This window comes from Parasteatoda tepidariorum, chromosome 11 (assembly GCF_982258835.1).
Source record: "Parasteatoda tepidariorum strain Cologne lab strain chromosome 11, Ptep-v5.0, whole genome shotgun sequence".
NCBI classification, from domain to species: domain Eukaryota; kingdom Metazoa; phylum Arthropoda; class Arachnida; order Araneae; family Theridiidae; genus Parasteatoda; species Parasteatoda tepidariorum.
The window spans coordinates 99,615,437-99,746,387 of NC_141765.1; the positions used below are offsets into that span (position 1 = coordinate 99,615,437).

The 130,951-nt window shown below is 29.2% G+C and overlaps 1 protein-coding gene and 1 long non-coding RNA gene across 16 annotated transcripts; one reads left to right on the top strand and one right to left on the bottom strand.

The window, feature by feature from the left end:
• Nucleotides 1-2,689: 2,689 nt before the first annotated feature.
• On the bottom strand, nucleotides 2,690-35,542 carry LOC147802008 (pre-mRNA 3' end processing protein WDR33-like). Of its 13 annotated transcripts, none has more exons than XR_015430538.1 (8): nucleotides 35,377-35,542; nucleotides 34,173-34,241; nucleotides 33,995-34,099; nucleotides 31,988-32,077; nucleotides 30,297-30,411; nucleotides 28,996-29,101; nucleotides 27,548-27,607; nucleotides 20,889-21,495 (listed from the first exon to the last, which is right to left on the bottom strand). XR_015430538.1 is itself a non-coding variant. In XM_087155369.1 (6 exons), exons 3-5 carry the CDS (start codon nucleotides 30,333-30,335, stop codon nucleotides 27,561-27,563), a joined length of 192 nt encoding a protein of 63 aa, XP_087011495.1. In that variant the 5' UTR covers nucleotides 30,336-30,411; nucleotides 31,988-32,077; nucleotides 34,173-35,295; the 3' UTR covers nucleotides 2,690-2,993; nucleotides 27,548-27,560. The 13 variants fall into 13 exon arrangements, 5 of the variants coding, with proteins under 5 accessions (XP_087011495.1, XP_087011493.1, XP_087011496.1 ...); XR_015430537.1 differs by having other exon boundaries at nucleotides 34,173-34,243; nucleotides 35,302-35,542; XR_015430541.1 differs by lacking the exons at nucleotides 20,889-21,495; nucleotides 30,297-30,411; nucleotides 35,377-35,542 and adding an exon at nucleotides 2,690-2,993 and having other exon boundaries at nucleotides 31,989-32,077; nucleotides 34,173-35,295.
• Nucleotides 35,543-50,539: 14,997 nt separating this feature from the next.
• LOC147802009 (uncharacterized) lies at nucleotides 50,540-93,261 on the top strand. 3 transcript variants are annotated; one of them, XR_015430546.1, is made up of 5 exons: nucleotides 50,540-50,830; nucleotides 55,824-55,883; nucleotides 64,520-64,621; nucleotides 76,237-76,299; nucleotides 92,417-93,261. It is a non-coding gene; the product is annotated as an uncharacterized LOC147802009 (long non-coding RNA). The 3 variants fall into 3 exon arrangements; XR_015430547.1 differs by lacking the exons at nucleotides 50,540-50,830; nucleotides 55,824-55,883 and having other exon boundaries at nucleotides 64,048-64,621; XR_015430548.1 differs by lacking the exons at nucleotides 50,540-50,830; nucleotides 55,824-55,883; nucleotides 64,520-64,621; nucleotides 76,237-76,299 and adding exons at nucleotides 85,745-85,800; nucleotides 87,550-87,599.
• Nucleotides 93,262-130,951: the final 37,690 nt, after the last annotated feature.

Genomic DNA, 130,951 nt, shown 5'->3' on the forward strand with positions numbered 1-130,951 from the left:
AACTGCATAATATTTACAAATAAAAAAGAATATAAAAATTTGCTTTATATGGTATAAAGAAAACTTAAAAATGGTAAATAAAAGTTTTAAACTAATTTGACTTGTGGATTTTTACGAATAGTTTTAGTTTAGGGGGTTTCAGTTTTTAAATTTGACACATATACTTCATACTTTATTTTTTTATGTATTTTTAGACTTGATCGTGTAGCCGCAGTAAGTTCTAAAATGTTTCATAAATTTCATAATTTATTACTAGTCGTCCAGTAGTGGTATTTTAATTCTGAATTGATAAATGCCCATTTTGACATTTTAATTGTGTTTGGCAAAATCAAGGCTTTAATGGAATCGTTCAAATAGCTTTTGAGAATTCAACTGTTTGATACTGTCTAGCATATATTCAAACTTTTGATAACTCTTCTGTCTAAAATTTTGAGGCGATGTTTGCCAAATAGCAGCAGCTTTCCGCTCAAATTAAAAGATTGAAAATTTATGCGTAAGAATCCAGATTTATAATAAAGTAAATTCCAAGTTCTTTCATTCGCTAAGAAATTAATATTCAGTGATTTTTATTGGGAAGAATTCAGTAAACTGTTTTCTATTCCTAAAATATAATTTTACATTGGAACGTTTATAAAACTCTTCCTAAATATTTAGTGAATGTTTATGGGGTTTACTTAAATGTTTCTACAAAAATATTCTACAATGAAAAACTTAGTTTAGCTTCTAATTTAGGACAAAGGCCGAAATGTGTAATTAAGAAAATGGGTATAGAAAGGGACTTAGTATTTGACCCCTTGCACTACGCTGAAATTCGAAACAAGCCGTGCTTAACTTAGGCACTCGAATGTTCGCGCAAAGAGCCCAAACAGCGGAGTGTCTGAACTTTAAATACGATGTTTACTTCAAGCGATGGTGTTCTTGTGAATTTGAATCAAACGTTTTAACTACTTGTTATTACAACAAATTCCGTCTAATATGATTTAATTAATAGCAAAACACAAATAATTTTATGCTAATCTACGGCAGTAATACTCGGGTTTAAATCAGTTTTTCAGATTTTGTCATCTTTACCAGATCTAAAAATTTTAAATATATATATATATAAACAATAAGAGCCCATTCAGACGTTCTTGTTTAACCAGAGATTATGACAAAGAGTGCGACGCGCGTTATTCTTGTTTGACTCGAAATGTCTATTACTAGTCAGACTAGTTATATTTATGTTTCAAATAAAATAAAGAGCTTCTCTCGTGATATTGAAGTTTGGTCTAAAATTTTTTTTCCTCAAGAGTCACTCGTGAAACTAGTAAAAGGGATTAATTTAATTTTTCAAACTTCAGTGATAAAAAATTATTCCTTTATGAACTAATAAATCCAAATACGTATTATGTTGCACCAATTTGCCGAATCATTGTTTTGAAAGTAGACATTTTATTAAGATAGAATATAAACAATTGTTTTTAGGTTACCACAGTTGTTATGAATTTATAATAGTTTTTGTAAATTTACGTTGTGGGAATTTAGTTTCAAAACTAGTACTCGGATTTTTAAAGAATAAAACATCACCTGAAAAATTACATCAGTAATACTTCTAGCCCAAGTCCAAAAATTTCAGAAATTTTTGGTGCCCTCAAAATTTCAGAAGTTTTGGTGTTTTAACAAATTTAATAAATTTTTAAACAATGTATTTGAATAAACCGAAGTATGTTATATTGAATTATGTTTCAGTTTTACTTTAATTTAAATTTTTACTACTTCTGTCTCAGTGACTAGTGCAAAAACGTAATATTGGACAAAATTTTCGAAATTTCGTTATTTATAAATTTAGAATCTCTGTACTCCTAGTTTTCTAAATACTATATTAGTTAGTATTCCAATTTACAAAGTTATAGCAGTTTTTATGCAATGTGATAATAGTGGATAGACTAATGATTTTAAGAGTTTCGTTTATCTTAATCCAGATAATTCAAATTTTTCACCACTTAAAGCATGATATCTCATTATTTTAAACTAATTATCAGCAATATTTCACGAGTGTCTATGGTTATGACACATTTTTTTGAGCTAAAGATTAAGAGAAAATAAAATTTCGTTTCTTATGCACGTTTTTCATCAAACACATGCGCGTAAATTTTTAAAATTAGCTGTTTTTACTACGTTAATCCCTAACTAAGTACTACATGCACTTTCTTGTAAGATAATAGGTTAACATAGTTGATAGCCTGCTAAAAAATCCTCAGTTTTTTATTTCGGTAATGGAATTGTTTAGTGTTTAGCGATTATAAGAAATGTCATTTTTACCTAAAAATAGCAGGCTAAAAAATTTTTGGTAGTTGTAAAGGTTTTTACACGTAATATAACTTGTTGAAATTTTGCATTAATATATTAATTTTCGCAATTAATCTGACACCGTAGAGCAAAGAGACCTAAAACTGTAATACATTACAGTAAAAGTGAAAAACAGTTTTACTCTCACGTGTGTCTGATTTGCGCAATGCTTAGTCCTTAATTTTTCGCAAGTATTGTTCAGTTCCAACACAAAAGTTATGAAACTAACCCTGCTCTTATTAAAAGGCATGGTCGTGAGGTTATCGAAAAGTGATCAACATGAAGAGGGTTGTTTCAAAAAGGTGCTCGTGATAATTTTATTCAATTAACTGAAATAATGTATTGCATTTAACATAGACTATTTCTTTTTAATGTCTTTTTTTTATTTCGAGCCTTAGCAAGTATTTCAATAATCTCCTGTGTCAGAGCCAGCAATCTCCTGTGTCAGAGCCAGCAATCTCCTGTGTCAGAGCCAGCAATCTCCTGTGTCAGAGCCAGCAATCTCCTGTGTCAAGTCCCCTGAAGATGACTATTGTGACGTCACCATCCTTTCATTCAGTAAAGGTTATGTTCATCAAATTTTTGTTTCCCAATAATTTTAGTCTTTGCTTAAGGACTTCCTGGTTTCAATACTATTGTCAATTCAGAACTGCTCCGAATGTTATCTAAATAAAATAGAAGCATATGTAAGCATGTGAACTGGTTATTCAAACTTATCGGAATGTATTGTATATTACTTCATTATTAATGGCACTCAACTTAATTTTATCAGAGTAGTAGCAACGTCTTCCTAAAAGAAAAAAGTCTCACTAAATTTTAAACTCATTAAAAACCAAGAACCTATGCCGCGATATTTCAATAAACCTTCTAAATTTTGCTATTTTTAAATTTAAAATGACTCTGTCAGCCGATTTATATTTTTTGTAAGCCGTTTATTTTTAAAAGCTGCTTATTTCAAAACTTAGATTTGAAACTAGACCCTTATTTTAAATTTTCTTATTGTTTAAATGTTAATAGCTTTATCCTACATTAATCCTAAAATTATTCTTGTAAATCTCAGCAGTCAATTCAAGCATTAATATTTTTGGAGCAATTTTCTTTTAAATGTTTAATCCTAAAATTGCAAAATTAAACTAAATTTATTATCGTGTAGTTTAACTATTTTTAAATTTGAAATATCAATTTTTTACGCCTTTTTGAACCAGATCTTGTAGTTGGCAAAAACTTTCAGTTTAAATTTAAAAAGTAAAAGCACCAGTAATTTTACCCAATTTTCGTTTCGATGGAACAATCTTTATATCTCGGCGTTAGTTTTCTCTACATTCAATGGAGCTATAACTATTGTGTATCTTTTTGTCATAAGTAATAAAACATTGTATTAAATATAGTATTGGTTTAGGAGCAGCAACAAGTTTCAATAAATTGCACATAGGGAGGCCTAGGGAAGTATACTTCCTACTAAATTTATTAAATTTTTAATACTATGTACCGTCCTAGGTGTTTTTCGGTCATTAGTAGTTAAAATTGTTCGGAGTTCAAAGGCAAACTCTGGTTTCCGCTTAAATTGCTTGTAACCGTAATGTTTTCGTGGGGACAAAAAAAAGTAAACACTAGAGTTTTTTTGTACGTTGTGCATTCCTTCATTTCATCATTTCTAATAGTTTGTAGTTAAATACAATTTATAAACTTTGGCATTTTAAATTTTGAAGTTCTTTATTGTTAGCAATGTTTTAGAATTAAATGAGATAAAATGTAATCTTTGTCCCCAAAACAGTTCAGCTTAACATCAATTGATTGTGCCTAATAAACGGTTCAAAAAAAATATATTAATTAAAAAATTTTAATGAGCAGACGAAAAGGGAACATTTAAATTGACTGGTATTACAATAATCACAAATATAATCTTACTGATATAATTTTGTTGAAATTTCGACCAATTTTGTGTTTGGAGTTACTAGAAAATAAATAGTTTAACCTTATGCTCTGAGATCAATATCTTTTTGTAGCGAAATTCCTATGAACAAAACCACCATTGCCAACACGGGGTTTTGAAACGCCATGGGTTTAAAATAGAGCAAATTAGTGTATTTTGCAAAATAAAGTTTTAGATACATCTAGATTTATGATATACAATTATTAGATATAATTAATTAGATATAGTTGTAATTAAATATATTTTAGTTAGATTTATATATGATTATATGTTAGAAATATGACTTAGTACACTTAATCAATAGTTACATACGGCGCTTGATAATTGTTTAAATATCGGGGGCAAGTTTCAAAAAGTTGATGCTTCATTAAGGAATTTCGTTACTTTAACAGGTTCTTACTAATTTCTAATCTATAATAACATTTTAACAAAACTTTCTCTTATTGACTCAGGAGTCATAAGGTTTCAATTGCATAACATAAGCTGGGAGTAAGTGGTTTTAAAAAAAGCTCTCAAGATTATATAGTGATTATTAAACTGCATAATTTTTACAAATAAGAAAGAATAATAAAGTTTGCCTTAGAGAGTGTAACGACAACTTAAAAATGGTAAATAAAAGCTTTAAATTAAATTGACTTTGGGGTTTTAAAAATAAGCACTATTGATTAAAAAGGATAATTTTATGACAAATGTTTTAGTCCAATTATGGCAGATATCAAAAATATCTAAAATTTTAAATCCGAACTACTTTGCATATCCTTTATCATAGCCTTATAAAGTCTTCAAGAGTTGGCGAGGTTTATATTCGTTCGCGCTGGTAGCTTAACATCTATTCGGCGTGCTCTACATGCAAACAGGCTCTCTCCATAAGGATATGTTTTCTTTAACTTTAAACAGAGTATGGGACATTTTGTTCAGATTTGGCCTGTGCTCATACTTAACGGAATATCTGAAGTTCATTTTCTTAGATTCATTAAAGGTTAGATTTTGAATTTCCTTAATTTTTAAGTCATCATAGATCAAAGTTGAATGTTTCATTTTAATAGCGGAGATGAACAGCCGACCCAATTCAGTTTACGAATACCAATACGGTTTAAAAACCGAATCTCCCACGGTTAGCCCGACGGCAAGGGTACCCATGATGATACCACTAAGAATATTTCACGTCAGCAATGTTATCCGTTAAATTAACAAGTCCGTTGTAGAATTAAATATTCAGTTTATAGCTTAGTTTAAAAAAAGATTCTGACGTCATGGTGACCGAGACTTAGCAATCCCTGGTTACTGCTATATTTCTTAAGCTTGTGCTAAATATTGCAGATTTTTCAATTGAGAGAAACTAAAATGCGTTACTTTAAGAATGAAATCCGCGAAAGCCTAGGGAAGTATTTCAATAGAGATTGAGCGATAAGCTTCTTTTTGCACTCGTGTGTGCCGCAATCATAGTACTTTTAAACCACCTACGCTCGAACTATGTTGCGAGTCACCGGAAACAGCTTATGAAATATGGGAAGTTTTGCTCAAACAGCAGTAAAAAAGCGCGTACGCATGAAACTGAAGTTTCGATACTCCTGGAAGAGGGGGGGGGGGCACGAAGGGGGAGTGGTAGACGGCCGTTCTGCTTTCTCTTTTTGTTTTCTCACTTTTTCAGTCGTTTCGGGACTATTCGGTTCATTCATGCAAGCTTCTGCTGTGGAACAATGTTCTCATACTGTGTAGACTGTTCTCTTTACTTGCAATATCTTTGCATTAGTGCAGATTTAGAAGAGATGTAATTATTTATCGATATTTGGCATCGTCGGCCTGCTTAAAGAAACTCAGAAGTTAAACTACGATTAACCTTATAAAAAGTAAGTTTGTCAGTTGGTTTTAAATCATATCAAATTAAAAGACTTCTTTTTCTCATAACGCAAATGCGGGTTAGTTTCAAAGTATGAATTATTAGTATGAATGTTAGTATGAATTACTACGTAAGGAAAAGATTTTACCGAGGGTAAGTTAATCATTATTGAAGGTATAGCTTTGGAAGAATAATATTTTCATAAATTCGAAAAGTAAAACTACTTACTGTCGATGTCATACATTTCCGAAATATTTAAGACCTAGTTTAAAGTAATTCTATTTTTCAGAAAAAGAATAACTTAGACTCTGTTGAAATTTCATTTCAAAGAAAGGCTTCCCATTAATAAATCAACCATACCATTACGATGACTGAATTTTCGCGATCTAGTTTCCCAAAAACTGTTGTAGTGTACTTAAAGCTAGTTTTTAAATGTCCATTCGGAATAAATTTTAATTCGTGAAGAATCCTATGTATTAAATGAGGATGTTTAATTTTATTAACCTGCGAGAAATTTTATTAAATATTAATCCCAAATTAGGTTTTAAAAAATTGAAGCAAAACTGGATTTTAATTAGAACTACCTAAAGTAGTCTGTTTTCTATTAGGTACAGATTAAACCATATAACAAACACATTTAGGACCGTTGTAGGACCGAAACTCGTAAAATAATCAAAGGGGTCAATATGTATCTTCAGCTATTGTTCAGTCAGGATAAGGTGGGACAGTGAGATAATATCAGTCCTTTGGATCAATCGTTAATCAAATCTTGATCCCTTTGAGATAAAAATCTTGGGGGATTTTCTGATCTAGATTTTAATTTAATGCAAATAAAATTAAAATTTTTAAAAAGCCATCAAGATCTCTATCCAATATTTTATTTAAATATAATATTTAGATACTGCTATGCAAATAAAAATGTGCTAAAAATTTAAGATACAGTACTATAGTGCGGAAATTATGGATAGGAGCATGTGAGATAATTACATTCTGTGCAAAACAGTTTTCAGAAACTTTATTAAATTTTATCTTTTCAAAATAACATGTTATACATTTAAGTGTTTATAGACAGTTCGGCCTATTTCTTATCAATTGGGGAAGAAACCTATTTAGATGACCGTTCTCGTAATAGGTAAATTAGATCTCACTCAATTATACTCCAATTGTACTTTAATCTGTATTTTAATAGTATATATTTAATAACTGAATATTTAAACTTTAACTAAATTTATAATTTTTTAAAGGAAATTATACTTTAAAAATACGCAAGTAGTTTAATGGAGGAAAAATTTATAGTGAAACTTTCAATAATTTCTTTAAATGCTTTTCAACAAAAATTCAAAACTCTTCCGATGAAATCATAATTTTAAATCTGAAAAATATTGAACATTGAGGAAGAACTTTCTTGTACTTTCCAATTAAGGTAAGAATAGGTTTAATTTAGAAAGATAAACTGTTCCTTACCAAAGGTAATTTTGCATAGAATTGCAAGAAACTAAGTTTATGATTAAGTTACGATTTCATTAACTGAATTTATGAAATATATTAAAGTTCAGATATTACCGACCATTACAAACTATTAAGCTATCGATTATACACAATAAAGTTAAAATAAACAGCTGCAGTTCAGAGTGAATTTTAAAATGAGGAAACAATAAATTAGTCTTGTAAGTATTGGTGTGTTTTTAATGGTTTTTCTCAAAACAAAACTGTCAAATCATAAACTGTCACATTAAACACGAGCTTTCAATTAACTTTTACTAAAACTGAGCCTTAAAAGCTTGAATTTCGGGAAAGTTTTAGTTCAGTTTGTGGCATAAAATAAGAACAAAATGTATTCGAAATCTCACATTAAAAAAGAAATCTTAAATGAGCCTTTTAATGTCATGTAATTTACTTTGTATTAAATAAGAAAGGAATTTTTTTAAGAAAACAAAAATGAAGTTCAATGTATCAGATTCAGTCATTGGTTTTTCATATGTTTCAATTCTCCAACTGAGGCACTTTACATATTGAATGTGTAACAGATTAGCGGTTATTAGTAGTTTCTACTGATTTGCTTTAAGATACTGCTTTTAAAAGAAAAGGCATGAATTTGATCAGGATTCAACGTAATCGTATTTATTAAAATTTGATTTATTTTAAACATTCTATAATTATTAATTTTTATGTTATTTTCTGCTGTCGAACAAAATTGTGGATAGGGAATAAAATTGTATAATACAAAGTAAATAAGTTTCCAACTGAAATTATAACTTTCAGTCAATGTTCAATTTGTATTTTCAACATCTTGTTCGCTCTTTTCGTAGTGAATTTATTCTTATTAATGTGAGACCTATAAATGTTGAACCAAAAATTCTTGGGTGTATTTTCTCTATAATACTGGAGAGAATACTGGTCTAGAATTAAATTTTCAAATATTTTAACTTCTTATAATTAAAATTTAGTTTCAGTAACCTGTAAAATTGCTACATATATATATAGTGGATTTATTTGCTGTGAAAATTTAAGTTATATTCATTTAATCAAACTTTTGCTTCTGTAGTTTTATGTGTGTCATTTTATTGAATTGTCAATTTTGAAACAAACTATGCATTCATTCGCTATTGTAAGAGCCCAGATTTTTTTTTTTAAATGAGGTAATGAAAATTTTAAGAATATTAATAATTTTGTGTTTAACTGCTTTTCGAGATGGTAGTTAAGATTTGCATCTGGACATTTGCGAGTGATATAAACTGTAATGGAAATTGTTATTTTCCAGATTATGTGTAACAGATTGTTTTAAGTAAATATTTAAATCATCTCTTGTAGAAATACAATTTTTTTATATGTTAAGCAACTTGTGTAAATATCTTGAATAAATTTTTATTTTTGAAATTATTTTTAGTGTTTTTGCTCAATATTACTTCTACTTAGTAGGTCGTTCAAAAATTAAATAAGCGAGTTTTGGAAATTTTGTACTCATCAAAATAAGAATTTCTCTTCCATCGCTTATGTAGGAGAGTCTAAAACTTTTTTTCACTAACTTGAAACTAAAATACTTGAGTGAAAAACCAGCTTCAAATTAAAATAATCGATGCAAGTTAGCAAAACAAAGTGTTCCATTTTATAAAGTTTCCTGTGTTTTATATCCTGAAAAAAAATTTAGTCCAATTCTTTATTTCTTAACTTTGCACTTGAAAAACTTCATTTCAAATTTAATTGTTATCCATTAAAAAGTTTTGAAAATGTGGTTGTAATGTTATACGTAGGCATTGCTCCTCACCCTTGTCATCAAAATAATCTCAAACCCATATCTGTTTCGCTTTTGTAATATTTGAAAAAAAAAACCTTATAATTACTTATAAATTAATCAACTACTCTTTAAATGCAGCCTTCCAGAAAGTCTGAAACTCATTTTGCTCAAGCTTTAAAGCACATAGTGATGTAATTCGTTTGGTACATCCTGCTTTTTTGGATTTTTTGCGCTATCCAAACTACGGAAAAAGTGACAAATTTAAAAATAAAAGAGTTAAATTATATCTATACTGGTATTTTTTAAAGTACAACTTAATAAACATAGGTGCATCAAATACTTAAATATAATCTGCAATGATAGATACTGAATACGAAAATGTCACTCATTATTTGTAACTGTAATTATCGATTGTTGGAAAATTAATTTGTCAAAAATAAAATCTTAAATATTATAATTATTGAATACGATATTGCGAGTCTTTAGAAATTTAACTTGTTGCAATGAAAATATCGACTCATGTAAAAATATGAATTAAATTGCACAAATATTTTTTTTTTGACATTTCGTCGTGATATTTTATATCCAATAGGTAAGAGGAACTTGTGTTCGTGTTGGTTGATGAATCTGAAAAGCTGTCGCCAACATACGGTTCGTATAAGTAATGAATATTCTAAAAAATTTCTCAAACTAGTTAATAGCTCTAATTCAAAATTTTTGGCGTGTTAGTGTAATAAAACTATTGAATAAAAATACAAAAAGATTAGAAAATCGAAACAATCATTTTTTTTTCCAAACCTTAACTTGTTCTATTCACATAACAGGAAAAAAAAAGTTTCTTCTTACATGTGCTAGGGGTTGATCTAAGTTTCGAGATAAAATCGGGGGTTTGTAGACATGTGGGATATATCAAGAGATTGGCAGAGAATACTCTTCATCGCATATTTCTTGAGAGTAATCCATCATTCCTTTTTGTGAGAAGTCCCTGCTTCGCAACTGTCGTTAACTCGTTGAATGCCATGGGGGTCACCGGTGACCGCACTAAGTTTGTTCATAGCGCCACGGAATCGCCGGCGAAGCCAAGGCTATTAGAAGCACATAATTCGAGTAAATGTTTAATTTTTTATAGTTATTAAATGGTTTGAAGAAATTAATGCAATATAGAACACGCAAAAATAGTTTTATTTATATACACAGAGTTGCCAACTTGCTCCGGACAGTGAATAAATATTTCAAGTGGTAGTTTATTAATTGTGATTCTTGGTTTAATAAATTCAATTTAGCAGATTTTTATCCACCACTATTTCTACTAAATTTTTCACCACTTTTTTCAGATATGTCATGTTAAACCTTTTAAAAAACTAGCAAAATCTATCTAATATTTGGAAATTTAGTCTGTAGTTATTTACCGTTTTGGCCAGACGGGCAAGCCATTTAAAATTAGCGTGGCATTCAACTTGCTAATTAGGCACAATAGCTATTTGTAGGTTCAACGTAAGACTTGGAATAACTATCCAATGTGCTGATAGAGGTTAGTCGATGGATGGTAGGTAAACAGAAAAATATATCTTGGATATGTATGATCGCTGTCCCAGTAAATCTGCCCCAAGATCTTACCCCTCCTGGGGACGCATCCGTCATTCCTGCTCAGAGGAGGTTGCTAGGTAAGATGAGCTATCGCTTTTACATTTCTTACAAGCTAACTTCAAGGAGTGTAATTTCAGTAATTTTTCACAAGATCAAGGAGATTTATTGCATAGTTTTTACGTGAAAACGTACTAAACAGACCGACAATACACTGCTACAGTTTCGTTAACAAACTTATTTCCGCAATTATAATATTAGTAGCGGAGTACGGGTTTTATAGTGGACTTATTTTATTCCCTTTACATATTAATAAAATAAGTTTGAGTTTAATTAATAAATGTATAAAATTAACATGCGTTTTTTCACAATACACTTCACTACATTTAGAAATTTAAATCTTTCACAGAGAGCAGCACTATACCAGCTATAAAAAATACATTTGAAGTTATCTATTCGAAGAATCTAATCGAAGTGCTTACAAATATAAAATAATTGTTACTCCTCACTTTTCTAACCAAAAGAGCAATAAAACGCTCTTTTGACTGAACCCCGTTTTCGCAACTACCACCCACAGACTTGTCAAATAGCAGCCTCATTTTACACTGGGGGGAAATGCTTTTAGCTTCTTTAACCCCTTGGGGACGGTTGATTCAGAAAAGCATTCGTACAAAATCAGAATGTAATTAAATAAAAAACGGTAACTTAAATGTAGTCGTTGCTAATTTGACAGACTTACTTTGCTTTTACTTTAATTATTGTTAGTTTAATCATATATATAATCAATGTTAATTCAAAGTATAACTAAATAGTTTTATTTTGAACAAAGTAATGGTGAATTAAATAAATCAAACAATATATAACTCCACCCACAAATAAACTGTTAAGAATTACTTTGATTACCAGTTTTATCTTTTCACCCTGGTTGATACGGTTTTATGCTGGCACGTATTTGTGACAGTCGGCCCGAAAGGGTTAAATTGCCTTGGGCATTTTTGTCCTTATATTTCGGAAATATCGGATATCCGCAGAAACACCCTTTTTCTGATTTCTGGTCATAAATTGCTTGGAACAAAAAATTTCTAGGCCTGTAAATAGGGGGAGGAGGAATATATAAAAAAAAACTTTTCTTCAGAAAATACACACTTTTTATGTAAATAAAATGTAAGTTATTAATTTCCAATTGTTTACTATTTTTAAATTTATTTATTTAGATATACAGAAGAAAATTAAATGAATTTGATATACTAAATTTAACTGCATTGTTTCACAAAAATAATTTATCTGCCATATTATAATTTAAAATAAGTGTAAAAGTCAAAGTGAAAGAAAATAGCCTTATTTCCAAGATTGGATTTGAGATTCAATGCTAAGGTCCGATTTTAGCATTTATGTCTAAATAGTTAGTGCGGAAATAGTAGAACACAGTAGTAGAGAAAAAAGTACGATATTTCTCACAAAAAAAAAAACAATTTTGGTAACAAAACCAAAATATATGGTACTTAAACCATTCATTTGGTAATTTTTCCGTTCGCATTGCAACAGTTTATCGAAAATTCTGGTTTTAAAAATTATAGCTCCTATTACCAATCATTTAATAAAAATACAAAACTGAAAAATAAAATAAGCCGAATTTGTGATTATTATGCCATTGCTCTAAGGGAACAGCTCCCAGTTCCAAAATAATCAGTCTTCTATCCGTGGAACCCCGACATTACGATTAAAATTTTTTTGAGATAGTTGTGAATGTTATAACCTAAGAAAAAGACTATTTTTTAAATATTTAATTAAAGGAATAAAGATCTTGCATCGTTTTATCAATAACAATCATTATATTATTAATAAGGTTTTAGATCCGACAGTTAAATTTGGAATCGTTGTGCCATATCTAGTCTAGTTTCGAATTTATTTCTGGTGTATATACATAAGTTGAAATTGAATAAAATAAGCCGAATTATGGCTTACTTCTAAAGGAACTGAAAAGACTTGTTATAAACGTTTTTTTTCCCCAATGGCAGGCACTGAATTTTTGAATCTTTTGCCCATACTATGCCAGAATTGTTGCTCATTTCGCGTTACCCAGTGGACACCTGTGAACCAAAGCCACGGAGGCGAGCAACATTGCCCACGCCACACTACCACAAAGACGTTTATAGGGTGGGCCACATTCACACATCATACACACAACAGAGAACAGCACAAAGAGAGAGAGAAACACCCATGCCCAGAGCGGGATTCGAACCCGCAGCCTATGGCTTCGCAGTTAGGTACGCTAACCGCTCGGCCACCTGGCCGGCTTGTTATAAACGTTGAAAATGGTAATTTTGAAAGCATTTTCGTTTATAAAAGAATTTTGTTGTTTTATTTTGATTTGAAGAGTGCGGTATGAAATACTAATGTAATAGTATTTTATAAATGATTATTCTCTTCCAAATTAGGAAAAGGTAGGTTGTTCAACATTCAACATATTGTTTTCAGAAATATATTTTCATTTAAAAAATGCCATTTCTATGTAATTGGTATTTTACTTTAAATAATTTAATAAAGATAATCGAACGATTATATAAGATATAATTTATAGGCTGGATCTAAATATAATCAGAGATTATGAAAAGTACTAACTAGAAGTTATAAAAGTATTCATCACTGGTTATAAAAAGTACTAATTCACGAAACCTCTTTAACTCTCCCCGGAACCCTAAAGTTCCATCGAACACAGTTTGAACTGTTTTTCTAAGGTATCAAATGAAATTACCAAAATTTACCACGCTTACTACCGAACAGCATGGTAAAAAACTGTATGTTAATTTCATGAGTTGTCATGACGCTACGGAAAAAAATTACCCTGCTTTTTGGTGTTCCCATAAATACCGTAAATTTTACTATGTTCTAATAGCCATTCCTTTAATTCTCAGTGCGGTCAGTACCATGGTTCGCATTTCATAAAAGGCACTCTATTATGTTTTTATCAAAATTTCTTCTACTTTGGCACCTCATATTTTAAAAAAAATATTTTATCGGAAAATTGAAAAAAAAAACAACACATATCTAATTGTTTTACACAAATCGCATATCCGGAAATTTTCAACAAAAAAATCACGAATGACAAATATTCAAAAGATTCTTAGTTTATTAATTAAAAAAAAAAAATAATAAAATAAAAAATATCCCGCAAGGCAGGTGTGTATATTTGGGGATGATGATTATGAAATCTAACGCAAAACTGGGAGATTGTGGGTTCTATTTCAACTGATGACAGTTTTTAATTTTTATTTCTTAATACTGAAAAATGTTTTACTTATTTTTTTTAAAAAACATGCATGTTAAAAAAACTAATAATTTAACAATTATTTAAGAAACTAGAAGGCTTCGTCCCTTTTTTCCATTTGCTCACCAACCCTCGTGGTCAGAGCCGGATTATACCTTTCGTAGGCCCTAGGCATAGCCGTTTTGGGGCCCTCCCCTCCTTCCCCCACTCCTCCCCTCTTTTCAAAATATATGCTAAAATTTTCTTGCATACTTTTTTTTTACATTTTTATTAATATTCGACATATTATTAATGTTTGACATTTTATTAATATTCAACATTTTTATAAAATTCGACAGCATAATACAAGATTTCGTTGAATCCAAAAATTACAAAAAAGTAATATATTAGATCATAAGATTCTGCAAAATAATTTATTACTGAAAAATATTATATTTTTATTTGTATCTTCATAATTTTGTGCAAAATACACTTGTTGTTTTTAAAGCTAAATTATTTTTGTCAGCAAATTTTTTTCTCCCAGGTTTTTCGTAGGCCCTAGGCACGTGCCTAGTGTGCCTATAGGTTAATCCGGCCCTGCTCGTGGTTGCTTCCCATTAATAATTGCAGATTAAGAAGAAAAACGGTCTATTTTCATTTTTTTTGTGCAAAAATTACTATTGAATTGCCATTTACATTTCGAAGATGACTAAATTTAGGCAAATCAATAAAATTGATAGTAATCAATAAAATTGGAAAATTGGCACCTCCCACAGAGTTATTACTCAGTGAAGATGGGCTCAAGAATTGATCTTGATTTGAATCCCAGTGATGGCTGGTCGATAAAAATTCCACACCTGACTCGCACCGACCACAGTGCTGATATAAAATATCCTCAGTGGTAAACAGATCATGGGTTAGAATCCTCATTTTCCTTTCCATGTTACTCAAATATGGGTCAGTTCCATCAAAACAACCTCCACGAAGACAAAAATTCTTTCAATACTTGATCCCGGAGTTCCCTTGTCTACTGGATTGAATTCAAAATTACAAGGCTACGGAGTTGAACATTAGTAGTTATAAACTCGAAATTGGGTCAGCTGTACAATGACTAATCCCGCAGTGGACTGATCGTTAAGACACGGTTCCCAGCAGATCACCGAAGTCAAGCATCACTGGCTGCGGTCAGTGTGCGGGTGGGTGACCACTTGGATCAGTCTGCGTAGGGACCGAGGGTGTGCGGTATTGGTCCTCGTTAAACTGTGCTACCGTAAAGTGCTCGACTTCGCGCGCAGGTCGTTGGGCTACCGAAGCGGGGGTGCCATCCCCTCCGCAGAGGATCAAAATTGTGATGGCATGTCTTCGGATCATCCTCCGGGATGTTTCCCAGACCGTCGCCAATAGCCCATTGTGCAGCTCTAGTGCGACGTAAATTAATAACAACAACAACAACAATGACTAATAAAAAATAAAATAATAATTTGGCCGGGATAGCCTGGGATGGACTCTCGTTCGTGAGAATAGGAGTTCGAATCCAGCCGGCCGAAGAATACCCATGAATAAAATGGTGACTGTTGCATGTTAAATCTTTCGGGTTCACAAAGTCCTTCAAGTCCTCATATCACATCTATACCTATTGGTACTGATCCAGGAGTTCATCTGTCTTCTGGATTGGGTTCAAAATTACAAGACTACGGAGTTAAACATTGGTAGTTGTAAACTCAAAATTGAGTCGGTTATATTATTTAAACATATTGGAGTAGATTATACAAATTAATCAAATAATAGTGGGTTCAAACAACGATGAAAGAAAAGTGGGTTCGAATAACGATGTGAAGATAATGGTTTCAACTCTTAAACAAAGGAGAACGTTGTTGTTGATGTTCATTTACGTCGCACTAGGGCTGCACAATGGGCTATTGGCGGCGGTCTGGGTGATTCGAAGACATGCCATCGCAATTTTGTTCCTCTGCGGAGGTGATGGCACCCCCGCTTCGGTAGCCCGGGGACTTGCACACGAAGACGAGCACTTTACGGTAGAACAGCTTAACGAGGACTAATACCGCACACCCTCGGTCCCTACTCATACTCATCCAATAGGTCACCCACCCGCACACTGACCGCAGCTAGTGATGCTTGACTTCGGTGATGTGCTGGGAACCGTGTCTTAACGAATCAGCTCACTGCGGGATCAAAGGAGAATGGATTATAAAAATTAAACAGATTATAGTGGGTTCAAGCACCGATGAAAAGTCAGTGTGTTCAAGTTTTAACCAAATGAGAGTGAGTTATAGAATTAATCAAATTATAACGGGTTCAATTACCGATGAAAGGAGAGTGGGCTCGAGTACCCTTCTAAAGATAGTGGGTTCAACTTTTAAACAATGGAGAATGGATTATAAAAATTAATCAAATAATAGACGGTTCAAGCACCGATGAAAGGAGTGTGGGTTTGAGTATCGATGCAAAGATAGTGGATTCAAGTTTTAAACAAATTGGAGTAGATTATACAAATTAATCAAATGATAGTGGGTTCAAACAACGATGAAAGAAGAGTGGGTTCGAGTACCGATATAAAGACAGTGGGTTCAACTTTTAAACAAAGGAGAATGCTCAAGTTGTAACTCATTTTCAGCGCACTAGGGCTGCACAATGGGCTATTTTGCGGCTGTCTGGGTGATCCGAAGACATGACATCACAATTTTGTTCCTCTGCAGAGGTGATAGCAACCCCGCTTCGGTAGCCCGGGGACCTGCACAAGAAGTCGAGCACTTTTCGGTAGAACAGTTTAACGAGGACCAATACCGCAATCCCTCGGTCCCTACGCATACTGATCCAAGTGGTCACCCGCCTGCACACTGACCGCAGCCAGTTATGCTTTACTTTTGTGATCTGCTGGGAACTGTGTCTTAATGATCAGTTCACTGCGGGACCAAAGGAGAATGGATTATAAAAATTAAACAGGTGATAGTTGGTCACAGAATTGATGAAAAAATATTGTGTTGTAGTTTTAACCAAAAGAGAGTGGATTATAAAATTTATCAAATTATAACGGTTTCAATTACCGATGAAAGGAGAGTGGGCTCGAGTTCCCTTGTAAAGAGAGTACTCAACTAGAAAAGTTGAACCCACTTCCCAATAAGGGTAGTGGGTTCAACTTTTGAACAATGGAGAATAGATTATAAAAATTAAACAGATAATAGTGGGTTCAACTTTTGAACAATGGAGAATAGATTATAAAAATTAAACAGATAATAGTGGGTTCAAACATCGAGGAAAAGAGAGTGGGTTGGAGTACCAATGTAAAGACAGTAGGTTCAAGTTTTAAGGAAGAGAGAGTGGATTATAAAAATAAATAAAATGACATTGGGTTCAAGCACTGATCAAAGGAGTGTGGGATCTAGTACCAGGGCCGTAACTACACCTGGGCCCCGACGGTCAAGGGGGCCCCATATGAAGAGACCACATCATGTTTTTTCAAAATACAGTACTCTAATTATATATATTTAGGAAGGAAATTGTGTTAAGATAGAGTTACTGAAAATTTTCTTTTTTGTAATTACGTACCTACTATAACATAAGGGAAAGTTTAAGAAAAGGTATAACAGCTTTTCGCGAATTATTTCCCTTTCTCATAAGAACAAACACGCTTTGCAGAGAAGGGGAAAGGCCACAGCTGCATGTAGTTGATTGTTAACACTTTCTGTACATGGCACTTCTGGTTTACATTGTTTCCTCTACTATCTAGCGTCAGACCCAGTGGCGTGCCAACCAGGGGGAGGCAGAGGGCCCCTCTAAAATTTAAGTGATGGGGCAAACGATGCGTTTCGCCCCTCCTGAAATTTAGACACTCACAAAAATAAAGTAAAATCAGTAATTTAAAAAAAAAAAATTTCAATTTTGAAGCTATTTTTGAAATAAGAAAACTTTATATTCCACTAACATTTATGTGCTTTGCCTCTTCTGATATTTAGTTATTCGCCAAGACGAAGTCCATTAAAATAGGTAATTTTAGAGAAGAAGAAAAAAAAAGCTATTCTTTCTCAGCTTTGAAGTTATACATCAAATAGGAAACTTTATTTTGTTATGGGCGATTAATGTGTTTTTTAACTTTTGGAAAAGTAAAGTGAAAGTGGAAAAAATATTTTAATTCCAATTTTCACTCTATTTTCTTCCGAAATAGTAATGCGCGGGCGAACATAGTGTTTCGCCCCTTTTGAAATTTCAAAGTGCTAAAAAATAATAGAAATTGGTAACTAAAAAAAATTCCATCTTTGAATCTATTTTCCAAATAGAAAACTTTATTTTCTTCTGAAATAAAAGTGAAGGGGGTGGGGAAATTGCTTCTCATCTTCTGAAATTTAGACATTAACATTAATAGAATAAAATCATGTAAAGTAGGAAATTTTAGAAGAAGAAAATTGTTTTGTTTCATAAATTCGACGATATTTTCCAAATAGAAAACTTAATTTTCCTCTTAAATTATAGCAAGGGGGTAGGAAACTTTATTTTCTTCTGAGATAAAGTAAGGGGGGCTAAAATGTTTTTTGTATCTTCTGAAATTTAGACATTTGAAATAATAAAGTCTATTAATTTTTTTTTTAAAAAAAAAAACTTTGAATCTATTTTCCAAAAAGAAAATTTTATTTTCCCCTTAAATTAAAGTGAGGGGGCGAAGAATATACTTCGCCCCTTCTGAAATACAGACATTCGCAGGAATAAAGTCAAGTAAAATTTATATTTAACTCTTATTTTCGATTTTAAAGCTATTTTACAAATCGAAAACTTTATTTTCCTCTGAAATTTAATTGAGATGGAAGATAATGTGCGCCACCCCTTCTGAAAATTTGACATTCGTTGCAATAAAGTAAAGTAGAATTGAGAATTTTAGAAAAAGAAAGTACTTTTTTTCCAATTTACTAATTATTTTCCAAATTGAAGTAGAAAATGGTATTTTATGATTAGCATTATATTTAGAGGAAAAGGAGGCTACTGTGGACATATTTTCCCCCTGGTCATATTTCCTCAGTGAGATGTCGTAAATTGGTAACATTTACGTTCAGTGAACCAAAAAAGTACCTCCCTGAATAACTTTTGATTTAATGATCGGATCTTCACGTTCTAGGACTCCATCTTAATAATTCCTGGGTGTGACATCAAATATGAAAATTAATTAGTGCACGATATCTTATTTTAAGTTACGCAATCAGATGCAAAAACATACTTTCTCTGAATAAACATAACTTTTGCTCAACAGATTCGATTTTCTAACCCCCGTAATATAGGAGGTAGCTGTAATTGAGGAATATGGTCCCAATAGTTGGGTCGGGTGAGCTATCCAAAGTTAGGACCCCCAAATGTTAATTTTATTTTTTTGTATTTCACTACAGATCGAGAGCTTTTTAAGGGAATTGAAAAAATTTTGCACACGATTATAAAATTCTGTTATCTAAAGATAATTCCACGCAAGAAATAACTTTTAGTAAGTATTTATTATTTTTTATTTATTAATAGTCTGATGTTGATCATTTACGTCACACTAGTGCAGCACAATAGGCTATTGGCGACGGTCTGGGAAACATCCCTTGAGGTTTGATCCTTTGTAGAGGGGATGCCCCCCCCGCTTCGGTAGCCCGGTGACCTGCACCCGAAGTCGAGCACTTTATCGTAGAACAGTTTAACGAAGACCAATACCGCACACCCTCGGTCCCTACGCAGACTGGCCCAAGTGGTCACCCATCCGCACACTGACCGCAGCCAGTGATGCTTGACTTCGGTGATCTGCTAGGAACCGAGTCTTAACGATCAGTCCCCTTTGGGACAATAAAATTCTGAAAACTTTTGAATCGTAAGGCATATAGTTTTTTTTTTGTATCATTTTAAAGTATCTAATTCCACATGGAAAATACAAATTTGAGCTTCTCAGGATAAATCGATTTCGCTGAAATTTTGCATTTTGTCATGCTTAAAACTTGCAATGTTTTGTAATCCAATTTATATGCGAACAAATAACTTGTTTTCATAAATATATTCACTAACATAATACATATATAGCTAAAATGACAGTTAGAGATGGAGTACTGAAAGTTTTCGAAAGGGCCCCCGCCAAAAATGTTTGCCCCAGGGCCCCGAGGAGTGAAGTTACGGCACTGTCTAGTACCGATGTGAAGGTAGTGGGTTGAAGTTTTAAACGAAAGAGAGTGGATTATAAAAATGAATCGAATAAAAGTGGGTTCAAGTACCGATTAAAATAACTTGGGTTCGAGTACCGATGTAAAGAGACTGAATTATACAAATCAATCAAATGATAGTGGGTTCAAGCATCGATGAAAGGAGTGGGTTCGAGAACCAATGCTTACTAAAACTTCAATATAAAAAGTATTTTACGAATTCGGAACGTCTTGCAGCCTTCCTTTAAAAAAATTATAAAACTCTGCTCCATTTATATTCTCAAATTCAGACTTCATTTTCCACCCCCTGATATTGAACCGAAAAATCTCTTTATCAAAGAGTTCTTTGTCAAAAACTGGTTATTTTATCATGATCAAGTAAAGTCTATAAAAATTATTTTGCATTTTGCTGATGTATATAGTGCTTGAAAATATTTTTTGAGTACTTAAAAAGTTCTTAAAAAGTGCTTATTTTTTGTTTTAAGATTTGGCAACTAACCTTGTTCATGAACTCTTTACCTTTACAGTTTGAGTACAATTCTCAACACACCATTGAAGGAACCATTCCTCAATTTCACAAGACTGATATTGTAAGTTTAGGATGTAATACATCACTTGTAAGATAATGTACCGGGTGAGAACAATTATTAAAATAATTATTTTAATTGCTCTCAGTATACAACCGTAATTTTTGTATGTTGTATAATTATATACATAACGAGTTATCATTGTATAATTATTTAATATGGTATAATTATGTCCCCTTGTCATCTGTCTAAACGTGGGAGGTTTTCGTGGTTTTCCTCTACATGTAAATTAAATGCAGGTCAGTTCCACCAAGAAGCTCTCCTTGAAGCAAATTTCTCCCAATACTTGATCCAGAAGTTCCCTTGTCTTCTGGATTAGTTTCAAAATTACAAGGCGACAGAGCTGAACACGAGTAGTTGTAAACCCAAAATCGGGACAATTTGTAAAACCACTGTTATTTTATTTCTCCAATGTTGGCAGGAATGCAATGAAAAACTACTTATCATTTTGAAAATATTTAACATGATGAACGTATTTTCCTTGTTTCATCAGTCTTAAAATTAAGTGTTAAAGAAGACAGTTCAATTTACTGGTTTGGAATGGCATCTAGTCTATTGGCATCTGCACAAACTAAAAATGAATATAATAAGAATTATGGTAATTTTCCACTCAAACTCAGTAATAAAATCTCCTGACTTTTCCAGAATTTTCATTAAAATTTTAATTAAATTCTGAATTACACTTTTGTTATAAAAGGCAATATTTTGTCAGAAATGAAATATATTTTTGTTCAATTGGCAATAAAACTTATTTCTTGATAGAAAATTTGCAAAATATCAAATTTTTTAAAAAATAAAATTCAAATAAGCTTAACATGAGGATTTTTAGTGTAGACAATTAAATGAATTTTAGACAGAAGCATTATTTTTGACAGAAATTGGAAAGAAAACTTTTTTTATGAAGCAATATATTAATAATTATTTAGTCTGCCATCATGCACCCAACTTATGATTAGAAAATAACAAAAAGCTTAAAAAACAAGCTTAATTTTTAAAAACTAAGTATTTTTAACTAATTTGAAACAGGAAATTGTATAACAAAAATATTTTTCACAAATTAATATTTTTAACAAAATTTAATCATAGCAAAATTTTTACACAGAATAATAAAAATATATGTTAGACATTGGAGCCTCATTGGTAACTAATTGTTATCATCAATTTTAAAATTGATTATTTCTCAGGTTTGTGTAACGTTTTTTCAAGTTTTGGCCAACACCTGGAACGATTCTTGAAAATAATGATAATTAGCCGATGAGTTGAATAAGTTTCACAAAGTTAATAGGTTGTAAAAGCTTTACTGCAACATGGTTAAACTTTTTTGGATTAAAACTAAAATTATATCATTAATTTGTAAAAACTACTTTTTGTTCAAAAATTTGTTTTAATTTTTTTCTTCAATCTAACAATATTTTTAGTTCTTAATACTATATTTTTAATCTTTCTGCATAAATTAAGTTTGGCTTTTAATCAGATGTAAGATTACTTTTTTCTTTAATAATAGATTTATTGATGAACTATGTTACTTAATTTTTTTCAGATTTTGTGCTTAAAATATTGCTTCTATCTATAATTTATATACTTGTGTATTTTAAAATCTACATGGTAAACCATCTACTGAAATGTCATTTTTTACAAAAATAATATGTGATATATTTTTGATCAAAAAGTAATTGTAATTTATTGTATAAAAAATTATATGTCTGATGAGATCTTGCCTCATATTAAAAAAATATATTCTGGAATTTTGAAAAATTTTCCTGGCAAAGCATGGGGATTTTATTTCTGAAATTTGAGTGGGAACCCTGCCACAATAATTATGAGAAAAAAAAACAAAAAGCTTTTTGCATAGTAGCATAAAAAACTTCAAAAACACGATTTCCAAATCACAGATTAAAATTTAATAAAAAATGCAATTTAAAAGAAGCATATGTTAAATAAAATATTTTTTTCTTTTATTAATTTCAAAATTAGATTAGTTATTTAACTCCCAAATGAAATAATTTCATAATATGAGCCCATTAAAAAAAATTTTAAATTTAGTTTAAAATTGTAAATTAATTATTTTTTTAATTAGATTTTAATATTTTTGATTGAAGTATTACCAAAATCATTATCATTTCCAAAAATATAAATTTGAAATATAAATTATATTTGAAATATAATTCCAAAAATATAAATTTGAATTCAATTCCTCAATTAGGCATTTTAAAAATTCTGTGGTTATTGAATTCAAGTTTTTTTCTTTATAATATTTAAAAGTCCTAAAAATTCTGAAATAAAAAAGTGGTTAGAATGTATAAGATACTTCAATCACTTGGTAGAATTACTTGTGGATAGTTCCACACTTCAACAAATCAAATTTTTACAATTTCAATTTGTCTATTAAATCTTAATAGATTAGACAAAAAAGTAAAATTTCTTGGATCTATAGAAAGGTGATACATTTTGCATTTATTAAAACTTTTTAAAAGTTTTGTTGAAAAAATTACAATGTTCAGGTACTTATGTTGATAGGCAATTCTGAAACTAAATTGGCATGAATTTTGTTGCTTTTCAATCTATCATATTGAGATATATTCCTGAATAGAAATATTATGCACATTATTATATTTGAAAATATTTGTCCATTTTTAAAGAAAATTTTATGTAAAAGTATGTATAATTAAACAAAAATTGTAACATATACATATATATTTCCAAAAATATAAAATTTTACTTATCATTAAAATTTCTTTACATTAATTTAATTTTTCTTTTAAATATTACCTGTCAGTTTGGAAAAGATATATTGGAATATGATACTGAACGCAATAATCTCACTGAACTCAGCTCAGTAGACGCTAAACGGACTCACAAGTATTTCTTCAAACTGACAGTTGGATTGTGGTTAATTGTTAAAATGGGTTGCGGTTGAATGAATTGTGAAAACGTTGTACAGAACAATGTGAAAAGTATGTACAAGAAAACCACGTTTTGCATAATACGAGGAAAAAACCGACAGGGTAAAGAAAAAAATCTCTTTTTCCAAAAGGGAAAATTAAGTACTTTTTAAAACACCCTATGGAAAAAGCACCTTAAAACGCTTTTAAATAACGAAAATCGAAAATAGGCACCTTTAAACACTTTTTAAAAACGCTACACACCATGATGAACAGGGTTAGGCTAGCAACACCTAAAATTAACATATATTAAAGCATCATGATAAGAAAACAAATAATATAGTATTATCGTTTCCCAGTAGATTTCCATAGACTTTAGAAAATATTGATCCTTAGGAAACATTACATCCAAATTTCCTTACACTAGAAGTGGGTTCTCTATTTCGAATGTGAAATCTCAAACTTTTTATTCATCTATATTCATCAATATGCACATTCATAACTATTCTCACTAATGATAGAAAAAACAAAGAAATTTGGAACTTGAATAATCAAGACACTTGCAACAAAGCAATGATGTCATTTGATACTCAGATTTATTATAACTTACCTCCATAATTTATTCAGAAAAATATTTTATACATACAGTAGGACCTTGATATGATGACGCTGTCAAATTGGACAAAAACATCATAAATTAGAAGATGTCATTATATCGGAGATATAAAAATTGCCAAACAAATTTAATTACATTTTGTTATTTTTGTTTGTTTACTCTCATCTTACTGGAAGGCTTGGACCCCTGCTCGCTTTGCTCACCAATCCCCCCAAATGATTCTCGTTCACCATTGTTTACTTCTTCTTAAATGTCAATATTTTGCATAAACACGTGGAACATTTTGGTTTCTAAATAAACAATCATTTTAGCTTCATGCAAGAACATTTGCTAACATAACAAAATGGATGATCACTTGAATTTGTAAAATAATCCTTTTTTCTTTTTGTGCACTACAGCCTATGACAGGCCAAGAGAGTCCCAATAAGTTTTTGCCATCTTGATCTATTCTGTGCCATAGCCTTCCAGTTAGTTATTCCTATTATCTTTTGGTCCTTCTCAACTGCGTCCAGCCACCCAGTCGGTGGACGACCCTTTTTTCTTGTACCTTCCGGTTTAAAAATGGTTACTTTTTTGCAGAGTTTTGGTCAACAGATCTAAAAAGGTGTTCCAGGCATTAAATGATTGGCCTTAATAGCATGAACTAGGTCTGGGCGTTTATACTTCTTTTTTGAGAGAGAGAGAGAAAGGGATACTTAGAAGAATTTTTGGTGCAGTCTATGAGAATAACAAATGGCGCACCCTTTACAATCATGAGTCATATTACATGAAATAATCCTTTGGACTTTAAAAAAAAAATTTAGCCAAAAGAACACAGTATGTGTGACTCAATCAGAACAGATAAATAAAAAGTAATTTTACTCATTTACAAAATTTATATAAATTCAAATAGAGAAAGATTATCAGGGGTCTGTCCAGACATATTGTAAAAGGTCCTGTTTTTGTAAAATTGTGAAAAAACTACACATAATTTGTGAATATAAAACTAGCGGTAAGTCATACTCTTTCAACCAGAGTCCTACTTTTGAGAATTTGTGCAAATAGGGTCTTGTTATTGAAAAAAATTGCTTAAAGCCTTTTTAAGAAGCTTTTAAATTGCAAATAGATACAAGATTCTAATCAACAATGGCTGCAACTAAATTAGAGATGCTACATACAAATATTTGGTATTTAGCCCATACTGCTCAACATAGAATATTCATCTCAGACGAATAATGGAAACAAAATCACTCACATTTTTAATAATTTCATTTGACATACTTTAAATAACACAATTTAGTTATGTATCAATTTTAATGTGTTACACATTAAGTAAACTTAAACAATTCTTAAATTTATAATATTTTTTTTCAAAAATTGCTAGAAATTAATTTTTATTACTTAATAATCTATTAATTAATGTTAAGAATAATTAATTGATTATGAATCATAAATTGATCAATTATTGATTTACAAAAAAAAATATAATTTAATATCATTAAGAATGTGCACACGATGCTTGTAAAAGTAGAAATATTTTCTTAGAATTTAAACTTGGGAAAACTTAATTTGTTTTGAATGGTCTCTTTTTTTTCCCGGGAAGGGCTTATTCGATTAATAAAACAATAATGAAGATAAACAAATTTGTGAAGGGTCCAATTAAAAGATAAATTATTTTGTGAAGGGTCGGTTAACGGACCCAAATTTCTTCTAAACAGATCCCTGGTTATTAGCACTCTTTAAATTTTATTTAATATTTTTAAAAATTTCACTGTAAAGATTTATATCTGACAACACATAATCTCTCTCTCTCTCTTTTGTAATGTTTGATTTACAACTACTCATACGTGAGTTAATAAAGTAACGAAAAATAAATAAAGATTTCGTGGGGAATAAATTTTCTACAACAATAGATAATGTTTAAAGTGAAAAAATCTGAAAAAAAATCACAAAAAGGCACCTTTTTCTGCAATGACTATCAAACAAATGGGAATTTTGAAATAAAATTATAAATACTGTTCGCTGTCAGAACATTAAATTTCAAATCTGTAGTTGCATTTCAGCAGTTATTTTTTTTTTTACTACAAGTTTAACAGTTGCTGAAATTGTAGTAAATTCTCGAAATAACAATAGAATCATACTTTTTTTCCTTGTACACATTTCTACACGCTTTCTTGATTTCAAGTTTCTAAGTCTAATACTTTTTGAGCAGAAAAAGCAAAATGTAATGTAAAGCAATGAAAATAAAAAAAAAAGTAGAAAAAATTCACACAAAAAGCTTTTAAAATTGAAAAATTCGTGAACAAATTGAAGTTTTTAAAAAAAATCTCCTTGTTAAGATTATAAACAAACACGTGGAAACCTTTTAACATGCCAAATTTTGACTCTGTAGTGGTATCCCTGCAGTCTGCAAACGATGGTATTTTTTCCAACAAGCTTAACAATTAATTTTTTAATGATAATTTTTTTTATTCCATAACAATTCCTGAGCACTTTTCTAAGTATCTTAATAATTTCAAGTTTTCATGCAGCGAATGAATATAATGAACACATAATGAGAATAGAACATATAATGAAATATAATGAACACTCAAAAGAGTTTTTATGATTTTTTAATAAAGAGAGAATACACAAAGAATTTTCCAACAACTCTAAAATACTTATTCTTTTTTGTTGAAAGATGACTTGGTAAGTTATTGAAACATGGTATTTCAAGGCAATAATATTAGAGGACCCTCTAAATACCATGATTTTTTAACATTATTAATGTAGAAGATTTAATAGAACCAAGCTGAAAAGACGCTAAAAGTGAGAAATCGTCATTGACGGGTATATATATATTTAAAACTGCATATACATTTAAAATCTGTTTGTAATTCTGTCGACATAAATCTACTAGCACGCTCATTTCCCTCATTTTTCTGTATTTGAGAATTACATGTCTAAGTAATGCACCATGATTACTTAATATTCACATCTCCTCTACAACCTTGGCCACAATTGACGCATTATAATGCGTAAGCAGATTACTCCTGTTATTTACGATAATGACTAGATTTTAAATTTCAAATGAAATCATAAAAAAAAAGAAAAGTGATAAATATTTACACTGTTATTGTTCACAAATGCAAGTGCAAAATACACACCTAAAGCTTGTGTTCATAATTCAATTATCGGCACTTGGTTCGGGAGAAGGCTACATTCATCTGCAATATAAATTTATATTAAATATCAATTGCAAAAATTAAATTTTAGTTTGTTTAAATTTCAAAATAAAACATCTAATGAAGTACCAAAAACTTTGAATGAGAACTTATTGGGTTCATTAATTTTCTGTTAATAAGAAATAAAATAAAAGATTTTTTATAAAAAAAGTAGGTCCAATTTAAATAGAATAGGATATTTAAAATGAAATCAAAGAATAATGAGGGTAATATGAAACATAATGCAAAAACTGCGCAATTTCCAGAATGATAAAAATGAGTTTGTGTTCATTGTTAAGAAATGATCCAATTATTTATACCTGTTACAAACATATTTATAATACATGGAAAGAAAAATAAATAAATAAACATTAAATAAGTTAATGTTTGAACAAGAAAAAGTTTATTTTTGTGCAATGCTTAACTTGTATAATTCTGATAGGATTTAGTTTAAAAAAATACTCAAAACATTAAATACTTTTTATTCATAAGCAGATAAAATAAAAACGGAATTGTTCTTAATAAGAAAAAAAAAAGGATTTTTTTCTGGCCCATACAAAACAAATCCAAAATGAAATTAAAAGTTAAGATTTTTTGCTCATATTACCCTGCATTAAATGTATTCTTAAAACCTTAAAAAATGCAGTAAGGAAAAAAGAAGTAAATTCAATCTAGCCTGCCTTTAAAATCATATTTAAAAATATTTTTCATTACAATTGTTTTGATCGCGAAAATTGTAGTTTTTGATAATTACAATACTATTATAATTTAACTTTTAAAATATTATAATTTTTTTTTTAAATGTGGTAAATAATTTTTACAGAATAAATATCACTTCATAGATTGGTGGGTATTTTTCTAACGTCTACTTTCTTTTATTATTAATAAAACCTTCGGAAGGTTAAGATAAAATAAAAGAAAAAATATATTTAGCAACCGAATCAAGCATATATTTAAGACTGGCTTCTCAATTTTTTGGGTGCCAAAAATCAGTTACAAATTACTTCAGATTAGCCTCATTTATTTAAGCTAATATGAAACATGATAATATAAATTCTGTAAAAATATGTTTTTACATAAGTAAAACAAAAACATGAACACCAACATTTTCATTTTGAAGAGATTAAACTGTTAAAAATATTAACCCCAAATAACCTAATATTAAAAACTTTATGTGTATATATATTTAATAAATTCCTGATGGATTTTTCGACATTCCATTACAAAATTTACATGGGATCCAAAAATTAATTGGATGAAACAATATATTCTGCACTTTGAAACATAACATCTAGTTAATTTTAGCACTGGTTTCATGAATTTACTATTAAAGTATCATTAATATAATCAGTTCAAATAAAATAACAAATAAAAAGAATTAACATTCATACCTAATAAAGTATCCTCAGGTTCTGAACCATGTGTAATCAGAGTTTTTGTAAACAGAACATCCAAACAGTGACAGAACATCCAAAAGTGACAGAACATCCAAATTATCTAAAATAATAATATAAAACATTTAAATGCACATAGAATAAAATATATAAATTTTTAGTGTACTATAATGCAACAATTTCATAAATATGAGTAAATGTAATATTTTGACTTTTTAACTGTTTACGCATATTTTTTTTTTTTAAGTTATATAGCTGCAAGAATTAGAGAAGCAATTATAAGAAGATTTTGTGTATTTTTGTTTATAACATAGAAAGGAAATTTTATAGTAGATAGGGATTTCCTCTTCTTGTTGCAAATCAAGCCAGAAAAATAGGAAATTGGAGTATACTGAAATTTTATAAACATATGCATATGCAAATACAATTTTATTTCAAGCTAGAAGAAACACATTTTTATTTGCTCAAGTAAAATATTTTAAATCGGTCGCTTCAAAAATGTATTATCAGACTATTGAATAAAAATTAAGTAAAATTGAAACACATAACAATCCATTTTTAATTAGAGAATTTTTAAATAAAAAAAAATGTTACGACGATGGGGCACATTTTATAACTCATATTGCTTCCTTCAGACGAAACTAAAAAAAGTTGATTTTAAAGATGTCATACAAACAAAATATGCTACTCACAAGACATAAGTTTCATCAAATATTTCAACAAAAAGCAAACACCTTTTAAATGCTTTTTAAGAAATCAAAAATTTTTCTTAAGCACTATATACATTAACAAAATGCAAATAATTTTCAAAGACTTTACATGATCATGATAAAATAACTAGTTTCTGACAAAGAACTCTTTTCTAGATTATATGAGCCATTATAAAATGATCGATAGATTTTTCAGCTTGATTTCAGAGGGTAAAAAAGAGGCCTGAAATGGAGAATATCTTGTAAAATGCAGCAGAGTTGCACATGCAAGTGCAATAATCTCACCGAACCCAGCTCACTACATGCACAGAGTTGGCAACTAAGGTAAACATGCTTGATATTTATCTTTTTGTAATAACTAGATTTAAGTAGAAATAAAACATGAACACTTATAAAATTTGTTATGATTAATTTTCACTTTTTAGAAACAATTGCAAATAAGGTATTGCTCAAGAAATTGACAACAGAGTCCCAGATCTGCTTCTAATCAAAAATAAACATTTATATTCGATACATTTTTTGACACTTTAATATCTAACAACTGAAGGTATGTAAAAAAGTAAGAACTAAGAAATAAATGAACACTACTTGACATTTTTGTAAACACAGGTAGAAGACAGCTTTCATTCAAAAAGTAATATTCTTATAATGACGAGAAGCTCTCGTAAATTATTAAGTGACTCAGCATCTGAGATTAAACCTCCCCAAAAACATTAGAAAAGGAAAATTAATGTTACATTTCGTTATAAGACTCTTCAATATAAAACCACATTTTCAAAAACCCTAATAAAAACAGACACATTCTTTCCCTGCTGTGTTCATCTGGTGACATACAATAATTATAAACAAGAAAATAAACAATAGAAATAATTTTGATACTATAATTGCAAAAAACGGCTCCCACATATTTAATCTACTGTTTTACCTTAACTATATGGAAATGAAATATTTTATGACTGTGGTGTAAATGGCAAATATAAAGTACAAATTTTTATAACTCTATAAATAACTAAGGTTTTCAGAATAAAACATTTAAATTCTCACATTTGTGAGTCCAGCCAGCCAGTGTAGTAAATGGTGACTGGTGCATGTTAAACCTGTCAGGTCACAAAGTTCTCCATAACAAATCAATACCTCTGGGGTACTGAATTAGAGATTCTGTGGTTCAGGTCAAAATTCTGTAAACAAATGAATGGGTTCGCCCTATAAGCGGATGTGGTAGAATTATTGGCTAAAGATGGAAAACAAGAACAATTGCACCAGCTCTGTCTCAATGGCCGACAATAACAAGAATCAACTATATTTGGACAACAGGAGAAATTTAAGAACATTGATTTATAACGGGGGTAATATAAAATGGTATAATAATATCAATTTTAGCAAAACATTAAACAGTATATTGTATTAAATTCATAATATTGAGTTCCATAATAATATCAACTATAGCAGAAATGTTAATTACACAAATTTAAGTTGTTTGGACTATTAAATTATTTGAAACACTTTAAAAAGTGAATAATATATTGCGGTTCAATTTCGAAGAAAAGCACAGTACTGCTTAAATTTAAATTATAAGTTTAAGCAGTGAGAAGTTATCAACTGAAATAAAATTAGTTCGAAACAATTCAAAAATGAAAACAAATCTTCAGTGTAGTTGACATATTAACACATTAGAAACATTTATTATTTTCTCTCACAAAATCATTCATCAATTAATATGGATATTAAATTATCTGAATCATGCCCACCTGATATAAGACCATTAAAAGTTATGAAGAAAAATAAATAAAAGGTATAATTTTTAAAAAATAAAATTATTTTAAACAGCCACGGTGGCTCAGGAGATAGAACAAACACCTCTTTATGAGGTGGTGCGGGTTCGAATCCCAGGGGTAGCTGATGATTACGAATTACACACCAGGCTCGCACAGCCCACAGTGCGGATGTAAAATATTCTCAATAGAGAGCTTTAACTTGGGTTCCCTTGACTTAACAGTTTATCTTTAAGTAATATACGAGGTGATTGTGTAGTAGTATGACAAAGAATGGTAGTGAAGTGTGACAAAGAATGGTAGTGAACTGTGACAATTTCTGACAAAGAGAAAGAGGGAGTTGAAAATATTAATAAAAAAGTGAAATATCAATAATGAACATTGATTGCATGTAGGAATAAAAAGCAACATACGTGAATATAAATTTTATGATAAACTAAATTTTAATTCATAAGAAATGGATAAGAGAGATATATCAGAAAAAATTAGAGAACAACTATTATTTTACCTGTAAAATAGCTTCAAAATTAAAAGTTAATCCATTTCATAAAGTAAATTCACCGGTAGATGCACCAGTCTTCTACCTTCAGGCGTCCACTAAAATTTAGGATATTCTTTATTACAAGCGCGTAATTAATTATAAAGTAAGTGATGTCACAATATACCTACACACACAATGTACATTTACCTATGCCGTGCAAGGTATCTCTATGTATTTACATATTGTATACTTAGAATAGCCTCCCTCCATTAACAAATTTATTTTTTTTTATCAACTGTTTGAGATATAAAATCAAAAATTGCAGTTTTTAAATATTTTATAATATTGATTAAAAAAAACTTTAGATAAATTTTAATATATTTTGTATTTGTAACATCAGTCACAAGGGCTTTTCTTTTTATTTGCCATTTTCTATAGGTCATTTCATTATTTTTTTTACATGCTTCCTGTTAGTTTAAAGCTTTCTCTAGATTAAATCTCAAAAAACCTTCCCATTAATGCATATGGAAGGAGGAGCATTTCAAAATAAGAATAAGACATAATCCTCAATGTCCTTCCTATGTAATTTTTCAATGAAAAAACTTAAAAATTAAGAAAACATATCAAAATGTAACACAAGTCACCATAGAATTGCCCATTTATGTACATACAATAATATGCATAGGTATTAGTGTGTATAATGTATTTACATAACTATGTTTGCACATACATCCTTAAAAGTATCCATTTAATATGCCTAACAATAGCATTCATTTTAATATGCAATATATGCATTGTGTAGAAAAGTAATCAATTACCAACAATCCTAATTAAAATGTAATTAAACCTACATGAAATTAGGATTGCATTACTGAAATTATTGTATTTTATAATCACTTGTATTAAAGATAATTGGTTATAATAAGTTTATAATTACTGAGAGTTATGATTTCTCCTAAACTCAAATTATGATAACATGAAGTGCTGATTACTTGCAATTATAGATTTTGATTACTTGTAATTGTGATTATCTGTAACCACTTTTTTTTATGATTATAAGCAATGATTACTGCCTGTAATGAGAAATTGTGATAACATTTTATTACTTGATTACAGATAGTTGATAAACATTTAATTATAATCTGTTATTAGTTACATTCATTTCTAATCAATTACTATAAACATCATGCAAGTTTCCATGAAAATGACAAAATATTTGCAATTTGCTTCTCTCATTCAAACATTTAGTCAGAAAAATTAGTTAAGACTGATAAATGTATTATCATGATGAGTGTATTAAGACTGATGAATGTATGAAATCATTAGCTCAAAATATGCGCAATGAAAGATGAATAACAACTAAATTTACATATAAATTATCATTCAAAATAAATTTAGTCTGACTAAATTTTCTTTGAGTGATATCAGTGGCGTAGTTTTGGGGGACAAAACCCCCACCAAAGTTATATATACATTACTTGATTAATGAAAAATTGAACGGTAAGAAGGGGGTAAATATGAAAAAGTTTTCATTATTCATTTTTTATAATTTAAACGTTTAGAATATATGTTAGAAGGAGATAACCCTCCTCGAGCATACATTAAAACTACGTATACTGAGTGATCTCTGTAATAAATGCAGAAGAAAGTTATACGAAAATCATAAAAAGAAACTTTTTAAAAGAATCAAATAAAGAAATGTTTTAAAAGATTTAAATAAAGAAACTTTTAAAAAAAATTAACTCAAGAAACTTGTCACAAAAATCAAATAAAGCTAAAAAAAATCAAATAAATCAGAAATATAAACTTTAATTTCACATAGTGAGAAAATGTTTTTAGACAATATGTAATTTAAAAAGTAGAAAACACACAGACTTTTCTGTAACCAGATATTTTGTACTCAATTTTGATTTCTGAAATTTCATACTCTAAATTGTGAGAACAGAAATGTAGAGTAGCATTCCTGATAAAATTACATATTTCCTCCTTAAAACTATGCTTACAATATCAAAAGTTTATTGCAAATAACTTACTGCCACACAAAATATAGGACATCTCATTTTGTTAGTTGATGTACGTACAAATTTTGTGGTGACTGCATTTATTGGGTTGTCAGGCATACTCAGTGGTGGTGTCATCTGAGAAGTAGAAATAATTCAGCAACAAAAAATAGAAAAAAAGTTATAAACGATAGTTTGAAGGAATAAATACCTCTGTATAATATGCCGCATCAGGTTGCATTACTCTTCGATCTCTGTAGTCTCTCTGCCATACTCGAGCCTTAAAAAGATATACATAATAAAGTATTCATTTTAAAAAAAAATGGATGTAAACATTTTTTTTAAAAATTAAAGGTTCCCTTCTATTTTTTTGTTTTTGTTTAAATAACAATGTTATATATTTTAATAAAGAAATTTTTCCTTTCCAAATATCTTTTAAAAGAAAAATTTATAAACATTGCAAAATGAGAATTTTATTCCATATCAACAGCTCTGTGTATACATAAATTGCGTGTTTTATAAACATTATTTAGAAGGTCATCAAAAATTAGGTACAACATTATTTAGAAGGAAGAAACATTATTTAGAAGGAAGAAAAATTTCACACAAATTAAATAAAGATTTCAAGAGATTAAATTAGATAAATTTGAAAATTGAAGAGTCAATGCAAATTAAGTTTATTTTAAAATGAAATCTTTGACAGTAATCTATCAGAAATTAAGTAAATTTCCCTGAAATATTTAATAAAGATATAAGTTGTAAAAAAAGCTCAGTTACAGGGTTGTAATAAAAAAGATTTTTTTTAGAAACACAAAGTTAACAACTCTGGATAACTAACTAGCAGACAGACATATGTGTCTTTTTTAATTTTCAGGATCTAATTCAAGATTCTTTATATCTTTTCCTGATTTATTGCTCATGGCAAATCTTATGTGTGTGATCTGGTAATAATAAGTATTAAGAAAAAGAAAATCCTAGCAAATAAATTCTGCAAAATTTAGAAAATATTTTATCTAAAAAAAAGGAAAAGAAAACTGTAGGTCAGATTGTGCAAAACCAACAACCATCGGAATATAGAAGTAACAAGAAAATGTAACAGAACTCTAATAATCTATAAATTAGGCAATATTAAATTATAACAGACTTCTAATTTAATACAACTTATACTGACAAAAATTTGAGATTAAATATCTTAAAAATTAAAAATTTTCTTCAAAAAATATTTTTACTTTAAGAACCAGTGCATATATGCCAGTAAATAAAAGCCATCATTATCTTATTCCAATTTTAAGGTTATATATATACTATATAAATATTGGATCACCGAGTCACATAATTAGGTCTATATTTCCCATCAATTAGTTCATAATAACTTTTATCAAAAATATTTTTATCTCATCCATAACTTTAAATACTTCATTCTGAGTTTTTGTTCTTTCTGGCAGGCACTCTCAATGGTGGCTGATGTGGACTGCTTTTTCATGTCATGAACTGTAATTCGATTGCACCACCCATAAATGACTAGAAAAGGTAATCAATTGCAGCCATTCGTGGACATCGTGTAGCCTAAGCAACAATGAAGAAAAAAATAACATTAGTTTAAAAAATCCTTAATTGAATATTAAAAGAGCAACAGATTTGCAAATGGTAAAAATGAAAATTTTAAATAACAAAAAAAAAATTGTGTAAATAAACTTATTAATAATTATAACACACAATTAATCAATGATTTATAGAACTTAATTTCATTACTAGAATATAAATTGTTTTTAACCAAATTTTTGAAGGAGTTTGTCCATTTGTTTTTTGGATAAATAAACAATGCTAAAAATCCCTTTAATTCCATTTATTTGATTGAAAATGATATTTAATTAATGTTTTTAAACACATTAGAATTCCATGCAATTAGATTATTTATATTAAATTTAAAATCATTCCCTTTATCGTAGAAGTCAACATTACAGATATACTTCTTTTTTAATACTTTATCTAAAAAACTAAAATTAATACAGGGTTCCCACTCTTTCAACAAAGCAAAAATTAAGCACTTTTGAGGACTTTCTTTTTGAAAAAATTAAGTACTGTTTTGAAAAATTAAGGACTTTAAAAATAGTATGATTGTTTTTCATCGAATATACCTTCCCAAAAAAAATCAAAAAATACTAAAAAACAATTTTATGTCAAAAACATTATTATGTATAATGTAAGCACGGATATAATTGTATTAATTAACAGGGCTTGCCAAAGAATTATCGGGAAATTTTTGCAAAACTGGGTGGTTTTTTTTTTTTTTTTAAATTTCTAGATTGTTAAAAAATGTTATTCAGATTGTAAAAGATAACATATGAAACTAATCTGCATTCCATTTTTAATGATTTCATTGAAATTGAATTGTAAAATTAAGTGCAGAAATTAAGATTTGCAATTTTTTTTATGTATATTAAAAAAAAAATGAGTAAATAAAGAAATTTGTCTAAGACATTGAAAAAATTAATTCAACAAGTTTTTATATTTCACTACTACAAGACGCATAGCCAAATTTTTCAACAAAAAAATATCACCTTTTAAGTACTTTTAAAGTGCTCAAAAAATATTTTTAAGCATGATATACATTGACAAAATGCAAAATAATTTTCAAAGACTTTACATAAACGTGATAAAATAACTAGTTTCTGACAAAGAACTCTTTTTTTGATTATATTAGTCATTATAAAATAATCAAGAGATTTATTGGTTCTATAACAGAGGGTGGAAAATGAAGCCTTCTAATATATCATAAAGTAAGATTAATTCCTCAGACTAAATATTCCTTAACGAAATTGTATAATTTCGAAAATTAAATATATTAAATCAAAAATAATTCTATAAACATATTTAATATTAAAAGTGCAAAAATAAGTTAGCTAGAAGTGACAAAAAAATTAGATGTATTGTATCAATTCGAACAAATTAAATGTTTTACATTGTCAAGATAATTATTAATTAGAATTTCCTAAAAATCAAAATTGCAATTATGCATATTTTTATAATTATAATAAGAATTTAAAAGAACATTTTTCAGTTTAGGAAGAGGAATGCTATAATAACAACATTATATACTAAATAAAAAAATAAAAGAAAAGAACCGAAGTCAAGCATCACTGGCTACGGTCAGTGTGCGGGTGGGTGACCACTTGGATCAGTCTGCGTAAGGACCGAGGGTGTGCGGTATTGGTCCTCGCTAAACTGTGCTACCGTAAAGTGCTCGACTTCGCGCAGGTCGTCGGGCTACCGAAGCGGGGGTGCCATCCCCTCCGCAGAGGATCAAAATTGTGATGGCATGTCTTCGGATCATCCTCCGGGATGCTTCCCAGACCGTCGCCAATAGCCCATTGTGCAGCTCTAGTGCGACGTAAATTAACAACAACAACTAAATAAAAACTATATTTTTATACATTAAATAGAGTTACTACTGTAACTGCCAATACAATTTCTTACAGTTCAACTCGAATGTATTATATTATTTAAAAAAATTTGCACTTGCATATCCGTTACAAGGAGAGGAAGACCACGAGAACCTCCCACTGTTAGCCTGACCGCAAGGGGACTCTAACCCATGATCCGTCTTCCACTGAGGATATTTCACGTTTATTGAGGAGGACTGTTGACGGGAACAGCAGTCAAACAAGATTAATAGTCTTTATGCAATAGTAACACCCAGTGGCGCAATTAACGCCGCAACCTCCTATGCGCTGGGGAGCGCATGATTCAGAAATTATACACTACAGGTGCACGACCCGTGGTAGCTCTTGAACCAAAAAAACAAAAGAAGACAATTATAAACTATTATGTTTTTTTTTTTTCTTGTTTTGCAAAAAAAAAAAAAGAAAGAAATCAGAGCATCTAAACAGATGTCTTTTCCTGTTAAGGTAACCGAGCAGGAAGAGATACAAAATTAAAATATTACTTAGTGGAATTTTCATGAAAATGGTTGTAAGGCAATAGACATTCTTTTTCATTAAGTTGTCATTTCTGAACTTTTATCCTCAAAGAAAAGGAAAAAAACAGTTGGTGGCATTTCTTTTTAAAACGTTTTCATTCAAAAGTGTTGAAATGAAGAAACTCTGAAAGCAGCTTCAAAGCCGCTATAGATTTTATTTTCAGATTTATTGTTGGAATATTATATTATTATAGTTTGGGGATTCAGATTTATTGTTATATTTTTAAAAAAGTATGAAAATTGAATTACATTTAAACTTACCCCAAGAATGAAAGTCCCTAGAAATTTATCTTTACAGCTATTAGAATCCAATAATCAATTCATAGATCTTTATTCTAATAGAACATTTATATGTTCTATTAAACCCGAGAGATTTTAATTACGTAAAGATTCTACCTGCAGAAATTATCACTATCGGAAAGCTGTTTAACCTTACGATACCATCTTTAAATTTATTCTAAATGATTTGCTCTCAGCAAAAAACGTTTGCCCTTATAGAAAGCGATCACAGGAATAGTGAGAAAGAAATTATTTTAGCAAACGTTTCAAATTAATTCCTATCTTTTTGAGTGTTACAGTATTTAGAAGCCACCCTGTAATGCAAATTAGACATTATTGATGACCTTTATATATTTTTAGTATTATCCCCACATAAGTGGTCACTATTAGAATTAGTGCATTTAGTGTTTCAAATAAATATTAGAAAGGAAAACTAGCGTTTATTACCTATACCAGGTGAATAAGTATAGAGAATCATCATAAGTGCCACTAAGATAATTAAACCCAGTTTATTTGTCTCATAAAACTCGAAATGACCAAACAATGACCATAACATTTACCTCCATGTTTCCATAACATACCTCTGGGGGTACTGATCCAGGAGTTTCCTTGTCTTCCGGTTTGGTTCAAAATGACAAGGCTGCGGAGTTGAACATTAGTAAACGTAAACCCAAAATTGGGGCGGCTGTTCAACGCATAGAGTTGATATAGTAGGTAGAGGAACCAAGTCCGCTTTATTCCTTCCGAAAAGACACGCCACAGATAGCAAGCAAAGAGTTACAATCACGTGATGGAAAGAGTGCAATACTTGGCGCAGTATCACAAATGTTGGCGCACTAAGTTTTTAAACAGCTTTATTTCGATATTACCGATGCGCAAATAATCGGAGCATTTGAAAGACAAGTTTTTAAACAGCTTTATTTCGATATTACCGATGCGCAAATAATCGGAGCATTTGAAAGAGAGAAAAAAAATATTTTCGTTAATCATATTTCTTTAATATTATTAAATGGGTTTTTAAAACATGAGGAGTTTTTTTTCTCTTAACAAATTAAAGTACTGCCTTTATTTAAAAAAATTCAGTAGTTCTCGTCTGTACCCTTAACACTATTCCTTAAAATTTATTCATTATATAAAAATAAAAAACGATAATCTGCATCACTTATATTTATTACTATATTCAGAAATTTTTTTTTAAATGTTTTTATTGCAAAGACCTATTTTTAAAAAAAAAATTACTAATAAATATTGTAATAACTATTGTTATTTTTTTTAAAAAAAATAATAACTTCGATACAAAAATCAGGATTTTTTTTTAAATCTACCAGGGCTTAAAATGTGAATTTGAAAATGTTGCCCTTCTTTTTTAATGAAACACAAGTTCGTTTAAAAAATTAATTTAATCTTTACGTTTTAAAAGTTTTATCACTGTTAGATAAAACAAATTGTAAAATTAAACAGATTGTCTGAAAAAAGTTCGATGCTTAGAAATAACGTTAATGTTGCAACACTTTTATCATTTTTATTTATGCTCACCAAGAGACTGCTCGAGAGGTAATATCAAATTTCGGGAAAAATAGCTTCGGGGAAAATAAAACCCGTTTTTAGTAGAACAAATTAGTTCGAAAACATATTTTTGATTAAATTTAATTACGTTTAGAATTTTATTTATATATTGAATACATTGAATTATTTATACAATAAAGATTATTTACATTATTAATTTAGAATTTTGACTTCTTTTTTTCCTGACACTTAAAATAGATATTTTCAAAAATAAACTGCTGTTGCATTTTAACTTAATACTCAACAATTTGTCTAAATATGAAATAAAATATTTATTCTAATATAAAAGTTTTCAGCTCCGAATAGAGAAAAATATAAGATTAAAAGCATTAAACTAATCAAAGAAAATAATAAAAGAGTTTAATTAGAAATTTCACTTTGTATTTCATGTACAATCTAATTCCATAAATTACTAGGAAGTTTAAATTGTACACACAAAGAGACTAGTAGAAAAGCTTTCGAAATTTAAACAAAAAATACTTAAATAAAAGAGAAAGCAATTAGAATTTTTACTTTGTACTAAATGTTGATTGAAACTAATGACGAACTTATAATTAAAATATCTTACTTTTATTTGTGATAGAAATTGCAATTTATGCAACTTTTTATGAGGTAAATTTATGCAACTATTATAGGTCAATGTATATTTAATAATTTTTATGCAGAAAACCAGTATCTTAAAAAGTAGCAGTTAAAAATATTTTACTTTACAAATAAAAGAACCATAATCATTTTATGGACATTAAGAAAATTACAATGCCCATCCATAAAAAATGTAATTTTCTTAAAAATAGTAAGTGCATTTAAAACTATATCTTTTAGCCAGCTGCAAATTAAATATATACAATCTAGATAAAGGTAAAAACAGTTGAAATTTTACAAGAAAGGTTCACGATGCTAAATCTTTGCACCACAGCCAGCTGTTAGCCTTGGCCGTCTGAGCAGTTTATCCCATACCAATGCATAACATGCGCTAATTTACTGCACTAATTTACTCCTATACAACTTATCCACTTCTATGTTATGTTTTCTAAATTTGTTGCACTAAATCAAACTAATTCTACGCTTTAATATACTAGTAAAATAAAGTATTTCCAATAAAGCAACTATTTTTAAATAAAAAGATAAACAAGTACTTAATGATTATATTAAATATACCTTAATTTATTTTCTAAATAGTACATAATTTGTATTCATTTTATGTATAGTAACAGAATTATATAATTTTATTAAAAATTAACACTAAAACTACTATACACTATTTTATATTTAAATACTGAAAATATTTCATAGAATTTAATTATTCATCAAACATATAAGAATATACAAATAATTTGGTTTTTAAGCATTCCTATGTAATTTAAAAAACACAACTTCTTATGTACCATATTTTTTATTTAAATATATATATTTAAAGGAAACATTTTAGAACAAGATAAATATTGGGTTTTAGTAATCAAGAGGTAAAGATATACAAAATCTTCAGAATATACAGAAATGATATCGACATTTAAAGAGAACTAAAACAAAACCGAAAGTTTACTCAACTGTTCCTTGGCGCTAAAGTATCTCGCCAAGGAAGCCAACAAAGCTTTGCAGCTATTTCAGCTAAAAATAGAATATATATTGAAATATACTTAAACATTATAAGTTTAAAGTTTAAGAAACAATAAAAACTTATGTTAAATGCAAAAAAAGTGAGCAAAAACGAGCGTAATTGATTATTAAAGCAAATAAAATATGATTATCAGAGCATGACTGAGTATCGGAAAAATTTTAAAATCAATTTTAAAATAGAAAAAGTGAAAAAAAATGTCGCCCTTTCTTGTAAAAAGTTATCGGACAGTCCCTAGAAAACTTCTCCGTGCAGCAAAATGCTCAGGACTTTTGTACCATTCTTATTTCTGAATTAAAAAGACAGACAGTTAATTGCATCAGACGATCGCAATGCTAAACGAATGGACGGGAATCGAAGCGGTCTCAGTGAACGGCAAGTTTGGGCTACAGTCACGTGACTTTATCTTGTCCACGGGTCGGGGGTTATTCTACTCTCTCTACCCAGTATTTCAACTCTATGGTTCAACGACGGATAAAAAAAAAATAGGTCTGTAGGGTTGTAGGAGTGGGCATTAAGTGTGCGGAATGGCGCACGCGTCGCTTCTGGGTGACGGCTGTGTGCCTTGCAAGTCAGGGGGTGGGGTCCTGCGGACCTCCGATTTTTTGTGGGGAATATTGTTTACGCAGTGGCCACGAAAAGCCGTAAACCCGCTTCATGGGTCGGCTAGCCACCTGTAGTGACCAAACAAATAAACTGGTTTTGATTTTACATTAATTTTTTTAAAGTTTGCGATCCATAGAAAATGTTTTATTTCATTTTTTACAAAGATTATACAGTGCGCGAAATAAAAAAGGAGCTACTTAAAAACTGTCAGGTACTAATAATCAATCTTAATGGTTCCAGAATCTATCTTTAAACATGTTAACAAATAAGTGCGATCCGTGGTGGCTCAGGGAATAGAGCGCTCCTTTCCCAACTTGCACTGACCACAGAACGGATGTAAAATATCCTCTGTGGTAGGCAGGTCATTGATTAAAGTCTTCTTGCCGTCAGACTAACCATGGGAAATTTTCGTGCTTTTCTTCATCATGTAACGCAAATGGGAGTTAGTTTCAACAGAAAAAGTCTTCCACAAGGGTTGAATTTCTCCTAATACTTGATCGCACAGTCTTCTGGATTGGGTCAAAACATTTCAGGCTACAGAATTGAATATTGTTAGTCGTAAACTCAAAATCGGGTCGACTGTTCAATGATGGATACAAAATAAAGCTAATAAGTACGGAAAATATTTTAAAGTCACAAACTCGGCCCTAAAAACGCATTTCTCATTACTAATAGTTTTTCGAACGATTCGTTTTTCGTGACTCTAAAAAAATATTGGGTTACCGTAAATTGTAAATTATAATCCCACTAGTTCAATCTGGTGCGCGGTTGAACATTAAGATCCCTTAATATTAATTTCTCTTTTTGCATATTTGTAATTTAAGGGAAATTGTTTTTCCTCGCAATTATGAAAGTTGCTTATCGATCTATAATTTGAAGCTGAAAAAAGTTTTTACAATTATTATTTTTAAATAATAAATTTAAGAATGGTAGCAAAATTTAAAATCATACTCATTTTTTTTATTATTTATATAAATGCAACTTTAAATGACATATTTAAAGTTGTATTTATATAAATGATAAAGAAATGAGATTAAAAATTATGAATTCTTAAGAATCAGATTAAAAGTTAAAAATTTAATTTTTTTTAAAAACTTCTTTACTTAAAAACTGCGTTTTCATTCTTATTTTCTAATCGCGCTTTCATTCTATGTGACATTTAGAATTTTTAATCTATCATTAAATTAAATGGTACTGATTTTTTTTTTTTTTTTACATTTAATTATTTTTGACTAAATGTGTTTCATAATAAGGAGCGTTTGATTTGCTTAACTATGTGCAGAGTAAACTGATGAAGCAAAAATTGGAAATTAACATTAAAGTGTAGACAATTTTGGTCACTTTTCTGATTTAACTAGTGAGGCCATGCATATTTTAAAGATGGCGGTTATCACTATAATTTAAGGATTAAGATTCAAAATCTAATAACAAAAAACTATGTTTATTCAGAGGAAGTTTTTCTGTTTGATTCTGCAACTTTTTACTTGCTTAGCACTATTACGTCACACTAGAGCTGCACAATGGGCTGTTGGCAACGGTGTGGGTAACATACCTGAGGATGATCCGAAGACATGCCATCGCAACTTTGGTCCTCTGCAGAGGGGATGACTCCCCTGTTTTGGTAGTCGTATGTTAGTAATTAGCCAGAAATAACGTACATAAAATATGAATGCATAACTAAATTCCTTAAGCATGAATTGCTCTAAATTTGCTCATCCAGGCATATTTACATTAAAAGGGAAAATTTTCTAAATTTATTTACTTTTTAAACTATGGCTAGATAGTGTCACAAATTCTTTTAAATATTTAAAATATCCTTTTATCATCTGCTATGCTCATAGCCAGTTTTGCATAACTAAACTAACCGAATCATCCGCAATAAATATTGTTTGGTGTTGAAATTTTTATTTGAACTAATACTTTTGACACTTAATATGTATCAAAACGGCTAAAAATATTTAAGAAGTGAGCCAATTAATTTTAAATCATTGCATAGGTGTCAAAATTTCTAAAAATATATGCGAATGAAGAAAAATATTTATTAAACATGTTTTGACATTTTTTTATTTTGCTCGTGTCACCCTAGATCATACCCTCCAACTGCTACGGAATTTCCGTAGTTTCAGAAATCATCTTTTCAGACGGTAGCAAAATTAATGCCTTAATGTTTAAAAAAAATTAATTTTAGCGTAACTTGTCCACTATTACTTATAAAAGTGCAGGCCATATGGCTAGATTCTTAAGTTCTGATAAAAGTTTTATGAGAGATCCATTTGCTTTAAAAATTTCTATTTTGGTTCGCTACCACTAGAAAGAATTATTTTCAAAATCCTCATAAGTTGGAGGGTATGCCCTAGATCATTAGCACAGGTGTCGCTAAAATCGATAGTGACGCAAATATGATATGAGAAGGGATAAGAATATTCTTTTTGGCCTACTTTTTTTTATACACTATTGTGCATTTCAGTTATAGACATTGTTCTCCTTTGCTTTCTAATTAATATTAAATACTGCATTTGAGGGGGTCATTTGGCGGACACTTTAATGATTTTTTATATTTTTTGAGCTCACAGGAAAACTTTCGGATTAATTTTAAATCATTGCATAGGTGTCAAAATTTCTAAAAATATATACTTATGATGAAAAATATTTATTATACATCGTTAAAAAATAATTTTTTGACCATGTCACCCTAGATCATTAGCACAGGTGTCGCTAAAATCGATAGTGACGCAAATATGATATGCGAAGGGTTAGGAGTATTCTTTTTGGCCTACTTTTTTTTTATACACTATTGTGCATTTCAGTTATAGACATTGTTCTCCTTTGATTTCTAATTAATATTGAATACTGCATTTGAGGGGGTCATTTGGCGGACACTTTAATGATTTTTTATATTTTTTGAGCTCACAGGAGAACTTTCGGATTAATTTTAAATCATTGCATAGGTGTCAAAATTTCTAAAAATATATACATATGATGAAAAATATTTATTAAACATCGTTAAAAAAATATTTTTTTGTTGTTGTTGTTGTTGTTGTTGATTTACGTCGCACTAGAGCTGCACAATGGGCTATTGGCGACGGTCTGGGAAACATCCCTGAGGATGATCCGAAGACATGCCATCACAATTTTGATCCTCTGCAGAGGGGAAATATTTTTTTTTTTTTTTTTTTTTTTTTTTGACCATGTCACCCTAGGTCATTAGCACAGGTGTCGCTAAAATCGATAGTGACGCAAATATGATATGCGAAGGGATAAGAATATTCTTTTTGGCCTACTTTTTTTATACACTATTGTGCATTTCAGTTATAGACATTGTTCTCCTTTGCTTTCTAATTAATATTGAATACTGCATTTGAGGGGGTCATTTGGCGGACACTTTAATGATTTTTTTATATTTTTTGAGCTCACAGGAGAACTTTCGGATTAATTTTAAATCATTGCATAGGTGTCAAAATTTCTAAAAATATATACATATGATGAAAAATATTTATTAAACATCGTTAAAAAAATATTTTTTTGACCATGTCACCCTAGATCATTAGCACAGGTGTCGCTTAAATCGATAGTAACGCAAATATGATATGAGAATGGTTAGGAATATTCTTTTTGGCCTACGTTTTAAGTGTTCCGCTGTGGACTGATTTTTAGGACACGGTTCCCTGCAGATTACCGAAGTAAAGTATCACTGGCTGCCGTCAGTGTGCGAGTGGGTGACCACTTGGATCAGTCTGCGTAGGGACCGAGGTTGTGCAGTATAGGCCCTCGTTAAACTCGATGATCGATTGACGGAAAACCGATTTAGTAAGTAAAGAAAGACTATTTGAAGGGAGTAATTAAATTTTTTATAGTTGTAATAATAATAGTTTTAAAATTGGATGTTATGTAAGATTCACAGACTAGTTCTGAATTTGTATTTAGTTCACGCATAAACAAAAAACGAACAAAATAAATTGAATTTAAAGGAAAACAGACAAATGTTACAATCATTGCAATTGGATATTACAGATTTTACACGTTTTTTTACAAAAAAATATGTATATTTTCTTTTTATTAATAATCTGGTTAAAAATAATTAAATTGCAATTATTAAAGAAAATAATCCCAAGACTCAATATGTCGATTTGATGCCGTTACCTGACTTACTTCATTCTCTATAACAGTCCACATAACAGAAAATAACAGTCGACATCAAAATTTATTTTTTAATTTTAAAGTATATTTTTAAATTACATTTGTGATCTGAATGTAGATGAGCCCTTATTTTGATAATTGAGATAAAAAAAAAAGTATAAATATATTAAATAATAAAAACAGAATAAATTTATTAAATAATTTTAAAAATATTAAATAATTTTAAATATTTTTATTTTAACCAAAATGTGTGGTGTTGTATGTGATATTACCTCTTCCCTTCTCTCCAAACATAGCGGTTTTGGAACATTTTTAACCCATACTGATTTAAAATTATATTTCATTTCAAAGCAATGAATGATCTTTTAAGCTTTTTTTTCTAGACTCTTTTTAAATCCCCCTATACCAAGAAAGTTTTATCTTTCTTTAAAATTAGTATATATATTCTTTAAGCTTTGAACAGAAATTATATTGATTTTGTAGCACGTTATGAATAAAAGAAAGAAATAATAAAATTGAAAACGTCTAAAAAAGATTGAATTAAAATTTGAGTTTAAATATCAAGTTATTGTTTTCAAATTCATGGTTTATTACTTCTTTGGCCGCATGCCAACTTTTTAATTTGTGAAAATGTGTGAGGAGGGAGTTTTTCTTTTTTATTTTCTCTTGTTTAAAATCAACAGATGCGATTTTTTTTTTCGGTTTCCATATTTATGATAGAATCTTTTTTTTTTATTAGTTTGGCGAAACCAACACTTCCAAGTAATAGATTTTTTCGCTATCAACCCGCCCATTCAAAATCAATTTTAATGATTCTAATAGTTTGTTAAAGTTCTGAACGTAAAATAAAAATTATTTAAAAATAATATTTAGAAAGGACTGGTAAGTATGCAAATAGGGCTTCAGAAATGTTAATAATAATAATAAAAACAATAATAATAATAATTGTTTTCGGAAGGTGTATTTCAAGATAACAAATGTGTTTTGTTTTATTTTAAAAATAAAAATAATAATCAAACAATTTTATACTTGATTTTAAAATAATAATTTAACTCAATATTTATAAACAGCTTCTAAAAAAGGCTGTTTGGAAATTACCGTCTTCTTAATATATATTTGCAGAATTTTTCTAAATCGGAAATAAACAAAAGTATTTGCATAACGGATTGCAAATTAATATTCAAGTGAGGGAAAAAATCTTATGAATAATAAATCATGGAACAAAATTTTCTTTAAAAATTACGGTATAAAATTTTACCGCAGAAATAGATTTTACAGTGAGCATGATTTTACAGATAATGCACTCAGACGGTCAGTACTTTTAATCGTAATTTAATTCGAAATTTTTTACAGTGTTTTCTTGGCAAATTAGATTATATCTATAATTGGACAAAGTGACATCTTCTAAATTCTTACTTAATTTTACAGAATTATTTTTTTTTTCATCCAAGATAAATTTTTCAAACATCTAGGCATCAATATTATAACAAATGTTCAATATGAGCCGCAATAGCTCAGGTAATAGAGTGTTCGACTTCTAATGAGGTGAACCGGGTTCGAATCCCAGTCGATACGAATTCCGCATCCGGCTTACACCGACCACAGTACTGACGTAAAATATCCTCAGTGGTAGACAGAACATAAGTTAGAGTCCTCTTGCAGTCAGGTTAACCGTGAGAGGTTTTCGTGGTCTTCCTCTCCGTCTAACGCAAATGCGTGTCAGCTGAAGTCAAAAAGTACTCCACGAAGGCTAATTTCTCTCAATACTCGATCCAGGAGTTCCCTTGTCTTTTGGATTGGGTTCAAAATTACAAGGCTGCGGAGTTGAACATCAGTAGTCGTAAACCCATAAAATTGGGCCGGCTGTTCAACGACGGTTATAAAATAAAATAAAATGCTCAATATATGTGTGTGTTTTTTTTTGTTGTTAAATGTTTAAGCTATTAAAAATGTGTATTATATTTTTCCTTAAAAGTAGCGCGTGGCTCAACAGCCTATTGTGAGCCAGAGGAGGGGGTCACGTAGATTAATGATACACAATTTTGTGTCCAACAGCATGATAGAAGCGATGAAGTCATCAAAATAACTTTACTCTCAAGAAAACAGTATTTTCTTCCTTGTATTTATTTATATTTTCACATTCAATCAGAATAAGCTGTCCCTTACTTTAGTTATCTCTGTTTTTACTCATTATCAATGTATAATTAAATTGGTCACTAGGAGGTAACAGTTTGAATGAAATATGAATAAATAACTAGTATGACTCCTTATTCTTCTAATTTGAGTGAAATCTGATAAATTTTCAGAATTATAGCTTCTGAATTAGCTTAAAGGAAAAAATATTTTCATGCGTCTTTATTACTTCTCCCTTCTATAAGTAAGTTTATTTAATATTTTATAATTAATCATTCTTCGAAAGTTTTTTTTTAAAAAAAAACTTTGTTATTACGCCTAAATAGTTTTTGATTAAATACTATTTTTCAAGAAAGATTTTGGCAATTTTGTCCCGGTCGCTACTACCTCATAAAAATATGTTTTCCCTTCCTTAATTAATGTTGCCGTCGGCCATTAAGGTGCCATCCAGTGGAGCTATCTACGGCCAAGAATTAGACTTCTGCTACACGCATGCGTCATACCCGTTTATAGGGCATTCATTTATTCAAAGATAGTAATTTTGACCTGAACCAGAGAACGATCCATCTCCAATTCAGTACACCCAGAGGTATCGGTTTGTTGTGGAAGAATGGAGGACTTTGTGACCCTACAGATTTACTGTGAACCAGCCACCATTTACTACACGGGGAGTCTTCGGCCGGCTGTTTCTTTAATTTATACCAAAGTTATATGATTCTTCAAATATTTGTAATGCGTTTTCATTATGGTCAATAGTGTGTGAATTAGATTTCTTATTACTATCATTATCGAAAAAAGTGCTTCATTAATCATTGTTTACTACTAATTGAATTATCACTCTTTCTCAAGATTCATACTTATATGTTCTTAGATTCCTTATAAAAAAAATTATAAAAGATTACAGATTAGGATCAGCAAAATAATATTTCAGGAAAAGGAAAGCGATCGTGAAGGTGGGACTGAATGAATCACAACTTGTTTCGATTACCGGAAAAAAACACGAGAAGAAATTTTTTTTTTGGTAAAATTAAGTTTTGTAATGTACATTAAGTAATTTAGTAATGTCATTTCTAGTAAGGGAAAAAACGGTATTTTGGTAATATTTTAGCATATATTGTAAAACCATATTTTATAATAAATTGTCAAAATCATCTTAGCGCTTCGGTAAAAATTATTGAGCTCTTTGGTGTTAACATAGAGCCAGGAACATAGTAAATTTTACCAGATTCTGAAAGTTTTGACCATACCTTCTTCCAATTGTAGAGTGTAGTTTAAAGGTAATTATTAAAAACACCCACGAACTTTAAAGTGCAATCAAACAGGTTTTCATGTTTCTTCCTCACTGTAGATTCGTTTTTAAAATATACCGGCACCCTTGCTTTTTACCTTAGTTTGATCCGAGAATTTTCACAGTGAAAGCTTAGACAAGGATAACTATCCCAAGGTCCTGGAACTCCTGAAAGCTATTTTCAACTTCCTTGCAAAAATATAGTGTTTTGAAATAATTTTTATGAAAAAAAAAATTGTCGAGAATTTTTTAATAAGCTTTATAAACTACAGTTTTGAAAAAGGGTTTCTAAAACTTTGTGACTCTGTTTTTAGCCCTCAATAAAATTTGTCCCGGGATTCATAAACAGGACCCGACTTCGCCTAATTATGGCCCGGGGCAAAAACTTCTTGAGGGGCCCCCCGCTGCTTCACTTTTTCAGTATTGAAGAACCGAACTTTATGGAGGTATTTAAATTTTTCACCTCATTATAGATAACATAACATGAATATTGATTAGAACCTATTAATAGCTATGAAGTCTCCCCCCCCCCCCCGTTCATTGGTTAGACGAAATATCGTTCCATCTATTTTATTGATTGACAATTTCATGTTTATCATGCAGAATGCAGTTTCCTGATTGCCATCAAGCTTCGAAAAATTCATATCCTTGCTGACATTAGGGCAGAATAAAAAGTGACTCTCCTTTGTCACAATAGCCCCTCCCCCCTCCATCTCACCATACTGCACAAACAAACACTTTTTATTTCAATTATCACAGTATTTCCACTTCCTTACCCGCTTCTAAACGTTACGCCAGTTTGGAGAATGAATGGAAAGAAATGAGGCATATTAGAATTTTGCAAAATTCTGATTTTCTACGTAAAACAAAAGTTGTATTTCGTAATAAGCACACAAACCTGCTTATGCATGTGTAACAATAAATAAATATGATTCATTTTAAAAAGAACGAGGATTTAAATACCTAATTCATTTAAAAATGTCTTGTTGAAAATTTTGATTCCCGCCATTGACATGGCGATTTCCCTTCCTTAATCTGTAAGAAATTAACTTAAAGCAACCCTTAAAACAGTAGAAGAGTTTTCACTTCGCTCTGCAGAAATTTGGCAGATGCAAATTTTCTTTTACTCGTCCTTCGATTTGATTGGTTATCAACTAAGAGGCGAAAATGAAATGAAATCATCATGTGATGGAACAATTTATAGAACTGTGATCGTGCTGCATTTAAGACGGTGATTGTTCGTGATTGGCAATTCTCCTGATAGAGGTAATAAAGAATTTTAATATACTTTATATTCACGATACATTTTATTTGATAAATAATTTCCCTTTACTAATATTTATATTAAAATCTTTGTATTTTATGGATTTCTTTCCACATCGAAAGAGAAATGTTGGTGTATATCTTCAGACGCTTTTACCAAACAGTTCTTTCAGAATGGAGCTCTTTTTACGTTCGAGACACTTTTAAATTGTATTTTAGATTCAATATTTAAATTTAATGTGATCAGAATCTATTGTTTATATGAAAGCTATACGACAGAAATTTGTTGAATAAACAAAATTAACGTTTTTAATTATTTATATAATTATAAATGAATAAATTGGAATTAACTGGAGGAAATTCTAATTTCTTTTAAATGTTACATTAATTCAAAACTTACTATTTCCTATTTATTTAAAGTTCTTACCATGTATACATACTCTATAAACAAAAAGAAAATAACGAAAATAAATCTTACAGATAAAATTAAACAAAAATTCACGTATTGAAAAATATTGATATTTTTTTTTCTCAGTTGATTTAATTCATATTTTTCGTGATAAAACGATTGATCATATGTGAATTAACAGATTATTTAATTTTTCTTATCCGAATTTCAAACATTACATTAAGGACTTGGAGTATTTGATAATATTTAATAATACAATTTAAAAAATATTTAATTTTTAAGAAATATATATATATATATACATACACACACATATTGAAGTTGAACAGTTATGGTTAAAAGTTAAGTTGTCCGTATTTAATGTATTATTCTGTATACTCACAAACTGTAATTCAAAGTAATGTATCGGATATATATGTGTGAAAATTTTCGAAAAAAAAATACCAGGAAAAAAAACCAAATTATTACACCTCTTTTATTTTTGTATATAAATGTAAAGTCCCATTCGTTTAGGATCATTCAACCCGAATTTAATGAGATTAAATTAGATTTCGAATCATTTTAAAATTAATTACAAAATTATTGTTTTTAAATTTGAAAAAAAAAATAAATAAACTGTGCAAGATATGAGTATTCAATGCATCTCGTTATATTGCACATGCACAAAAAACTAAATTTTTCATAATTTTTTCATAATTTTCATAATTTTGTAGTGAATTACAATTGACTAATGAAAAAAGTTTTAATTTTCACATTGTAAAAATTTTAAAAGTTTTAGGCACTTTACCAAGTAGTTTTTGTATTTCTTTTTTTTTATTACTTTTTTTTTAAAAAAAACTCAAAACGATTGAGGATTTTCTTCAAATTTAATTTTGTATGTTTTGTATCATGATTTGTATTATGTAATTTGCAATGCTAGAAAATGACATTTGTGGATCAGATTGTGTTAATTCCTGATAATTTTCAGCTTTCTTTTGAAAAGTACACGAACTACTTAGAAAATTGCTTCAAACTTAATAAAATTTTTATGATATTAGAATAATACTTTTTTTATTTATTTGACAAAAATATTTTTTAATTGAGGTAATTTTTCTGCACATGCGCAGCATGAAAAACTACTTAAAATGCTCATAGCTTGTGAAGTTTTTAATTTTTTTTCTCCAAATTTTTCTTTAATTTTTATTAAATATTTTTTTAGATTATAGTTGAAAAAAATAATAAAATAAAACAAAAAAAAAACTGTCTATATTTCCATGTCGAAAATTGAAAGAGCATTGACATTTCATATATATGGTAGAGCAAACAACTTAGATTTATCCGTAATTATTACGATGTCATGACATGACTGAAATTACGGTCTGACGTTGAGTAATAAGAATTATGGATGTTGATAATTTCCATACTAATTTCCTAAACATAAGTTGTTTCTCATAACTACCTAGAACTATGAAACTTTGTTGTCCCCAACTCATTTACTTATCTTTTTTTTTACTCATCTAACAAGTATAAATACAATAAATGATTAAATATTGTAAATGATTTTATAGAAATATAAAATTTAATAAAAAAAAGCTAAGAAATCTTATAAATCACAGTCAAATGGACTGTTCTAAAATTTTATCTTCACTCCTTATCAAAAAAGCTAGAAAACATAAACCCAAATAAATGCTGTAAGCAGAAATTTATATTGCTTCAAATGCAAAATGATAAAGAATTCTAGTGTTAATTTTCCCCCAAAACTAGAACATTGATTTCTAAAAATCACACTTATTTCATCATTTTACATAGAAGTATAAAATTTCAGTGTAGTTTAATTTTTAATTTAGATATATCTAAATCCTATATCTATATATAGATTTAGGATTAAGTAAGGATATCTCTATATCGTTTATCTAAATATTATGTTTTTATTCAATAGTAAATATATGCATAGTCTTATGAATGTTATATTCCAATATAAAATGAAGTAGTATATACTGCTTAAAATTGCGTCAATATGAATTTTGTTAAGGTTAACTGAATATATTTCTATGTTATTGTACTTCTGATTATTGATCTCTGGGGTACAGGGGATAAAGCACTTGCCTCCCAGTAAGGTAACCTGGGTTCGAATCCCAGCAATGGCGGGTCGAAATAAATTTCACAACGACTAGAGTGCTGGAGTAAAATATCCTCAGTGTTATACGAATCATGGGATAGAGATTCTTCGCCGTCAGTTTAACTGTGGAAGGTTTTCGGGGTTTTTCTCCTAATGTAACGCAAATGCGGGTTAGTTCTATCTAAATGTCCTCCACAAAGGAAAATTTCTCTCAATCCTGGAGTTTCCTTGTCTTTTGGTTTGGATTCAAAGTTACTAATCTATGGAGTTGAACGTTAGTTTCATAAACACAAAATTGGGTCTGCTGTTCAACTATGATTATAAAATAAAACAACCGCTATCAGCATTTTTATGCCTCCAAATTTTGTACAATTTGATACAAGGATAGAAATTACGAAAATCAGACGCTATATAGTGAGTAATAATCTCTTTACATTTTCACTGGTCTGTTTATGTCCCGATTAAATTTTTGTGAACAAAAAAGTACTAAAGTAATTTTAAATAAAAATTAAAATACAAAGAATGTGTAATGTTCGCAATTATGATGAAATAAAAGTTTCAAAATATCAGGTCGTCACCCAACTGCAACAAAAAGAAATCAAATATGCAGGATATATAATATTGATCGCCGTTTCTCAGAACCCTCAAAACTTAAGTGAAAACAGTATGAGCATTAAGGTTTGAAAATTAATAGTGAAACATTGAAAAAAAAATGAATAAAAAGTTTTAAGAAAAAGTTATTGAAATTTGAGAAATCTAGAGAAAGAAGGACAAAGAATCAAAACCTGTTTAGTTGCCGGAGAAAAAAGGAGTTCAACTGCGATCACTGGAAAGTTATTATCAGGCTATCAAACTGGTTTTGTTATTTTTTATCCAGTCTTTTTCGCTAGTGATTCAACTCTCTGCTTTTAATAATTAATTTCAATATAATATTTTTTGGTCACTTTAGCTTGCCAATTTAGAATTTATTGGGCTTATATTAACTGTTTTAGGTTTTTTTTCCAAAAAAAGGTTACGAAGCCAGCTAATTAGACTGCTTAAAAGGAAACTGATTAGCATGTTAGTCAACTTTTATACAAAAACGTATAAAGTTGAGAAAAATGAAAGGGCTACCAGATATACTCGCATATTTAAAATCATATTTACTTGTCAATATTTATTTTTCACACCTCTCGTCATTTATTAGATTTTAATAAATCAAAATTATTTTTCTTTACTGAACTTAATCAAAGAAGTTGGCTTTTGTACAAACTGATTCACTTTTTAACTTGTCTTTAAATGCCTCTTTTCATTAGAAAATCCGAAGTATTTAAACTCTCAAAGGTAGAGCTTAAATCTAAATTTTACTATATTTATTGATTGTTTAAAAAATTCTATCAGTGGTAAATTTTTTATACTTTACACAATGGATTTATTGTTTCATAAAATGTAATTTTTTTCTCTCCTTACTCTTTGTCAGTCATAGTACGAATGCGCAGTATTTAACCGTTTCCCTCTAGTAGAGTTGAAATCGTTCATAATGAACCCAGATTTAATGAGAAGCCAGATTTAACGAAGAAAGCAAAAATACTTGGTTGGTAGACCCAATTGGAACTTAGTTCGCTTTTAAAGAGCAAACCCCGGTTTCAGCAAACAATATTTTAGTGATTCATAAGCCGGGGTCTGTTTAGAAGAAATTACGGACCCTCCACAAAATATCTTTTCATAAAAACGTAATAATAAAAACGAAATAATAATTTCTTTTAATCGGACCCTTCACAAATTTGTTTATCTTCATTACTGTTTTATATGTTGCATCGCTAAATCAGTAGCTGCAATTGCTGTTTATTTTATAAAATTTAATTTTTTTAATTATATATTTACAGTGTTGAGCATAATCTTGTATGTTTTTACAATTTAAAAACACCTTGAAAAAGTTTTGCAATAACGGATCCTATTTGCACAAATTCACAAAAGCGAACCCTGGTTGAAAGAATGTGTGACTTAACGTTTATTTTATATTCACAAATTACAAATAATTTTTTCACAATTTTACGAACACGGACCTTTCACAATATGTCTGGACAGACCCCTGATAAGAATTACATTTAATTCCAAATCTCCAGCTCAGTTAATTCCTTCTTAGAAAAATTCTTTCTTGATATTGATGGATTTTTTTTAACGTTTTTTTAAAATTATTTTTTATTTTTTACTATTTGAGCCATGAAGCTTATCCGAAGAACTGTAACGCTATAATAAAAATAGTTCAAATCAATTTAATTACTTTTTTCATATTCTAGACAGAAATAAAAAAACAAAAGAAATAAATACTGTATTTCTAATTTAGTAAGTAACATTGAACGTTTTTGATTTTTTTACAACCGCTCGATTAAACAGCATATATACAGTCCCTTCGTGCCGCTTACTGATTGCTATCTCCTATAGATTATATACTTGCTATTTTGATGTGTGAAATATTGATATTAATATTATCTAATTTCTCTTTCAAGGTCATGAAACTAAGGAAATCGGAGTATAAGCTCGAAGAATTTTGATGAAAAAAATGATAAGTACCGATTTTATTGCTCGATTTCAATTCTCTTTCTCTCATTTATATATATATATATATATATATATATATATATATATATATATATATATATATATATATATATATATATATATATATATATATATATATATATATATATATTTGTTTTTTGCTTTTTCATTTAAAGGCATTGACCAGTTATTCATTTATTTCGATCAATTGCTTGTGCTCATTATAAATGTGCAAAGAATATCTATATTTTTTTTAAATATTCATATATATATTCTATATTCTTTATACACTATAATCTCTATCCTTTCCCTATACAAACAAATTCTTAATTGTAATTATACAAATTTTAAATTTGAAATACTTAATATATTCTCAATTCAAAATTGGTTTTGCTATCACAATCCAAGGAATGATAATGCACTAATTTTGCAAATCATAATATTTAAGTTAAACATTTTCGAAAAACTCGTTTAATATTGTTAGAAAAACTCGCACGCAATTCATTCGAAAATGAAACACATATTCGAATATTAGAACTAATTTCTTTTTTTAAAACAAAATTTTATAAAATCATACTATTATTATCATTCAAAACTGGTCAATTGCCCTACATTTAACTGTTCCATAACAATAACAGTAATATTGTATCGGAAATATTGATGTGACATTTTAAACCCCTGTACCAGAATTTACAGAGAGAATCTATAACACTATCTTCAAAAATCGGATATTTCTGTAACCTCAGTGTGGTCAGTTAGAGATTGTCGTTACCTTAATACATGTTGCAAAATTTGCAAATATATAAACCTTAGAAATTATATTTAAAAAATTTACATTGTTTAAATTTCAGTTGAAACTTTATACGAAGATACTACAAAATTGGATTTAATCCCAATGAAATTAAACCTCAAATTAAGTCACAGAAAGAAAAAAAATTTACTTTTTTTTTCTTTGCGAAGAAGGTGTTCTCTTTGCTCAAATTTTTAGTATTTATTTTACATCATATTTTAATTTTTAGTACTTATTTTACTTTATTTTACTAATACTTATTTTACTTCATTTATAAATATAATTGTATATAAGTACAATAAAAACAAAAAGAGAAAAAAGAGAATGCTTATATATATTTGGAAAAACAAAGCCTTTATTTCACAGTTAAATATTAAATTAGTTTAGAGCATGCAATATTAAAAAAACACTATTCTGCATTTTTCTTCACAGAATTGATTTATTATTTATATACCAAGACATGTGTTTATTAAGTTTTGAAGCATTTACATTTAAATAAACAAAACGAAATAGGGAAGGTGGATATAGTATCGAAAGGTTTATTAACTATCAAATTATTTTGCACGCAGCTTATAGAATATTAGTAAGTCTTATATTACTTTAATTCATATTTTTTTAAGCATTTAAATTTTGAATATGGAAACTAATTTACATACAATAACTTATCATTATTTCTCTTGATCAGAAGGTCAATCTAAATTAATTAATAATACTCTCGATATAAATTATATTATGTCCTGATTATGATTCAGAAATTATGTGTCGTTATCGGCACGGCTGCTATCGTGATAGTAAATATTTTTTTAATAACTATTCTCCTTTGTTTTTCTTTTTTTCTACTAATATTTTTATAAACGATTATGTTCCTGCCAGTTCGATATCTTTTCATTTTCTTTTGAGTCATTATGCCCCAACCAGTTCGAGTGATGAACTGGTTGATGATGGGGTATGTCTTCCATGAAGTCCGGAATATGATTGAGTAATTCTGTATCGCTAGCGGTAAAAGAATTACTTGATCTATGTGCTTGTATTGCCAGGGCCGTAGTAACGATTTAGAAATTCATCTGCAGAGTGTAGTTGCAATGAATTTCTTAATCTAGGACCTGTCCGCCTTCCGGAAACTGGAAGCTTACTTGCTGTCGAGGTAATAATGCTTACTTTTTTCTAACATTTTTCTTTGTTTTGCTTTTTTTTTCTTTTCTATGATTTTTCTAGTTATTATGCCCCAACCAGTTCGAGTGATGAACTGGTTGATGATGGGGTATGTCTTCCATGAAGTCCGGAATATGATTGAGTAATTCTGTATCGCTAGCGGTAAAAGAATTACTTGATCTATGTGCTTGTATTGCCGGGGCCGTAGTAACGATTTAGAAATTCATCTGCAGAGTGTAGTTGCAATGAATTTCTTAATCTAGGACCTGTCCGCCTTCCGGAAACTGGAAGCTTACTTGCTGTCGAGGTAATAATGCTTACTTTTTTCTAACATTTTTCTTTGTTTTGCTTTTTTTTCTTTTCTATGATTTTTCTAGTTATTATGCCCCAACCAGTTCGAGTGATGAACTGGTTGATGATGGGGTATGTCTTCCATGAAGTCCGGAATATGATTGAGTAATTCGGTATCGCTAGCGGTAAAAGAATTATTTGATCTATGTGCTTGTATTGCCGGGGCCGTAGTAACGATTTAGAAATTCATCTGCAGAGTGTAGTTGCAATGAATTTCTTAATCTAGGACCTGTCCGCCTTCTGGAAACTGGAAGCTTACTTGCTGTCGAGGTAATAATGCTTACTTTTTTCTAACATTTTTCTTTGTTTTTCTTTTTTTTTCTTTTCTATGATTTTTCTAGTTATTATGCCCCAACCAGTTCGAGTGATGAACTGGTTGATGATGGGGTATGTCTTCCATGAAGTCCGGAATAAGATTGAGTAATTCTGTATCGCTAGCGGTAAAAGAATTACTTGATCTATGTGCTTGTATTGCCGGGGCCGTAATAACGATTTAGAAATTCATCTGCAGAGTGTAGTTGCAATGAATTTCTTAATCTAGGACCTGTCCGCCTTCCGGAAACTGGAAGCTTACTTGCTGTCGAGGTAATAATGCTTACTTTTTTCTAACATTTTTCTTTGTTTTGCTTTTTTTTTTCTTTTCTATGATTTTTCTAGTTATTATGCCCCAACCAGTTCGAGTGATGAACTGGTTGATGATGGGGTATGTCTTCCATGAAGTCCGGAATATGATTGAGTAATTCTGTATCGCTAGCGGTAAAAGAATTACTTGATCTATGTGCTTGTATTGCCGGGGCCGTAGTAACGATTTAGAAATTCATCTGCAGAGTGTAGTTGCAATGAATTTCTTAATCTAGGACCTGTCCGCCTTCCGGAAACTGGAAGCTTACTTGCTGTCGAGGTAATAATGCTTACTTTTTTCTAACATTTTTCTTTGTTTTGCTTTTTTTTTTTTCTTTTCTATGATTTTTCTAGTTATTATGCCCCAACCAGTTCGAGTGATGAACTGGTTGATGATGGGGTATGTCTTCCATGAAGTCCGGAATATGATTGAGTAATTCTGTATCGCTAGCGGTAAAAGAATTACTTGATCTATGTGCTTGTATTGCCGGGGCCGTAGTAACGATTTAGAAATTCATCTGCAGAGTGTAGTTGCAATGAATTTCTTAATCTAGGACCTGTCCGCCTTCCGGAAACTGGAAGCTTACTTGCTGTCGAGGTAATAATGCTTACTTTTTTCTAACATTTTTCTTTGTTTTGCTTTTTTTTTTTTCTTTTCTATGATTTTTCTAGTTATTATGCCCCAACCAGTTCGAGTGATGAACTGGTTGATGATGGGGTATGTCTTCCATGAAGTCCGGAATATGATTGAGTAATTCTGTATCGCTAGCGGTAAAAGAATTACTTGATCTATGTGCTTGTATTGCCGGGGCCGTAGTAACGATTTAGAAATTCATCTGCAGAGTGTAGTTGCAATGAATTTCTTAATCTAGGACCTGTCCGCCTTCCGGAAACTGGAAGCTTACTTGCTGTCGAGGTAATAATGCTTACTTTTTTCTAACATTTTTCTTTGTTTTGCTTTTTTTTTTTCTTTTCTATGATTTTTCTAGTTATTATGCCCCAACCAGTTCGAGTGATGAACTGGTTGATGATGGGGTATGTCTTCCATGAAGTCCGGAATATGATTGAGTAATTCTGTATCGCTAGCGGTAAAAGAATTACTTGATCTATGTGCTTGTATTGCCGGGGCCGTAGTAACGATTTAGAAATTCATCTGCAGAGTGTAGTTGCAATGAATTTCTTAATCTAGGACCTGTCCGCCTTCCGGAAACTGGAAGCTTACTTGCTGTCGAGGTAATAATGCTTACTTTTTTCTAACATTTTTCTTTGTTTTGCTTTTTTTTTTTTCTTTTCTATGATTTTTCTAGTTATTATGCCCCAACCAGTTCGAGTGATGAACTGGTTGATGATGGGGTATGTCTTCCATGAAGTCCGGAATATGATTGAGTAATTCTGTATCGCTAGCGGTAAAAGAATTACTTGATCTATGTGCTTGTATTGCCGGGGCCGTAGTAACGATTTAGAAATTCATCTGCAGAGTGTAGTTGCAATGAATTTCTTAATCTAGGACCTGTCCGCCTTCCGGAAACTGGAAGCTTACTTGCTGTCGAGGTAATAATGCTTACTTTTTTCTAACATTTTTCTTTGTTTTGCTTTTTTTTTTTTCTTTTCTATGATTTTTCTAGTTATTATGCCCCAACCAGTTCGAGTGATGAACTGGTTGATGATGGGGTATGTCTTCCATGAAGTCCGGAATATGATTGAGTAATTCTGTATCGCTAGCGGTAAAAGAATTACTTGATCTATGTGCTTGTATTGCCGGGGCCGTAGTAACGATTTAGAAATTCATCTGCAGAGTGTAGTTGCAATGAATTTCTTAATCTAGGACCTGTCCGCCTTCCGGAAACTGGAAGCTTACTTGCTGTCGAGGTAATAATGCTTACTTTTTTCTAACATTTTTCTTTGTTTTGCTTTTTTTTTTTCTTTTCTATGATTTTTCTAGTTATTATGCCCCAACCAGTTCGAGTGATGAACTGGTTGATGATGGGGTATGTCTTCCATGAAGTCCGGAATATGATTGAGTAATTCTGTATCGCTAGCGGTAAAAGAATTACTTGATCTATGTGCTTGTATTGCCGGGGCCGTAGTAACGATTTAGAAATTCATCTGCAGAGTGTAGTTGCAATGAATTTCTTAATCTAGGACCTGTCCGCCTTCCGGAAACTGGAAGCTTACTTGCTGTCGAGGTAATAATGCTTACTTTTTTCTAACATTTTTCTTTGTTTTGCTTTTTTTTTTCTTTTCTATGATTTTTCTAGTTATTATGCCCCAACCAGTTCGAGTGATGAACTGGTTGATGATGGGGTATGTCTTCCATGAAGTCCGGAATATGATTGAGTAATTCTGTATCGCTAGCGGTAAAAGAATTACTTGATCTATGTGCTTGTATTGCCGGGGCCGTAGTAACGATTTAGAAATTCATCTGCAGAGTGTAGTTGCAATGAATTTCTTAATCTAGGACCTGTCCGCCTTCCGGAAACTGGAAGCTTACTTGCTGTCGAGGTAATAATGCTTACTTTTTTCTAACATTTTTCTTTGTTTTGCTTTTTTTTTTTTCTTTTCTATGATTTTTCTAGTTATTATGCCCCAACCAGTTCGAGTGATGAACTGGTTGATGATGGGGTATGTCTTCCATGAAGTCCGGAATATGATTGAGTAATTCTGTATCGCTAGCGGTAAAAGAATTACTTGATCTATGTGCTTGTATTGCCGGGGCCGTAGTAACGATTTAGAAATTCATCTGCAGAGTGTAGTTGCAATGAATTTCTTAATCTAGGACCTGTCCGCCTTCCGGAAACTGGAAGCTTACTTGCTGTCGAGGTAATAATGCTTACTTTTTTCTAACATTTTTCTTTGTTTTGCTTTTTTTTTCTTTTCTATGATTTTTCTAGTTATTATGCCCCAACCAGTTCGAGTGATGAACTGGTTGATGATGGGGTATGTCTTCCATGAAGTCCGGAATATGATTGAGTAATTCTGTATCGCTAGCGGTAAAAGAATTACTTGATCTATGTGCTTGTATTGCCGGGGCCGTAGTAACGATTTAGAAATTCATCTGCAGAGTGTAGTTGCAATGAATTTCTTAATCTAGGACCTGTCCGCCTTCCGGAAACTGGAAGCTTACTTGCTGTCGAGGTAATAATGCTTACTTTTTTCTAACATTTTTCTTTGTTTTTCTTTTTTTTTTCTTTTCTATGATTTTTCTAGTTATTATGCCCCAACCAGTTCGAGTGATGAACTGGTTGATGATGGGGTATGTCTTCCATGAAGTCCGGAATATGATTGAGTAATTCTGTATCGCTAGCGGTAAAAGAATTATTTGATCTATGTGCTTGTATTGCCGGGGCCGTAGTAACGATTTAGAAATTCATCTGCAGAGTGTAGTTGCAATGAATTTCTTAATCTAGGACCTGTCCGCCTTCCGGAGACTGGAAGCTTACTTGCTGTCGAGGTAATAATGCTTACTTTTTTCTAACATTTTTCTTTGTTTTGCTTTTTTTTCTTTTCTTTTCTATGATTTTTCTAGATAATGTGTGTAAAAGCTCTTTTTTTTGTATTTAGAATACTCTTTTGATGCTATTTCTAATATTGGTCTCAACTCTTCCTTTTTTTTATTGGAGGCCCTTATTTTTTGTGATCACTCAAAAGTTTCTTAAAACTTACATACGTGCTTATTTTTAACAGTAATGTGAAATTTTTTTTACAAATAGGGACATTTGTTCTTTCTGGAAAACTTTTTTTTTATTTACAGAATGACACGTTCTTTTGCCACATTAAAACTATTTCACCTTTTTATATTTTAAGATTTTTAAAAGTTTTTTCTTACCTTAATTTTTAAAATAGTTTTAGGTTACGATAGTACTAGTTTTTTCTTAATTTACTTTTTTTGTTTAGTAATTTTTTTTAATGATTTTTAAAGTTTTATTTACATTAATTTTTCTATGAGTTTCAGTTTAGTATTAGTACATGTTAAGTATAAAACATTAATATTAGTTTTTGTGTTCATTTAATTTTAGCTTCCAAGTAAATTTTTTGATGTGATTTACGAAATTCTGATTTTCTATTACTTAATCCATATTTTATTATTTTTGTTTTTATATTTCATGCCCTAAGATAATATCTTTTTGTATTTTAATATTATTTCAAAACTGTAATATCTGTTAATTAATTTGTTGTCGAGTTATTTTAATACACTTTTTTGAGTTATTTACAGAATTCTTTTTGTGTTTAATGCTTTTTCAAGTTTTTTCTTGATTTCTTTTATGCAAAAGTTTCACTTTAATCTGTGTTTTGCTTTTGTAACATATATTGATTTTTGATTTTTTCGTACATTATTCTGTCTACAGATTTTATCTGCAGCTGTATAAATAATCAGGGTGGCCACCCACCTGGAAAACCTTGAAAACCTGGAATTATCAGGGAATTTTTTTATACTGGAAAAAACCTGGAAATATCAGGGAAATTTGGATTGAAGCCTGGAAAAAATCAGGGAATATTAAAGAAAATCTGGAAATTTTTTCTTTGATAATTTTTTTTAAATTTCACTAATTTAAATTATTTACTAATTTTCTTAATTTAAATTATTTCATCCATTATACCCACTTTTTAAGGCGGAAATGTACCTCCAAACAGCTGAAATATCATCAACTTAGTGATACTTTGCTTGCATCAAAATTTGCTCCATTACAGCTCTTTTAAACTAGAATCCCACATAAAATTTTCCCACGGTTGCTACACGAATGTAGAAACCTTTGACGGCTATGGGACTCTGCAATTTAGGAAAGATTCTGGTGGAAAAAGGGATTAGGACATTAGCTTCTGTTTTTAAATTCTTTCATGGTCTGAATCCATTTATGGCTCAAGTTTGTTCCGATGCTTTGGTGGTAATTTTTTTTTCTATTTTGACAAAATGTTTTTGTATTTTTAACTTTATAAAATTCTCCAAAAATTAGTTGGTTATAATTTAATAATAAAAGATTTTATGTCGCACTTTTTTTCAGAAGGCTTTTCTACTCCCATTCAAAGAAATCTGTGAATTATTTTTTCTCAACAAACCAACCAATCACACATTTTTTTACAATCGCTAACAGCAATGTTTGTTGACAAATCATTACAATTGTTGCATTAATGCTAATTTTTTCTATTTTGTTTTAACATTTTTTAACATATTCTAACTTTAAAAAAAGGTTTTTTTAGGAGCCATAAGGGCTCCTAAAAAAAGGTTTTTTTAGGTTTTTTTAGGTTTTTTTAGGAACTATATATTAATATTTAATTTTATTCTTATGTTTGTCAATATATGATTTTTGATTCAAAATTTTGTACCGAAACATTAAAAAATATAAAAAAATCTTGCCAAATTGTCAAAATAAATTATTTTTTTCAAGATGATATGTTAAAAAAATAGCATTTTGAATAAAATATTTTATAATATAGACACTTTTCTTGTACACATCCTATATTTTATAAGAAAAAAGAAACAAAAACCTGGAAATTTTAAGATTTTTATCTGGAAAAATCAGGGAAATTTGAAATCTGATTTGAGTGGCCACCCTGTTATTGTATCAGTTTTTCTTGATTACAAAAGACAAACTAAGTCGTGTGTATCTTTTTTTGCATGAAATTAAATTTGGGTATAATTTGAAAAATATTTTAGTTAACTTTTCAAAAATTTGAAAAGAATTTAATAATTTAAATTATTTTGTTTTAATATAAAACATTATGATGTTTTAGAAATAATTGATGACATTGTGGACCTTGCTGAAGATACCAGAGAACGTCTTATTAAAGAAACTAGACATGTTGCCATTGTTGATCGAAAGTCTGGAGAATGTTGTGAGTTTTTAAATATATTTATATCAGTTTCTCTTGATTTCAATGAAAGTTTCTTCTGTCTATTTTAAATTTTTATGATCTGGGAAATACTATATTGTACATACATACATAAATGAATATTTTCTATTTTCAAATTAATTCTAATATTTAGCTTTTCCCTTGAAATATTTTTACATCTATTCATTGTAACTTATTAAAAATGAGTAGCAATTATCTAAAAATGAATAAAATTCTTAATTTTATTCAAACTTTTAAATTTAATTGTATTATAATAAATTTATATTCAAGTATGTTTGATGTCTATTACAAATGGGAAATGTTAACCAGCAGCAATATATGTAAATTAATATTTAGGTATTCAAGTTTTATTATCTTTTACTGAATTTAAAAAAAAAAAAAACTTAAAATTCCCTACTTTTTGAATTGCATATTGTGCAATATTTTGCTCTAAATTTTTATTATTTTTTAACTTTTGCTGTCCTTTTGTGTTGCATAGCTGCTAAATATTAGGATTTTTTTTAAAGATTTTTGATATTGGTTGTTATAGTTATATTGGTTCATATAGTAAAAGCATTAAAGTTAGAAGCAATTTTTTACATTTTTTATGGCTTTTACACACATACGACATAATTTTCAGGGTTTCATTAGATTTCTTATTTTAAAATCATCTTTAGATATTAATTTAGTTTAACGATATACAGGGTATCTGCCCACCTGGAAAGTCATGAGTTTCGGTACTGAACAAAATTTGTGAAATGTCATGATTTTAACTATTTTTTTTTTTAAAAAAAATCATGAAAAGTCATGGATTTAAGTAGCTGTAAAATCTAATTTTTGAAATGGAATTTACCCCCCCCCCCCATTTCATGGTGTTCCGAATATCTGAATTTGTAACAAAATCCCCTCTCACAGTCACATTTTATAAAAAATAGAAAATGTTTTTATCATGTTTCTTAAAAATTATGGTGTTCTTTCAAAAAATGAAAGAAAAAACATCATTTCTAGAATCAAATTATCTTTTAAGCTGTTTCTTTATCCCCCCCCCCCAACAAAATGCGAGAATATCACTCATAATATTAGAATAAAAATGTTCAATTTAAAAATATAGAGAGACAGATTTTTGTAAACCCAGTGCTTTTGTTATTTTATTTTACTAACATATACGTTTGTTATTATTAAAATATCTTGCAAAAAGATATTAGTGCAAGAGAGTTTTGTCTTTGATAGTTCGGAAAATTCTGCTACAGGATCACATCAAAGTTAATAAGTTAGTTAATTAGAATTCAAGTTTTTACTACTCATTTAAGTCCTGACTCATTTGAGATGAATACCCTAAGGAAATTGTTACTATTTTCATTATGACAGATGATTAAAGTCTAATAGAATCACAATATAAAATGATCAGTATGAAATGGGGTAAACGTGAAGGCAAAATTAAAAATAAATTTAATTTGGTACTTTTCAAAATTTTGTTTTTATTGGATGTCAATGAATTTAACATTCAAAAGATTAGAGTTTTATTTTTAGTATTAAAAGTTCAGTGTTAAAAAGAATGATCAAAGAACAATTAAATTTTCTACCCCTGAATTTAAATATATTGCTTTAGATCTTATTAAATTTAAGCTTGCTATCAACAATTTTGATTTATTAAATGTTTAAAAAATTAAAAAAGAATTTGGTGTTATTTATTTTCTTGGTAAAGATTTTGAAAGGGGTTTACTACCTTCTATGACTGTTAATAAACTTTCTGAATATTTCCCAATTAAAGAGAAGATCAGAGTTTCTGTTTGTTTTAGATATTGTAAAACTTTAAAGAAAAGAATTTGTAATTATAATTTCTATTATAAAAATTTAAATAATTTAAAAGATATTTATTTGAGTTGTTAATAATTATTTTATGCACATTGTCACGGGTGACCTTAACTTTATTAATAGTATAGATTTAAGATTTCTCATGGGACTTGGGACTAAGTTTAGACAAACAAAAAAAATTATCACTTAAATTTTATTCTTGCTTCAATCAGTAAGAGTTTAGATTGTTTTATTGCGAAAATGCTCAAAAAAATTCAATTGGCCTGTAGAAGGATTTAGTGAGTGGAAATTTTATGTATTGTATAATTTCAAATTGAATTTTTTGAACAATAGTATGAAAAGCCAGGGTTATCATTTGTGTTGTTGATAAAGCCTCTAATAATTATTGCTTGATTTGCAGAAATTTTTTTTAATTAGTTAATGTGTAAAGAATGTGAAAACAATAATACTTTTCTCAAAATTAATAATTCTAAAAAAGAAATTGATAATAGAATTTTTACTTTTTCCAAGAATATAGGATTACCCTTATTTATTTCTACAATTAAGTTTCACAAAACACCAGTTAAATTTAGATATGTAACTTGCAGTATTGGCTATTATAATTCTTTTTTTGGTAAAAGAATTTTTAATTTTTCTTATCTAATCGAATATCTAAATATAAAATGCTCTTAATAAAAAAATAACCCTTTTTTTCAATTTGAACTTTCCTAAAAGAAACACCACAAAAAACTATTTACTATTCATATGAAAAAACAGAAAATATCTAAAACCTTATCTGTATGTTTGCGTTTTTTAAATTGTATTTTTTTTTAAAAAATTGTCTCTGAGTCACAATGCATGTTGTTTAAACAGTTATATTTTGTAAAATCTACTGGATTTTTTTCTATCTAAGTTGGCAACTATGTATATACCTAAAATTGCTAAAAGTACCCCACCGTTGGAGTACATTCACCCACACTTAAAGGCTTTTTCGTAAAAAAAATTACATTATTTTTTTATTATTTTTTTTTAAATCATGAATGGTGTGCAGAGATTGTCTTGTAGGGAAAAAAATATTCAAAATTTATTGATAATTTTTTAATGAAATAAAAAAAATTAGAAGCTAGAGAATGTGTAACTAACTCCTGTTTCCCCAAATAGTTTTTATCAGGGTCGCCACCCACTTGGAATTATCAGGGAATTTTTTTACACTGGAAAAAAACCTGGAAAAGTCAGGGTGGGAAATTTGGACGAAAACTTGAAAAAATCAGGGAATTTTAAGGAAAAGCTGGGATTTTTTTCCTAATTTAAATTATTTTACCATCCGTTATATCCACTTTATTTAGACAGAAATTTGTCGTGAAACAGTTGAAATATCATCAACTTGGCAATACTTTGCTTGCATTAAAATTCTCTCCATTATTACCTTGCTGAACTAGAATGCCATATTAAACTCACCCATGGTTGCTAAATGAATGGAGAAACCTTTGACCTCTTTGGAGGTTATGGGACTATGCAGTTTAGGAAAGACAAAAATTGTGGAGGAGGTGGAAGATATTAGCTCTTTAGTTAGGATATTTGCTTCTGTTTTTAAAATTATTTATTTATTTATTTATTTTATCGTCTAGTCTGTGGGCTTATTTCATTTATTGTTCAAGTTTGTTCCATTGCTTTGAGGGTATTTTTTGTTTTTAACAAAATTATTAAAAATGTTTTAGTATTTTTTTACTGTATAAAATTCTCCAAAAAATAATTTTTTATAACTTAATAATAGATTTTTTCTTGCATTCTTTTTCTGAAAGCTTTTGTTCTCTTATCCAATAAATTATTTTTCCTCAGCAAGGCCAACTAGTCACTCATTTTCTTGAATCACTAACACTAAAATTGTTTCATTGATGCTAATTTTCTCGATTTCATTTTAACTTTTTATAACATATTTTATTTCTTTTATGAACCAACTAGATGTTTACATTAAATTTGACTGTTTTGTTGTTAAATATTTTATTTTTGATTCAAAATTAGAATTGTGTGTTAATCACAATGTTGAAAGTTTGTAAATGTTGCTTATATTCCAGAGATAATATTTCCAAAACTGTTTCTTCTTTTACTCTGAAAAACCAAGGAATGTATGGAAAACATGTTTAATGATGTAAAAACTTAGAATATGGAATTAATTTATTTATATTTGTTTATTAGAAAGAAGAAAAATTAAACTTTTTTTCGTTCTTCTGCACTGTACAGGTACAGGTTTTAAGTTGCGCAACCAGTTGACCAAAATTTTAAACTTAATATTAAGTAAAGAAGGTATCATTTTCAAGGTAACAAATTAAAGATTTAGAAATAATGACTTTAACTTATAAATATCAGTTATCAATAAGTTATAGGCTGTTAAATGATTACATCATTTGAAATTTTTTACCTTGATTAGTGAATCTCAATCAAAGTGTAACTTTTTTTAAAAAAAATTCAAAAAAATGGAAACAATAGTAATCGAAATGAATTGTTAAAATACATGTTATCTTGAACAAATGTATAGAATCATTTCAAATTACGATATACAAAAAAAATTCTCAAGATAGACTTTTATAATTATGTAGACAAGATAATTATGTATAAAAATCGTCATTGTTGTAAAAAATTGTTTTTCTTTTTCCTTTTTAATATACAGTGACAATTTTTTCAATAGTTTTTTTTATTGTGCATAAAAATAATGAAACTTTTTGCATCTTTTTCTGATATTTTTTTAAAAAAAGAAAAATATTCAGCAACTGTTTTTTTTTTATTCTAGGATTTTTAAAATTACTAAATTTAAGGTAATATTGCTTAGATATGAGTTTTATTTACATTGTTGTTAATATATGTTGCACAGTTAAAATTAAAAGGAGTGATTTTTCGACAAACTTTTTTCACAAGATGTTATGAAACACATTCCAACAATAAATAGAAGACAATTTAAATTCAATGAAGCTAATAAATTGTAAAATAATGTTTATAGTATTAAGATTAAAGTAATTTTCAGTCATTATAAATAGAAGACAATTTAAATTTAAAGAAGCTATTCAAGTGAAAAATATTGTTTATAGTATTAAGATTGAAATTAAAGTAACTTTCAGACATTATAATGGTTACCATTAACTTATATTTATGTCCAACTTGAAAAATTGCATCTGACATGGAAGTAAAGAAGTTCAAATTAATTATATATCATATTTTAGTTAAGAACTGCATAGAACTTTTTATTCAAATGTCAGCTTCAAAGTTCAGTCAAGTTTACATTTAAATTACAAACAAATTCACAGAGTTTAGACAATTTGTAAATGAGTAATAATTTTTTGCTTTTGTGCAATTTACATCTAACACCAACAATTTAATCCATTTAATTTGAACTTATTGCTATTAATTTCTATGAAACAAATTGTTTTTTGATAGGTTATGATGTACTAAATATTTAATATAAAAATTTGATGATTATAAACCTATGTTTTATTAGATAGTTCTGAAAAATTTATGTTAATTTTTTACGTCCAGCACTCTGGAATTGCCCTGTTGTAAAAACAATTAACTAATCTAAGCTAAGAAACCATGTCGTTAGCAAATTCTTTAGATATTCTAATTTCTAATAAGAAAAAAAATAATGAAATTTAAAAAATTTTATCTAGTTTTTTTCTATGGAATATGCAACAAGAAATTTGACAGTTTTGCCTTTTTGAATACTGAATATCTCCTACAATAATAATGCTAATTCAAAACAAACAACATTATTTAAACATTTGACTTTAGGTATTGGTTTAAAGAAAATTATATCAATGAATTTTATTAAGAACACTGTTTGGATAAAATATAGTATAAAATGGTTCTATGCTGAAATGTAAATAAATATAAAAATTTATTAGTGCATAATCAGCTGGAATTATTTGCTTTTGATTAAGGAAAATATATTAAACAATACTTATCCATGGTTTTTTTTTGGTTACTCTGTATTTGCTACTTGGTACAGTTTGTACTTAAACTACTCAACACTTTAAAATATTTTTTTATTCATTAAAAGCAAAGTATTCTACTAGCTAACTATATTTTCTCCACATCTTTTCAAGATGATTCATTAAAAATAACATTATAAATAAAATAATTCATAATATATGCTCTTTTCTTGTACATCCACCTTTACTTTATGAGGTAAAAGAAAAACACGCTGACCTGGAAATGCTAAGATTTTTACTGGAAAACCTTGAAAAATCAGGGAAATTTGAAACCTGATTTGAGTGGCCACCCTGATAATATATATTTTTATATTAGACTTTAATTTGTTAACTTCGTTTTTTTATAATTAATTACTTTTATTTTAGTATAAATTATTATCAATCAATGTTTTTATTTGTAAATTGCATTTTTTTTATAAAGTTTAAGCATAAATTTATATTAATACTTTTCTTCTTTTTACTGTTTAATTAATTTTATTTTGTATATATATATATATATATATATATATATATATATATATATATATATATATATATATATATATATATATATATATATATATATATATATATATATGTAACATAAAAAGCTTCAATTAATCTTTTTATGTTAGTTTCTTTGCTATAAAACTTCATCCTAATTAATTATTCTAAACGAAATACTTTCTCACACTTTTAAAAGCCACATCCTGTTCTTAAATCTATTTTTGGCTCAAGTATGCATGTAATTAAGAGCAGGACATTTTTCCCTTTGCTCTTGTGTGGGAAACGTTCGATCTATCTCATAAACCAATAGCAACTACTAAGATTTCCCTCTTTCCCTAAATTAAGACGTTTTACGGATTTTACTTTGCAAGATTTTCCCTAACATATAACCAAGGAGCGCAACTTTTCATGTGCACTCTCACTCACTCTCATGACTGCTGTTGTCTAATAATTAATAAATAAATTTTGTACCCTCCTTCCCGACCTATGACCTGTTTTAATCCTTCCACTCGGCAACGACGTTATAAGTCGCCAGGATTGAACGGTCGGGAAGGGGTACAGTTCGTACGGTACATTAAAGATATTAAATATCTCATGTGAAATTAAATAAATCAATTTCGGAAGAGGGTACATCAAAAATATGGAATAATTTCGAATCATTTATTCAAATGAACAGCTGATAAATAAGCAGTCAAATTCTTCTACAACTCTGATGTCTATGCTGCATATTTTGTCTACGTTCCTGAGACTACTAGAAAGCTGAGCTTCAATTTCTTTCCTTGGAGTAAAAAGAAAAACTGCATCGAACTCCTGATAGTTAAAATGTTTTTATTGAAACCCTATCCCTTCGAGAAAGCGTTGATTTTGCCACTCTTAGTGCTGAGCTGGATTTTATCGTCGATGAATAATTGTTCTCACACCCCGAATGGTTTACAATGGTCTACTTAAATATTCGACATTCAAAAGAAAAATAAGCTTCAATTTCTCCGTCACTATTGGTGTTAATTTACGATTCATCTTAACGAAGAAACAAATTTTTTCCCTAGCAGCTCACCTCTTTGGTTTTGGAATTGTGTTTACGGAATTTCAACGCATTCCCATCTCTGTTGTGGTTTTCAAAATATCTCGGACTAATTCGAACTTTTTCAGGTATCCTTTGAGTTAAAGTTTTTTACATTTCTCATAAATCAATTTCTTAAATGATTATGATTTTAATTTTTTCCCATATTTGATGTTTCAAAGTGAAACTACTTTTTATATATTGATAGTATTTACTGTTGAAATTTTTATTTCTTTAAATTTTTATTTTCAGTTAATTGATTTATTTGATTGAAAAGTGTTTCGAGAAATTATTTTCATATTATTTTATGTGTTACAGCTTCTATGATTTTTTGAGTAGTAGAAATTATATTTTTGTTTTACAGTGATTAGGATTTAAATGAAAATGCCATTTAAATTTTTTTTTTCTCTTCATAATGCAACTGCAGTAATTATTGAAATTTAATTTAGATATATGAATGCTATTACGGTGTGGCAAAAATTAGATCAAGAAATGTTAAAACTATTACAAATAGTTTGGAAAAATGAATAAAATATTTGTTTTTAGAATTTGAATTGAAATGTGAAACCAAACATTAATGCTTTAGTTCAACGTTGGTAATTAATTCATAGCTCAGATATGTCCATAAATAAACGAAGTCTCTTATTTCTGAACTTTAATTCCAGCATACAGATAGGAAAATGATCAAACACAAATTGAAAAGTATTAGTAACCAAATTCACTTCAAAAACACGTTAGAAATAGAAATAAAATATTTGAATTTTCTAACACACAATTGTGACAAATAAAATTACTAATTAACATCTCTACACAAAAATTACTTTAAAAAATATCCGAACTAAAATTTAAAAAAATAAAATAAATTATGTCCAAAAAGAAAGAATGAAAGATATAAATGAAAAAAGAAATAAATGGTAATTTGCAAATAAACCAAACTTGCACTTCAGATTAAAATAAGGAAAATAGCTAGATCAGTCAAAAATTGAAAACTGATTTACCTTAATACCATATTAAATTTGAAAGCTTTGTTTTGGATTTCAATTAGTGATAAATTGTGTTAAACGGGTTGTAATGTAAAATCTGAGAAGACTGATCACCTTTTCTGATTATAAAAGCAATTTGTCTGTACACATATTTCCTGAAATCCGGGTTAATAATTGCAATAAAAATACCAAGAAAGAAAATAAAAGTACAAATAAATAAATATAAAGAAAGTAGAAAGAAAAGTAAAATAAAAAAGAAAAGAAAAGTAGAAAGAAAAATAAGAGAGGAAAAGAAAAAATTTTACAGAAGGCAAATTTTGGACATAAAAAAAAAAAAAAAAAAAAAAAAAAAAAAAAAAAAAAAAATTTCAAATAGCAGAATTGAAAATGTCTTGTGTTTTCTAATATTCTTGAGACTAAACATGATAATGGTGCGTAACATTGTCAAAATCATGTTGACAGAATTGTGCAAATCCAAGAAAATTAATAAATTCCTAACTTCAGGTGATTTTGCAAAAAAATTTTCAAATATTTTGCTATTAAAGTGACAAAAAATGTAAGGTAAATAATAAATTAAGTGAAATAAAGACAATACTGAAATCTTGGACTTGACAATAACAACCACTGTGTCATTTTTTTTATTTTGTTTTCAAACAAGGTAAACAATACTCAAGTCTAATTCCAGATTGAAATTTTTCCTGTAAAACTGTTTTTTGCATTTTGTGTTTTACATTTTAACTTGCACATTTTTTAAAATGTTTATAAATTTTTTTATCATGATTGAAGAGTTAACTTAAATGGTGTTTTTATGAAGAATACTTCTTATAGTGAAATAGCTGTGTTGTGATTTTTAAACAAGAGACTTTTGAAACTGAAAAAACTGTTAGTCAAAAAAACTGTTGAAAATGAAAATTTTAAATTTGCTGATGATGCTACTACAGAATTTTAATTATGTTAAAATTTTTACAATGAGAACATATGTAAATGTTTTATAATTTATATTACTTTTATATATTGTTACCATTACAAATTTGGTTATTTTATTTGTACTTCTACCATAGGGAAGATTTTGCAAATGGATAATTTCAAAATTTTTGGATTCTAATTAGACAATTTTGGCGAAGGGGGATGTAACATAAAAAGCTTCAATTAATCTTTTTATGTTAGTTTCTTTGCTATAAAACTTCATCCTAATTAATTATTCTAAACGAAATACTTTCTCACACTTTTAAAAGCCACATCCTGTTCTTAAATCTATTTTTGGCTCAAGTATGCATGTAATTAAGAGCAGGACATTTTTCCCTTTGCTCTTGTGTGGGAAACGTTCGATCTATCTCATAAACCAATAGCAACTACTAAGATTTCCCTCTTTCCCTAAATTAAGACGTTTTACGGATTTTACTTTGCAAGATTTTCCCTAACATATAACCAAGGAGCGCAACTTTTCATGTGCACTCGTATACCTTCATTTTTGTATGTTATGCATTTACAGCATTTTTTTGATTTATGAATAATATGTTAATGTTTTTTTTGCATGTAAAAGTTTTTTCTTACATTACTTATATATAAATTTAATCTAAGTATTAGTGCACTTCACATAAGTTTATATTATTACTTTATAGTATTACTTTATTTACATTTTAGTTTTTTAGTATGTTTACTTGTGTAATTTTCAGAGTTCGATTTAATTAAATTTAAATAATATATTTAAGTTTCTGTATTCTACGTATTAGCAACTCTTTTTTTTTATTTCATAAATTTATGTATTAAATTTAGCTTACTTGTTAAAACATTTAATATTAGTTTCCATTAATATTAGTGTACATTAATATTAGTCTCCATTAATATAAGTTTCCATTAATATTAATTTATCTTTATAAACTGTTTAGTTTCTATAAAATTTTATTTCTTGATTTACAAGATTATATATTAAAATTTTTTTGACATATTTTTCACTCGTTTTTAAAATAATTATTACTTATTAATAATTATTTTTTCTACGTTTTTTTCTTTAATTTACTAAATCTCATTTTATTTTGCCAATTAAATAATATAATAAATAATTTGTGCTTTATGTGTTTACAATTTATCCTTTCCACTATTTTTCAGTGTCAAATTTAGACTACCCTTTATTTCGTGTTTTGAAAATTAAAAATCCAAATCTGTCATATTTTTACTTAGAGAAAACACACTTTGGTGTCTAATGACATATTTTAGAAATAGATATACTAATTATTTGGCTTATTTAAAGCATTCATTGAAACAAAAGTTACTTAGGGTGATATCCCTTTTTCCCAAATCACTGTAAGCAGTTTACATTAATAGAACTATTATTATTTCCATCTATTGTTATCGTATTTTTGTTTAAGTTTCAAAATTTGTTATTTATATTTTTTCAAAATAAATTTTAATCTGATTTTTAAATTATTTTTACTTTAGAATTACATTGGTATTCCGAATTGTACACAGTTTTATTTAACGTCATTTAAAGGTAGAATTGAATTGCTTAACTTTCGGAATTTGGTTTCCTCTTACTTTATAGGTTGAAAGTTTTCTAAACTTATGTTTGTAGATGAAAAAAATATATATATATACATTTTTATGATGTTTAATTGAATATTACTACAATTAATATTTGTCACCAATTATTAGTTCTGTCAAAATGTTACTACCCTTGTAATGTTTTACTGAAGAATTACTTTAGTTGTAGTCTGAATATATTGTTAAAATTTTCAGTTAATCTTGTTTGATTGCAAAATTAAATTATTTTGCTTGTAGATTTTAGATTTGTATGCTATTGTTTAATTCAAAAAATTTAATTTTATTTTGAATTGTAAATGATATTTTGAGCTAGAGTATTTTGTGTACTTTTTTCTTTAAATACTTTTAATTACTTTACGCTTAGCTTTAGTAAACTTAAAAGTGTGGCCCTAGCTAGATCTCGGGGGGTTTAAAATAAGGGAAAAAGCTTAGTGCCAAATATTTTTATTAGTACATATATAGCACACGGCCAAACAAACATAAATTTAATTAATTAAGAAAAGGAGAAATAAGTGTCCATTCAGTTCGATGTCTGAGCATCTACTGCCTTGTATATGGTGGCGCTGTTGTAGCTTAGCTATGTGGTTGCTACAAAAGTACTTACTATGTAGTTGCTACAAAAGTAGTAGTTTTACAGTTAGCCACATGTGACATATTAAATAAGTTGTTTTTAACAGTGCCCTGATTAATTTTTATTTTAATGTGATATTTGAAATTTTGAATTTTTTTTTTTTTTTTTTTTTTTTTTTTTTTTTTTTTTTTTGTATTTTACAGGATTAACTGCAGCCTCTATAGCTCTATGAAAGAGAAGAATTTGTGTACTACACCACTTTTCTGGTAAGAATTTTATTTTCAAGCTTTAACCATCTTTAAATTGAATAAAATGTTTTAATATTTCCTAGGTTATTTATGAAATTCTAATCACTTTATTAGAAACAAATTTTATTATCCAGTTTAATAATTTTCAAACGAAATATTAAGAAAAAATACTTTTCAAATTATTTCCGTTTCCACTTAACACTTTAAAAACAAAATCAAACTATTAATATTATGTATAAAAGAAATTAGATTAAAATAAGCATGTTTTTTGTACGCATGCTATTTGAAAAAATTATTTTGTACAAGTTAGTACAAAATATAATAAAAAATAAACATTGCTTTTTTGAAATAAAAATAAATTGATCCTTTCGGCCTTCCCTTCCCTGTTTTCGAATTGTATATTTTTTTTCTGGCTATGGGACTCTTAGGTAATAAAAATTCTCTAGACGGAGATTTAAGAACAGTAATTAGCATTCGTGAAAATATTAATCAACGAAAGACTATAAATTATATTTTTCGAAAATATTAATTGAATGTAAAGAAAGTATTAGTGTGGTATATCATTAGTGTATTCATAAACTAAAAGTAACTCTTGCTATGCAAATTTTTATCAAGGAATATATTATATTTATGATTCATACGCAGTGTTTAAGTACGAAAAAAAAGATATCTCCCTAAATGACTTCCGTTCTTATAATCGGATTTCCAAGTACTAGCGATAAGTACTCTGATTCACTAATTTTAAAAAATTTCTTTAAAAAAAATTATGAAACATAATCTCTTAATTACCTGCCCGTGCGTGTTTTTGCAGCTAACTATTTTACTAACTATTTAATTATATTCTTAATTTTCAAAGTATTATTCTCTACACAGGGGTGAGATTTTTCCGTTTTTTAGCTGATTTCCGCTTTTTTCACCTTCGTCTCTCGAATTTCAGCCTTTTTATCAAAAACTCTGATTATCCAAAAGTTAAACTTTTTAAAAAAAAATAAATATTCCGCTTTTTCAGAGAATTCAGCCATAGAAATAAAATAATTATATTTATTTCTGATTTTCAAAGATAAACAGAAAATTCAAACTATATAGCAGCCAACCTTTCGCATTTTTACTTATTTTAGCTATTTTCTCCGCTTTTACGCGCCGAAGATAAGATTTTCCTCACTTCTGCCCGCCTGCCAGATAGCTCGTATTTTCGTAATTCAGACGTCCCTGCGTCAAACAAACCTTTTAGAAGTCCCGGAATCTGCTATCATTTCGATTCTTATTCACGCGATTTTAATATCAAACATAACTTTTCGTATTTACGTGATTCAAAAGTTGCGCGCTGGGATTGTTATTCACGCGATTTGAATATTGTACATTGCGATTCTTATTTACGAGATTTAAAAATCTAATATCACGATTTGTATTTACTCGTTTTTAAAAGCCTATGTCGTGATCTGTTCCTGCGGCTATAATATCACACAACGATTTTCGTATTTATACATGATTTTAAAGTAAGGCGTTATAGGATTCGCATTCACGCGATCTAAAAATTATGAATCGTAATTTGTATTTACGCGATTTAAAAATTCTATAACGCAGAATGTATTTTCTCATTCATATTCACGTGATTTCAAAATCCATTATCGCTATTCATATTCACGCGATTTTAAAATCAATTATCGCGATTCTTGTAAAAAGTAAGTTTTTTTTCTTGAATTAGTTACTATAAAGGTGCCTGTTTTTCTATCGACAACGTAAAATTTACTCACTTGGAAATTCAGCTTTCTTGCCCTTTGGCACCAATCTCATCCCTGTCTACACTACTGCGTATGTTATATTTCCAATAATGTACTAATATAATGTTTTAGCAATTTAACTTAGCTTTTTCTTTAACCCTCGTTCGTTTTTAAATTATTTTATATTATAACCCTTGGTGAACAGCCGACCCGATTTTTAGGCTTACGACTACTAACGCACAACTCCGTAGCTTTGAAATTTTGAAACCAATCCAGAAGATAAGGGATCAAGTATCGGGAGAAATTTTGTCTTTGTGGAGGGCAGGGAGTGGAGGGCTTTTTGATGGAGCTAACCTGCATATGCGTAACATCGAGAGTAAAGCCATTAAACTTTTTTAAAAATTATTATCAAGTTTTTAATAAAAGAAAGCTTAGAATTATTGCCAGTTAGTTGAAAATTAAACCTTATTAAAAAATTATACAGATTCTGCTGCTTTAAAATTACTCAATCTATTACTCGATCTAAATCAGCAGTCTATATTTTCGAAAAAGGAATTTCAATTATTGTTTTTTTTTATATTGTTTCCTATTTAAGTAATAAAAAGTAAATGCATGTATGCGCAACTCAAAGTGTGTATACTTTGTTTTTTAAATGGATAAAAAATTACGGAGCTACAATTTTTTTTTTTTTTTTTTTGTTGACGTTCAGACTTACTTTTGCCCGTTAACTTTAAGAAGGTTGCCTTTTTAAAAAAATAATGAGGAAGAAATTTGTTAAAAGAAGCTTTTAATCAACTTTTAACTAAACAATTCTCAATTTTAGCATAATTCAAAAAGTATTGTTATAGCAGGAAAATGATGCTCGGTAGGCTTGATTTTGTTTAACAGCAAATACTAAAAATAAAAAATTGTTAAAAAAATAGAAAAGAATTCCAACCCCATGCTAATTTTAGAATCATCTCAAAAAATTGCTCTTTTTTTATAACTTTAAGTTTTTCTTTATACTTAAATAAGTTATATTAATACATTTTAGGATTTTAAATTATTTTATAGCTGTATTTAGTATGTCCAGAAAATTGTTTCAATATACTTTTTTTCATAAATTATGAATAAAATTTGTTCCTATTTCGCAGTAAAGGAGACAATAATGTTAATGTTTCATTAATGTTCAATTGAACTGTGACTGATTTTATTATCCCTAAAATTGGCATCAGTTTGGGCTAATTAATTTATTGCTTGAAACAAATAGAAACAATTAAATGTATTAAAATTATTTCTTTATTTTGTTAAGACGGCAGGAAAAATGAGGGTAAGCAGTGAAAACCATCATACTGTTCTTGCATCTAATCTTATAACTTGAGTAATTTTAAGTAAAATAAAATATAATAATAGATGTATAATAAAACTCTATCGAAATATGCCCTTAAATATACCCTAATATGTATCTAGAATAGTTTTTAGATTGATTAGTAAAAAATATATTTTTAAACTTTTCTTTTTTAAGTTGATCGAAGTAATTGACGTTGTGGTTATTTAACTTTGATTCATGGGAAGAGTTATTACACTGTCTCATTCGACTTTTGAAATTTCAACTGCAAACGGAATTGTTTAACTTCCTAAGAAATGTTTTTTCCGAGTAGCACTAAGAAATAATAATAAATGAATAAATACAATTAAAAAATAAGTAAATTGCACTATTTTATTTTTTTTAGAAAGTTCCGATGAATTATAAGTCATTATTTTTTTTCAAATTAAGAGCGAAAACGATTATCTTACGTAAAACTTATTTTAATATCGCGAAAATTTATTTTAATTCAATATACTTTGTTACTAAGTGAATAAGGCCAAGACTCTGAAGTGAACAAATGAAAAATTTCAGTTATATTAAAAAAATATGAAGATGTAAACAAAAGTCGACATATTTTCAGAGAGCCAAAATTCAAGCCACGTCTTTCACGTTTAGCCAGTTCTGTGTTGGGCAGTGTTTGAAGCAAATGTTTAGCTCGCTAAAATAGTGTAGCACCCATTTTCAAGACTTGCCAGACGTGAATGAGGAAAACGAAACTGTTTTGAAACAAAAAGTGTTTTTTTTTTTTTTTTTTTTTTTTTTTTTTTTTTTTTTTACCAATGGAAAGTAAAAGTAAAATACAAAATGAGAAGCACCGTGTTAGCAGAGAGTAAAACAGAGAATGCCAGTGCAACTCTTGCTCAACCAGACGCGTTTTGAAAATTTAAATAAATGAAAACAGTAGATAAAACAGTTATCAAAAATGAGATAAATCACCTTTTGCCGCACATGTTTTCAATATTGGGGATACATTGAATTTCGATAATGCCAAATTTTTAACCACCCGTGTCACATCAGCGCATTTTGATACTCACAAATCTTATTTTATTTATACGAATGCTAATTTCCCTTGTAGTTTCTCAACATTTCTCTCACACGTCAAAATGCATTTTGCCTTGTTATACCACTCTCGGCCACTGCGTTTTTTTTTTTTTTTTTTTTTTGTCTTTATTCAATTTTTTGTTGACTATGTCACTCTCGGGTACTGTGATTTTTCCTTTTCATATTTTGCTGGCAACTTCACGTTTTCTGTTTAGAATCGCTTCGGTTTTCTTCATTCACGTACGGCGATTCTTTAGAATGAGCTTCTATTTCTGAGTGCTCCAAACATGTCCACTTTTATTACCATTTTCATATTTTTAAGGCCAATGAAGTTTATACTTTTACAGGGTTGTCTCAGGCGACTAAAATGCAACTATTTTCAGCATGAGGGGACTATGGCAACTTTTTTTGCCTGAAAAGGCTAAAAAAGCAAGTATTTTCAGGAAAAGGAGGCTATTAGGAGACTTTTCTGTACTCCTAGCAATGTTTTTTAGCATAAATTGGGTTGAAAACCTGCGACCCACAAAATCTTCTGAACACACTGAATTTCTTTTCTTAAAAAATAAAAAATGTAAAATGAAAATAAAAAAATTAATAAGAAATAAATAAATAATTAAAAAATTGAATAAATAAATAATTAAAGAATAATTAAATTTGAGTCATCACTTTTTAATGCTTTCAATTTGCACAGATTCTATTGTAAGTCTTTCGTTTCTCGATCACCATTTCAACGGTTATTGCTATGAAATTCTGCACGATTTAAAAAAAAAAACAATTTTTAATATGATATTACAATGCATGAATTTTGAATCTGAGAAATCACTTTTTACAATATATATATAAATATATAAAATTTGCTAAATCAATTATTGATAAAAGGGAAAATTTCTTGGAAAAAGTGTTTTTTTTTTTTTTTTTTTTAAACGAAAAAGTATTCTTTGAATGAATTCTAGTAATTACAAGCATTCAATTTTCTGCAGATATGCAAATTTTTTTTATATAAAAATTTTAGCGATTGAACACTAACGTTTAAAAAAAAATTATCATATTTGCCACCAACTTGACTAAACGGATCATGGTATATGACAATTAAGTCATTTAATAACATTTTAGTCTTATTTTTGCTGAATTTTAGTTCTTATTTAGGCAACTATTTTCATAGTTTTCGGCAACTATTTTCATGCTTTAGGCTACTAAAAGCAACTATTTTGTTCATTTTTTTTCTGTGGCAACCCTGTTTTAGTATACTACATTTGAGTTTCAATCGTTATTTTGATAAGAATTTTATGCTGACTAAAACAAACATTTGTATTATTTTAACAGATCCTTAAAACATTAAAAAAAATTGCATCTATATTAAAATTAAGAAGTTATTTGAAGTAATCTTTTACGTTATCTTAAGTAATCTTTTATTTCAAATTAAAGTTTCAAAATTTTATATTCAGATATTTGGAATTATTGAAATTGATAATTGAATGTTGTGGAGAATATAAACGTAATAAAATACATTTGCTGCCACGATTCACTTTCTTAAAGACCTTACGAACTCAACTTTAAAAGGAGACTATCATATTAGATATGTGTATGTAAGAATCATAATGTAAGTTCACATAATGAAAAGAACTAAGCAAAGAAATTATAGTAGCAATATTCGATGATAAATACAGCAGATCGTAATTAAAGAACATGCTCTGCAAAATGTTATGAAAAATTTACGAAAATTCGTTTTAGAATGTATAGAAACATTACTATGCTCTTTGCAAATTGTCTTTACCCCCCAAAAAAAGACACATAGCTCACATATTTGGCAAAATAAAACGATTTTAAAAAAAATGAATCATACAATATTCTTAAACATTCATATTTCAATACTTTTGAAATGCCATGAATAATGAACTAATTTTTTCAATAATAGAAAAAAGAAATATCGTGAATTATGTAAAACCTTAATAATGTGAATTATAATCTCTTCCAGATGCTCTACATGTTTACGGAATCTTTTTAATGATTTTCCTTACAATTACGTAAATAATATAAAGAACTAATGCAAATTTGGTACAACGAAAAATTTTAAAAAGTTGAAAACAACTTATAATATATACTCATAATATACAACTTGCCACATAAAAAGTTCAGGTGTTCAAATCTTGTAAAATTATAAAAAATTTATGTATCGATTAAAATTTTTTAAAAGGAAAGCAGTCTTTGCTTTTTAGACAGAAATAAGTCCAAAAATTGCCTGTTGCCTAGAAACTTCGAGATATTTTTGTATTAACTACTAAAAAAAGTGTTGTCGATCTCAGCGAACACAATACAATAAATGATAAGGTTTCCTTTTTTTATTATCTCAACTTCCTTGTTCAGCAACCGAGAAATACTGAGTAATTCTATCTTGTCTATCAGACAGTTAGTTTATGGTTATTAAATTACTCCTCCTAATTGCTTTCCCTTGTTTTAGGACTACACTAAATGTAGCTTCCTAGCTCCCCAATTTTTTGAAATTTTGTCTACACTCCTATATTGCGGGTCACGAATTAAAATATTTTATTTCATTACGGTTGTTGAACAGCCGACCCAATTTTTTTGTTTACTACTACTAATGTTCAAATCCGTAGCCTCGTAATAGTGAACCCAATCCAGAAGACGAGGAAACTCCTGGATTAAGTATAGGGAGAAATATGCTTTCGTGGAGGACTTTTTCTAGGAACTAACCCTCATTTCCTTTACACGAAGAGGAAGACCACGAAAACCTCCGACGGTTAGCCTGACGGCAAGGGGACTCTAGCCCATGATCCGTCAACCACCGAGGATATTTCACGTCAGCACAGTGGTCAGTGCTAGCCGGATATCGACCAGCCGTCGCCGGGATCGAACCCGGTTCACCTTATCTGAAGGCGAACGCTCTATCCCCTGAGCCATCGGGCTCACGAATCAAACTATGAAAAAAATCTTAGATGCGTTAATTCAGAGAAAATACGTTTTTGTGCCTGATTTTGTAAATTAATTAATAATAACAACTAAAGCCGCGATGGCTGAAGGGATAGAGCGTTCGCCTTTCATTGAGGTGAACCGGGTTCGAATCCGACGATATCTGGTCGCTACGAATTCGCTTCCGGCTTGAACCAACCCCTGTGCTGAACTGAAATATCCTCAGTGGTAGACGGATTATGTGTTGGAGTCCTTTGGCAGTCAGGCTAACCGTGGGAGGTTCTCGTTTTTCTCCTCTCCATGAAACTCAAATGTGGGTTAGTATCATCAAAAAGTCCTTCACGAAGTCAAAATTTCTCTTAATACTTGATCTTCCCTTGTCTTGAAGATTGGATACAAAATGACAAAGCTACGGACATTAGTAGTCGTAAACCTAACAATTTGGCTGGCTGTTCAACGACGGTTATGAAATAAAATGGCCAGAATTAACATGTTTGAAATCCTTCTCTGGAACCTTTAAGATTGACACTTAGCTCGTAAAAATCGGATCATTAGAGCAAAAATTATTCAGGATATCTTTTTTTTTTCTCTTTTTTTTTGGCGCATAGAAGCATTAACTGCAATTATTAAAAGTAAAAATAAAAATCGCAAACTGAGATCGGACAATTATTGGCAACCACTTTGATTTTATTTAAGTCAAAAAATCTGCCTTAATTGAGACATAAAAGAATTTAAATAAATCTTCAGATTAATGATAATTTACAACTGTTTACCTGCAATAGGAACTGAATAGTTGTAATATAGCTCGTATTATTGATCCTAAAGTATTATTGTGTCCTATTTTTAGAAAAACCAATTATGAGTTTCAATAATTTTGGCTTTATTTCATATAGATGTTGTATAATGTGAATCGCATAATTATATTCGTAGTTATAATGAAATATTATGCATGATTTAACTTTGAATGAAAAGCATCGCAATTAATCAAAATAATGTATTCTAGGAATATATGATGAGGAAAGTGAATAATCCAGAAAACTTAAGAGTTTTTAAGGAATATTTCAGTTAATTTATAGTCTCTACATCTAGGTTTCTAGGCTGTAGATAATATAAACATGAATTTTAATTATTTGTTTATGTTTATCTATTGTTGAGAAAACCATATTTAGTAATTATTTATATTTAAGGCCAAGTGATATCTAATGAGATAATGCAGGGATGCCACAGGTGACTAAAATGCGACTATTTGCAACTATTTTCGGCCTGAGGCAACTATGGCTACTTTTGTCACCTGAAAAGGCTATAAAAGCAACTATTTTCAGGAAAAGGAGACTATTGGGAGACTTTTCTGTGCTCCTAGCAGTGTTTTATTTTAGCATAAATTGGGTTGACAATCTGCGGCATCTTCTGAATATAATGAATTTTTTTTCCTAAAAAATAAAAAAAATATTGAATTGCAAATTTGAGTCATCACTTTTTAATGCTCTCAATTTGCACGGATTCCATTGTGAATCTATTCTGTTTCTCAGTCGCCTTTTCAACGGTTATTGCTACTAAACTCTGCCTGATTTTAAAGAATCCAATTTTTAATACGATACTATGATGCATTAATTCTAGCATTTAAAAGTATTTAATGTTCTGCAAATATACTAATTTTTTTTTCTATAAAAATTTAGTGTTAGAGCACTAACGTTAATTTAAAAATTATCGTATTGGCCGTCAACTTGACTAAATGGATTACAATGAAGTCATTTGATAAAATTTTAGTCATATTATTGAAAAAAATTGTTTTTATTTAGGCGACTATTTTCATGCTTTAGGCTACTAGAAGCAACTATTTTGTTCATTTTTTTCTGTGGCAACCCTGTAATCCAATCAAACGGGACTGGGATAGCCTGGTTAGTAGGGCACCGGGCCCATGTCTAAGAGAGAGTGGGTTCGATCCCCGTCGGCCGAACACTCCCCGTGAATTAAATGGTGACCGGTGCACGTTAAATCTGTCGAGTCACAAAGTCTTCCATGCTAGATCAGTACCTCCTCTGGAGGTACTGATCTAAGAGTTACCTCCTCTTCTGGATTGGTTCAAAATAACAAGACTACAGAGTTGAGTATTAGTAGTCATAAACCCAAAATTGGGTCGGCTGTTCAGCAACGGTCATAAAATAACAAAATCTAATCATATCTAATGAGATATCTAATAGTATATCTAAATGAAATGTTTATTTTATTTCATTTTATCGGGAGAATATTCTGCCATGTAAAGGAAACAATCTAGAACTTGCAGGGAGATCTATATTAGCAGAATTTCTTTAAAAATTTGATTTATTTTACATATTTACCTTACCTTATATATTTATCCCATTTTGTATGATGATATTGTATTGTAGGTAAGAGTAATACAATTTTTTCATTCATAAAAATTCTTTTTACAGAAATATGAATCCTTGGAGAAGAGCTCTAAGTTTAACAAGATCTGTTGAGGTAAATAAATAATTTTTAATAAGTCTTTTGTTTTGTATTTGTTTCATAATTAAATTTAATGTGTGTAAAAGCTCTTTTAAATCTATTCTAATATTGGTCTCAACTCTCCCTACTTTTAACGGCAGACCCTTATTTTCTGTGATCACTCCAAAACTTCTTTAAACTTACATACGTCCTTATTTTTAACAGCAATGTGAAATCTTTTTTGTGAAAAGGGACATTTGTTCATTTTTCTCTGTTTTCATTTTGTTTTTCATTTACAGAATATCATTATCTTTTGCCATATTAAAACTATTTCTCCTTTTCATATTTTAAGATTTTTAAATGTTTTTTCTTAAATTAATTTTTAAATTAGTTTTTGGTTACGATAGTGCTAGTTTTTTCTTAATTCAATTTTTTTGTTTTGTAATATTTTTTAATGATTTTTAAAGTTTTATTTAAAAACATTTTTCTATAAGTATCAGTTTATCATTAGTACACTTTTAGTACAAGAGTTTTTGTGTTCATTCAATTTTTAGCTTCCAATTATATTTTCTGATGTAATTTACGAAATTCTCAATTTCTTTTACTTAATCCATATTATATTTTTTGTTTTTGTATTTCATGCCTTTAGATATTATCTTTTCGTATTTTAATATTATTTCAAAACTGTAATGGCTGTTAATTAATTTATTGTCAAGTTATTATAATACACTTTTTTGGATTATACAGAATTCATTTTATGTTTAATGCCTACTCAAGTTCTTTCTTAATTTTATTTATGCAATAGTTTCACTTAACTTAGTGTGTGTTTTGCTTTTGTAACATTGGTATTGATTTTTTATTTTTGTTTGGTACATTATTCTGTCTACGTAGTTTTTTTAATCTTTAGCTTTATAAATAATATATATTCTTATATTAGAGTTTGAATTGTCAACTAGTTTTTTTAAATTACTTTTAGTTAAGTATAGGCTATTTTCAATCAATTTTGTTTTGTAAATTGTATTTTTTTGTTATAAAATTTAAGCATAAATTTATATTAATACTTTTCTCCTTTTTACTATTTAAATTTTTATGCATAATTTTTTGTTTGCAAATTATAGAATTTGATTTATATTGTTTAATGAATGTAATACTCGTATACCTTCATTTTTACATGTAATGCTTTTGAAAAAACATTTTTTGATTTATGAATAATATGTTAATGTTTTTTTCTACTTTTTTTTGTGACTACTTTTTTTTTTCTTCAAAATTTACACACGACCTTTTTGATATTGCATAAAAAAGAAATTTTGATAGGAATGTTTAAAATATTTGAAATAAAGATTGAAAACACTGACTAACAGCTATTTAAAAAGAGAAAACAAAAGTTTCATGTGTCTTTCAGAACAAAAATTAACAAGTTTTAGAACTTAATAAATATGTATAAAAACTATTTCTAATTATGCATAGCAAAATATATTATTTCAGATTGTTTTTTTATTAAATCTTTTAAAATTTCCCCCTAGAAAACTTTGTCGAAAAATAATTTTTATAAATAATTTATCAAATTTTATTCGGCCTATTATTTGGCCAAATGTTCGACGAACCGAATGTTCCACAAAAAGGCCGAATATTCGTTACATACCTGAAAAATAACCTATCTTCAACTAATTTTATTTTACATATTTATCATACCTTACCTTATATATTTATCCCATTTTGTATGATGATATTGTATTGTAGGTAAGAGTAACATAATTTTTTCATTTATAAAAATTCTTTTTACAGAAATCTGCATCCTTGAAGAATAGCTCTTAAGTTTAACAAGATCTGTTCAGGTAAATAAATAATTTTTAATAAATCTTTTGATTTGTATTTATTTTATAATTAAATTTAATGTGTGCAAAAGCTTTTTTTTTTGTATTTGGAAAACTCTTTTGATGCTATTTCTAATATTGGTCTCAACTCTCCCTTTTTTTTATTGGAGGCCCCTTATTTTTTGTGATCACTCAAAAGCTTCTTAAAACTTACATACGTTCTTATTTTTAACAGTATTGTGAATTTTTGTTATAAAATTTGTTTTTTTGTTATAAAATTTAAGCATAAATTTATATTAATACTTTTCTCCTTTTTACTGTTTAATTAATTTTATTTTGTATATATATATATATTGTAAATTGTAGAATTTGATCTATATTGTTTAATGAATGGTAATACTCGTATACCTTCATTTTTGAATGTTATGCAATTACAGCATTTTTTGATTTATGAATAATATGTTAATGTTTTTTTTTTGCATGTAAGAGTGTTTTCTTACATTACTTATATAGGAATTTAATTTAAGTATTAGTACACTTCACATAAGTTTATAATAGTATTACTTTATCTACTTTTACATTTTAGTTATTTAGTATATTTACTTGTTTAATTTTTAGATTTCAATTTACTTGAATTTAAATAATATATTTAAGTTTTTGTATTCTACGTATTAGCAACTCTTTTTTTTATTTCATTAATTTATGTATTAAATTTAGTTTACTGTTAAAACATTTAAAATTAGTTTCCATTAATATTAGTCTCCATTAATATAAGTTTCCATTAATATTAATTTATCTTTATTAACTGTATTGTTTCTATTAAAAAAATGTTTTTGATTTACATGATTATATATTCTAATTTTTCTTACCCATATCTTTCACTCGTTTTTAAAATAATTATTACTTATTAATAATTTTTTTTTCTACGTTTTTTTCTTTAATTTACTAAATTTCATTTTATTTTGCCAAATAAATAATATAATATATAATTTGTGCTTTATGTGTTTACAATTTATCCTTTCCACTATTTTTCAGTGTCAAATTTAGACTACCCATTACTTTGTGTTTTGAGAATTAAAAAGCCAAATCTGTCATATTTTTACTTAGAGAAAACATACTTTGGTGTCTAATGACATATTTTAGAAATAGATATACTAATTATTTAGCTTATTTAAATCATTCATAAAAACAAAAATTATTTAGGGTGATATCTCTTTTTTCCAGCTCACTGTAAGCAGTTTACATTAATAGAACCATTATTATTTCCATCTATTGTTATCCTATTTTTGTTTAAGTTTCAAAATTTGTAATTTATATTTTTTCAAAAAAAATTTTAATCTGATTTTTAAATTATTTTTACTTTAGAATTTCATTGGTATTCCGAATTGTAAACATTTTTATTTAATGTCATTTAAAGGTTTAAAGGTAGAATTGAATTGCTTAACTTTCGGAATTTGGTTTCCTTTTACTTTATAGGTTGAAAGTTTTCTAAACTTATGTTTGTAGAAGAAAAAAAATGTACATACATTTTTATAAGGTTTAATTGAATATTACTACAATTAATATTTGTCACCAATTATTAGTTCTGTCAAAATGTTACTGTACTTGTAATGTTTTACTGAAGAATTACTTTAGTTGTAGTCTGAATATATTGTTAAAATTTTCAGTTAATCTTGTTTGATTGCAAAATTAAATTATTTTGCTTGTAGATTTTAGATTTGTATGCTATTGTTTAATTTAAAAAATTTAATTTTATTTTGAATTGTGAATGATATTTTGAACTAGAGTATTTGGTGTACTTTTTTCTTTAAATACTTTTAATTACTCTACGCTTAGCTTTAGTAAACTTAAAAGTAGTTTTGTTTCAATTCACTGTTGAATTTTCTAGTAATTTTGTGCTTCTATAACATAACTTTATTTTATTATTTAGGTTATTATTATTTATTTAATTACTAACACTTTTTATCTATAGATTGGAGTTTTACTTAAATTTGTATTGTATAAGGTTTTGTATTATTGCAATTAATTTTAGTAAAATATTAGCATAATTAATTTTTTTTATTTATTTTTATTTTTATTAATTTTTTTTCTTATTTACTTTATTTTGCTTATTTATTTATTTTATTTAGTTAGTTAATTTATTTATTTTTATTTATTTATAGATCTATTAATTTTGCTTAAATGTTAGAATATGATTTACTTTCTTTTATATATATTTTTTATTTCATTTTTTTCATTTTAGTTTTGTGAAAGTTTATATGAATTTTTTTATTAATTTTAGTTAGTCTTATTATTTTATGTTAATTTTTCTTAGTTTTTTGTATAATTGTTGCTATTATCTTTGTTTATTGTTTCTCGTATATCATACAGAATTTGATTTTTTTTTTGTTAAATTAAAATAAAACTTTTATTTTATGACTTTAAAATTCTTTTCCTTCATATTTTTTTTTGTTTTGTTTTAATTTAGTATTTGTTTGCATCAATAATGAGAAAAATCCTGCAGATTTTCTTGCAATTCTGAATGGCAACGGAAAAATAACATCATCCATAAGCTTTGATTTCAGCTAATATATAATAGCCAAAAATTTAAAACATAAATTGATAATTTCTATATTTATTAATTGCGAATTAAAAAAGAATAATGTTAAATATAATTTCAAACGAACTAGAGTGTGTTTTGGAGCAAATGAGTGTTTTGGAGCAAATTTAATATTGAACATTTATATCAATTATATAAATAATTTAAAGCTTCTTTAGCTCATGACCTATTTACTTCTAGATGTTATCTAATTATATAACAATTTTCTGATTTAACGAACATTTTTCACAAAAAAATTACATTTACTGAAGGAATCTTATCTGAAATAAATATTGTTTTTCAAACTTATAGCATTCATATAAATTACGTTGTTTTATTTATTTTTCTTTTATCACTTCGATGTTTTTATTTTTCTTCTGCATTTTCACATTGATTATTTTATTAAATTGGATACTTTTATTGATGTATTATAGCAATTTAGAAATGAAGAAGTTTGAGGTCAACCTTTTTTCGAACACTTTTTCTGTTTCCAAACATAACTTCGAATTTATAAGTCTTCATAATGAATTTAATCTACATCTATGCATTATAATAAAATAACATTTGGGCAATATCAGAAGGAAACAATATTAATCAACCCTTTATTTAACCCATCCTCCTTTTTCACTATCTATGAGAGATCATTAATAGCTAAGGCAGGTGTTTAACAGTTTACTACTAAATAGATCTTTTTTTATGTCCAGAACAACAGTTAAGCAACAACCTTGATTTTGTTTCACTGATAAGAAACAAAGGTCTCTGTAATCAATCTATAGTTTCAAAAAATTATAAATTTAAAAAAATCTAGTTTGAAATTGATATAGATGGAATTGTTTAATTCTGTAGAAAAATATTATTTAAAAAATATTGACACGTTTTAGAGCAAAAAATTTTAGATTGTTAAATGATTTATAATTTCTTTTCATTTATTCAGAAAATGAATGAAAAGAAATTAGAGAAATATTTTGGAGAATTTTAAGCAATATTTTAATTATTTTCGGTGCATAGTTTAATTTATGGTAAATAAATTTACAATATGACAGGGTGGCCACCCACCTGGAAAACCTTGAAAACCTGGAATTATTAGGGAATTTTTTTATACTGGAAAAAACCTGGAAATATCAGGGAAATTTGGATAAAAACCTGGAAAAATCAGGGAATTTTAAAGAAAAGATGGAAATTTTTTCTTTGATAATTTTTTTTAATTTCACTTTTTAAAATTATTTACTAATTTTCTTAATTTAAATTATTTCATCCATTACATCCACTTTTTTTAACGGAAATGTATCGCCAAACAGTTGAAATATCATCAATTTAGCTATACTTTGCATGCATCAAAATTTGCTCCATTACAGCTGTTAAACTTGAATGCCACATAAAATTCTCCTATTGTAGCTAAACGAATGCAGAAACCTTTGACCGCTATGGGACTGTGCAATTTAGGAAAGATTCTGGTGTAGGTGGAAAAAGATTTAGGATATTAGCTTCTATTTTTAAATACTGTCTTTGGGCTGAATCCATTTATGGCTCAAGTTTGTTCTGATGCTTTGGTGGTAATTTTTTTTTCTATTTTGACAAAATGTTTTTGTATTTTTAACTTTATAAAATTCTCCAAAAATTAGTTGGTTATAATTTGATAATAGATTTTATATTGCACTCTTTTTTCTGAAATTTTTTCTACTCCCATTCAAGGAAATCTGTGAATTATTTTTTCTCCGCAAGCCAACCAATCACACATTTTTTTACCATCGCTGACAGCAATGTTTGTCGATAAATCGTTACAATTGTTGCATTAATGCTAATTTTTTCTATTTCATTTTAACCTTTTATAACATATTTTTAAAAAATGTTTTTTTTAAGAACCAACTATATATTAATATTTAATTTTACTCTTTTGTTGATCAATATATGATTTTTGATTCAAAATTTTGTACCAAAACATTTGAAAAATAAATAAAAAATCTTGCCAAATTGTCAAAATAACATTTTGAATAAAATATTTTATAATATAGATACTTTTCTTGTACACATCCTACACTTAATAAGAAAAAAGAAACAAAAACCTGGAAATTTTAACATTTTTATCTGGAAAACCTGGAAAAATCAGGGAAATTTGAAATCTGATTTGAGTGGCCACCCTGTATGAAAACAAAAGAACCGTCTTCCTCTTTACTACTTAGAAACGAAGGCCTTTGTTATCATTCTATAATTATAAAAAATGTGTTATAAAGAGGTAATAATAATGTACTTTTTATTACAGTGTCTACAACAAGGGAACTCAGATCTATGGGACTGCTTTACTGGAGGTCGTTATACAGATTCAATTAATTACTACAGAACGAATGCTTCATTTATGATCGCTTGAATCGGATTTGCTTCATTATGAACTTGATCCTCTATGTATAGATTCGAACATTTTATTTCAGTATTATATTGACAGTATTATGAGATAGTATTATATTGATGGCATGCAATGATGATCATAATAATTATTGTTATTGTTTTATGCAGGTATATTCATATACCGGTATATATTCATATACTGGTGGATATAATTAAAATAATATTTCGTGTTGGTGTCATCATTTACCTCCAAAACAAATTTTAAAATCAAGTCTAGTCCTAGCAGATACATTTTAAATTTGGAGAAAGTCATTTTTGTACTCAATATATTCATTTTATTTTTTATTCATATATATATTACCTTGACCAGCACAAATACAAAATGCTGTGCTGAACATAAGGTGATAAACTGTTACAACGTCTTATCATTACTACAAATTCGAATAATGGGAAAGAAAACTTTTTCGGTCTGGAAAAGTCTAATTTAATTTACCCATACAGTTTTATAAAGAACATGTTTCATTTGCTTGATGTGAGTTGTTAACCGATTATATCGATTAGGGTTAGGTAATTAGCAGCCGACTCGCCAGCAGCCGCAAAATGTTTCCCCCTATCGAATACTGCCTGCGATAGCTCCAGAACGTAATAAAAAACTTTTTGGGGAAAGACTGATATTAAGTAGTGCACCGAAGTTTTAGAAGCTTATAATCTCAATGTAGTTTTTCGATCATATTTCTCAATATTTTTATTGCAACAAAATAATAAAGCAGTACTTTAAAATAATATAATAACTTTTAAAAATTCTATGATACCATTTCATAGCTAATGTAAGGGGCCGTTCAAAAAGTACGTACACAAAAATGGAGAAATTTTAAACCCCTCCCCCCCCTTCGTACATAAGGTCTTACTCCCCCCCTTAGAGTACGTACATTTTATTAGTCTACCCCCCTTTTTCATAAAAATTAAAATAATTATGTTTTAAATAAAATTAAGTATTTACTTAAGGAGTGTGTAGGATAAAGTCAAATTTAATTTTGGTGTATGTTTATAAAGTACGTACTTTGTATAATACCTCCCCCCCTCCCCATCGTACAAAACCGTACATAATAGCAAATCCCCTCCCCCCCCCGTCGGGATGTACGTACTTTTTGAACGGCCCCTAAGATGCTTTTCATTCGTATTTTCGAATGTTTTTGTTGGTTTACTACGTCTTTTAAATACAATACTATAACGATTCCCAAATTTGTGTTAAATAAAATTTGAATCGATAGATCATTTTCTTCACGAGCGCAATTCGAAAATAATAAGTTTTATATTCAAATAAATTTTCATTTAATTTTGAATTGTTAGCCCTTTTGATTCGTGTCTGTTCTCATTCGCTTGAGCGAAATAAAGGAATCAATATTTCGCTTGTATGCATAGCATAATAAACTGTGTAATAAGTGCAAGTACAAAATCGTCTCTGGGTTGGTTTTAAATACAGCAATATATATATATATATAAAAAATCCATAACTTCCAGTGAAGAAACGTATTTTTTTTCCTTATTTTTGTGTTGCTTACTAGACTAACATTTAAATGTTTGAATTGAGTCTTCAGTATCAACCATTCTATGTAGTTACTATATGAATCAATAGATAGAGCAAGCAAAATTTTAAGCTAACTTATTTTTTTTATTTTTACTTGCCATAATTAAGTATTTAACATCAGTAGATTCTGATTATTAAAATACAGTTAATTATAGTGAGAAAAATTTCCAATATTGATGACAAGCATTTATATTAAATAAATAAAGTATAAAATAATTGCTTAAGAGAGGAGAAAAACGTTCGCTAATTCACTTTTTCAAAGTGAGAATTTAAAACATTTCATCATGACAGACTTCATAACATGTAAAAAAACTAATAAATTATTTTTAAAAATGGTTAATCATATTAGTAAATAAACATACAATAAATTCAAAATAACTTGTCCTTGATGGATGCCTAAAATTGTTTTTTTTTTTTTTATTAATTGAATATTTTATTAATTGGCTATTAATTTCTACCCAGAATAATAACAAATATGAAAGCAATTTTGTAAAAACTTGCTCATTAATTCACGATTAATAAATATACAATTCAGTTAAGTTGATTTTTAAAACAGCCTATTCTATAAATTGTAGTGGTGCCATCTATCAATCTATAAAGTAAAACTCCGAAACGGCTTTATAATTTTATTTAACATGAACTTGATCTAATTATATCATTACTTCCTTATTATAAAAACTAAATTTAAACTAACAATATTTAAAATATGTAAATTTAGAAAAATAATTCTCATTTAAAGTAGCCATTCCTTTAATTATACTACTCATTTACTAATGATAATTAAAGTATAAGTATTTATAAAATTTTTCTGTGCAGTCACATAACAGTCATTCATCTGAAATAATTATTCATTTAAATATGTCCCTAAAAACCAAGGTTACAAAATTTTTTAAACTGATTTGCTGTTTTATTGCTTCGAACACAGCAAGATCATTTTTTCCTTCTCAAAATTTCCATCCGATTGTAATTAAAATTCTTTTTTTTTGTTTCAATTACTTGATACTTTAAATCACAGATAGTTAAAAACTCAGATAAATCCCATTGCTTTAAGAAACTGCTAACATTATTTAAGTGAATATGTAGCTTGTGTTAATTCATTTTAGTATGGGAACTTGTTTCCTTATCAGTAGCTTAAATAAACTCGGGCGCGTCCCCTGCATGATTTTTAAACTTCACACAAATTTTTAAAAATTATAATATGGAACAAGAGACTTTCTATTTTAATTTATTAAATTAGTTTAACATCAATTATTAAGGAATTAATAATTGGAATGGAAAGGCGAAATCAAAGCATTGTATAAACTTACACTTTAAAATGAGGTTTATCTAATAGATATAAGTGAAAAGCTTATTTTAATTGTAATTCATTCAGTAGAGAACCATTTTTGACTGATGGTGATTTTAAATTAAACTTTTCTCTATTAAATTTGTTAATTAAACTTAACATTATCTGTTTTAATGTCTAAATTCCAGAAAGAGCGAGACACAGTTTACCCGCTTGAATTAAATTTCAAAAGAAGTTTTCTTTTCGAAAAATAGCCTTCTAAATTGCATTTTTTTGTTGTTTTGTTTTAAAATTACCAATTTTATTTCACTTTTTTTCACGAATGTCTGAAGTTCAGAACCAAAAAAAGCAAATTATTCGCCCTCTCAATTAAAAATCAGAGGTAAAATAAAGTTTTCAATTTTAAAAATAACTTCAAAGTTGACTTTTTTTTTTAATTATCAATTTTTTTTAAAATTTATTTAACTTGGCATTATTTTCATAAATGTGCAAATTTCAGAAAAGGCGATGTACATTATTCGCTTCCTTAAACAGTGGAATAAATTAAAATTATGCTAAAAAGCAAGCTAATATTGAAATAGAAAATTTATGCGAAACCAATCGTTTAGATAAAGAATTATGAACAAAAAAAAATAAAATTTCTCGTCATAACGGGTTAAACGAAGATCTGTTTGCCAGATCCCCTCAGAACAAAGAAATAGGTTAAATATTTTCTTAAAAGCGGGTCTTTGACGGAAATTCATTGTTAAGAAAAATAATAAGAGTTTTCAAATTTTAACTATCAACGCATTCAATTAAAAAAAATATATATATATATATATATATGCATTTCTTTTTAAAAAAAAAAATTTTTTTGTCAAAGGGAAATTCTTTGTGCCGACATTACGAACGTAGTGTAAACTTTCACATTCAGGAAAAACCCTTATCAAAAAATAGTTTTTATCAAATGTTAATTATTTTTATTACTTATAAATTTGGGCAAAATGGGACAAATATTTTCTAAAATATCTCTAACTCAGTGGCGCGACAGCCCATCTCAGTTTTCTGGGGTGAAGGAGCAGATGTTCCGTTCAGGTGGTCAGCCGAACGCGGAACCCCCAGTGTTTAGTTCCCAAGCATGCTTGGTACTCATTTATCGACACTGAAGGGATGAAATTTCTAAATATCAAATTTTAAAAAAATTCGCATTTTTAAATTTGACTTCAGAAGAACACAGATTCGATACATTCATACTGCCCTGCTGACCAATAAATTCGGAAGCTATTTCCTAGATGGCAGCTACTCTCAATATTTGAGCTTCAGGAATCCGAATGCTTCGAGAAAAAAAAGTGGTATGTTTTGTTTACTCGTCTAATTTCGTAACTCGTGATAATTGCTAAGAATCAATAAATAGTATAAGAAAAGACTTTTTACTCGGCCTTTCATCACTGAAACCGGCGGTTTTTTAAAGGGTATATGGAGTCCAATAATAATTACAAATTTTTTTTAAAAAAATAGAATAACCAAAAGCTTTTTTGATTTAAAGATTGGCACGTGATGCTACCTTAATAATTTCAGCGAACTATAAATATTTTTATAAAACGCTGCAGATGCCATAAAGGATATAAAATCGTAAGAAAACATATTTTCCCAATTCTTTCCGGCTACAGAACTCGAAATGATTGATGTGGCAGAACACCGATTTAATAAACACAGAATGACTACCATTAACTTTGAAATGAATAATTGATTTTTGTAATTGTTTCAACTTTAATAATATTAAAATCAGGTGTTGTGTCAGATCGACGAATTCTTCTGGACAAATCTAGTATAAACTGAAAATGAGCTGAATTTCAAGAAAAAAAAACAAATGATACAAACATTGAAAATGGTTATTAGAGAAACACTTTTCTTTACAATTAAACTTGCTTACTTTCTCTGTAAAGTTTGTCGGAAACTACTAGTGCATTTATTTAATAAAAATCGCAAGAAGCTGAAATGTTATATTATTACTTAATTAAAACTTCATTTGCTTTAAAACTACACTGATTGGGAATAACAGTCGACATGTTTCAAGCGCTCAAAAATGGACGCTCATTTTCCAGACGTGTGTGACAAACGTAAAGTTACCAACGAAAAATGGGAAATACAGATCAGAGACAAAACTAAAAGACTTCAGTAGCCAAGTTATTTTTTAGAAACTGCTAACTTTTTCTGTGCCATTTTGCTTAAATAATTTAATAGAAATAACCGACATATTAAATAAATAATAATTGGATGTAAATACAATTTGAAGATTTCAAAAATTGTTACTAATTTAATTTAATTTTCTAAATTCTCAGAACCCTAGGGTACCACGAAACACGTTTTATGAGCCTCGCACGCCGAATTCAGATTTTTGACTCAACTCTTAAGAAGTAACCACAATAATATTTGAATTTTTAATATACAGTCGAACCCCGATTGAACGAATTCATAGAGACTAAAGATATTATTCGCTAAAACTGGGACAACTCGTAATATCGGGGCAAAATAAAATAAAAAAATTGTCCAACCTTATGAAATATTCGAACATCTCTAATAAGCAAATACACGAAATAAAAAGAAATCTTAACACTTTTTATTTAGGAACTTATACTACAGCGAATGATTACACGCTGATTATTTTGAAATTTTAAAGCATTTCGTGAGTAAGGTTTGCTTATTTGTTACTTTAATAAGCTCTTTTTCGACGTCAAGAATATACTCCTACATTTACATTCGGTAAGTTTTCACTTTTTTTCAAACCGTGCAAAACATCAGAAAAAGTAACAGTTTTCACTGGAGATTCAATATCATCGACTTCTGAGTCATTATCTCCTATAAATCTACTTCATAAAATTCGATAAATCGCAAAATAGGGGTTCGTTAAATTGGGATTCGGCTGTATCACAATGGTGTCAGATAGAACGGAAATTAATTCTCGTTCTGATATTATAAATGTGAGCAAAATATAAAAATTCCGTGGAGATGGGATGGGATACATGAGACAATATTTATTATATCAGGTATTTTATAAGTACATTATAATAATTAGACCAAATTATTAGACGTGCTGTAGTATTTCATTAATTACATGTTTTTCACGAGTTAATACGCAATATTTTCATATTTAAACATACATGTAATGAGTTTTTATTCAGGAGATTTTTTTTATATACTTCCTATTTGTATTTATTTTGCATTAATTGATACATAAACAAGTGCAAACCAGTTTCAGCCGCGTGAAAACCATAATGCTGTCTATAGAGTATATCACCTAATCATTAAGATTTTACATAGAATCTTAGAAAGCGTCTCATAATTTGTCCAAGTACTGTAGAGTAGTGTGAAAACGAACGAATCGATTATTTTAATCAACTCTTTTGTGAATCGATTCATCAAGTTCGTTTTAAAAAAAGAATCGTTTTTTTTTCATCCGCCTAAATAAGGTTAATTATCGGTTCGGTAGGTGAAAAATATTGGGAACCGCTGACCTAGATCAACTAATTCAAATACTAAAACAGTCTAAACTCATTATATAAGATCTCCTCTTACAACGACTCTTCCATTATAACGAGCATTTAAAAAAAAAATAATCGATTCATAAATTTTTCAGTTTAGTAAATCGATTGGCACTAGTCTAGAAAGTTTGCGGTACATGTACCAGTAACTTCTGTATGTTATCAAATTCGATTAAGATTTAAATGTAAGATATATTTAAAAATAAAATAAAACCGTTATGTTGAAAGCAACACTTAAAGTGAAACATAAACCTTTATTTTAATTCAACTGCTGGTCCAATTCTTTCAACACTTAATATTCACTGTTTGTTTTATTTTATTTCTCTTTAAAGGAAACACTTGATTGTACAGTTTGAATCTTAAAACAAAAAGTAGAATAACAATTATAAAGTGCTTTTTTAATAGATTTTGCTTGTCTTCTTTTTTAATTGAAATAAAAGAACATAGTTTTGTAAATCATCGTCTACTCATATTTACGCAGTCTTTTTTTTTTCTTTTTCTTCACATAACATAAATTTTTAAGAAAACCAACCGACAACGAAGCATGATAAGTATATCAATAAATCTGAAAAGAAATCTTAAGTAGCCATCACTTATGCAGGTGCTCAAAGAAATAAATTAAGGGCGGTGTGGGAGTTTTCCACTAATTCTTATCTTCCCCTAACAAGGGTGACATGGGAGGGAAAGGAATTTTTAAAACTGTTTGCAAAGTCTCGTAATTTTTTCCAACAAGCTCAATATTTATTTGATTGTTACGCTTTTATCATATATTAATTTGATTTAATCAAATATTAATTTTATTAAATTGATTTTTTTCGCTAGTAAAGAAGTCTTAATTTATCAACGAGTTTTCGTGGTATGTAAAAAGTCCTCAAAATTTTCGTGTCTCTTATTCGATTAAATATTGATTTAAGAATTTTAAAAAGTTCTATGTCGAATTTTTATAGTTTACGAGCTGTTTTTATTATTTTAATAAACGTAGACAACTCAACAATTTCTTAATTAAACTTAGTAAAGTTTAAACATAAAAATTGAGGGGTCTATTTTTAAGAAATAATTATTTTGAAACAAAAAATTTTTTTTCTCCATATCGTTAGTTTTTGTGTCTCTCATATTTATTAGATTTAATAATGATTTAGGAATTTTAAAAAATTGTGAAAGTTCCATGTCAAGTAAAGGGACCGTCTATTAATTCCTTAAAACTGTTTGGTCTAACTTACGGAATTTCTTTGTTTCGGAATTTTTTTAAAGTAGACAGCTTAACATTTTTTTAATTTCCTAAAATTGAATCTAAGAAATTGAGGGATCATTTATTTTCAAAAAGTTTTATTTTGTACAAAAATACTTTGATTTAGTTCATCTGATTTGACAAAACAATTCAATAATTTATCGCAGAATTTTTAAATGAAAATTATAAAATGGGATCAACCACTAATTACTTTTGCCCTGCTTTTTCATTTCTTTGATATTCTGTTTCCATACCAACGTTTATATTATATAAATTAAATTCGATTTTAATTTAAAGATTTTTTTTTCTTTTCCTTCTTATCAGATAATAATAAGATAACAATAATAAAAAAAAAAGATGTTTTTCTCAAATATACAATTGAGAGCATAACGATTCTGCTGAAAAAAATGATAATAATATGTGTTTAAATGGAAAAGAATACAACGAAAAGCACACACTGTTAGTTCGACCAGTGGTCAGAAAAGCCAAATGACTCTTGCAGTTAACTGCAACTACTTTGTTACAAATGTAGTTAACTACCTTTTTTAAAAACTGTACTTTAAGAACACGAACTTTGCTGGAGAACTTAATTTACATATTATGTTCAAAATTGTTTTGAATAAGAAATTGGCTGACATTAAATATGAGAGAATAACTAAGAAATAATTATTAATGTGTATATGAGCCAGTTTGTTACTCCAAAAAAAAAAAAAATTCGAATTTGTTCATTTAACCTTCAACTTTTTATGCCTTTTTCGAATAAGAATGTTTTTTTTAAGAAATGTGAAATTATCAAATAATTGCAATTTCTTATTCTCTAAGAAATTAAGTACTACTTCGAAAATACACTCCATTTTTTAAAAAGAACATCAATATTTGTGTGCATTCGCGTTTGAAGGTGTGACCAAAGTGGTTCATTATCTGTTTTTCGTAATGACTAGTTTGAAATATTAGTTATACTTGATTTTAAATACGTAATTTTTCTATTACAGCTGCATTTTCATTGCATCCATTGATGGACCTGCCTGCCAAAATTTGTACCCATCAAATTCGAAAAATTTGTTCCGATAGAGTCGTATTTTTTTTTTCTAAACTGACATTAAAAGTAGTTGCCAGGAATCGCTACAAACTATTGTTTTTTTTTTTTAATCGCACTACTTACTACACTACTTTTCTTTACACTACGAAAAGAGCAGCGACTACAGTAGTTTCATTATCTCGTAGTGTGCTACTTTCTACCTCTGAGTTCAAAGGATTTAAAGAAGGATTTGTATACAACCTATGAAGAAAGGGCCGGGATAGCCTGGTGGGTAGGGCACTGGACCCATGTCCAAGAGGGCGTGGGTTCGATCCCCGTCGACCGAAGACTCTCCGTGAAGTAAATGGTGTCTGATTCACGTTAAATCTGTCGAGTCACAAAGCCCTCCATATTCCCATAAACAAATCAATACCTCTGAGGGCTGCTGATCCAGGAGTTTCCTTGTCTTCTGGATTCTGGAAAGTTACGAGGCTACGGAGTTGAACCTTAGTAGTCGTGGACCCAAAATTGGGTAGGCTGTTCAACAATAAAAAAACCTAATAAGAGATTTCATATATTAAATGTACTTTGTTCGAATTGAATGGAGTGTTCGAACCTGTTTCGCTGCTAGTTTACCGAGTACAAGTAATTACAATCTATGATAAAAATTGTAATCAGTCACGAATATGATTTTATTTTATGTTCAGTGTTGAAAATTCCAAGTTTTGTAATTTCGAACCCAGACCAGAAGACAAAGAAACTCCTTGATCAAGCATTGAGATAAAATGAAAGAAATGTTATATGGCAGTGTTTCCCAAAGTGTGGTACGCGTACCCCCAGGGGTACGGGAACAGTTTAGCGGGGGTACGAGTTCTTATGCGAAATATCTTGCAACAAACGGAAATTTCAAAAAATTTTATTTAAAAATAAAGCTAGCCATGAAAATTTATGATTACGTATTTTTCTATTGGCTATTTTTTTGCAGAGTTAACAGTTAATAATTAATGGTATTAACAGCCAGCTGTGATTTTTAGCTTTAGTGCAATTTTTTTATAGTAAAAAAATGCGTTCATTTTTTTATTGTGGTACGCAGCGTTACGAAAAATTTAAAAAGGGTACATTAAAGTCATAAGTTTGGGAATCACTGTTATATGGAAAGGAAAACCATGAAAATCTCCTACGGAGCCTAAGGGCAAAGGAATTCTAACCCTTGATTTAATTATAATTGTACATGATAATGATGTTTGTTTTGTTTATTATAATCGAATCTTATACCGATCAGAAAATCAAGTTGACCAAGTCTTATGCAAATCAAGAAGGCCCTATAGAAACAAAAACTGCGCATTTCGGTTATTCTTTTAATAAAACTTCATAAAAATCAGAATTTTTTTTAATTCTATCCACTGTATGGAACTAGAAATTAATATTCCAAAATATTAAGTTAATACTTTTCAACAAACTAAGTAAGAGTATTTTTAAAAAGAACTTATTAAAGTTTTCCTTCTCTGTATTTGCATTATATAAACCTTGGCGAACAATGAGCTCGTATCCTTTGGCAAAGATATAAACAAAATAACGCTGAGTTCTCATCTTTCGTTAAGCATCGAAAAGAAAAGAAAAAAAAGGCCGAGCAGAGTTTGATTAAAGTTAAAATATTTTTTTTTGCCTCAACAGGCGTGTGATATACATATATAAATTGAACATACTAAATTCAAGAAAACTTTGGTTATACATTTTAAAAACGAACTTATAAATGTAAACGACCTTTTTCCACATAAAGATAAAATAATTTTTTAAACTATCAGACTTTGTTTAACATCAATAACAAACCACAAAGTGATTTTGAAAGACGCTTTTTCATTTTATCGATTTAAAATGGCCAAGTATAAAATGCCCTAATTTTAATTGCTAACACTCATTGCAAAGCTTTAAAAATAATTCTTACTCTTACCTATGAAGCTCGTTAAATTGAAAATAATTAGCGGGGAAAAAATACTTTTTAATACTTATTCGTTATTTTCAATTATTTACGGCAAAATTTAAATTACAAAATTATTTAAAATGACAAGGTACAAAATTCGAATGAAATCTGCACAGTAGTTCACAAGAAATTAAATTTTAAGTATACGACTCTCTTAAATTGGATAACTCAGAAACTGTTCAACCAATTTCGTTTAAATTTCATCATTTAAACTGCTCAACTGATTTCGTTTAAATGTCGTCATTTACAGTTACATGCTTTAAAACGGAGTAAAAATTTACACACCTGTTAAAAGTGTTCGATAGTTACTTAACGAAATAATTAAAAAAAATTTCTTTGGAAAAAGAAATTTTATAATTATATGTAAAAATGTTTTGGTTAGCTTGAAAGGTCCACGAAATAGTGAAATGAGCAAAAAGTAAAATTAACATTAAGGATCCCAAACATAAGACTAAATAATTGGGCCCCTATTTTACACAATTCCGGCTGTTTTGTGCTAAAATCCCTATCAGTCAACAACAAAAAAAGTTTCATTTTATATTCGAAGAAAGTGCTCTTTTGTTTTTTCCTAATTTCGTAACTTAATAGTTAACACTAATTAACAAGCATATTTAAGTTTACTCCTTTAAACCGGTTTATAATTCGTTACAACATAACATATTCAGATTGATACTTTTTGCTGTACTATCATCATAGATGTAGGTAGATAAATGCTTGAAACAAAATGCTTTTATATTCCGATTCAAAGTACTGTTAATTTAAACTAAGAATTAATACTTTAAGTGTGTATAAATCAACCCTTAAAGAGTAAACATTTCTACACCGTGTGTATAATATTGTTTGCAAAGAGATTGCCCCAGAAAAGTTATAATCGCTCAAAATGGTTGATTCGATTATGATTTAGTGTTGCTTATTTATCAGATTAGCAATCTATTTAATCTGACACAACTAGTGGGTAATCATTAAAAAAAAAGCCAATTTAAAGTACGTTTATTTCTTTTTAAGTATGTTCGTGAAATCAGCGTTTTTCAAGTATTCACACGAAACTCGTATTTTTGATAATTCGAACATTTTTTACCTTCCTTTCTGAGTTCGAAGTACTAAGAGTGTATGTAGTGTAATCGTTAAATAAATATATTTTGATACTTTAGAATTGAGGAATATCATTACTATTATGATTACTTTTAATTCTCTTTTTAAGCAAGCACTTTAAAAAAAACTTTGATTTAAGTATAATTATTTTTAAATGTAATGCCAAAGAAAAGTACATGTTCTTTAGAGTTATAAAATCGTTTTAAAATTGTTTCATACAAAGAAAAAATTAAAAGAAAAGTTCTGTTGGAGAATGAAAACGATTTTTTTTTAAAAACAACTTTAAATGAGTAAGAAAAACATCTGCTAACAAAACAGGTGTTATTGTAATTACCCTTTTATAAAGAAATGAAGACCCCGTTTTGAAATGGAACAAAACTTGATGCTTCATTAAAAATAGTCGTCAAGGGTGAGAATATGGTTTCACAAAAAAAAAAGAAAACTAATTAACAAATCATTTTTCTTTCTTTGTTAAGTTAATGCAAAACTTCTTTAAATGTGTTTCAGTTGTTCCACAAATAATGAATTAAAATAGATTTTAAATAATTTTGCCCGCCATGATATATAAATTCTCTTTTGCCATAAGATTCTATCACCTCAAGGAATTTATCGTCAATACTGGTAGCTTCTAAATTTTTTTTTAATTATGCATAATTTATAAATGCCTTATTTTATGCTCATTGAGTTTTTGAGGTGTACAAAATATTTTTAAATTAAAATTATTGCTCATCTGAAAAAAAAAAAATTTTTTTTTATGTCAGTAAAATTTATATTTTCAATTTCAAACAGTATGACCATGTTATAGGGGCCCCATCCTACTTAGTTCAGTTCTTATCAATTAAATTCTAGGAAATAATCATCAAAAGCAATAAGTCATAGTAAATACAAGTATTTAACAATCGTTGATGAGCCGATCCAATTTTTAGGGTTTAAGACTACTAATGTAACTCCGTAGCATTGTCATTTTGAACCCAATCCAGAAGACAAGGAAACTCCTGATTCCAGTATTGGGAGAAATTTGCCTTCGTGGAGGACTTTTTGATAGAACCAGGGACTAATATAGGGGATAAGGACATTTAACTTTTCCCGGGGGGTTTTAGAAAAGCAACACGCTTTTGACAGACCGGTTTTACGCACAAAAAGTGGCGTTCGCTTCGCGTCGTCCTAGGGATTATTTTCTGACGTTCCCGCCGTACCTTAGCATTGCGCGTAATCAGTGTTGAGCATTAAAAAGCAATTTAATTTAAATTCTAAAATTTTTTCATTTCCGTAAACCAGTATATTGCTTAAAGATGTCTATTCATTACTCATAATTTATTTGTTTATTGAAGTTTTAAAACCAGAGATCATTCAGATTACGATAAAGTGACCACACGTCCCGATTTTGGCGGGACAGTCCCGCTTTTTGGTGGACTGTCCCGCGTCCCGCCGATTTTTAAAATTGTCCCGCTTTTTGGAAAATATCTGCATTTCTTATTTTAAATGTACTGTAAAAATATATTACCTATTATTTATTAAGTATTATGGTGAATATAAAGAAATAAAAAATACATAAAATGCATGCAGAGTAAACTAAATTAGGCAATGTACCAAGTTAGGTTTACTCGGTGGTGTGCGATCATTGTCTTTACGTCTCGGCTTAATTCAGATAAGTGCGGACTGCCGTTAGACAGTGCGGTTTGTTGTTTTCAATTTGACGTTCGGTTTGACTCATTATTTGATTGACAAAGGTTGAGCAATAGTCACCACAAAGTAACGGTCAATAAGGTAAAAGCCTTTGTAATAATTTTTTTTATTTATTTCTAGTATTTACCCACAAAATAAAAGATGAGTAAAGAAAGAGGATGCAAATTTAATGAAGAGCTAAGCAAAGAATTTCCATTTATTAAAAGTACCCAAATAGACTATACGGTACGGTGTGATAAACGCAATGCTGAATTTTCGGTCTCATATGGTGGGAAAAACGATATTACTAAACATCTAGCGACAAAGAGGCACAAAAGATTTTTTAATAATGCCGCTTCCTCATCTAAAATGGAACAGTTTTTTCGCAGTGCTAGCTTTAGCAACACGGAAAAACAGCTAGCATTAGCGGAAGGGCTATTTGCTTTCCGCACCATAAACCACAATCAAAGTTTCAAATAAATGGATTGTACGTCGTAAGTGATCAAAACATTATACGACAAAAAATATGCATGTGCAAGGACAAAAACCAAAGCAATTATTTGTAATGTTTTTTCACCATATTCGTTTTCACAATTGCAGAAAGAATTAGAAAAAAGCGCATTTATATTCTGATGCTTCCAGCCACAAAGATTTAAAATTATTTCCCACAGGTGTTAGATTTTTTGATCCAGAAACAGGAATTAAAATTAGAATATTAGATTTTGTTTCATTGTCTGATGAAACTTCACAAATAATTTTTGATTTAATAAGTACTATTTTAAAAAAGAAATAATTTAAACAATAAAATTATTGCCCATTGTGCTGATAACACTAACGTAAATTTTGGTGGAAAAGCTAGAAGAGGCATCAATAACGTTTTTACGAAACTTAACGAACATTTGAAGCAAAAAAATATTGGAGTGGGTTGTGCAGCGCACTCTCTATACCTATATACTATTCAAACAGCATCTGACTTACTTCCAGTTGATGTTGAAAATATTTTTGCAAACATTTATTCGTATTTTTATACATATATATATTGTGCGTGTTGAAAGTTTGACTAAATTGTAATTCTTATTTCATCCCTTTTGTCCCGCTTTGTCTCAATAAAAATGTGGTCACTTTAGATTACGAGCAATTATATACTATAGTTTCGGTTTTGTTTAGTTTCGATTTTCAGAACTTGGGTTAATTAAAACCGAAGGAAGGATATTTGCTTATTCAACCATAGTTATTAGTTTAAAGCGTCTGGTTCTATTATAACTGAAGTACGGATGCGTATATTAGCATTTTTTTATATTTAAAAATTTGATTTAACAGAACGAGTTCAAAACTAAAACCCTTTGAATTTTATAAGTTTACTATTATTGTTTTAAAATCGTTATAATTAAAAATGCACATTAATGACAAATTTTTTTAATCAAAATATAAGCCATGCAATCGCAAATTTTTTAAATTTTCCGATGAGAATTAAAAATAAAAATCTTTTTCATGAAAATAATTATTCGTAGCATTTATCATGAATTCGATTGCTTCTTTCAATTTGCGATCTTTATTAATGCCTTTGCACGAATAATTATTCAAATTATTATAATATATATATATCCCTATCAAAATCTCCCAATTCATTTCTTAATGTCCGCGTAAGACTATCTACCTTGCTAATTAATTGCCCACAATCAAATGCTCTTCATTTTGCTTTGATTTAACAAGGAATAAAGATAAAATAACTCATAATTTATGTAAATATTTAAACATTTCTGCCTTTATGAATGTTTTTTTTTTAAAGAAAACAATCATATTTTGCGTTACACGTAAAGGGAAACCACGAAAATATCATTCAGATTACTTGACGCTTAAAGAGTTCCAGCGAAATGCTCAGTAATGGTAATGAATTTTTTTTATATAATAAATCATTTTTTTAGCGTCTTTGACAGACAGTCAATTATTTCGGTGATTAGCGAGATGCTCTTCACATTTTTTGTAATTTTAAACTCTTTCCAAAAATCAAAGTAGCGTGCAATTTAAATATCGGTGTAAAACAATGTTTATAAAAGTTATTAAAATAATTTATTTTAACCAAGATTAAGTTGAAATTAAAATAATCAAATGTTGCGTTAAATGCAAAGGAAAACCACGAAAAAGTCTTTTAGATAACTAAACAATAATAAGATTACAGCTAAATGTTCATTATCGCAATGAATTATTTTTTTAACCATTAATTTTTTTATCATCCTTGACAAACAATTTGTCGTCTAAGTGGATGCTGTGAAATACTTTTCTTATATTTTTAACTTTCAACACGATCCAGAAATCAAAGTAACTTGCAATTTAAATATCGGAGTAAAATCATGTTTATAAAAGCTTTTGTAGTAACCTATATATTATTTAAAATTAAATTAAAATTTAGACAAATCAAATGTTGCGTTAAATGCAAAGGAAAACCACGAAAAAGTCTTTTAGATAACTGAACAATAATAAGATTACAGCTAAATGTTCATTATCGCAATGGATTATTTTTTAACCATTAATTTTTTTATCATCCTTGACAACCAATTTGTCATCTAAGTGGATGTTGTGAAATACTTTTCTTATATTTTTAACTTTTAACACGACCCATATATCAAAGTACCTTGTAATTGAAATAGAGGAGTAAAATCATATTTTGAGAGACTTTTTGAATAAAAATAATTAGAATTTCCATTACACACAAATGAAAACCAAGAAAACGTTTTACTAGCAAACTAATTGTACGCTAACAGGCAGTAATGAGACTATATCTCAGCAATTATTATCATTTTCCAAGTTGTTGTGCTTTATCTGAAATATAATGTTTTGACTAGCTTGGAATGTTTACCAAAATGTTCTTTATTTATTAATTTTTTGTAAATACATGAATTGTGTTTAATTTTATTTGAAATGTTTGAATTTCAGAATGATATAAATAATTAAATTTGAATAACATATTAGTTTTTTTTCTTTCTTTTAAGTTCAAAATTTACGAATTATAAATCTTTAAAAAAATCTGGAAAAAAAATGTGTCATAAAATTTGCGAATTGCAGATTTTTCTGGCAAAGAGACTGAATGTTATCAATTATTATTAATCATTGCAACTTATAAAAAACAAATTAAAAAAGAACAAATTATGTACAGCTGCAATAAACAAGCAGCGCAGTTCACTAGAGGGCGTGGATATAGAGTACAAACTAGTTACTAGACCAGTGATGTCAACGCTCACCGTGACGTCCGTTTGGTCGAGTGAATGATGAATAGCATGGAGAGAAAGATCACGAGAACCACCCTGACGACAAGGGGACTCAAACCCATGATCAGTCTACTACTGAGGATACTTTACGTCAGCGCTGTGGCTGGTGCGAAATTCGTATTGACCAGCCATCGCTGGGATCCGATTCTCGACATTGGAAGGCGAACGCCCTGAGCCATCACGGCTCACTTATAGTTTATTTAATTTTTTATAACAGTCGAACCAATTGTTGGGCTTTGTAACTGAAATATTATTTCTTACCTTTTCTTTATAAGATAAGGCCTTCACATTTGTATTATATTAACTGATAAATCAGAGCTTATAGATTATGCAGACACATTTTAGGTGCTGCAGTAGAAATAACGAAGACAAACATACACTTTTTATTTTCTTCCTTTCCATATTTCAACGATAGCTAAGATTTAAGATAAGTAACACATCAATTATAATTAGGATGAAATAATTGCACTAACTAAATCTTCCTTCCAACTTAAGACCGGGGAAAAATTCATTCATTCGTAGTTTATTTTTAAACCGTCGTTGAACAGTCGACCCAATTTGGATTTACGAATACTAATGTTCAGCTCAGTAACTCTGAACCCAATCCAAAAGACAAGGGTTAGGAGAAATTTCTCTTCGTGGAGGACTTTTTGATGGAACTAAACAGCATTTGCGTTACACGGAGAGGAAAACCACAAGGTACCGGGGGGCTCTTATATATTTAACTTCATTTTCAATACACCAAGAAGCAAATTGTGCTTATTTTTTATTGTTAATTATTAATGATGTTAATTATTATTGATAATTATTAATTGCCATATTAAAAAAATAAAGCATTGAAAAATATTACTTGGGTGATTTGGTTATCTCTCTCTCTGCAGTCAGGCTACCAAAGCAGGGGATCATCCTCAGGGATGTTTCCCAGATCGCGCAGCTTAGGGTGACGTCAATTAAGTACCTACCTACCATATATTTCATACTTTCACAAAATTTACGATTTAATAAATCGCGTTTGACTAGCTTGAATAAAATTTTAAAAAAAGAGGAAAAAATTAGACGTTGTCACATACAAATCCGAACATTTAAAGAGCATAACATAATTGATACCTGTTATTATTTTTTTCCTGATGCTTACGAACCTTGTATGCGTTAAAATGTTACATTTCCAATGAAGAAAAAATTTTTATTGATGGAATTTAGCTCATATATTTTTCTCAAGACTATTGTTGTAGTTCATATACATCGCACTAAAGTTGCACTATGGGCTATTTGCGACTGTTTGAGAAACATCCCCGAGGATGATCCGAAGACATCACAATTTTTGATCCTCTACAGAGGGGATAGCACCAGCGCTTCGGTAGCCCGACAACCTGCATGAGAAGTCGGGCACTTTGTGGTAGAACAGTTTAACGAGGACCCATAACGCACACCCTCGGTTTCTAGGCAGGCTAGGCAAAGTGATCAGTGATGATTGACTTCGGTGATCTGCTGGGAACCGCGTCTTAAGGATCAGTCCACTGCGAGAATACTCAAGTCCAATTTCAGTCCCCAAGACAGAAGAATGGCACCCATGCTGAAAATGTCACTTTCTTGCATCTTTCACTTTATTTATTTCCTATTTTTAGAAATGTAAGAGACTCAACAGTGGTAAAGATCGTTTCCAATCTAATACTATAATTAAGGCGTACGTTTTGACATAATGTTAGAGCTACATATTGTTGACAATTTACTTCTAGTTTATAACTTCACATTGAGCCACACTATTTTTAATACATTCTGTGGGTTTAATTTTGTCTAAATTATGGCTGATTTTTAAAAAAAAAAAAATTCAAAAAGTAGCATTAATTTTACAATGATTAACATATCAACAAAATATTCTTACTTAAAATTATAATAGTTAAGATATTTTATTACATAAAATGTTTTTTTGAAAAATGGAAAATGAAATATATGTGTTACCGGCAAAGTATAAAACGGGCATGGAATAGATGTTTTCCGGCAAGGTATGAAATAAGAGAAGTATTACATACTTTCCCTAGGCATTCTATAGAATGATAAATGGTATTCAGGCAAAGTATGAAAAAAACGAGGGATCATGTAATTGATGAGTTTATTATGTAAATGATGTGCATATGTCAAAAATAAAGATTTTATTCTGAAAAAATAATGAATGTGCCATTAAAAAAATTTATTCAAAATGCGTTTAAAAAAAAATAAAGTTGTACAAAACATAATTTATGCCTTTCTTATTAAGGGAAACAAAATTTTCGTACAAAAAACAATAAGACATTAACTTACTTGCTGCAACATGGCAGACTTGAATGAAATTTTGACGAATCGGAGATGTACATATTATATACTTAGCCGGTTTCTCATTGGGAGGAAATGTGTGAAATAGAAATTGCTTCATACATTGTCGGTTAGTTTTAGGTATTATGGCGGATTTCAAACTTTGTCGGTAACATATGAATTGAATGATTTGAAAAATATGAATTCAGAAAGCTAAGACAAATGTGAGAAAACTTAACTATACTAAATAATGAGGCTATAATGTAGAATTTTTCCTTTATTGCTCAACACACATCTTTGAAGGAACAAAATCCGTTACAACAGAAACATATTTCTTTTAAGTACATACTTCATTTCACTTAAAAATCACTTCAAATGAATAAAAAGGATTTTATTTTTCCTCTGTCAATGATGAGAAGTTAAAAGTATTTAAAAACCTTTAGGTACTTAACCTTAAACCTTAGGTCGTTCACGGAATTCGTTACTTGAACAAAACTATTTTCTAAACGGGAAAAAAAGTGTGCCCCAACCAAAAGAGAGGGACCAACAAGGAAACTGTGAAAAATGTTACGTTTTAATTGAGTCTAAATGAAACATTAACATTCTTGTCCTTTTACGGCGAAATGAAAAAACAATTTTTATTTATAATTTATGTAAATGTATATCAAAATTATTTTCCAAACATATTAATTACGGCTTTATAATAAATTTTTAAGGAAAATTCTTTTTGAAGAATGCATATATATACTCAGTCGAACTTGTATTTAACGAACTTCCATTTTGCGAATTTTTTTGGATGGACCAAGAACATTTTCGAAATTTCTTCATAAAACAACTTCCAAATAGCGATTTCTATTGAACGAGCTTTTCTTTGAGATCCACTTTCCCTACAATATTTCAAATTTATTAACGCAATTTATGGTGAGAAATGAACGAAAACCTCAAAACAAAATTAACGGATTTTAGCAGCAGTAATTAAACTTAAGAACGCATGAGGTAATGTATATGGAACGCATGTTTAAAATTACTTCTATAATAAATGCAGCTATAATTTTACACATAGCCTTTTTTTTTTACTTGAAAATGCATATAGCATGATAGAGTAACACTGGATAATGTTTTGCTCTATTCTTGCTTTCCATACAGATTTTTTTTTATGTTTAAGATTTATAAAACAAATAGTAGATACTAGTTTACAAGATAGTCGAGTGCTGTTTTAATTATGTCTAGTGTTTATGAATTTAAAACCTGTTTTGTCATGTTTAAGTATTCTAAAAGGTCTATTTAACAAATTTTTCATGTAACAAACTTATTATCGGGATTGAACGACTTCGTTAAATAGAGGTCCAACTATTAACCCTTTTTTTTTTTTTTTTTAAAGAGTTGACTGAATTTTTAAAAGCGTTACTTATATGAAGGAATAAAAAACCGTGCCATACATTATTTTAAAAGTTATTGGAGTTTACCAACATTTGGAATGATGTCTGAAATGAAATATTAATGGTCTAAAAATAATGGTAGAATAAATAAGACCAGTTAAAGGGAATCAAAACAGCCTCTTATGAATTTATTCGCACAAAAAGGAGAAAAAGAAATCAGTAAAAAGTATAAACGCGAAACTTTTGGTGCACCCTTCAAATATTGAGTTTTGCCAAAAAAATGTAACCCGGAAAATCATGGTCCTCACTTTATCTCCCTCCCCTTTCACGCCTTTCTTCCAATTCTACCATTCCAGTTGTTGTCTGGTCCACTAGATTTGATGGTAAAATTTCAATGTATCGCAGAGCCATCTGTTGACGATATACATCTCCACTAACTAGAAAGAAACTATTATTTATTTTAAATAACTGGTGCAGAACATCTATTAACAGAATATAATGCAAATACTCTGTTGCATATTCTATAACTCCTAGCAAGGCTTTGGAATATTATTACAATTTTTCATTTTTAGTAATGAACAAAATAAAGCATATCGAGCAAACAAATATTGTTATTTTTCTGAAATAACAATATTTTCTTGAATTGTGTTCAGTTGAGAAATATAATTAAAATCTCTTTCAAGCAAATTGTTTACCCTTTTTAAAGGGAAAAGTTTGGACGTCAAAATAAAATTGTACATACATAATTTTTTCTTCATTATATGTGTTTATTTGCTGTGCACATAGTTATATACATTTACTTTTCAATACTGAAATAAATAAGAAACAACAATTTATCTTCCATCTTTCGGAAAAATAGCAGTTAATTCAGCTGTTTTGCATCGAATAAATTTAAACGGCAGAAATAGTTTTAATTTCCTAAAAAGATTTAATTCTCATTTAGCTGGTTATAATTTTATGTTTCCTTTTAATGAAAACGTGACAATCATTTGAAAAGGAATTTTACTTTTAACGAAAACCTAAATTAGAGTACTAAAAAAAATTATTAGTATATTAATGAAAAAGAGATAAGATTTTGAGATATGTAAAAATTTAATTAAATAGTTGGTGAAATAGTTCTGCGAAACCTGCGCGGACAGGTAATTAAAAAGTTTATTGTAAGGGTAAAAGGATATGTTGAAAAATTTTAAGATGCTTACAAATGTTGAGAACTTATTCGTTTTGATAATTGTAGGATATACGTGTATATTAAAGAAATTGATAAATATTTACTAATTCCAAATCTATGCATAAGTATGTATATTATTGAAATTGTATCAATTATTGATAGAAAAAAAAAAACTGATTTATAATTATTCATTCCTGATGTATAACATTCTATCAGAAAAATGCTTTTATAAAACTAGACGTTCATTGAATAGAATGTTTTTTACTTAATAAAAAAATTATTTAATCGAAACTCTTTATTTAATCAAAACTCTTTATTAAATTATGAATACAGTTTCAGTCGACTAAAAACGAAACATCGTATTTTATAATTGAAAAAAAAAAAAAAAAAAGATTAGCAATTGGTCTTTGGCAACGAAATATATTAATGAAATTTTACGCTAAAAGCGTAACAACTTAGTGGATATTAGTGTGAATTAGACAAAGAAGTGGTTATTTATTAGAAACAAAATTAAAAAGGAATATTAGTTAGGGTACAAAGGATGAAGGTTAGGGCTGCCCTTACGCTTACGGGATAAGTTAATAAAACACTGGAGCTGAATTTACACCCGGTTGACAAAAAATAAGACTTCCGTTCAGATGCGTTATTAAGAGGACGCCATAACGTGGGAGAAAACTTTCGTCGCTAATTTTCTTCATTACTAATTTAAAATAATGAAAAAGTTGTTTCAGAACAAATAATATAAACCTCATTGAACAGATGACCTATTAAAGTTTAATTTAACTCCGCAACCTTGTAGTTTTGAACCCAATTCAGAAGACAAGTGAACTCCTGTATTAAATATTTGGGGAAATTTGCCTTTGTGGAAGACTTTTGCTGAAAGTCTCACGCATTTAAATTACATGGAGAGGAAAACCTCCCACGGTTAGCTTGACGGTAAGGGGACTCAAACCGTCTATCACTGAGGATATGTTACGTCAGCACTGTGGTCAGTGCAAGCTGGATGCGGAATTCGTATCGACCAGCCATCGCTGGGATTCGAACCCGGTTCACCTCATTGGAAGAACCATCACGGCTCCCTTATTTGGAAAAAGAACAACTGGCTGATGCTGCTAAGCCAGTGATTTGCTACTGTAGTTTTGGCTGCATTTGCTACTGTAGTTTCGACTGCAAAAGTTCGCCACACAGTGTGGGGCAGTAGTGGTTCTAACCAGCTGGGGAATGGACAGCATTTTCTTTTATAACTTATTTGTCCTTATAAGGATTTTCCTCTAGTCATGATTTAGGGTTTGGGTACAATAGACCAATGGTCGATGTGCCCAGCTCCTTGGAGCTGTCCAATCTCTAAGTTTAACTACAAAATTCATTGGACTACTTGGTTCAACTCCGTAGCTTTGTCATTTTGAACCCAATCCAGAAGACGAGGGAACTCCTGGATCCAGGGACTGTATATGGACCTTTTATGGAGCTAACCCTCATTTGTGTTGCGTGGAGAGGAAGACCACGAGAACCTCCCACGGTTAGCTTAACGTCGAGGGGACTCTAACCCATGACCTGTCTACCACTGAGGATATTTCACGTCAGCATTGTGGTCGGTGCAAGCCGGATGCGCAATTTGTATTGACCAGCCATCGCCGGGATCGAACCCCGGATCACTTCATTGGAAGGCGAACGCTCTATCGAAGGGGTTTCCAACTGGCTGCCCGCGAAGCCTTTTTTTGTGGCCCGCGAATTAAAATATATTAGTTGTCATTTTTTTGCGGACAATTTTCGTAAAAAATCTATATGTGTTTAAAATACTTTTCTTTCGTTAAAAAAATCCTAATCTCTCCGTTTCTGTGAAGTTTAACATACCAACGGTGCAAAAAAATTATACTCAGCAAAATTATTTATAATGCATTTTATTTGGTTTCTAATACAAAAAAAAATTATATTTAAAAGCAGCCAGTGCAGCTTGAGTGTACAGGCGCTACTGTTTCTGAAAATTTGTCTTTCTTTCGTGGCGAATGAAGCAAATTTTTCCATTGTTATTTTTTGGTAGAAAATATATTTTTCTTAAAATAAGTTTTCTAATTATTTTTATTTTATGCTAAATAATTATAGGAAAGATTTGTTTATTGTTAATTTACGTCGCACTAGAGCTGCACAATGGGCTATTGGCGACGGTCTCCCGGAGGATGATCCGAAGACATGCCATCACAATTTTGATTCTCTGCGGAGGGGATGGCACCCCCGCTTCGGTAGCCCGACGACCTGCGCGCGAAGTCTAGCACTTTACGGTAGAACAGTTTAACGAGGACCAATACCGCACACCCGCACGAGGGTAATCAAGAGCAAGCGTAATCAATACCCGCAATACCGCACGAGGACCAATACCGCACGATGATCTGCTGGGAACCGTGTCTTAACGATCAGTCCGCTGCGGGAAAGAAACGCAAGAGTGAAAATCAATGATCGTTGGGATTATTTAGTGGGTCAAAATAACGTTTCAATGCTGCATGCAAATGACATCAGTGCCTAAAGACATGAAGAGACATTATTCCACGCTGCATGAAAAAAAAAAAAAAAAGAATCCAAACTGTAGAGGAGAATCCAGAAGTAATATTTTGTATCCAGAAGTATTTTCCATTTGAATCCAGAAGTATTTCCCATGATCAATCATCTTCTCTGCATATGCCGTTTCTCTTGCGCTTGCTAAAGCATAAAATTTTGATAAAGTTGCGGCCCGCCATTTGACTGGTGTTTTTAATTGTGGCCCCTGGCCTCATGTAAGTTGGAAACCCCTGCTCTATCCCCTGAGCCATCGCCTGTTAAAATGATATTTGATTAATTTATAATTATTTACACTATCTTACACTAACCAGAGAATCAGGTTGGTCAAGACTTGTGCAAACCAAGAAGCCGCCCTAGAAACGAAAAAAATGTGAATTTTTTTTATTTTTTTATAAAAACTCTTTTTACTCCATCTACTGCATGAAATAAACAATTAATATTCCAAAATATTGAGTTAAAGGTTGATTTCGTTAGGTTGAGTTCGAAAGGTTGAGTTAAACTGATTTCGTTAACTTAATAGTTAACACTAATTAATTAGCACACTTAAGTTTACTCCTTTACACCATTAAGTTCGGTTTTTAATACGCGAAAATTCTATCATGAGAACAAAACTTATTCAGGGGGATACTTTTTTGTTGCTGTACTTTATCATAGATGTAGGTAGATAAATGCTTCTGTTAATTTTAATTTTGACAAAGAATTAATACTTAAAGTATGTATAAATTAATCATTAATTTATAATTTAAAAAGTATAATTTATAATTTAAAAAGTAAAAATTTCAACAGCGTGTGAACATTTTTTGTAAAGAAATGGCCCCAGAAAAGCAATCATCCATTGCTCTCAAAAGTGTCGATTCGTTTCTGATTTAGTGTACCCACCTTATTTATCAGATTAACAATTAATTTAATATGATACAACTGGCAGGTAATCATTAAAAATAAACAATTTTAAAGAATTTTATTTCTTTTTAAATAACTCAGCGTCATCCAAGTATTCATTCTAAATTCCAAATTTTGATAATTCGAAGATTTTTTACCTTCCCTTCTGATTTCGAAGAACTAAGAGTGTATGTTGTGTAAGTTTTAAATAAATGTAATTAAATTTTAATACTTTAAAAGTTAGGAATATCATTACTATTTGAGTTCTTTTTTAATTACTTTAAATTCTCTTTTTAAGCAAGCACTTTAAAAAACTGTGATTTAAATATAATTATTTCTAAATGTAATGTCAAAGAAAAATATGTTCTTTAGAGTTATAAAATCGTTTTAAAACTGTTTCATAGAAAGAAAAAATGAAAAGAAAATTTTTGTTCGAGAATGAAAATGATTTTTTTAAGCATCTGTTTATAGACTCCTGACTACAGCAGTAAAATATGATAAGTAAAACATCTGCTAATAAAAGAGGCGTTATTGTAATTACCCTTTTATAAAGAAATGTAGACCCCGTTTTGAAATGGAACAAAATTCGATGCAAAATGGAATTAAAAATAGTCACCAAGGATGAGACTGCGGTTTCACAAAAAAAAAAGGGAAAAAGAAAACTAATTAGCAAATAATTTTTTTTCTTTGTCAAGATAATATCTTACCCTCCAGTTCCCACGGAATTTCTGAAGTAAAACTTCCTAAAATGTGTTTCAGTTGTACCACAAATAATGCTCTGAATTCGATTTAAAATAATTTTGGCCACCATGATGTATGAAATCTTTTTTGCCATAAGCTTCTATCACCTCAAGCAATTCATAGTCGTTTTTCTTTTATTTCTTTTTTTGTTTTTAATGTGATACACTTACCGTTTTTCATTTAAAATGTTAGACAAATTTAAAACTTTCACCTTTTTAGTCTACCTATATAATGTAGTTTTTAAAAACAATTTATTTTATTATTATTTGTGAACGGGAACTGATTTACAGGAAGGTATTCGTTCCCAGAACCCTCAACTCGAGCTTGTAAGGGCTTCCAAATTTTTCTTATAATTTTTTCAGTAAAAAATATTGTTGTATGTTACCAACAATAACAATTTTTTTTTTAAATGTTTTTTTCTCTTTAAGTTAAATTGGTTTGTGATTATGTTATTTTAAGCATTAAAGTTAACTTTCAAGCAATTTACATTACATTGTTGCAATTTGCAACTTTATTTTAAAATGTTAAATACATACAAGAAATATATTTATTAAATAGAAATGAAATTTTTAAAAAAAATATATATTTCCAATAATGAACAAATTATGAAAAGAACAAGCATTTATAAATTCCTGCGTTAATATTTTATATCGCACCTTTCAAATAAAATTAAAATAACTATATTCTTTTATTAAAAGAATGCTTTCCAAATTACTATTTTTAACGCTTAAAAAAGCTCTTATAAGTTCATTTCGAAATAAACCATAATTTAGCTTATTTTATTCATTTTCAGCTTATTTATATACACAAATTTAAAACTAGATTGGATACAGCACAAGGACCGAAAATTTAACTTTTGGATATAAAACCGAATTTAGGGGGATCCCTAAATAATTATTGTTAATTAATTGACACAAAATAATTATTATTAATTACTTTTATTATAGAATGAAATGTTTTAAAAGATCTGCTTATGTTTAATATTTTTTCAATGAAAAAACATAGCCTATATTAAAATCTAACGAATCAGAAATAGCCCTAAAATCTTTGACAGATAAAATCTTTGTCAAAGAGTGAAATGACAAGTGGCCCATCATTGAAATAACTGAACAAAAAATCACAAAATATTAAAAAACTAAATAAATAAAAAGAAGGATTTACAATACAAATTATTGGAAGCACTCTAAGTAATTATCACGTGATACTTTAGTGTTTTTATGCGGCTGAAACCGGTTTAACTTATTTACCTTTGAGTATTAAATGGTTAACATTGTAATGCAATACGTTAAAAATAAATATAAATAGGAAGTATATAAAAAATCTCCTGAATAAAAACCCATTAAATGTATGTTTAAATATAAAAGTATTGCCTATAAACTCCTGCAAATCATGTAAGTATTAAAACACTTCAGAGCGTTTCATAATTTGGTCTAATTCTTATAATATACTAATATAATACCTGATATAATAAATATTCTATATTTGTATAATACATCGCATAATTAATATTATATATCGTCTAATTTCACCAATGGATACACGAACGTAAGCAAGTATAAACCGGTTTCAGTCGCCTAAAAAGCTGTATAGTATCACCCTGATAGTTAAGATTTTACATGAAATCTTACAGTGCGGTCGAATAACATGGCCAGGTATTGTAGTTATTGCTTTGTTGGCTTAAAAACTCTTCCTTCAGAACGAAGTCTATCCTCATGATGGAAGGTCATGATCACCTTTTGCTCATAAAAATTATTTATAAAACATAGTTTTTAATTTGTCAAAGTTTGTAATTTGAGTAAAAAAATATTGATGTAAACAGGGGGCATATATTGTAAGCTACTAGATAATTTGAACTTTGAAATTATATTACGTTTAAAAAAATTATCAATAAAAAACTGCGCATGCCTTCCATGTTTTTCCTAACTACACCCATAAGTTGATTTAATTTAAAAATTTGCTTACTTCCAAAGGTGATGAATTTATAAGTCTTCTTAATATTCAAGTAAAATTTTGATACAATGGTTCAAGTACGCTTAATAGGAAAAATAATAAAATAAAATCAATTAAGATAAATAAAACAATTAGGCTAATTGAAAAAAATTAAGATAGTTAAAAGGGACAAAAAACTTTTATAATAAACTAAAAAAATATCTTAATTATGTAAGAAAGAAAAATTTGAATTAGACGACAGACACAACGGATATCTCGAGAGTCAACAAAAGAAATATTAATAAGACTCACCTCATATTTACAGCCTCACCTCACAGCTATCACCTCATATTTGTTCCAAGCAATTTATGACCAGAAATGAGACAAAAGGGTGTTGATATCCGAAGTAAGGACAAAAGAGGCAATTGAAAGAAGGTAATCAGTGAGGCGGTTATTCTGTCAATGATACGTTGATATTTTCATCAGTGGAAAAAGTGCTCTTTTGGTTAGAAAAGTGAAGAATAAACAATTATTTTATATTTGTAAACACTTCGATTAGATTCAGAGGGCTCCAAATAAAACTTTAAAAAGAAAAAATCGGATATGAGGTATTTAGCTTATACGTAAATCCGGTTTTGGTTGGGTTCGTTGTAGTGGAAGTGGGCGTCTGAGGGGCCCTTTACCCATTCATCCTGAAATTAAAGTAAGAAACATACATGACAAAATTAAAGTTTGGGGAGCAAAATGGAGTTCTTGAGAAAAAAAATGGCACTTTGCCATTATTAGGCAATAACAAAATTACAAGTAATTAAAAAGTACATGAAAAAAAGGTAAAATTGAAAGGTCCCGCAGTGGACTGATCGTTAAGACATAGTTCCCAGCAGATCAAGCATCACTGGCTGCGGTCAGTGTGCGGGTGAGTGACCACTTGGATCAGTCTGCGTAGGGACTGAGGGTGTGGGGTATGGGTCCTCGTTAAACTGTTCTACCGTAATGCAGGTCGTCGAGCTACCGAAGCGGGGGTGCCATCCCTTCCACAGAGGATCAAAATTGTGATGGTATGTCTTCGGAACATCCTCATGGATGCTTTCCAGACCGTCGCCAATAGCTCAATGTGAAGCTCTAGGGGGGTGCGACGTAAATAAACTACAACAACTACAAAGTAAATAGTCATTTTTTATTGTTGAGTATTAAAATTAAATTATTAAAAAATTTGATAATATTACTCGATTGTTAAATATATTGATTGTGATGAGATTTTTTAATTACACATATATTTTGAAGGAGGAACACATTTTAAGCTCATAAGCACATTTGAAGCGCAGAGTAAAAATTTTGTAAGCTGGATGAGCCATTACATGTTTAACAAAGTTTATTTATTTATTGTTTTTCGAAATTCTGAATATAAGTTATTTTCAATTTTAAATGCATTTTTTTGCGATTTTGTTTCAATCGTTTTTTTTAAACATTACATTTTGATTTGCTGCTCAAAATCTATAAGAGTTATAAACTTGAAATCATGAAGACGTGTTGAACATATGGAAGAAGTTTGAAAAAATACAATTCGAATATTATTTTAATTTTATTATATTTTTTTTCTATAACCGTCACCCAATTTCAAGTTTACGATTGCCAATATTTAACCCCGTAGCCTTGTAATTTTGAACATAATCTAGAAGACAACGGAAATCCTGGATCAGTATCCAGAGGTTTTGATTTGTGATGGGAACTTGGAGGACTTTATGACCCCGATAGATTTAACGTGCCCCAATCACCACTTTATACACGGATATTTTTCGGCCGGCTATATTTGAACTCCCATTCATCCGAATACGAGTCCCTACCAACCACATTATCTCGGCCCAATTATTAGTTTATTTTAGAACCGTCAATGAACAGCAGACCCAATTTTGAGTTTACTACTAATGTTCAACTCCGTAGCCTTGCAATTTTGAGCCAATTCAGAAGATAAGGAAACTCCTGAATCAGTACTTCCAGAGGTATGATTTGTTATGGGAACATGGAGGACTTTGTGACTAGACAGATTCAACGTGCATCAGTCATCATTTACTACACGGACACTCATCGGCCGGTGGGGATCGTACCCACGACCTCTTGGACATGGGCCTAATATCCTACCAACCAGGCTATCCCGGCCCACTCATTGTTTATATTATTTTATTTTATAACCGTCGTTGAACAGCCTACCCAATTTTTTGGGTTTAGGACTACTAACGTTCAACTCCAAAGCCTTGTCATTTTGACCCCAAACCAGAAGACAAGGGAATTCCTGAATCGAGTATTAGGAGAAATTTGCCTTCGTGGAGGACTTTTTTGAGCGAACTAGCCAGTATTTGCGTTGCATGGAGAGGAAAACCACGAAAACCTCCCTAGGTAGCCTAACGGCAAGGAGACCCATGATCTGTGTAACATTAACGCATGATGGAAAATGTTGAATGATGGTGACCATGAAATCATCTTAGTCATCATCATCAATCATCATGTGAATCACATTGAAACCAACACAAATCAGCAAAATGTTTTGATGGGATCATCAGGATTAAAATTACATGTCATTATCCACCACTAGGGAAATTTCCCTTCTTTGTGTGTCGCCCCTAACTGCATACGATGACATTTCTAGGCTTGAGTTCCTATGCATTTTTAATCCTGGCTATGAACCTTAACTTCCTTAGAATTTTATCGCAACAGTTACGTGAACCCCTGTTATATATAACGTTTTTAAGTTTGTAGTATTAGAAACATTTGTAGCTTTAGAAACAAAACTAATTTCAGATAACATCATAATTTTGAGCGTAAATTAGCAAAATTGATTGTGTTTGAAATATAATGCCGAACCATATTAGTCGTTTATTTGTGGGCTACACAATCAGGGATTTTTAATTATAGAATAAATTAAATTTCACAAAATGCAGTATTTTACCTAAAGTATGGATTGAAATTCCCAAAGCGAATTAGACAGTTGAATTTTTTTTTTAAACCAGTTTTTGTTCAACTGAATATTCGATTTTGTCACGATTAGCGAAAAACTAATTGTCAGATGGGAATTTTTAAGTTAAAATTTATAAAAATAAACAACTCAGTTAGCAAAAAGGGAGATCTATTGAAGAACGATTATGTCTATCCCCTGCTGGCGTTATGGCAGCATATTCCTTCAAAGAATGTACCAAGAAACAATGATTTTTTTTTCTTTTAACATATTTTATACACTATTGAATAAGATTTATAAAGCGTCTAATATATTGTTTTTATGTCTGAAATTTTTAGCAAAATTGCGGCTTTAAATGGATTGCAATGTCTTTCTGCTTAATCGATTTTTTAATCGTTCTGCGTAAATCGAATTTTCAATTTACCAGTTCATTGATAACAATTGAGCTGAATAAAACAAAATTCTAAAATTTGATTACACTTTGAAAGTTCAGATTTATGCTTAGTTGTTCATTTATAAATAAATTTCGGTTCTCTATAAATCTAGATACAGTCAAACCCCGCTATAGTGAACCTTCAAGGGACCGACATTTTGGTTCACTATAACCGGAAGTTCACTATATCCGTTACGCAGGCAATAGTTCCCTCCCTCTTATTACGCATTATTCAAATAAATGACTGAAAAATATTATGTCGTAGCAAAAAATGTGTTCTTTTTCATTACTCCTCGTCCTACGTGCAAAAAAAAAAATAGTAATTCTTAGCTGATGAGCAATCCTCAACATCAGATATGGAAACACTTTCCGACTCTTAGATAATTTTTCCTGAATTTCTGTTATTCCACTTTTTAAACCCGTCTAACCTGCCATTCGAGCACATAAAAGAAGTCTCATAAAATCGCTTAGAAAATTCATCGACATTTGTCCAAATACTGGAAAATTGCGACTTCTTCGAATGGTGAACCACTTCAGAAATGCTTCTTCAACATCCTTTAGATTTGCTTTTCTCAACTTTTCTTTACCTTCTAAATTTTTTTTCACGAGCAGAAATTATTAATTGCGTATTTTTCCATATGCTACAAACTGCAGATTTGAATAGTTAATATTCCCTGCAAATATCAGCTTTATTGCATCGATTTTCAATTTTTCTGATTATGCCCATTTTATCATCAATGCAGAACGTTTTACGTTTACTGGTCACCATAGTTAAACTTGAGACACTTGTTTGCAGGCTTATTTTTAACTAAACTGAGAGCAAAAAGGAGTTGAAAAGAGAGCCTTATCAACACATATTAGTGTCCAACCCTTTGACCAATAATGAATAATTGCGCATTCCCTCTGATAGAAAATGCATATTGATCCCACTGACACCTTGCAGGTGCATCATCTGCCTGGAAACATCTGCTTGGGTTGTTTAGGGATTGGAAAGTGAAATAAAAGAAGCAAACAAGAAAAAATGCTTATTGCTACATTCCCCTCTATAGATGGTTTTAAACATCGGTATATGTATTTATTTTGAAGTAGAAATTTCAAAATTATTACAATAAAATGAAGAATAAAATCAGTCGAAGACAGAAAAAAGTTCATTATATCCAACTTCCTCACTTTTTTGGTTCACTATATCCACAAAAAATAACATTATACGTGTATAGCAAGGCACGGGACCTAACATTTCGTTCGCTATATCCAGGAGTTCACTATAAACCGTGTTCACTATAGCGGGGTTTGACTGTATTATATATAATTAAATATTATATATAGTTAAATAATATATATATTAAATATTATATATAATTAAATATTATATATAGTTAAATAATATATATATTAAATATTATATATAATTAAATATTATATATAATTATGTATGCACTAGTAAAGCAAGACAGCAATTTAAGAAATGACTGATCTAGTTCAGCCTAGGTAAAGTAAAAGACGTTATGCATATACTTCAAGAAAATCATTTCAACCATAATTCGGTAACTTGAACCTTAATGAGGGGCAAATTAGCTGCAACGTAACTGATACAAAAAGTTAAATCATTTTTGTTACTGCTTATAGAAACAACCGCCTACCATTTTAGTTCATGTAACATCCATATCACTGGTTCAAAACTAAAACGACACTTCTACATTCACTTCTCATTGAAATAACATGAGAAGGGAGAGCAGAAGTGTCGTTTTAGTTTTGAACCAGCGATATGGCCTGCAATTCCTTTGATATGTTTAGTTATTAATAAGCATATTAAAAATAACATTAAGACGTATCCATAACTCCAAGTATTGAACACACTTGATCACATTTTGAATCTTTTTACAAAAGTTATCAGATTTAGAAGTAATTAGTTTTTTATATCCCTAATGATATAAAATCGCAATAAATTACCGTTCATTTGGCGATTTCTTTTCAATGGTTACGTTGAAATTTTTAACTAGCGAGTTATTGTAAAATCTTATGTTCACGCAGATTGCGCACTTCAGGAATGTAAACACAATTAAACTGCGAGATCTCCTAATTTTTATTTCTTTGTTAGTAAAAATCATTAGCAAAATCTTTTATAGTCCCCGCTTTTTAATATAAAATAATTAATTTAATTATTTTGAATGACATTTAAATCATCAATTTTTATTCAATTATAAAACTTTTTTATGCTTTTATTGTTCCTAGTTACACTTAAACAAGTTTTCATTTTAGAATTTCAATGTCATAGAAAAAATCTCAGCAACCTGCAAATCAAAAGCAGTTTTAGTGAACGAGTTATTTTTTCCCCAGATGGTTATTAGGTTCAAACAGAAGAAAATAACATAAACCACGTATCTTCATTCTATTTCTTCACGTTTATCATTAAGCCCAGCGATAAAACGTGTGCACTTAAACGACTTTCTTTGGATTAACCTGCATCTATCAGATAGACATTTATTTTTTATTCTTTTCTGCCAGTGACTTAATTAGGCTCAAGAAGAAAAAATTTGAAGGCATTATCGTCGAAATTGAAGACCTGCAGTTTTGAAAAAGTTGCTTTTAACTGTTATTGAAAAGTTGCTTCTGTTAGTTTCTTTAATAATCAAAATACAAAACCCGTTAGGAAATCAAAAAACTGATTTAAATGAAAAATTATAATCAACTTCTCGTGATTCAAGGAAAATATATTAAAAAGCTTAAAAATGTTGGTCTTAACTGATGTATTTAGTGGTCATTTACAGGTATGATGATGTAATAAAAAATTATCTTTACCGGTTTCTTTAGTTAGTTCTGTTTTCTTAAGTTTAGTTTTGATTACTGTAACTGCGGCTAAACATTTATAATATTTTGTTGTAAACGTAAACAAAACCATAAATACAGTTAATTTGTTTAATTTCAGAAAAAATTCCTTTAAAAAGTAAATTTTGAATGGATTTATTCAGGTATATAAAGAAAATTTAGTAACACCAAACTTTTCAGAATTCAAATCCTTTATATTATGAATTATTCAATTTTTGAAAAATCGTATACTTAAAATCTGCTTTGTTTTCTGCGCTTCGTATATTTCTTTTGTTCAGAAGTAAAAAATTTAACATTATTGAATTAATAAATTATTGCATATATTTTGTTTAAATTTCAGTCTTTTTCTCCTTTAAATTACGGAATTCAAAGGTAAGTTCATAAAGGTATTTGGGCCTCAATATTTTAAAATGTTTTTCTCACTGAAAACCTCTTACAGAATTTTGAGCAAAAGGTTTAGTTATTTTCATGCGTCTAAAAAGAAACTATTCTTTAAAGACAGTATAATGCAATCATAATAAAATAGCATAGAATATAGGACCAATGTATGAGCATTAATTTTTTTCTACTAAAAAAGCTTAATAGTTCATCTTTTTTACTACCCTTAAAAAAAACATTTACAGGAGATAATGACAAACACTGATTTATTCGAAACAAAAAAATATTTACTTTGATTGCTGGAATAATGAATGTTACATAAAAACAGCATCATGTTAAAAAAAAAGTAAACTTAATTATTTAGTTAAGTTACTACATTAAAAATTGCTGTAATTTTTTTAATTTCGCTAAGAAAGTAAAAAAATAGTAAAGCGTATTAAACTATTCATGAGCTCAACAATTAAACTTATTTTGTACTTCAAATATATGTGATTTATATCAAGTAAAAAAATTTTCAAATATTAAATATGCTTTTTACCAACAAAAAAATAGGTACTTTATATATATATATGCTTTGTTAAAAATAATTTTTATGTGATTTTTCTTCTTAAATTAGGTTAAAATTATGCAAGGTTGTATTAAAAGTAAGAGGCCGTCAACAAAGATGCAACGTCTTGAGAAGATTAATTTCGAGGGAGAGGTAACATCGCGCATTTTATTTCGCATATATTCTAGTAATTTAAATTTTTTATTTTAACTTGCATCCTTTAAAAATATAAAGTTCTACTTCACTCTTTTATATTAATGTTTTATTTACTAGTTTATATAAATTTCGCTTTTTCTTGTAAATATTAATCTCAATTCAAGCAATATTATACAAATAATTATTTTTCGCTCTAATTATATTATAACACTGTTTTTTAAAAGTAAAATGTAATGTGATCTAAAAATAAGTTTCTGTATTTTGGGTATATGTTCATCTAATGTAGTTTTACTGGTGACAATGGCATAGCAGAAAAGGGTTATTGAAAAATCAGGTCATGATTGTCTATGAGAACACCTGCATCGTATAGGTATTTATGTCCACACTCAGTGTCAACTGTGTGGTACTGGAGCACCAATGAACAGAGCTGTAGGAGGCTTCACGGACTTGACTTGCGAAGATGACTTTTGTTATTTTCTATTTTTGTTCTTCCTCTGTGTTAATGTCTGTATTCCCTGGAAATAAGAGAAGTTATTGAAAAATATGACTTCAATCCTTTGCTCATCGAAACAATAAGACATGGCGAATGTTCTTTTGGAATTGCCAGATTCAGTATAATACTAGTGTACATAGACTTTATTGTTTGAGAGAATAAAATTGCACTCAGTTTTATTAGTTCTCAAAACAAGCTGTATGTTTGTTTAACAAGGTTCAAGGCCTCTGGTAGGGTACACTATACCTAGGTAATATAATACGTCTCCCAATTAAAATATTATAGGTCAATATTAAGGGCAGATATCGTGACGTTTGTTAACATTGAAAAGTGTCTTCCAATTTAATGCACTATTTAAAATATACATAGTGTATCCCGTAAGGGGTCTATAATTATTTGGTAGGGTACACTATTATCCCGTAATATAATACGTGGTCCAATTAAAATATTATGGGTCAATAATAAAATCCGATATCGGGCTTTACGTTAACATTGAAAAATGACTTCGCTATTCCTAATTTTAAAGAGTTTAAGAAGGCGATTTTCCTCACTTTAAGCTCTTCAGAACACTTATTTTAGATACGCATACATAGTAAAATACAGGGCCTCATTGTGCACCCCCTAATTGACCTATAATTATTTCCTACGGTATGGTACACTATTACCCTGTAATATAATACGTGGTCCAATTACAATATTAAATATCAATATTAAGGTCTGATATCGCGCCTTGCGTTAGTTAACATTGAAAAATGTCTTTGAATTTTTAAAGCTCTTTAGAAGGCGAATTTCCTCATTTTAAGCTTTTCAGAACATTTATTTTAGATAAACATACACAGTAAAATACAGGGCCAAATTGTGTACTCCCTAGTGGGTCTATAATTATTTCCTTTGGTAGGGTTCACTATTCCTAGGTAGCATAATACGTGGCCTAATTAAAATATTATAGGTTAATATTAAGGGCCGATATCGGGCCGTTTGTTAATATTGAAAAGTGTCTTCGAATTTATTTCTTTTAATGCACTATTTTAATTATACATAGTGTACCCCCTTCGAGTTGTATAATTATTTCCTGTGGTAGGGTACACTATTACTGTGTAATATAATACGTGGTCCAATTAAAATATTATGGTATAAAATACCAAAAAAGGAACAGGCGCACTACAGCTCAGCAGGTGGCAAATCAGTTTCTTGCTGCCACAGGAAAGCAGATCTCCCGAAAAATTATTGCCAGTCGTTTGAGGGGAGGAGGACTAAACGCCCGCAGACCTGTTGTGTGTGTCCCATTGACCAGACAGCACCGTACTGCCCGTTTGCAATGGTGTCGTGAGCATCACAATTGGACTGGGCATGCGTACTATTCTCAGATGAGAGTAGGTTCAGTCTGTCATCGGATTGTAGACGCCAACTGATCTGGCGCGAGAATGGTACTGGTTATCGTCCAGAAAATATCCGGGATAGGGACCGATATCCGACATGCAGTGTCATGGTGTGAGCCGGCATCATGATCAATGGCCGCACGCGCCTACATGTGGTTGCGAATGGGACTATGACGGGCCAACGATACATTGATGAAGTTCAACTTCCTCATGTTCGTCTTTTCCGTGGTGCTGTCGGTGATATATTTGTTTTTATGGACGACAACGCACTCGCTGTTCAGGATTGTCTAGACAGCGAGGGTATTCAACGACTCGTATGGCCAGCACGTTCTCCAGATCTAAACCCCATTGAAAATGTTTGGGGAGGCAATTTTCTGGTCGAAACTACCCTTCGACAAACAAGAACACCCTCATCCGTGCATTGCCAGAGGAATGGGATAAATTGCCTCAACAGCTGCTGGATAATGTTGTGCAAAGTATGATACGACGTGTAGAATGTTGCATCACTATCCACGGTAGACATATCCCGTACTGACACCTTTCTTCAAGTTGCCTGCTGACATTTAGATGCATTTTTCCGTACGCAGCATCAAATGAACATTTTTTTTCCTTCAGATGTTTCATAGCTTTTGTACTTTCCAGAACAGTGAATATTCTTTATTCTAATGTCTGAACAGTGTGGCAACTATATTTTATCCTACTAGGCCTCATGTCTCGCTTAATGCTATGTTACATTGCAATTTGTGATCCGTCCTTAGCAATTGTCAAGCAGTGTAGTTGCGCTCACTTTGCTCAGCTTCTAACACAGCAATGGGACAGTTCAATCTGATGTGTGTTAAATCCTCTTGATGATTGTGGATGCCTGTCCTCTCAGAGAAATTCCATCCAGCAGGTGATGTCATAACAATAGAGTCATCAATGTGTCATCAATGTGTCATAACAATAGAGTCATCAATGTCTCCTGGAATTTAAAGTAATGTCCATCAGCAAACATTTGGGGACTGAAAAAAGTGTGAGGAGCATATATATATATATATATATATATATATATATATATATATATATATATAAATTATTTAAAAAAAATAATAAATTGTAAAATTGAATGCATTTTGCGTTACAAATTTCGTCAAATTCAATCTCTCTTTTTAACTCAGATTAAGGGTCACGTGATTTATTTTTCCGGAATATAAACGGTTACAAATAATTGGAGTTAGAGATTTTTTTTATTCGCCGTGCATTTTTCTATATATATCTTCCAGATTTCACAAATCTACGAATTGAAATTTGATTATTTTAACGCAATATTCAACATACTATTATGTATGTACAAACATAGTAACTTATAGGGCCCCCCTATTAAGCCTATAATTACTTCCTTTTGTAGGGTACACGGTAATATAATACCTGGTCCAATATATATATTAAGGGGAGATATAGGGCCATATTGTAATACAAAATATTGCCTTCGAATTTCATCATTTTAACGCTAGTTAACACACTCGTATATATACTTACGTAGTAACCTATAGGGCAATATTGTGTACCCTTAATAAGCCTATAATTATTTCCTCTGGTAGGATACACTATTGCCCATAATTTTGAACCCAAGGGAACTCCTGTATCACGTATTTGGAGAAATTTACCTTCGTAGAGGATTTCTTGATACAACTAACCCTCATTGGCGTAACATGGAGAAGAAAAGTTC

What these genes read in the sequence shown, in the direction of transcription:
- LOC147802008 (XM_087155366.1), bottom strand. Translation starts at nt 34,202, where the DNA reads ATGCAACCTGATGCGGCATATTATACAGAG. An exon ending in ATGCGGCATATTATACAGAG is followed by an intron (nt 34,100 to 34,172) that starts GTATTTATTCCT and finishes TCTACTTCTCAG; the next exon opens with ATGACACCACCACTGAGTAT. An exon ending in GTCCTATATTTTGTGTGGCA is followed by an intron (nt 32,078 to 33,994) that starts GTAAGTTATTTG and finishes CCTAAATTTTAG; the next exon opens with TGGACGCCTGAAGGTAGAAG.